This window comes from Ambystoma mexicanum, chromosome 1q (assembly GCF_040938575.1).
Source record: "Ambystoma mexicanum isolate Mex_15411 chromosome 1q, UKY_AmexF1_1, whole genome shotgun sequence".
In the NCBI taxonomy this organism is placed as follows: domain Eukaryota; kingdom Metazoa; phylum Chordata; class Amphibia; order Caudata; family Ambystomatidae; genus Ambystoma; species Ambystoma mexicanum.
Genome location: NC_090922.1, coordinates 251,879,191 through 252,023,369, shown reverse-complemented (window position 1 = coordinate 252,023,369; position 144,179 = coordinate 251,879,191).

Sequence of the window (144,179 nt, the reverse complement as noted above, 5' to 3'; positions counted from 1 at the left end):
CAGTGCAGGTCCTTGTGGTCTCGTATATAGATCTAGGAAAAGCCCTCCATCTCCCGGCTGCTCACTTGGCTCCCCTAAAAGCAGTTTACCATTCTGCAGCACGTCTTTTTATGGGGGCATGGAAATTTGATCGAATCACCCCCATCCTACAGAAACTACATTGCCTTCCTCTCCTGGTCAGGATACTGTTCAAGACTGTTGAAGACTGCATGTATCATCTACAAAGCAGTCATGGGTAGCACACCACATACCTGGAGGCTAAGCTCCACATGCCTGGTGGCACACGCTCCTCATGCAGGAAATCGACCACCCAGCTCGAATCACAACTCTTCCGCAAAGAGAGGAACTGCATACAACCGTTCACTTGTCATGCACTCTCAAAATGTGTCTTTTCCAACAACACCTGAACAAGGGCCAATCCCAATGTAGACACATACTGACTCTCAGACAGGAACTCACAGTACTGCGCTACTTTTAAAAGATGTCAGCCCATACGCTGGCTACGCACACACTGTGCAGTGGTATGCTGCTATCGAGCTAGGTCCACGCTTTAAACAATAAAATAAAAAATAAGTGTGGGCCCTGGAAACGGCAGAATGCCCACCACTAGTAGCAAGGCTGTTATTGCTTGTTGTTTCCATTCAAAGTTGTGTCCTCACAACATTGGGATCACAATTTCCCAGAGAGCGTTCACGTGTATCACAATGCTGGCTTGGTGCAGTGCTGTGCCTGTATTGCCTTTTTAATGTATTGTATTGTATTTATTGTGTTTATATAGTGCTTTAATCCAAAGCGCTTTACATTATAACAACAGAATACATAGAACATTATAACAGTAGAAGCAATTTACAATCATGAATCAAACCAATAAAACAGTAAGTAGAGCAATTAATCTGTGAGGGAAGAGGGAAGGGTGAGCAAGGGAAGGAGGAGGGAAACAGAAGGGGTATAAGGGTGAAAATGAGGGAGGGGAAGGGGAAGGGGGCGGGTAGAGAGAGGTTCATAGGGAAGATGCGAGGGAAGGAGAGAGAATGAGAGGTGGGGAAGGTTTCATGGAGGGGAATGGAGATTTCAGGGAAGTGCGGAAGGAGGAAAAGGTAGGTTTAGAGCGGATTGAGAAAAGTAAGGAGTTCCAGTGCAGGGGGGCGAGGAGCTGAAAGGAGCGAAAACGGGAGGAGGCACATGGGGAAGGAGGGACGGTGAGCAGGAAGTGGTCAGCTGAACAAAGGGAGCGGGAAGGAGCATAGAAAGAGAGGAGAGGGGAGAGATAAGGGAGAGCAAGATTATGGAGCGATTTAAAGGCTAGAGAGAGGAAATTAAATTTAAGTTGGCAGTGAAAGGAAAGCCAGCTAAGAAAGGAAAGCGAAGAAGAAATGGAGTCATGAGGGTATCAGGTATTAATATCGCCACATATATGGTCGCCGTAAATAATATCGCCGGGAAAATGTTGTGGCGATATTATTTGGGTGACCATATATGTGGCGATAGGGGCACAACATTTATTTTTATTTTTATTTTTTTAAATAAAAATAAAAATGTGGGGGTTGTGGGGGTGTCCCCCGCATGTTGCATGCAACATTATTACATGGAACCGTCATGAGGGGCAAGGAGACAGAGGGTACGGACAGCTGAATGGTAGATAGTTTTGAGGGGGGCAAGATGAGAAGCAGGTAGTTGAAAGAGTAAAGAGGAGCAATAGAAGAGGCGAGAGAAGATAAGGGAGGAGATTAAAAGTTTAGTAGCATGGAAGGTGAGAGAGGAGTGGACTTTGTGAATATTGAAGAGGTGGTAGCGGCAAGCCCGAGAGGTGAGAGAAATGTGGTGGGAAAAGGAGAGGGAGGAGTCAAAGTGAATGTCTAGATTGCGAGCGTGGGCAGAGGTGGGAAGATTAGAGGGGGGGAAAGTGAATGAAAGGTGGAGGAGAGGGAGGGGAAGAGTGTATTATTTATACAGGGCATTCCTCGATTCTTCAATACGTCACCACCCGGCATGTATAATCTACACACGGGTTAAGGCTAAATGGTAACCAGGTTAGGATAGGATGGGCCTTCAAGGTTTCCGCAGTAAACATCTCTAGACGTTGCTATCAAAGGTGGCGATCTTATCTTTTTGAGACACATGAAGACATAGGTGTTTGCGCAGTAACCAACACCCGTAATAGCTTTTCGCAAGTCCTCAGATGTTGCTTTTAAGAATAGTTGGAGCCTCTTGTAACTTCAGCAGTCCTACTCTGTATGGCAGCACCAAGAGGGTAGTTTGGTGGCATTGTGGTACTGTATTAGCATAACGTCCACCATCACCCAGGAAGCACCCTTTTATTATTACTCTATCACTAAAACAACCCTAATCCCTTTATTATTGGACCGCAGCAAAAGCATCAGTGGTGAATATTCAGATCAGCTTTATGGTACACTCCTTCAGAGCAAAGGACCTTAATACAACCCGTGAGGGTGCTGTGCCACTGCTGTCTTTCCACTCGCCTCTTCCATCCAAAAGAAACCGTGGCCACCCGCAGACTCAGAAAACCACCCTGTTCAGCTTCGGGCCTGGTGTCTGTATGCTGCACTGCACTCTAGATGGTTGCTGCGTTGTATCATTGAACTATCTCGCTTGCTAATATAAGTTCATCAAGTTTCCCATAATGCCCACATACCCGCCTCACAGTTAAGGAACAGTGTAATGGTGCAGTATTAAACAAGTTCTCTGATATAAAAAGGTATAGTCTCAAACGAATCTCTTGATTTCGACCTGACAGAAGAATGACACTGGCATGCAGAGTTCTCCCTAACCTACAACCCTTACATTAGGGCTGCCCTTTGCAACTGAGCAACCAAGAGCGGCTGTGGTGCCATGATAGCAGCGCATGTTCCTGGCTCCATGCATGAGAGAGCTTTGTCACTGGAGTAACCTTACACAGCATATTGAGTGCCTTTAAGCTGGCTTTGGGTATTGAAAGCATGATGCAGAGATCAATATTTAAATTCAGGCTGAAGGTTTGGATTGTGTTGGGGGTGACTCAGTCCTTCATCCTTTCACAATCATATATTTGGGTGACAGAAGCCAAAAAAAGCAAATGTATTATTTCTTGAAGCAGCTAGGAGACCCAGCAAACTGAACTTTCAAAAATAAGTGTATGTTCTACCATTTCCGCAGTTTAATTTGACAAAAGAGCGAAAGAAGAGAAGGAGGATAGCTCAGGGGCAACGTGCACGCCTTAGGGGCAAGACTGCACGAGCAACACAGGGTCGTTTAGCGGGTCAGTGCTTAGAAAGCTCTGGGTATTAAGTACATTATAAATAACCTATTATAATTATAACATGACCCTATCGTGTTCATTGTGTATTTGTGGTCTTACCCTGCATGTGGTAGTCTGCAGCTACCTTGGAGGGTCAATGAGCTGTTTCTACTTCTCTGCGTGTATTTTGTAAGTTTAATTACACGTTGGTCTTTTCCGGTAAAAAAAAAACCTGCAAAGCGCAGTTAGTTATTCCGTGGTAATGTGTGAAATGAATGCACATAAAGTGCCCTGGTCCAGGGCCAGCGAATGCCTGTAAAAGTGTCTGGGGCCACAGGCATGTCTCTAGATGTGCTAACAGGCTGCCAATGTACGGTCAGACACATTATTAATTCAAGGTGTGTTTTTATATCACATTTAAAGACTGTGGAGTGACAGCAGGATGGGCCATTGTAGTGCCGGTGTCCTGACTCTTGACACACTGTTGGAAGTGAACAGGTTCTCATGACGGCCTACTAAAAACCCGCGCCTGTTGCTCTGGAGCTTGACATCATTATATGCAAGTGTACATATTCCCACATCCACATGCAATGCCATGTGTGCAGGCGTCTACCAGCCTCTTACTAGGCCTCGGTAATTGGTCTATCAGGTATAACTGGTCCATGGCAGCAGGGCTATGACAGGTTGCCTAATACAAGCAGGGGCGTGCAATAGTGTGTATTTATGTCCTTACCTTCATTATGAATGCCAATGACATGTTCAATATATGCTGTTTATAAAGCAACACCCTGCTCAAGGGTTGACGCATCCAGTGATTCTACCTTGTCGTTATTCTGTCCATGTGTGGCATATCCAGGCGGCTTGTTCTCACCCAGATAGGGGGGCCGGAAGTTGGGTGCTATACTAGTTCCCATCAGGAGCCCCACAGTCTCAGGCATCTGCCTGGGCCCGGCATTGTGCCATACTATCCCCGGACTTTCATGTCACACGTGTGTGGTCATGTGTTTGTTCGTACAGGTCACTGCCTAGCCCTTACTACATCTATTTTACTTACCCGTTTCATTGCATCACACTTCATTATCACAGAGCACTACTCCCTTAGATATTACCGTGCTGACATGATGCCTAAGATTGCCCTGAAATAGACTGAAAGTAAAGCTTTGCCTCCATTTTGGCAGCCAGGTCAGAGCGCCAATAATGGACACGACTGCTCATGGGATTGCATAAAGGCCAGTTCCGGTGAGTCCTTTATTTCCGCTCCCCTGCCCCTGACACGTGACCGGCTATTCTCCGGCTCGTGACACCACATTCCTCCCCAACTTGGAATGTTTTTCACAACACTTAACAACAACACATCACAACAGGTGTCCGTTCTAGTCTCTCGGATTTCATCTGGGCAGGCTCACCTGCTGGTAGATTCCATCCACCACGTATCCTTGGAGGCGGGACGAAGGTTTTGGCCTTTCCCTCAGGTGGTATCGAGGATGTCTTCTCTCCGAATAATCCGCCGGAGGGCCTTCATCTTCTTGCTGGTTGGGTGTCCTTGGTTCTCATGACACCCAGTCACCACAGCTGTTATCCAAGCTACATTCATTGGGAAATTGAAAACTTGGGCTCAACTTTAGCAGACACGAGGTTGTAGTATAAATGACTAGGCCGATTACCGAGCCCCATGATGAGTCAGCTGTCTCTATTCATATTAAGTGCGTTAGAGCTAGAAATGGGCTGGCTTGCTGATTGCGGACGTTGTTAACAAAGCTGCCAGCTAACATGTGTTCCCTTATTATGTTTTGAACATTAAAAAGTGCGGTACATAAGATTAAAAGGTAACTGCGTCACGCCAAGGATGTAAGTGCCTGCATGTACAGTGACCTCTGCAATCTACCGCAGCTCCACCTGCAGCAGAGACGGGTTTCCATCCTCACCTCGTTACAAGCCTTTTTTCTTTCGGAATGAAAAAGATTTGCATACATTGCTTCTGGAAGTGCTACGTCCTCGCTCTACAGTCCCATCTCACCAGACCAGTTTGCATGGACGAAAACCGACCTCTTCATCGTCACCATTGGCAACCATGTCCATTGTCTGAAACTCCTCTTGAAGAGCAGCTCAGTTGATATGTGTGTACTTGTGTTTGTGGGGGGTGGGGGAGCAAAGATGGGGTCATTTTCTAAAAAAACACAGCACTTCCATACCTCAGGAACTTCCACTTGATTTTGACGAATGTTTTTAAGCGACAGTACATTTGAAGTGGCTAGTAGAATGCCTGAACACATGGCATTGCATGCAGATATAGGACTATACACACTTGCATATAATAATTCAGCATTAGGATGTCAAGCTCCAGAGCAACAAGCACACGTTTTTAATATGCTAGAATTGTTTTGTAATTGTTTATTTGTAAAGCGCTTATACACAAGTGAAGTGCTTAAAGCGCTTCAAGGCGGGAAGGGAAACAAGGGAATACAGTAGTCATTCTTAGGCCTTGAAGTGTCAGAATGATCTAACATAATTAACAAGCATACTAGGCCTGACACCATTTCTACTAGTACAAGTGCATGGCAGGAGGAGAGGACTGGAAAAACGATCTTGCTAGGCCTAGTAAAGTCGTGCAAGTGCGCAGACAGAAAGTGTGGGGGAGGGGGAACATGTGCGCCCAGTTCATCTGGGGCCTGGGTTAAGTGCAGAGGGGTTTCCCCTCTCATGGAGCGTATTCCGAGTGAAGTAGTGCCAGGCTGAGTGCAGAGGCCTGGAGGCAAGTGTAGTACTGACGGTGGGAGCCTGGGACCTGTGAGGCTCTGGAGGTGCACCAGGCGACCAGTCAGCGAAACTGAGCGGAGTTAGGGAGGATAAACGAGCAGGGAAGCAGGAGAGAAGAGAAAGGAGGTATTCAGGGGAGAGGGAGAGAGAAAGAGGAAGAGAAGAGGATGGTCTGGAGGAATTTCTGGAACTTGAGGAGGTCTGGCTTAAGAAGGTGAGAGGCAGGGAGGCTGTTCCAGAGGGAGGCACCTGCAGAGGATAAAGATCTACCCCCAAATCTCTGTTTGTGAAAGCGGCTCACCCGCAGAGTTGGAGGAGGCCGAGCGGAGGGCTCTCGAAGGAGAGACCAAGAAGTGAGCTTATGCTCACCGTCTCAACACACCAAGATTCAGGCAGGCCAAAGCCGGCGGCTCTAGCTACCCGGTCATTGCGGTAAAACTTTGGAATGAACGACCTCCAGCCTTGAGATCTGAACCGTCTTACTGGACCTCCCGTGAGCATTTGAAAACTTGGCTTTTCACCTAGGAAACCCTAGCAGCGCCTTCCTCTTTCTCATTCTGGCTATTCTCTGTTCACAAGTGTAACATGTCCTGTAACTAGCGCCTTGATGCCCACGGGTTTAGAGTGCTTTACAATGTAAAAATAAATAAATATTTGAAAAAGATGAAAAGAAAACATCTCTTGGTGCATGGGGCTGAAGAGGCCCCTCATTTAACTACTATGTGGCTCTGGACTAGGTTTATGATTGGTGATGACACATTCATTCTCTATCACTTGACTCACCTGTGGATGGGGATTGAAAAGCTTTTAATTAGTATCATGGGTTAGAGCATGAACAGGTAGGAGAGTGACCTAAAACAGATGGGAATCCATGATACGGGGTGTATTGTATCAGGTGATGCACAATTCTGTGATTAATACTATGTAAATATTTATTTAGCTCTGCTAACCTAGCCTCTTCATATATATCATTTCTTTTATGTAATATGTTGTGATAATTTGAGATGTATTTATGAAATGTCTTAGTTATGAAGACCATTATACGTATTTAATAAAAAAAAACATCTGAGCTGCCCTTCAAGAGGAATTTCAGAAATTGAACATTGTATTCGAGGAATCCAGGATGTCGAAAGGGGAATGACAGTTTATGTTCATGCAAATTCTCCTGGCCAGAGGCACATTTATATTCAAACTAGCAGTTCCTGAAGCAATGTATGCAAATCTTTTTTGTTCATCCTGTAAAAAGGCTGTTGTACCAAGATGATCTTCAAGGTTCACCACCACTTCCTGCGCCTCCCGCTGCTATTCCTCGCCAGTGGGAAACATCCGGTAGAGTAGCGGGAAGTTCCAGAGGTCACCGTACATGCAGGCACTTATGTCGCTAAGCATGTTCTGTACACACACCAATCCCCTATGTATCCTTAGCCACTGTTTTTACCACAGACTCAAAATACAGGTTTCCCTAGCGAGATACTTGGCTGCCAAGTGGGCCCATGTGGCTGTGCACTGTGCAAGAATGGACCTACAACAAGCAACTAACTCGATTTAAAAGGCAATGGGTGCGTTATATCAAAAGAATAAGCTCAATAATGTCTTTCCATGAATGGTCCACTCAGCATTATGACCCCTCCAAAGAGTGAACAGATGGAATTACGTCACCCTGGTACTGCGGGCACTCCCATGGGTCCCTGCAAAATGCAGAATCCAATTAAAAACCCTGTGTATCGTCCAGAGAGACTTCCAAGACAAGTGCCCCGAAACCACCACAGAAAAGTTAATGCTATCAATGCCTGTCAGAAAGGTGAAATCCAGAGCCAGAGCTCTAGCAAGGAAAACATTTGGGGGTCGCCAGAGGTTGCAACTGCGACCCTGAGGTCTCCCTTGCTACCCCTGTGGACATCTTTGCTACCCCTAAAAAGACAATTTAAAATGGAAGCTCCTGGGCTGAAGCCAGATCCATGTGACAGGGGTTCCACAAGTGCAACACTTTGAGCAGTGACCCTAAATAAGAAAGAATAGGAATATGAAATAGTCTTTCTGGAATTCTATACAATAATTGCTAGACGCATTAAAGGTTTATTTCAGGCACACTTCAGGGGGTGAGTCACTTATTTAGTCTGTTCTTAATCACCTCAAATTCACAATACAGACAAAAACTATATGCATTTTGCTTTTCGCAAGCAGCATTTATAGCATGTGTTTTTCCGCTGTTCTCTCAGTTACGATCATCGCAAGACATTCTATCTCGGTGTTCTTGGTCACTTTACAAAATCCTTGTGCCTAAAAGCGTGTATACAGTATAGAAACGCTTGACCATAGCACATCAAGCGACCCTTGATTTAATTGTGCCACAATTTATGCTTTGGGTTTATAGTTAAAGTTTTGAGTATAAAAGAGTCGAGTACAATACGTTCGAATCAAAAGGATTGAGAAAACAATGACCCAATGCACTTTTTTTTTGTTTTTTTTTGGGGGGGGGGTCCCCACACAAACTGACGTTTTTTGGGGAAAAACCACGAATTTTACCTATACCAAACACAAAAAAAACATTAAAAAAAGAGCATTCAGTCATTTTATTTTCGATCCTTTCGATTTGAACGTATTGTATTCAACCCTTTTGTATTCGAAATAATGACTGGACACCATGCTTTGTTGTAATGTGCCTATCTTTCCATTCTCCATGGCATGCTGGTCAGTATCGAGTGCCAAGAATACGGGATGCTGTGTGAGTGCGCTACCTTCCCTGCACTACTCTAAATTCTTTAATACACAGTTATGAACCCACCCAATGCTATGTATTTTGCTAACCTCTGAAGCCTGAAAAGTAGATCCACGCAGGCTTGACATGTGGCCAACTTTGCACCAGACCTGCAGGCTTGACATGCGGCCAACTTTGCACCAGACCTGCAGGCTTGACATGTGGCCAACTTTGCACCAGCCCTGCAGGCTTGACATGTGGCCAACTTTGCACCAGACCTGCAGGTTTGACATGTGGGCAACTTTGCACCAGACCTGCAGATGAACTGGCCTGCTGTTAAATCTCAGTTACCAGTTTATTGGTATCCACTACAGAGTGTACTTTGCTTTCTGACTTTGAGAAAATTCAGACATGTAATTGCCCATTTTACTATAGCTGGTAAGTTAGCTCAGTGGTTTGCAGGTTCAAAACGGGGCAAGGCCAACTCAGCCTTTCATCCTTCTGAGGTCTATAAATCAATACCAACACAGGTTGGGTGATATTTTATGTATATTTTATTATGTAAAGCACTTAAGAGTAAGTGCTATATAATAACACATCATTATCATTTGGCCTTGGACACCTGCTTGCATTCACAGTAATTTGGTAATATGGGCCTGTATACATTGATATTAATGAAACATATGGTGATTCATTCTTGTATGAAATGTGTATCACATTACAATGATATCGTAACCATATTTATCATAGCGTACTTAGGAACAATTCTATGTGATGCCACTTCCTTTTTTGTCAAGGGGTGAACAGTTGTTTCCATCGCTTCTCGTGATGCACTTCGTGGTGGGGTCAAATTACATCACTTCATGTGATGTCATCAAAGGTTGTGTGATGTCACTTCCACTACCCCTGTCATTTTGGTGAAATGATGTCTGTGAGCTCTAGTAACAATCCCATGCTTCAACCAAAAATGGCAGGTGTGGCCCAGTTTCTCAACTCTGGCAACATGTTAAGGCATAACATTAACAGGTGACTCTGCACATTGAAAGAGAAGATGACCTTTAGGCAGGGGCATCATTAGTGGTCACCAGGGGTCGCAGCTGTGACCCCTGAGGTCTCCCTTGCTACCCCTGTGGTCTCCTTTGCTATCCCTAAAAAAATATTTTTTTTTCAGTTTTTTTAATGGAAGCTCCTGGGCAGTGACCAGTGCCATTTGGCTCTTTGTTTCTGGAGTGACTGGCTTTCTTGCTCAGGCCTCTTTAAAAAACAGGGAGTTCCACAAGTGTAAGACTTGCAGCAGTGACCCTAAATAAGAAGAAATAGGAATAACAAATAATTTGTCTTTCTGGAATTACATACACAAATTCATAGACTCATTAAAGGTTTATTTCAGGCACACTCAAAGGGGTGAGTCATTGATTTAGCCTGTTGTTAAACACCTCAAATTCACAATGCAGACGAAAACTTCCAAGGAGCATTTAGAGTAGAATAAGCATCCATGTATTTTGCTTTTCGCAAGTTGCAGTTACAGCATGTTTCTTTCTGCCATTGTCTCTGTTACGCTCATCACAAGACATTCCATCTCGGAGTCCTTGGTCACTTGACAAAATCCTTGTGCCTAAAAGCTTGTGTACAGTATAGAAATGTTTGACCATAGCACATCAAGGTACCCTTGATTTAATTGTGCAACAATTAATGCTTTGTTTTAATGTGTCTATCTTTCCTATCTCCCTGGCATGCTGTTCAGGAAGTTTATTGGCATGTATGAGGTAACGATTGCCCTGAGTACGGGATGCCATGTGAGTGTGCTACTGTCCATGTGCCACTCTAAATTCTTTAATACACAGTTATGATCCCTCCCAATGGAATGTATTTTGCCAACCTCTGAAGTCTGAAAAGTAAATCCTCTCATCCTGGGAGGATAGCTCAGCGGTAACATGCTTGCCTTGGAAAGAAGACGACACAAAGCGACAAAGGTTCGATCCCCGGGTCCGCGCATAGACTTTTCTGGGTATTAAGTGTGTTTATAAATACACAACTGACATTTTCAAGTAACAGCACATTGATGACCCTGGGCTGTGTGAGCGCTTTAAAAATGCAGGTTTGACATGTGGCCAACTTTGCACAAGATGTGCAGAGGAACCAGTTTAATGGTATCTACAACAGAGTGTAATTTGCTTTCTGACTTTGAGAACATTCACACATGTTATTGCTCATTTTACTATAGCTGGTAACATAGCTACAGCAGGTAAGATAGCTTAGTGGGTTGAGCGCTCACTGCTGTGATCTGCAGGTTCAAATCCCAGTGAGGCTAGCTGAGCCTTTCATCCATCTGAGGCTGATAACTGAGTATCAACACAGGTTGACTGATATTGTATGTATATTTGTCCTATATAAAGCGAGTACATGTTAAATAATAACACATCATTATAATTGTTTCTTTGTATTTTTTTTATTAGTGCATATGGTTAAGACAAAACCTTTACACTCAGATAATTATAAAAGAGAAGAGGAAAGAAGAAAACATTTAATTAATCGTTAATCCAATCATTAAAATCAATATTTAAAACATTTCATGATTTAGTAACAATTAAGTATAATAAAATCAGTTTCAAGGTTTAATGCCTATACATTTTAACTATCTAAGCGTGTCAAAAATTAACGAGACATATGCTCCTATGTATAGCATTGTCCAAACCATTTCGACTGAAAAGGCAAAAAATGGATTCCTTTGTTCATTCAACTTTGTACACTTTACCAGTAATTGTTTTAAGGATTCAATTTCCTCATAACACAATCTACAAAGGTTCAATGTTTCATTCTTTCTGTCTCTCGTTGCTAGTACTTCCTTCGTAGCCCACAAATTTAAATGAAATCTTAAAAAATGCATTTGTTTCTGTTTAAAAGGGTTGTATACTAATTGACCTTTTCACAATTGACCTCGGGAGAATTTACCTAATTTAGAAGGTCAATTAGGACATATATGCAGAGGAAACCCCCCGCAAACCCTTCACACCAAATCCAATAGCCCCTTCAACCCCCCACCCAATCCCCTTATATTATTTAAAATCCAAAACCAACCCAATACATATATAAAATAACTAAAATAATATAAAGGTAAATTGTGTAGAAGGTCAATTAGGACCACTATAATTAGGTCAATTGTGCAAAAGGTCAATTGTAAAAGGTCAATTTGGGTAATACCGTTTAAAAGGGAAGTATTCTAGATGTGTTGGCAGTACATTCCAGGCTTTAGGTTCTTGCTGCAAGTATGCAAAATTCTTATACTTCTGACAATCAACAATTGTATTACACCAATCTGCTCTCCATACTTTACATTTTACTGAATCTGGTCTATTTACTAATGCTTCCCAGGATGCACCCACTCCATCTAGCCAAATTAGGCATTGTGTCTTCAATATGGTTAGAGATCTGGATGTCAAATCCTCTAGTGCAGCAGCTAAAATCCCCAAGATTGAATTCTGGGGACCAGTAATAATTTTTCTCTAGAAGGATAAAGCCTTTCATTTCACAAAAGCATGTAGGGAGAGTAATCCAAGTTCATAATTTAGGATTTGAATGGGAGTACTATTTGGAATTTTCATTACTCTCTTCCAAAATATACCTTCTATTCTACTCCTTGTGAAGCTGCTGTTTTGACTTTATTATTTAAATCTTCTCTATAGACCAGTTCAGAGCCTGTCACATTTAATAAAATACCCAAATACCTGTACTCAGATGTCACCATCAGGGAAGTGCCATGAATTTTCCACAATAATCTAGTTCATTTTCTACAAGATCTTGATGTTAAGATCATAATATTCGGTTTTTGGATATTGATAGTAAGATTATTTCGATTGGCAGTATTCACTTAAGCTGTTTAAATGTCGTTGCTGTCCAAAGGGCGCCTGGTCAATAAGAACCAGATAGTCTGCGTATAATAACCATTTGACTGCTATAGATTCCTATTTTGGGCGGAATGTTCGTACCTGATGAAATTTGTCACTGATGTCTTTTATAAACAAATTGAACAGGGTGGTGCAGCCAAAACACATACCTGCTTTAACCCGCAAGTTGCTTTTATCTGAGGGGTCAAATGGCCTTGTTTATTCAGGCGGATTTGTATCATGGTTTCTGAGTGCAGGTCTTTTATAATCGCTAGCAGATGTAACGGGCATCCCCACTGTTCCATTTTATTCCATAGTATCACAAGATCTACTGCATCGAAAGCTAATTTAAAATCAATTAAGGGCAGGAAAATTGGTTGGGCTGATGCTAGTGCTGTTTGCTTGATTATGGCTATGCTTATACATTTCAGAACCATTCCTAGGCCTACACGAAACCCTGATTGAAAGACATAAATGATTCCTTCTTCTTTCATCCATTTCAGAAGATTTTAGGACCGGTCTTGCAAATACTTTGCCCATCACATCAAGCAAAGCTATCAGTCGGTAGTGGGCCAGTTTCTGATGGTCTCGCTTTTTGAAAATTGGGATAATTATTGACTTTTTCCATGATTTTGGAATTTGTTGAATCTTTAATATATTGTTAAAAAGTGTGGTCAATATCTCTACCTATATCCCCAGATGTTGTTTTATTACTTTGTTGTATATCCCATCAGGTCTGACAGCTTGTGAGTTGGATAATATTTGTATAATTTGTTCAAGGTCATCAGAATTCGAAGTCTATTTTCCAACTTGGCATTAACGGAGTACATACAATTAGGCCTTGTGCCATTGGGAGAACTGTGAATAATCTTTCTAAGTGTGTTACCCAGCTAGTTTTCGGAGATAGGATTAATGTGTAGTGCTATCTCGGTTGAGGTGGTTATACTCTTCAATTATGACCATATTTCTGCACTATTTCTAGGAATCAGTGCAACAAATATCTCCTCTGCTTGTTTCTGGAGCATGCTTATCTTGTGGCTCTTAAGCCAGTTCTTATATTTTTATTTACGCTTTTTAGTTTTAGATAGACTATCAATTTCTCGATTTTTTTTATTTATTTAGTGATTTCCTTCATCATTTGTTTCTTTTTATTGAATATTTCTCTATCAAAACTGTGCGTATGTTTTAAAGACTGCGGGCCTTGTAGAAGGTGTTTGTTTATAAATTGATATAGTATCATACGGTAGTCTTTTATTTGTTGTGGATTAGCCATAAGATATGTGCTTATGCGTAGTAATGAGGTGTCAGTGCAGCGTAGACAGCTTCCCGTTCTATGATATGATATGATAGATTATTTATAGACAGATATAAATGCTCTATGTGTTGGACATAGTTTTCTTGGTTAATTGGTAACATCCATGAAGTAGTGACTAAATGATGGTCACTATTTGGTTGTGGAATTACAACCAGGTTTTAAATGTACAAAAATAGTTCTCTCGATACAAATAAATAGTCAAGGGTGGCTTGTTGACTTCCCCTAGAACATGTTGGGGCTGCTGGCACATCTCCTGGTAATGAACCATTGACCAATATTAAGCCTCTAGAGTTCATCAAATCCACCCAAGGGCCTTTCCTTGATAGCAAATTACCATCTAAAGGACCTAGACAAGGAATGTTGAGATCACCCACAATAATTACACCCATTAGTTTTAAATCAAGGGCGCAAGAGTCTAACAGAGAGGCCACATTAGCTAAACATGTAGAAGTCGTTATTCCCATTCAGTTCCCATATAGATTTATCAGGCCAATAGATCCCAAAGAGGCAGTAGCATGCATAGGCCAACCAACTGAGAAAAAGCATTTGGGGTTTTCCCTGATATCAGTTTTGATACTAAACCATTTCTACAACCTATCAGCAACCCCGCTGCTGGGCAGCCTCTTAATCCGTTAGAGGCTGAGACATGGCTACATGTATAAACATCAACAATAGGTGCTACTAGTAACCATGTCTCTTGTAGGCAAAAAAACTCCAATTCCATCAAAGGATTATCACACATTTGTAAGAGATGCCTTTGGCCCCTGGTGTTCCAGCTTGCAATTCATAAGGAGATTCCACCAGGTTCGTTTGTTGGCTAGTTGTTTTTTCTATAGGTTTGCAGGACACCTGGGAGCCACTGGCGTAAGAAGGGCCCCGCAGTCCCTGCGGTGCGGGGGGGCGCGCCAGCACATGTCCTGGGAGGGGCCCCCACTTGTAGAAAAAAAAAATATTGTTTTCTTTTTGAATTCCCTCTGCATTTATAAAGAAATTATTTCTGTAACAGAAATTATTTCTTTATGAAGTCAGAGTGACTTCAAAAAGAAACGATGGGCCTCATTACGGGTTTGGCGGCAACCGTGCCATTGCTACCAGCAGGTTGCCACCAGACCCGTAATGATTTACCGGCGTCCGACTTCCCCGTAACACCGGGGGATTACAACCCCGGCGGTCTGGGAAGTCAGGGTCCGGCAAATGGTAAGTCCCCATTTCCATAAAGTCCTATCAGACTCTATGGGAATGGGGACCATAGAAGCACCTGCACCGTTAATAACGGCGCCAGTGCTTCCGTGAAAACTATGCGGGTGGGTGCCGTTCTGCCCGGCAGGTTTGACCTGCCGGGCAGGACGGCAACCGCCCGCAGAGCTGTAATATGCCGGCCGGAAACAACAGTGCCGGTGAGCTTACCAGCACAGTTGTTTACAGTCCGGCATAGTTGTAATGAGGCCCAATTTCTTTTTTAAGTGTTAGGGCTCCCTTCAACCCCATGATGTGTGCGTGTGTGAGTGTATGTTGAAAGGGTTCACACTTAAATGTATAGGTGGCTGCCTGTGCGAGTGTGTGATGAAAGGGTGCACACTTTAATATACGGGTGGCTGCCTGGGTGTGCCTGTATGGTGAAAGGGTGCACACTTAAATGTATAGGTGGCTGCCTGTGTGAGTGTATGGTGAAAGGGTGCACACTTAAATGTATGGGTGGGTGCCTGAGTGTGTGTGCCTGTATGGTGAAAGGGTGCACACGTAATTTTATGGGTGGCTGCCTGGGTGTGCCTGTATGGTGAAAGGGTGCACACTTAAATGTATGGATGGCTGCCTGGGTGTGCCAGTATGGTGAAAGAATGCACACTTAAATGTATGGATGGCTGGCTGGGTGTGCTTTTGTGTATATGGTGAATGGTGTGTGTTTGCTTGCGTTCAGGCACGCAACAAAACCTACTTTTCTGGGGCTAACCCTTCAAATGTTGGGAGGGGTGCCAACTTCATGGGCGGTGGGGGAGGGGCAAACTTATTTGTTTGGGTCATCTAATTTCTTTATGCATTTTTATGAGACTATTCTAGTGCAGCTTCAATGTTACAAGCAGTTAACTCTCTCCTTTAAGGTTTAAAGCACCCACTTATGGACTGCTGTGAGAATGAGTGGTCTCTTGTTCCCTCTCTACCCTTCCAATCACTCCCCTGGCATGCAAGTATTAAACCCACATCACGATTTCAATTGCCTAAAAAATTTGGCATTTGAATGCAGGTACTAACAGTGAATTGCTTTATGTTAGTAATTGGTGGGTTCTTGTTAACAGAGAAACCCAGGTGCCGTTTAACATCTGTGTCCTTTTCTGTATGGCAACTGCTCTGAAGGTCAGCCAGGTCTGGTCAACATAGCCCAACATTTCAGCGGGGGGAGTGCTGAATCCCAGTCAACTCAATGGTGTGGCACCAATACTTGTGTTTAATGCCTGGATTACTTATTGGTAATATTCATTACTCCTAGCCCTATTCTTCCTCGTCCCAATGTGTATGAGACAGTAGTTGTGTATAAGGCACTCTGCCTCATACACAAGTACTGGGATGAGGTAGAGGTACATGGAAGTAATGCTTGATTTAGCTACCTGTAATCTTCATTACTCCTAGTCCCACTCTTCCTCATCCCAATACTTACCTATGAGGCAAGGAGCCTCAACTGTAAGCTCTGGGGCAAGGAAGAGGGACGTGGAGGTAATTCTGGGCCAAGGAGAAGATTTTGAAGTTTGGGGTGGGAGGGAGAGGGGATGTGTGGGGGGGCAGGAAAACCATCCTCTTCACATAAGGTCTCTCGCAGCACCATATTTGCCAATAAACTGTCTGTAATGTAATAACCAAAGATGCATGAGCTGTAATGACTAATCTGTTTGTAGCAATCATAATGTGCCAACGACTGCTACCAATCCTGTACCCCCTGTAACTAAGTTCCTGCAAGTAACAGCGCCACAATGCCCCTGTGCTGTCTGGGCGCTATATAAATATAAATAAATAATACATTTAAAAAAATGTATACGACAAATTATAACGGCTGTCCATGTCCAGGCTAAGCAGGCATGATATGTGTATTAGTGGCTAGAGAGGCATTTTGGTGCAGCCAGTCTAGTCATTCCTCAGTTTGGTATGACTTTTTTTTAATGGGGCATTTATGATAAAGCAGTCCTGCTAAGTGAATTACCTGGCTAGACTGCCATTTGGGTGCTGCCAGTCAGCTGTTTCTTACTGCAGCATTGTATATTTTTCTGGGCATCTGTGATCAAATGATATGATATAAGTCATTTATAACGCACCTGCGCAAAAGTGTTTCTAGGCGCGACAAGACAAGGGATGGAAGATAGAGGGAGGACAAGACAAATTATCTTACTAGGCCTTGTGTCATTCAGTTCGTGCAAGTGCGATAACGAGAAGCGCAAGGGGAAAGGGACGGGGTAAGTGCAAGGGAGAGGGGAGGGGAAAAACAGGGCAGCAATGCTCTGAGTAAGTGCTGTCAGGGCAGCACAGCTCTGGGTAGTGCAGGGAGAACAAGGGACTGTGGGGTTACAGTTACAGCCCCTAAGTGCATGGTAGGACCAGAGGCAGTGCAAGGGTGACTGATCAAGAAAGAGTCTCGACTCAGTGAGACACTGAGGGTAGCCAAGCAACCAGTCGGTACAGCAGACAGGTAGGTCAGGTAGGCCAGCAGGGGAGGGAGAGAGAGAAAGCAGAGGAGAAGAGGAAAGTCTTGAGCTGCTTCCAGAACTTCAGGTGGTCTGAGAGGAGCAGGGAGGCTATTACAGAGGGAGGCACCTGTAGAGGAGAGAGATCTACACCCACTCTCTTCCTGGAGAAGCGTCTAACCCTTAAAGAGTTGTAGGTAGCTGAGCGAAGAGCTTGAGAAGGAAGATATTTTTGAAGAGAGCGTTGGATGTAGTGCGGCCCCGGGCCCAGAAAGCCTTGTGGACAATGCAAAGGGTCTTGAACTTGATACTTGCAGCAACTGGGAGACAGTGGAGAGATTTCAGGGCTGGAGAGATACGATCCCTGTGCTTGAGGCCATGGATAAGTCTTGCAGTCCTTTTCTGGATTAATTGCAGGAGCTGGATAGTAGAGAAAGGCAGATTGAGAAAGAGGCTGTTGTAGTAGTCCAGCCTAGAGAGAACCAGGGCTCTGCAGACAGTGAGCTTCTGGGGGAAAGTGAGAAAGGGAATAGTCCCTTTGAGGAGGAGCAGCTGGTCGTGGGACTTCTTGGCAATGTCTGAGATGTGAGGAGAGAAAGAGAGTGGAGTCAAAGATGAGACCAGTGTTGTTTGCCTCACAGGAAGGCGAAGGAAGAGGGCCCAAGGCGGGCGGCCAGAGTGAGAGAGGGAAAGCAGGGGCAGGAGTCCAAATGAGAAGGATCTCCATCTTACTGACATTAAGACAGAGATAGTTGGAGGCACACCAATCCTGAATCGCGTATAGACAGTTGGGAATGAGCGAGAGATGAGAGGAGTCTGAGGGGAGCCTGAAGGAAAGCAGAGTGTCAGCCGCATAACACTGAAACTTAGAGGAGAATGTAGAGATAAGGTGGGTCAAAGGGGCCACATAGAGGTTGAAAAACCAAAGTGAAAGGATGGAGCAGGGTGAAAGGGACCAAGTTGGACCTGGGAGGGGCAGTACAAGAGGAAGGAGGTCTGCCACTCAAGGGCCTGATCCGTGATGCCCAGGTTCTCATGGAGTCGATTGATCAGGATTGATCAGGATGGCACGGTTGACCGTGTCGAAAGCACAGGAAAGATCAAGGACAATGAGGACAGAAGGAATGCTGGAATCAAGGTTAGAGAGCAGAACTTCACAGGTGTTCAGGACAGCAGTTTCCGTGTCTCTGACACTGAAGTCAGACTGATGGTCATGGAGACAACCAACAGATTCCGTGTGGAGAGTAAGCTGGGAGATGGCCAGCTTTTTCAACAGTTTGCCCAGGAAAGGGGTGATGGAGATTGGGCGATAGTTTGCCAGGCAGGCAGGATCGGCAGAAAGCTTCTTGAGGAGTGGGTGCATAAGGGAGTGCTTAACGGGAGAGGGGAAAGAGTGATTACAGAAATCGGTCAAGGCTGGAACAAGGGTGTCAATATGGTTCTTGATGGTTCTGGTGGAGCAGGAGAGCACCTGTTTGGATGACACTTTCATAGATCGGACTTGTCTAGAAACCTCGTCAGGTGTTGTCAGAGAGAAAGAGGAGAAAGGAGGAAGAGAGGTAGAGATGGCCAAAGGGGGGCCGAGAGAGGAAGAGGGAGAGGAAGACGAGATGGCGGACAGGATGTCCTGAGTTTTAGCGTAGAAGTGAGATGACAGAGCCATACAGAGGGCCTGCGAGGGAATAGGAGATGTAAAAACCTCAACAGAATTGACCAGTTCTTTTCAGATTTTAAAGAGTTTGGCCGTGTTGTCAGAGGCCACAGAGACACAGGCTTGAATGTGTGTTCTATTCTTGATGAGTGTTATTGCTTTGACTGCCCTTTTGGTGCAACCAGTCTAGCTATGTCTAAATGTGGCCTGGCAAGCTTTAATATATTGTTATTACATGTCGACACTGGTCTACCTTGTGCAGCCAGTTGGACATGTTTTCATTGTGTCATGGCATTTTTAATAGCAAAGCTTTAATGTTCCTGTGCTCTGTTGGTGACTTGCATCTATTGGATTGGTGTTACCCTACAAAACAATTGCAAACACTCTGGACTTTTAGCCAATTTTTCTCAGACAGTGTGCTGTATGTTATATTAAAATACATATGTATATCTTTCTCCTAGTGCAGTGTGCGGCATATCCGTTCAGCAGCACGTCTGTGCGTATTGCGCAAGTGTGATAATCTCGGCTGGCCCAGAGTGTGGCGCGACCCTTGATTTGTTGCTGAGTTGGGGGGGCCCCCTCAGCATGGCTCGCAGGGGGGACCCCACATCTTGTGTTACGCCACTGCTGGGAGCCAGGCTCAATTTTCAGTCTCGTTCTGCCTCATTTGTATTTGTTGCAGTTTTATGTATCTCAAAGTGTGTTCATCCTTCTAGGAGCAAGTTATTCTTACGGGTGACAATCATCGAAGTGAGGCTGATTCATAGTATCTGCAATCTGGGTATTCCTTTCTGCATGCAAGTCCTCAGTCAATGTTGGGTATGAATGGGGTAGATGTTTGACTTGCTGTATTTCCCAGTCAGAAACTTCAAAGATGTCATAGCCTGGGGCATGGAGAGATAAGCTTGCATCCATAATTATCTGTTTTACCACATTTGAGGGAATATAGAGGAAGAACCGATCTGGCTCAAAAGAGGTCACAAATTCAACTCGTTGGATATCTCCCTATGGGACTTGATGTAAAGTTGGAATTAGATGGAATAAAGCAAGGACATTTAGTCTGTTTAGATTTTTCAGATATGGGTTTATATCCAAATGCTCAAGTAAAAGATGGTTCATTGATTTTGTCAGATCAATCTTATTTTTCATATTATTTTCCCCAGTGGGCAATTCTTTATATTCATGTATACTTCTGGTGTTTGATATTTGATCATTCTCATTTAAGCCTAATGTAGGCAAACCATTTAAATGATGGTACACAGCGGTTTTTCCAGTTGTCATAGTTAGAAGAGGATCAGTCATTGGAGGTGTCATTTGTCCATGTAGATTCAACAGTTGAAGTCCTCTATCTTCCAATGTTAGAAAATAATTAATTGGACAGATTGGATGAGGCACCAATGACTGTACTCCTCTAGGCAATTATGGTGATATGGCGGTCATCTCTTCATCATCCATATAAACAGATAATTCAGCCAGATCAACTGATGATTTTATATTTGAGGTTTGGGACATTTTAGTTATGGATGAATACAAACCATTCTCTCTCATTGGTGGGTTGGAAACAGTTATTGTAGTTCCCTTCTTTCTTCTTCTTAAACATTTCTACTTCACAGGGACTTTATTTTGAGTTATACCAGAGATTCCTATATTCTGAAAGAAGCTTTTTGAAGTCACATGAAAGTTTTTACTTGTAATTCTCACATTTTTCGATTTCTTTATCATTTTTGGATGACCTGGGTTTTGTTTCTTCTACTGAAATAGTTCATATAGAGGGTGAGCTGGGCCCCCCTCAGGTAACATCTCTTGCATAGCGATATCATTTTTGGTGGTATCAGCAGTGTATGTACCCCCCACCAACCCCCATGCCCCCTGTGAATGTGTATGTACCCCCCACCCAAACCCATGCCCCCTGTGAGTGTGTATGTGCCCCCCACCCACCCCTATGACCCCCTTGAGTGTGTATGTGCCCCACCCAACCCCATGCCCCCCATGAGTTCATATGTGCCCCCGACCACCCCCATACCCCCCTTGACTGTGTTTGTGTGCCCCCTAACCACCCCTATGCACCCCTGTGAGTGTGTATGTGCCCCCACCCACCCCCAAGCCCTCCTCGAGGGTGTATGTGCCCACCACCAACCCCCATTGTCCCTTTGAGTGTGTATGTGCTCCCCAACCCCCCCATAGCCCCTGAGTTTGTATGTGGACCCCACCCATCCCCATGCTCACTTTGAGTGTGCATGTGCCCCCACCATCCCCATTCCGCTTGTGAGTGTTATGTGACCCCCCACCACCCCCATGCCCTCTTGAGTGTGTATGTGCCCCCCTCCAACCTCAATGCCCACCTTGAGGTTGTATGTGACACCCGCACACCCCCATTCCCCCGTGTGAGTGTGTATGTGCCCCTCACCCATCCCCAAGCCCCCTTAAGTATGTATGTGCCCCCCACCCAACCCCTGCCCCAAGTGATTGTCTTAGTTGCCCCTTACTTCCCCTGACCTTACCTCCTCCTGTTAACTCCAGGCACTACCTCAATTGTTGTCAGGCATAGAATTCGTAGCAACCTGTCTTTAGAAGCCACCTGCCCTCTCCTACCCCCCTCCCCTCTCTTGTTAAAGTCTGTCATTACCCCAATTGCCGTCAGGCATAGTCATCGTATCTGCCTGTCTTTCACATCCACCCTTCCCCTCTCTCCCCTTTCTCCTTTCCCCTCTCTGCCTATCTTGCAGCCACATCCCTCTCTCATCATCCCTCCTTTTTATGTCCATTAGCACTTACGCTATCATTTGTCCCTTGACCTCTGATAGCAGCTTTTCTGTCCCCCTTCCTTCCTTGTCTTCTCCTCCCACCCCCCTAGCAGTACTCTGAATCATCATTCTGACCTACTTTGATAGTTGCTTGTTTGTTACTCTCCTCCTCCCTCTTACCACACCCCCCTCCTTACCTTCCCTCTCTTCTTGTTATTCATGCACTACAACAATTATCATCGGGCATAGTTATGTTACTGCTGGTTTTGTCTCATTCTTCCCTCACCCTCTTCACCTTAACTGTTTCTTTGCACTTGCACTATCTGAAATGTCGCTGGGCTGATTATGATAGTGTTTTTTAATTCTAATTGTTTCAAGGACTTCTAAGAATGTAATTGTATTCTCCCTTGTTCCCTCTCTCGTTGAAGCACTTTGAAACACATTGTGTATATGAGCTATACAAATAAACAATCAATCAATCAATCAATCAATCTATAAATCAGTCGTTCCATTAGCTGATTGCAAAAGGTGAATAGTTGGGGGGCGGATGGTGATGTAATTAGAATCACTTCACCAGGTGGCCGGAGTGGGGTTAACACATCCAGATCTCTCTTTGGTGATTTTAAAATATAAATTGCCTGTTGGTCATTACTTATCAAACAAGGGATCTTTGCAGTTATATTGGTAAGTTTCTCTTCAATGACAGACACTTTTTGCATCAGTTCTGAAAGAAGATCTGTTTGAGCTGTAGTTTTTTAATTGAAACGATCATAGCATTTCAACAATGCATCAAGTGATGTATTCATTCAGTAACTATCAGTTCAATAGAAGGTTGGATCGGATTCATCAACCCAAATGATCTTTGTGGTGTTGGATGCACAAATGATGTTGACAATGATGTTGATAAGTTTGAAGAATCCAAGGAGTTTTGACCTAATGTCGGAGATGCAGATAATTTAGGACTCTGATTTAAAAAGACAAAAGAATCCAATGGATCTTCAGTGTGTTCTTCTGGAATATCACTTCCTTGATCATAGAGTGTGGCTGCTTGATTGTAAGGGTGTTAACTGAGATTAGATTCCAGCCCCAGTTATTATAGAATTGATTGGTACAATTGAGTCACAGCTTGTCAATGGTACCTCTGTTTGAGTATGGAGTGTAGTTTTGTTCCTTGTTCCCTGGACTTGTGCAGTGGTAATGCCAATAATAATGGAGGTTAGCTCCATTATCTGCAAGTACAGCGACTGAGTATTCAGCGCGGGGGAGCCCTTGTAGGCAGACACATTTTCCAACTGTAAAGTCGAATCGCCACAAAATGGTGTTTCTAGGTTGATCGGTATTTGTATAAGAGCAGAGTCTGGGATATCCTTAAACGATATCAGTTGGCCAGCAGGGCAAGGAACTGAATTTCTATCTGAGCAAGTTGATGTAGTAATAGCTAAATCCTCTTGTTTTTTTCCTTTAACAGATGGTGTAGGGGTCTTTTTAGAGGCGAGATATAGTCTAATGTCCTTTCCTGGGATGAGGGAGGATACAATTATTTTTGTAGCTAGACCTGATGGTAAAAGGGTTGCTGGGTCCAAAGACTTTGGATGTGTGAGTGGGGAGGCTTTATTTATTTTTGGCATGGATGATTTCAAACTGTTCAGGCAGGACATTTTGTGTCAAGGCAATAGTGGTTTTGCCGGCTGTGTATAAGGTGGGGGTTGAGGGGGTCACAACAATATTCTATGAGACAATTGAGAAAAGAATACAAAGTTAGGTAAGGAAGAGCACCCCGCCACAACTTCTTTATAGATCACTGCAGAGCGCTCTATTTGTCTACCATTTTATGTGTTTCAGGTTGTCCATATCCGTTGTCATTATTTAAAGTGATAGTGTACTATACACTAGATAGCCTCCAGTTCATATAATTATCAATCCAAAGTAATTACTCAGTACTAGTGCTTTTTTCTGTTCTTCCCGTAGCCGCTATCTCTGCCCCCTGAACAACCAAAGTCACATATAGAAATTATACACTGCGGTCCAGCTTACCTTTTCAACACATATTCAATGTGTTATCCGAATTACCGAAACACACCAGAACACAGAAAAAAATTCCCGGTGCATTTTGCGAAAGCTTCACGTTGTGGGAGTGTTTTTATATTCTTTGTACCTTAAAGGTGCAAGCACCAACACCGAGGTTTCAAGGAGCAGCAACGTTTGACCATTAGCGTATGCAGCAGGCACAGCAAAACACTTCCCGATGCACATTTGGCCTTGGAAGTCTGCTTGCATTCAGAGTAATTTGGTAATATGGGCCTATACACACTGATATTAATGATACATATGGTGATCCATTCTTGTATGAAATGTGTGTCATGTTAGTGATATCGTAACCATATTTATTGTATTATACTTAGGAACAATGCTATGTGATGCCACTTCCTGTTTTTTAAAGGGTATGAGGTCATGTTCCATCGCTTCCTGTGATGTCACAATGGGGTGGGGTCAAATTACATCACTTCTTGTGATGTCATCAGAGGTCAAGGGTCATGTGCGCTACCCCTGGCATTTTCATGACATGCCGTCCCTGCCTTCAGGAAGTACATTACATCCTGGCTGTTTAACAGATCGCAATTAAGAAATAGCTCTAATCTTGTCAGACTAATTCACAAACCCAACTAACTACTTGGCACCCCAAGACCTTCCCTAGAGCACCTCTGCACTGACACAAGCACTCTTGAGGATAGACTTAGGTCATCATCACCCATGCCTCCTTCATTTCAATGTACTACAATATCACTCTTCAAGCCCTGGCCCAGATTGGGCCTACGACAACTATAATTCAAAAAGCTATGCCCACAGTTCAGGGATCACTCAGAAGCCCTCTGCATTGGACACAGGACTTGATGTTCTCTATTCCATATTATAAGCTAGGGGTGTAATGTGGCACTCCCACCTTGGCTAACTTCTGGCCCATAAGATAATTAAAGACTGAGGAATCGGCCATCGAGAGGTGGAGCCACATGACTCCTACAGCCATCGCGGCACTCCTGTGGTAAGTGGGAGCACCACACTGAGCGTCCCGTGACTGGCAGTGCTCTTAGCACAGTACTCCCGTGATAGGTGGGAGTGATGCTCTGACACCCCCACCACTGGCAGGGCTCTATATATTACTGTATAGTAATAGGAGCACTAGAAACACTGTGACCCACCTTAAATTTAAGGCACACACAACATCTTCCTATGTCCACCTGCCCCTCCGCCTCTGTGGTTGGTGCCCTTTCCCTTCCCCTAGCACTTTACCTTGCCTCGCCTGTAAAAAATCAGAAAAGCCAAAAGAAATGCAAAATCAAAAAACACAAAAAAAGGTTCCTATAGTTTTCACCTTTCACAGTTAAAAAATAGAACTAAGAATAAAATTCAAAGGACGTTTTGCAGTCTGCATAGTCCGCAGACAGTATGATAGTCAGCGGATGCTTCGAAAATTTCAGGCGTGGGGTGGGTGAATAAAAATCAATTAGCTTATTTTTCGTCCAAAAATGGTGGCTCTTAAAAGGACTTTTTAAAAAAAATATTATGGTTTTTATATTTTTTAGGGATTATTTGGTTTTATATACTAAACTAACACATGTTCTACTGAACTTAATTATTTTTCTAACTTTCACAGAAAGTGCTTCTAATTGTTTCTGTTTTTCCTTTTTGTTTACTTCAACTACTAAAGAATATTTGAATCCATATTTTAGGTGTTCACAGAAACTGTGTCAATGCATTTAGAGAATTTTCCAGAAAAAACTGACACCCAACCTAATTAATCATATAAAGTTATTATTTAAATCTCAGTAACATGGAGAACTTTATTACATGGTACTACTGCAACTTGTTAAACCTTGGAGAAAAGAAGAAGAATTATTAGGTGACCATGGGCCTCATTACGACCCTGGCGGTAATCGCCCGTCATTACTGCCATGGCGTAATGAGCGTTTACGCCGTGGGACGATGGCGTAAAGAGCGCCACATCACGACCCATCGCGCACGAGCATTACGCCATGGCGGTAATGCAATTAACGCCATGGCGGAAAAGGCCCCTACCGGCATCGCTAAGCGAGCAAGGTGCCCTTCCGCCAGCGTAAGTAGCGGCCACCGTAATTTACGGCCACCGTAATTAGCGGCGGCCGTAAAAGGCCAAACCGGAAATAGCGTCATCGCGCCGGAACGGGAAGCAGCCCGTCGGCCATCTTTAAAAACACAATCCATCGCCATCCTACCAAACAACACCAGACCCAACCCTGACACCTGTCCCAACCAAACACCCACCCATCCAAGTTCCCGAAAATGCCAAAATCCGTGAAAAAGGCATGTGACCGCCAGCGCCAGGAGCGATTCAGCCGGGAGGAACTCTGCATGCTAGCGGAGACCCTGCAGGACAACGCAGGTGTTGTTTTCTCCCCTGAAATGACCAGGACAGCAATCGGGAAGAAGAAGGCCATCTGGGCCCTGGTGGCTGAGCGCGTCAGCGCGGTGGGGACCGTACCCCGCACCCCACAGCAGTGCCGGAAGCGCTGGGATGACCTGCGCATACGGGTCAGAGCCGTCATCTCAGCAAACCGCAACCTTGCCCAGGGAACCGGTGGAGGGTCGGAATCCCCCCTGAAACTCCAACCGTGGGAGGAGATCTGTGCAACCACCATCGGCATGGAATCCATCGAAGGCGTTGGAGGGATGGAAAGGGGAGCCCCGACATCAGGCGATGAAGGTAGGTGCCTCATACAAGACATGCCATAGTCACAGCAGTCCAATCATGTGTAGCACAAGGTTGCCCTAGAGTGTAAATGCAACACAAATCAATACTGCCCATAGCCACATGCGAGCACCACCCTGCATACACTGCTGGCACCCGCATACCTGCATCCACATACCACACTAAAAGGAGACAACCTGCATGGCACTGCCTGAAATCTGCCTCATCCACTGGCCAAAATAATGTCAACCATTGTCATTCCAAAGTCCGTAGACCCATCAATAACGCCCTCCCACCTTTGCTCCACCACAGGCACAGAATCACACCCAGAGGACCAGGACACCCCTGCGCCGAAGAGAGCGAAGTCCAACAACAACGTCCCTGCACCCTCAACCTCAGCTGCAGTGAGGCAGACCCCACGACAAGCAGGTCCCACTGCAGGCATACCGGAGGTCCCACCGGCAAGCACCCCTGTTGGCAGCAGGCCAGCGGCAGCTGCTCCACCTCCACCGACATTGCCTGCCACAGAAGCCAGGGGGTCAGCGGCCAGCAGCAACATCGGGGAGACAGCTGCAACAGCTGCATGTTCTGACTCGGACATGGAGCAGGAGGTCAGAAGCCCCACTGACCAACTACATTCCCCCTGTTTCTCAGACCCCAGCCCCCATGAGGGTGACACACAGGGGCACACTGAGGCAGAGGAGTGGCCTTCCACCCCATGCCCTGTCCACACTCCACAGGAGGGGAGCAGCCCCTCCATCACTCCACCTGCACTGGCCATGGGCCAGCACGGCCAGCAGTCCCTCGAGGACATCACTCAACGGCAGCATCAACTGTCCGCAATGCTGGATGAGCATGCCGCGGAATGTGTGGGGGCTAGGTTTAGCATTGAACAGGCCACGGAGACACTAAGGGCCGAAGTGGCGCAGAGCACTGCCACCCTGAGGGATGCCATGCAGGCCATGTCCCGGGACATCTGTGCCGAACTTGCGGGCTTGCGTCGTGCGGTCACTGACCTCACCCACACAGTACAGGAGCTGCATGCACAGGGGCAGCCAGGGACATCCTCCACTGCCAGTTCTGCGCAGAGCAGCCCCGTGCGACGTTCCGGACGCAACCTGCGCTCCACAGCCAAGGGTGCCCCGGGGGCCGGGAGAGGGGGCTTGTGACGGCCTGTGGACACTGTCACAGGCATCTGTTGACACCTACATGGGGTGTGTTGGGGTGTGCAGGGGGGAGGTGGGAGGTGGGAGGGGGTGTGTTGGGGTGTGCAGGGGGGAGGTGGGAGGTGGGAGGGGGTGTGTTGGGGTGTGCAGGGGGGAGGTGGGAGGTGGGAGGGGGTGTGTTGGGGTGTGCAGGGGGGAGGTGGGAGGTGGGAGGGGGTGTGTTGGGGTGTGCAGGGGGGAGGTGGGAGGGGGTGTGACACGACAGTTCATAGTTCCAATACACTTTTTTCTTTCAAAAAAAGAAATGTGTGGACATTTTCATTGCGTATGTGTGCTTTATTGGTGTACAGTCCACAGTGTGCATGTCCCAGAGACACACAGTGCCCCAAGTGCAGTCTCCATGCGATAAACACCAGCCGTGTGTGCTAGAAGCAGTGGTCGATGATACTTTGGCGCATGGCACGCCCCTCCTGTGCATCGCCTCCTCCATGTGGTGGCGCCCCATCTGCACCCTCCTCATCCTCATCGTCAGGTGGTTGCAGTTCTGCGTCAGGGGGCAGGGGCACATTCCGTCTGACGCACATATTGTGCAGCATGACACATGCCATGACGATCTTTGCCACCTTCTCATGGCCATACAGGAGTGCCCCACCAGACCTGCTGAGGCTTCGGAACCGTGCCTTCAGGAGGCCGAATGTCTGCTCTATGACCACACGAGTACGTGTATGTGCACGGTTGAAGTCCTCCTCGTGCTGGTTCTGCGGGTTCCGGACTGGTGTGAGGAGCCACCTCTTCAGGGGATAGGCTGCATCACCTGTATGTAGGCGAGAATGTATGTGTCAGTCATGTTGTCTGATCAGGAACATGATGTTCCACCATGGCTGGCATGGAACTGTTACCTTGGCTCACTTCTACATGCACTAATTGATTCACACAATGGCCCTCATTACGACCCTGGCGGAAATCGAAAAACGATGGCGGAAATGCAATACCGCCATCGAATAGCGCTCGGTGCGACTATGACCCGTCACCGCAAAGTACGAAGCCATTAGCGACACCGTAGTGAACGCCAACGCTAACTGCACCAAGCACGCGCGCGCGCGCCATGCGAAACCGCAAACACCACCATGGCGCAAGGGTACGCCAATTCCGACCCTAGCGGACATGTACCTAACGCCATCAGGCATGGCGTAATGTACCATTCCGCCATGGTGAGAAGTACGGCATCGCGAATCAACCGTAAACGGCCCCACTGAGTGCCTGTACACCGCTCCCTGCCCACAAAGTACAACTCCCCGTAGGTGCAATGAAGTCACAATGCAACCAGTGAAATGTACAAGTCACCCATCCATGCCAACGAACAAAAGAAACACAAGAGGGGCCAATGGGAGCTGCAGGGCACAGATGGCACGAATACAGAAGCCATCCCAATGGACATGACCACAGTCCCCCACCAAGAAACGCACGCAAACACAGGCACCTGTGACCAGCAATATTCCGAGAATCACATCATTCCACCAGTCCACCTGGCTGACCGGCATCTGTTACACAAAACCCAATCCCCCGCCCCTGAGCATGACAACAATCAAACTGTCATATTGGCAGCCCCCATCCCTGACCTCACGGGCTTCGTAGGCAAACGCGCCCAGTACAGTACCACGCAACTAAACTCCGAAGCTGGAACCCAATGCAGATCTCCTCACAATACATCGCCCCCCAAATAGGCATATGCCACATCACATGCAAAGAAAAACGCTACACGGGCCAAATCAGAATAGAAATTTAATGCACATCAAATTCACCAAGCCCATACAGCCATCAGGCCATGAACTCCAAAACACCAAGCACCATTGTGGGCTGCATCCGCAAGAAATGACCAGCCACTACTTGTGTGTCGCCCTGTTCCCTCATGGTACACAGAGCCACATTCACGTACGAAAAGGCAACATGGAAGCGCACAGAACCGCAGGGCCGTCCCAATGGGGAGGCACTAGTCCAGCTGAAAGGCCGAAATGTTGCTCCGAGCCACCAGTACTGCGTAAGGGCATGTGGCCCATTGGCGATCGTCCCATAAGATCGTAATGCTGCTCCACTGATTAACATGAAGCAGCAGGTGTCGGGAGTAAAACCCATCTGCAGGAGTGGCATACAGATGGCAGTGGCAAAAGGGGAGGAGATACCTGTCAACCAAAAGAAAAGAAAAAGAACAGAATGGCCATCAGAACTACATTCGAACAACTCACTTCAATGATCACACTAAATCCACAGCCATATGCATGCTAGCCCACTCCAAAGGATCATCACCACCCCAAAACCACTTGCGACTCATAACCATCTATAACGAGGTGCAAACACCATCACAAACGAGTGTACCTGTGCATGCGTCTGTCAAAACAGAATCCATCAGATGGGAATGTTAACGTGCATGGACACAAGTGTCTGAGGGCGCGTCGAGACAGGGAGGGCTCAACAAGGCCAGATAGACGATGGTCCCACTATGGCAGCCCTGCATCACATAGCGTAGGGGAGGCGGATAGATCCCAAGAAGCCCTGTACATGGCAAACTCTGTATCAAATCACCTGCCCATGCATCCATTCATCATTCCCTCATCCCGGGATTAAAACGCCTGAATATTTACTCACATAACATTAGAAATATCCATTGAGTCTGTGCGTTATGCAGCCTTCAAAATCCACAGTGCCCCAGCCCGTAATTCCAGTGTAGTGAAGTAACATGTATTTGGGAACGTCCTGCCTCATCGCCCACGTAGCAATTGCGCATCCCAAACTATTCATATCAATCATTGCTTCCACGCCATGGGCCCTGTCTCAAGGACATTGAACAATAGAACGTTATATTTGCAGTCAGACCTGTGGGCATCTCCTCGCCGCTAGCTGGAAACCGAAAGCGCCGCCCTTCGAATTCCTCATTTGCAACATCACGCCGAAAAGGCATCTGTGGCCGTTTGAAATCACTAATTATTCCATCGAGTGCGGCTGTGTGTGAAAATGGCAACTGCCTTCACCCACAAATGGGACGCCCCGCCCGTCGTTGCAACTCGGTACAGTGATGCATGAGGGCCCACCGTTACTCGAGTACTACGTTCCACTGACCCTTCACAAGTCTGTTCGCGACTGCACAGATAGTATGTGCAACAATGGGACCACAGCAGAATGAACATGTCAACCAATGTTACACGGCCATCGGGTACAAATACATGATTGCAATAGCAAGATGCCATTCCCCGATTTGCAGCGTTGTGCGCGGGACGTGCTCGGCCAAAGGGGAGAGCAGTTTGCACAGGTGGAATGAATCACCACAGGTGGAGGCCATACAGCCTGAAATCACATAAATTGCACAGCCAGTCTCCTCCCACAACCACACCGAAATGCTACCGGCAGGACTCGCGATGTTGGCCCTGGGGGACCTGATAGCACTGCAAGTACTCCAACTCCAAGAAGAAGACGAACACCAACTACAACCGGCCGCACGGAGGAGACGCAGGAGGAGGAGGAGGCCAAGGCAGGGCCAGCAAGGGACGCCAGCACAGCCACTACCACCACGCAGGCAGCCCGCAATCCCACGCCTACGAGCACATCCGTTCAACCTCACTGCTGAGCAGATCCACACCCTCTACCGTTTGGACCGGGACACCATATCCGCCATTGTGGACATGACACAGGCTGACCTTGTCAGCATGATAGATAGCCCAACCGCCATCCCACCCCTACTGAAGGTGGTGTCTGTACTCCACTTCCTGGCCACAGGCACCTACCAGCACACAGTCGGACAGTTGCATGGCATTTCTCAGCCACTGTTCTCACGGACACTATTTCAAGTGCTCGATGCCCTCCTGCAGCACGCAGACGACTACATCTCTCTACCACGCTCGGAGCAGGAAATTACCAACACAAAAGTGGGATTCCATGCACTTGCCGGCATACCGGGTTGCATTGGTGCCATCGACTGCACCCATGTGGAATTGGTCGTCCCACATGCCATGGAGGCCCAGTACCGCAACCGAAAACAATTTCATTCCCTGAATGTACAGATGGTGTGTGACTCCAACAGGATCATTACACATTGTTGTGCCCGATTCCCTGGATCAACCCATGATTCTATGGTCTTGAGGAACTCTACAATACCACGCTACATGGAGCGACACGCAGGGAACAGATCCTGGCTACTCGGTGAGTCTCATTACATGCATGATTATGTGGGGTATGTGATTTGGCAATGACCTGGCAGGAAGGGGCGGGGGTGTGCGTACGTAGCAATGGCATTCCACATCATACGTTTCTCGTCCACATACAGGTGATGCTGGATATCCACTGAAGAGATGGCTCCTCACACCAGTCCGGAACCCACGGGACCAGCATGAGGAGGACTACAACCATGCCCACTCACGTACCCGTGTAGTCATTGAACAGGCATTCGGCCTACTAAAGGGTCGTTTCCGCTGCCTCAGCAGGTCTGGCGGGGCACTCCTGTACCGCCATGAGAAGGTTGCAAAGATGGTGATGGCATGTGTCATGCTCCACAACATGTGCGTACGTAGAAATGTGCCCATGCCCCCTGACGCAGAACTGCAAGCACCTGATGATGGTCATGATGAGGGTGGGGATGTGGCAGCACCTCATGGAGTCTGCGAGGCACCGGAGGCCCGTGACATTCGTCAGCATCTCATTGATGTATGCTTCTAGCACTCACGCCTGGTGGCTGATACATGGACACGGGACTCGTGGCACTGTGTGTGTCTGGGACATGCACAATATGGACTGTACGCCTATGATGGCCTAGTACACAATGATCAATGTCCACACATCTCATTGGTTGATCGTGCTCTTTTTATGGCATATGTGATGTCATGTTGAACACCCTATCGACCCGCCACCCAAGTGAGCCCAACACACCCCCTCCACCCTCCTACCTCCCCCCCGAACACCAGTGTCCAAAGATGCTCATTGTCAGTGGGCTGTCGCTATTGCAAGCCCCCTCTGCGGGTATCAGGGGCACCCCTGCCTGTGGAGCGCAGGTTCCTTCCAGATCTACGTTGGGGGCTGCCCTGGACGGAACTTGCAACGGATGATGTGTCTGCCTGCTCACGTCCATGCATGTCCCTAAGGGTTTGCGAGAGCTCAGTGAGCACACGGCGCACTGCGGCAAGTTCGGCACATACGTCTTTGGACGTCGCATGCAGTTCCCCCCTCAGGCTCTCGGTGCTTCTCTCCATTTGGACTCTCAGGCTCTCGGTGCTACTCTCCATTTGGACTCTCAGGCTCTCGGTGCTACTCTCCATTTGGACTCTCAGGCTCTCGGTGCTACTCTCCATTTGTGCCCTTAGCGTCTCTGTACCTCTCTCCATTTCTGCCCTAAGTGTCTCAGTTGATGTTTCTATGTCTGCCTTAGTGCCCCCACATTCTTCGGCATGGTCCTTGAGGAGTGTGGCCAGTTGCTGCTGTTGTACGATTACCTGGTCGAGGGACTGTTGCCTCTGCTGGGCCATGGCCATTTGCGGGGGTGTCACAGAGGGGCTGTTGTCCTCATGTTGCCTTGCCACAGGGCTTGTGGGGGATGGCCAGTCGTCGTCTTGTGGGTGCCCCTGCGTGGTATCCTCATGTTGTACGGGATGGGACAGACAGGGGGATTGGGACAGGTCATGGATGGATCTGACTTCGACATCCCCGTTTTCTGTGTCCGAGCATGCTGCCATCAATGGGGTGTCACCTATGGTGCTGCTGCCACCAGAGGCAGTGCCTTCTGTGGCATCCATTGGGGGGACCTGTGGTGGTGGTGTTGTGGGCATGCTGGCTGCTGGGGTGCCTGTTGATGTTCCCTCCTCTGTGCTGCAACCTGATTTGTGCTGCTGCCGTGTCTTGATGCGTGCAGCTGAGGTGGAGGGTCTCTGGCCGTTGGTCTTGGCCCTCTTTGCAGGTGTGCTGGTAGGGGTGTCCTGTAGCTCGTCGTTTGGATCGGACCCTGTGGTGGAGTAAAGGAGGGCGAGGGTTATTGATGGGTCAGTGGGAATTGGAATGGGATTGTATCACATGCATTGGGGTGGTACCTGAGGGTGATTTGAGTCGGGTCCTTGGAGGTGCTTTGATTTGTGTGTGGAGTGAGGGTGCAGTTGTTTGGCAGCCTGCAGTTTGGGTGTGCCTGCTGCACGTGTAGTGCGTGTATTAGGGGTTTTTAATTATTTATGTATTTATTGTGGGTTTTAACGTGCGCTATCAGGCCGATGTGTGTGGACGTTCTCCTGGACATGTGTTTCTGTTGCACTATGTGGACGCATGGTACTTCACATGGATGGACTGTGTGGATTTGGCATTGTTTTATCTGGGCCACCTACCTGAATCTTCGGATGTCTGCACTCCTTTCTCCATCCCTCCGACTCCCTCTATGCTCTCCATTCCGATGGTGGAGGCACAGATTTCTTCCCAGGGGGTCAACTTGATGGGTGATTCAGGACCTCCCCCGGTGGCTGTGGCAATGTTGCGGTTGGCAGAGAGTATGCTGCGGACGCGTATCCGCAGGTCGTCCCATCGCTTGCGGCATTGCTGTGGGGTGCGGGGTGCGGTCCCCACCGCACTTACCCGCTGTGCCACCAGAGCCCATATGGTCTTCTTGTTTGCGAGTGCCGTTCTGGTCATTTGCGTGGAGAAGACGACGGCAGCATTCTCCTGGAGGGTCTCTGTTAGCACGGTGAGTTCCTCACGGGAGAAGTGGACCTGCCGCTTGCGGTCGCACGCTTTCTTCGCTACTTTTCCCATTTGTCTTGGTTTCGCTAGGGTGGGTGACGGGTTGGGGTGTGTTTCAGGGTAGTGATTTTAGTGGTTGTGTGGTTTTAGTGGTTTTATAGGTGTACGCCGGGATGTTTCCCGTTCCGGGCCCTTGTTTTAACTTCCGTTTCCGTATATTTCCGGTCACCGTACTTTCCGGTAGGCGCACACTGTGGTGACCGCTAAGAGGGGTGGCGGTATTGCACCTAGGGCGCCGTACGGCGGCGGTGTGGGCTGTTTTGGGGTCATTTCCGCCATCGCGGACTTTGCACTTCCGCCGTGGCGTGGTGCTCGTGCCCGATGGGTCGGAATGGGTCGCACTTTGCTCCTTCGTGCATTGGCGGAAACGCTATTTACGCTGTGGCGCTCCGGTCAGTCACTTTCCGCCAGGGTCGTAATGAGGGCCAATGCAACCAGTATATGCTCATTGCTGCCATGGCCTGTTTTGCATGCCATCACCCTATGTATGCAGAGGGGTTGTGTGCATTGTGAGTGCCCTTCCTCTGTCTCCGTTCTCTGTGTTACTCACAGCCAGGTGGAGTATGCATCATCCCCCCCCCCTTTCTGCCAGGTGGAGTATGCATCATCCCCCCCCCCTTTCTGCCAGGTGGAGTATGCATCATCCCCCCCCCTTTCTGCCAGGTGGAGTATGCATCATCCCCCCCCCCTTTCTGCCAGGTGGAGTATGCACTGGTACGTCATTCCCATGCCCACTTCCATGACATTGCACTCACCGAGTAGCCAGGATCTTGGGCCTGCATGTCGCTCCATGTAGCGTGGTATTGTGGAGTTCCTCAGGACCAGTGAATCATGGGTTGATCCGGGGAATCGGGCACAACAATGTGTGATGATCTTGTTGGAGTCACAGACCATTTGCACGTTGATAGAGTGGAACTGTTTCCGGTTGCGGTACGGTACCTCCATGGCACGTGGAACCACCAATTCCACATGGGTGCAGTCGATGGCACCAATGCAACCGGGTATGCTGGCTAGTGCATGGAAACCCACTTTGGTGTTTGCAATCTCCTGGGCAGTCCGTGGTAATGAGATGTGGTCGTCTGTGTGCTTGAGGAGGGCATCGAGCACTTGGATGAGTGTTCGTGAGAATAATGGTTGTGAAATGCCATGCAGGTGCCCCACTGTGTGCTGGTAGGTGCCTGTGGCCAGGAAGTGGAGTACAGCCACTACCTTCAGTAGGGGGGGGATGGCGGTTGGACTTTCTATCATGCTGACGATGTCGTTGTGTGTCATGTCTACGATGGCGGTGATGGTGTCCCGGTCCAAACGGTACAGGGTGTGGATCTGCTCAGCAGTGAGGTTGTTTGGATTGGCTCTGATGCGTGGGATTGGGGGCTGCCTGCGTGGTGGCACTGGCTGTGCTGGTGGGGCTTGCTGGGCCTGCCTTGCCCTCCTTCTCCTCCTGCGTCTCCTCTGTGCTGCCTGTTGTTGTTGTTGCTGTTGTAGTAGCACGTGCATTGCTATCAGGTCCTCCAGCCCCAACATTGCTAGTCGTATTGGCATCATTGTGGAGTGTGACTGGGTGTGGGTAGGGGTGGGGTGTGCTCTTTTTGTACTCCCCTGAGTCTGTATTGCCTTCACCTGTGCTGTTTCTGTGCACCTGTGGCAGCTGCATTCACTTGACATGGCCCTTTACGGTTGGTTCGCGATGGCGTTATTTGCACCATGGCGGTAAGGTACTTAGCGGCCTCGGTGATGGCGTAAGGTGCATGTCCGCTTGGGTCGGCATTTGCGTACCTTTCCGCCATGGCGCTAAGTACGGTGTGGGCGGTCGCGTGCGCGCACCCTTAGCGCAGTTAGCGGCAGCGTTAACTACGATGCCGCTATTGGCATCGTAGTTTACGGTCACGAGTCATGATCGGACCTGGCGGAAAACGATGGCGGTAACCATTTACCGCCATCGTTTTTCACTTAGCGCCAGGGTCGTAATGAGGCCCCATGACTCATTTGAAGCTGAATTCAAAGCAAATGAAAGCAGTATAATTAATGTAAATTTCAAACAATACAAAGACATTTTGGACATGAATGCCAATAAGAAGAAGCAATTGGAGTTCTAGTAGACCAAGACACTCCTGAGGGCTGTCAACCTTCCCTAACAGTAAGCCAATAACCACTTGGAGAACCACACATTCTTAATGAAGTATAAATAGCCATGACTGAGGTCAAAAATACCATGTATCAATCTAAAAAATCTGAAGATGACTTGTCAGTGCTCAAATCACAGCTAATTGATGAACCACTCATCATTTATCTAGAAGTCACTGAAGAAATTGAACATGGTTTTAAACATGAAACTAAACCTTGTAGCTGTAAAAAAATATAAACCTCTGTTCCTGTATGTAAGTGGTGAAGCTGGTTGTGGTCAACTGATCTTAATTAAAGTAATCAGCACACTTCTAAAAGACTTAACAAACAACAACGTTTCATCTGTTGTAACAACGCCCACAGGTTTAGCTGCCTAAAACATAGGAGGTGTACCTTCACACCGACTGCTGCTCCTAACAGTAGAACACCAAAAAAAATAAGAATACTACAAATTATCGGCAGAATTCTGAAACAAATGAAAGTGCTCCTGATAGATGAAGTAAGCATGGTTTCCAACCTCGTGTTTGCTTTAATTCATCTCAGAATGCAAGAAGTCCTAAAACATGTGCCAGTCTGCAGATCTCACCTATGCTAACATTTTTAAAAGCATTTGAACTGGTCTGCTTACTAAAGATGCAAAATCCATCTTAAATACTAGACTAATCCATGAGCTATGTGGGCAAAGCACTTCTGCTCCTGATGTCATGGAACAATTAACTCAACAAAATATAAAATGCATGTCCTTCATGTCAACCCTTGCAAGCTATAGTCAATTCAATGATACAATGTTGAAAAAAGAAATGCAACCCATACTGCATATCAGTTCCACAGACAAACTAGAAGTGCACATCAGGACACTCCCTATGTGTCAACAAGCAACAGCACGACTAAATAGCCTAGAAAAACAGAGCTAGATTGGAAAAAGTATTATCTCACTGTCTGAAAAGCAAAATAATTCTAAGACATAACCTTGACGCAGAACAAGGTTTAGTCAATGGAGCAATTGGTACAGTTGTTGGCTTCCAAACATATCCACATGACAACAACATTAAGCCTGTCAACATCCACTTTGACAAACTTTCAGAAGTAAAAAAAATAGATAGCACAATAGCACATTTCTTTCTTTTCAAAGACATGTACATATGCAGAGAACAATTCTCTCTAGCTCTTGCATATGCTGTCACTATTCACAAATCGCATGGTCTAACCCTAGATCACGCACTGATTGACATTGGTAGCACAGTCTTTAAAGAAGGTATGAGTAATGTAACACTTTCGCATCTCCATATACTCAATGGTCGATTCCTAGTTAACTTTGATCCAAACAAAGTCAATGCTGACATTCCCTGCATCCTAGAATACAACTGGCTATGTGCACTATAAGGAACTCATGGTGGCAGCAGTAAAGCCAGACACAAGTGATCACAGTTCAAAGGTGTTTATTAAACTGTATTCGGATTGGAAAAATGCCTAATCTAAACCTAAATCTAAGATTGGAGTAGCCTACGACCATCAAACAAAGCAGTCCTAGTGGCGTCTTGACAAATAAAAGGGCCTATACAAAAAAAACTATTGTCAATCCTTACAATTAAATACAAAAAGAGTGTGGGATAGTGTTCACAAGAAAGAAAGAAAGAAGTGTTCACAAATGATAAGTCAGGATGTTATAGCCAGGGGTATCCCTTCCCCACGTTTTGAGCATCTGACAAAGCGGGACTCTTGAGCACAGCACACTCTTGAGCTCTCCCAGCACAAGACTACAGTTCTGTTCTCAGGTATAAGAATCTTCAGTGGTTGAGTCTCTTTTCTACAAAAAATGTCTCTTGCCTCAGAGGACCTGATGTGTTCAAAATAACAAAACAAGTGGTTACTTTCTTTATGTATGTTCAGTGATGACTTTTCACCCCTGGGTCCCCCTCTTCCAGGCTCAGACCCTTCTCGAATGTTAGCCTCCCTCCGTCGGGTTCACTATGACTTTCGAAAAGATTTCACCTATTGCATTCACAAGTCTTAATGTCTGTTTAAACAATCCACTGTGGACATCCCTTCATCGGGTTCACTCTTGTCAACACAATGCTCATTGGGGCATCATGCGTCACCCCATTCTGCAGGCATCCCTCAGTCGGGTTTACGTTTTCCAGCCACACAGTTCCTTCTACTTTCTCACTATGCAGGATTCATTTCCCTCAGCTTTCCAATTACTTGCCGGTCAAAGACTTTCGACTGTACAGGGGTTTTTGCTAGACCCCTGTATGACCACTTTGACCTTTTCCTTGCGGCCCTCCTCAGGCCTTCTGGTATCATAAGTTTCAACAATGGGGAATCAGCCAGAGTCTTTTGAGTGAGCACCCACGTGGTGCCGGACCTCTCTGTAGCTTGTTTTCCCCTGTGTTGTTAACAGTTCTTTGATTTCTCATTATTTGCCATTTGTAGCTTTTGTTCAACACAGTTCGGTTTGTTATCAGTTCTCCCTTCTTGTCTCTGGAGTCAAGGCCAGTACCATGGTAGCAGGCATCTCTCCTGTACTGGTTATCAGGGTAGGAGGACTCCATATACCGTTGACATCTGCTACAGCACACACCGGCTATTTTTTGCGTTCTCATGATTCCTTTCACAGAGGCTTCATGGTTCTGGGTCGAAAAGTGCAAGGTTGCTTCACTCCTTGTCGCCCCCTCGGTTCTCGCCACCTTTCTCCTCCTCTTGTACTGCATTCCTGGAATGGCGGACTCATCCTGCCGTCTGCCTTGACGTAGTGTGCTCTCATGCTCCACCTTTTATCTGTGTGGGGAAAAGGAAGGGCTGTCAGGTGTGTATGGTTACTATTAATTGCCTGACTCTGCCTGACCCATGTGTCACAACATGTCAGGTAAACAGCTCTGGTGTTAGTCCGTTGTCTTTCATGGTGTAAGAAAGTGTTTGTGTCCAAAAGGTGCGGGGTTTGCGTTTGGTAGGGTTTATGAAATAGAGCTGAAGGATTCTGGGAACAGTAGTGTTTTGTCAATGCAGATTGGGAGTTGGGGAAATAATAACCAGAGGGACGTGGAAAGGAATGACCAGGAGTATTCGGATAGGACAAAGGAAAACAGGGATTCTGGGAGATGTAGTTTCCGGGTGCAACAGGGTTTGGGTTCCTAGGGAATTCACCATATATGAGGGGTTGTTGGATTTAGGCAAAGGAGATTCATTGGGAGGAAGGGAGGTAGATGTAGTACAGCCTACAAAAGCCTCAGGGACTCCGTTCTCTTCACCTTCTTCTCTGTTATAATACAGCATCTTGCCTGGGGTATTCCCTCAAGCACAACCCCGGGCTCCCCTACCCAGGTGCTCCTTTCTCACTCATCCACACCAATGGTTGGGATCTGAGAGCATCAGCCCTTTAGTGTCCACCTGAATATGGGATCTTCGGGGCTTGCTCAGGTTTCTCACAGCACAGTACAGTCCCCATCTAGATATGTACAATGTACATCAAAAAATAAAACCTTTAAATAAAAACAAATACAAACAGAACCTATAACAGATCTCCCAACAATACTGCTCAAGAAACAAAGACCAACTGCTGCTCCATCAAATAATACAACCACAAAACTGTCTAGTACAAAATCAACTGCACGTCCATCAGAAGACAAAGAGACAAATATCTCTTCTCAAAAAACAACTGCTGGCCCATCAAAGGATCCAGAGGCACACCTCACGGGCCCATTTAAATTCAGCAACACAACTGGAATAAATCTTCTCTTCCAATTACCACCAATTGTTCACAACATTTATTTAAATGGCTCAGACCAGCTGTGTTTGCAAATGCCTGTCCTTCATAGAAATGCCAAAAATAATCCTGACAGCACTTAGCGTGTCTCGGGTATAAGGCAAGAATTGGACTACTGTACAGGAATGGTCAAATTCACCATAAACACACAGGAAGATCAACTAGAATGCATATTGTACTTACTACAAACAAGTACTGGAAACCAAAAAATCCCTATAAATGAAATCTTCCGGATTTCATACACGTGGAAACATACATACACTCTCTGCAAACATGTATCACAAGAGCACATCCCTAATGAACGATTTGTGTATGTATCCATACCAAATTCGGAATCAATTCCATTTCACCAGCTTCTGCAGAATGCAAATCATAACATATTATGCCCTTTTTGTAAATTAGACAACCATTCCAACATCCAAATAAAGTCACATAGCCAATATGTGACACTGTTGCTTCTGAATGGGAGTTAGCACAGGGGCAAAGCGCTGATCTTGAAAGCAAGACCACACAAAGCAAAAGAGGTTTGAACCCCGGATTATGGTATGGTATTAGATGTGTTATAAAAAAACAATTGAATAAAATTAAATACATTCTAAGGTACCAAAAACAACAGTAATCATCCTAGCTTCATACATGGTCAAGCATCTCTTGGTAAGAAAACCTTCAAAACAGTGGCATAATCTACCACACAAATAACTGGTTGGTTTGAATTTAACAACACCTCCGTTACCCCAAAACATACATTACCAGCAAATCTAACAAATGCCTACTTAACATTCCTTCAATCCAAATTTAGGGGGTAATTCATAGAATTCAGCGCACAAGTGGTGCACGCGGCTGGCGCACAGTGTGCGCGTGCAAATCCCTGCGCCAGCTGCGTGCGCCAAAATACATTTCCGCGCACAGCGTATTCATGGATTCCAGCCACCAAAACCAGCCGTGGCGCACAGTGGTGCAGCGACCCTGCAGCAGCGCCAGTTACGCCCCCAAGAACGCCCCTTGCGCAGGGAAAAGCCATCAAAATCCCCAATCCAGCGCAAAGGGCTGCGCTAACCCTGTACCAGCATGGCAAGCGGGGTACGTGTATCACTGGGGTGCGCAGGAAGTTCCTCACATTATTTCAGCTGGGTGCGTGTATTTCAGGGGTGCGTGGGAAGTTCCACACGCGATTCCATCAGGGTACGTGTACATCAGGGGTGTGCGGGAAGTTTCACATGTGAATTCAGCAGGGTACGTGTATATCAGGGGTGCGCTGGAAGTTCCACACGCAAATGTCCTGGGTACATGTATTTCGGGGTGCGCGGAAACTTACACACGTGAATTCAGCAGGGTACCTGTATTACTGGGGTGCGCGGGAAGTTTCACACGCTATTGGCCCTGTGCGAGCGTGGTACGTGTATTTCAGGGGTGCGCGGGAAGTTTCACACGCGATTCCATCAGGGTACGTGTATATCAGGGGTGTGCTGGAAGTTCCACATACGAATGTCCTGGGTACGTGTATTTCGGGGTGCACGGAAACTTACACACGTGAATTCAGCAGGGTACCTGTATTACTGGGGTGCACGGGAAGTTTCACACGCGATTGGCCCTGTGCGAGCATGGTACGCGTATTTCAGGGGTGCGCAGGAAGTTTCACACGCGATTCCATCAGGGTACGTGTATATCAGGGGTGCGCTGGAAGTCCACACGCGAATGTCCTGGGTACGTGTATTTCGGGGTGCGCGGAAATTTACACACGTGAATTCAGCAGGGTACCTGTATTACTGGGGTGCGCGGGAAGTTTCACATGCGATTGGCCCTGTGCGAGCATGGTACGTGTATTTCAGGGGTGCGCGGGAAGTTTCACACGCGATTCCATCAGGGTACGTGTATATCAGGGGTGCACTGGAAGTTCCACACGCGAATGTCCTGGGTACTTGTATTTCGGGGTGCGCAGAAACTTACACACGTGAATTCAGCAGGGTACCTGTATTACTGGGGTGCGCTGGAAGTTCCACACATGAATGTCCTGGGTACGTGTATTTCGGGGTGCGCGGAAACTTACACACGTGAATTCAGCAGGGTACGTGTATTTCAGGGGTGCGCTGGAAGTTCCAAACGCGAATGTCCTGGGTACGTGTATCTTGGGGTGCGCGGGAAGTTTCACATGCGATATCAGCAGGGTACGTGTATTTCAGGGGTTCCGTGGAGTACTACACGTGAATTGGCTGTGTGGGTCCTCCCAGGTGTTCACTCCACAACCTCCACGGCCCCTGCAGGCAGCCCACACCACGGGGGACTAGCCTGCACCCCCACTCATGTCCCCCAGAACCCCCACCCGCAGCACTGTGGGGCACCCTCCACCAGGCCCCCAACTCATGTCCCCCTGCACCCCCACCCCCCAGCACTGTGGGGCACCCTCCACCAGGCCCCAACTCATGTCCCCCTGCACCCCCACCCCCCAGCACTGTGGGGCACCCTCCACCAGGCCCCAACTCATGTCCCCCTGCACCCCCACCCCCCAGCACTGTGGGGCACCCTCCACCAGGCCCCAACTCATGTTCCCCTGCACCCCCACCCCCCAGCACTGTGGGGAACTCTCCACCAGGCCCCAACTCATGTCCCCCTGCACCCCCACCCCCCAGCACTGTGGGGCACCTGCCAGCAGGCCCCCACTCATGTCTAACTCATGTCCCCCTGCACCCCCACCCCCCAGCACTGTGGGGCACCCTCCATCAGGCCCTAACTCATGTTCCCCTGCACCCCCACCCCCCAGCACTGTGGGGCACCCTCCACCAGGCCCCAACTCATGTCCCCCTGCACCCCCACCCCCCAGCACTGTGGGGCACCTGCCAGCAGGCCCCCACTCATGTCCAACACATGTCCCCCTGCACCCCCACCCCCCAGCACTGTGGGGCACCCTCCACCAGGCCCCAACTCATGTTCCCCTGCACCCCCAACCCCCAGCACTGTGGGGCACCTACCAGCAGGCCCCCACTCATGTCCAACTCATGTCCCCCTGCACCCCCACCCCCCAGCACTGTGGGGCACCCTCCACCAGGCCCCCAACTCATGTCCCTCTGCACCCCCACCACCAGCACTGTGGGGCACCTGCCAGCAGGCCCCCACTCATGTCCAACTCATGTCCCCCTGCACCCCCACCCCCCCAGCACTGTGGGGCACCTGCCAGCAGGCCCCCACTCATGTCCAACTCATGCCCCCCTGCACCTCCACCCCCCAGCACTGTGGGGCACCCTCCACCAGGTCCCAACTCATGTTCCCCTGCACCCCCACCCCCCAGCACTGTGGGGCACCTGCCAGCAGGCCTCCACTCATGTCCAACTCATGTCCCCCTGCAACCCCACCCCCAGCACTGTGGGGCACCTGCCAGCAGGCCCCCACTCATGTCCAACTCATGTCCCCCTGCACCCCCACCCCCCAGCATTGTGGGGCACCCTCCACCAGGCTCCAACTCATGTTCCCCTGCACCCCCACCCCCACCCCCCAGCACTGTGGGGCTGTCATGATCTCTGCTTCCAAAAGATCAGGACTTGCCCGACTCCCTTGGAAGCAGACCCATAACCCCGGTTCCGAGTGCCAGCCAGTCCCAATTGGGACCTTTTGGACCCTGTCCTGGCGCCAGTGGCACCAGGCTCATAAAGATGCCCAGTCCCAGCACTGGAAGCGCCGGGCTCATAATGCTTGGGTGGACTTACCTGCAGCAGACCATGCTCCTTACTTACCTGCCAGTTGAACCCCTGATCCTCTTCTGTTTGGGACTACTTTTCCTGTTGGGTGGGGCAGGAGCCACTCCCTAGGTTCAGAACACTGGAACTCTTCTGGAAAGCAGGAACTCTTTTCTTACCTAGGCGTGGCTGTGGAAGGAGACACCTAAGCACTACAGGAGGCTATTTAAACCACACCCGATGGATGAATCTTGCTTTGCGTTATTCTGTATTCTCTGCAGCAGAACGCTCATCGTGTCTTCTGCTTCTGATCCTGGGCCTAAGGGAACAAAGGCTTACCATCCTGGAATCCAGTCTTCAGCAGCACCTGTAAGGACAAAGAAAGAACAGGTTAGCACTACGGTCTTCAGTGGCAGCGCATCTCTTACCTGGTCCATCGGCTGTCACCAACGCCTCGCGCTGCATTCCGGCATTTGAAAGACAAAGGCTTACCTACTCTTCGCATGCTCTGGAGGTCTTCGCACTGCTTTCCGGCATCTGAAAGACAAAAGCTTACCAGCTCTTCGCACGCTCCGGAGGCCTTCGGCGCTGCATCCCGCATCTGAAAGACAAAAGAAGGTGCGTTTAAAGACATTGGGCAACTTTATTACTCACGTGCCATTACTCCTTCCCCACGCCGAATCCAGTGGGTATTCCAGCACCCTTCAGCTTCTCTAAAGCTCCGAACTTGTACCTGCAAGATAAAAGGGACAGTTAGTGCACATCGTGAAGCAGGCTACAAGCGCTTACTTACGTGCTTCCAGGCGATTCTATTCCTCACGCGGGTTCGATCCTCAACTCTCATCAGCCCGCCATCCGCCATCGCCGGAACCCTGCAAAACAAGAGATATCATTACAAAAGACTTTTAAGACATTTGAAGTGCCCAGAACTTACCGTTCGTGCAGTTAACGACGGACAGCAGTCCTCTGAGGTCAAGAGGCCTGCACCCTTATCCAGTGAAGAAACTGGTTACGGCACCCTGCCCCGAGGCAGATGGAGAGCTCGGCGTTCACTTACCTAAGGTGAGGGTGTTAACCTTTGGGGTTCTACAGGAGAAGAGAAAGGGAAGAGGAGAGAGGCACCCAATAACCCCAGTTCATTAATCCCATATTTCCTATCTGCAGACATCTTACTCTTCGAGTCAGACATACAGTGCACAGAGGTCCAGCCCAAAAAGCCAACCGTGTGTTACACATCACCTTTGAAGATACGGCATTCACCCAGTCAAGACCGGCGCCTCTGCGGGAATCAGGTGAGCGTTACAGAACGCAAAGCCTATCGCAAAACTCCCACCCAGGCGCTATGGAAACCTCGGATACCGACCAGCTAGCCCAGTTACTTGGGGAACTAAGAGCAGAAGTGCATGCAGCCCGTCAGGAAACGAATGCTCTAAGAAGGGAACTGATTATTTCCAAGGAGCGAACAGACGATCTCGCTAGACAATTGCTACAGTCACAAGCCGGACAAACTCCGTTACCCGCATCAGGGGCAAATCTTCCTTCAACATCCTCTACGAACCCAGTGCAGATCAACCTACCTGGGAATGTACCTCTGGCTCCGCCCGTACGATTTTCTGGTGACCCAAAGAGGTTTGCAGAATTTATTAATCAGTGCCGGTTGCACTTCTTATGCCGGCCAGCAACCTTTCCAACTGATCAAGCTAAGGTAGCTTTCGTGCTTTCGTACCTTAGTGGCAATGCGGCAGACTGGTCGATCCCTCTAGTTAATCAAGATGATCCGGTCCTCCATGATTTTCAAGCTTTTCAGCTCAGTATGGAAAAACTGTTTGCAAGACATTTACAGGGGCAGGCCTTGGACAATGAGCTCCTTTCATTGCGACAGGGTAATCAAGACCTTTTGGCTTATATTGCGTCTTTCAACAGACTGATAGTGGAAACTCGATGGCCTGAGGACAAAAGGATTACGCTGTTTTATAGAGGTCTACTTGGAGAGCTCAAAGATGTGTTAGCCCAAGTAGTGAATCCCCCGCAAGACTGTTCGGACTATATTGACTTAGTCGTTCAAATTGACCACAGACTGCAGAACAGGAAGGCCGATCGTTCCAAGTTTGATGCTCGAGTATTTTCCAAACCACCAACTCCTACCAAAGGAGTAGACTCCAGGGAACCCATGCAAATAGGGGGCCTGAAAGGACCACTAACACAAAAGGAGCGGGAAAGGAGAAAACAGCTGCAATTATGCCTCTATTGCGGAAACTCGGGGCACTTTCTTCGAGACTGTCCGGTGAAACCAGCCAAGAAGGCCGTAGGAGCTGCAGTTACCAGGGTCACAAACTCTGAGCAGGGAAATGACCTCGCCCGACAAGAATAGAGGTCCTCTTGCCGAGCGTTAAAACCAGTTCCGTGACCTCGCATTTCGTGATACCTATGGTCCTCATTAGCCCTGAACATCCGGATCGATTACATGCGATTGAAGCTTACGTCGACAGCGGTGCCATCGGCAATTATGTGGATCATGAAATGGTTTTGAGGATGAATCTGACTCTTTGTCCAAAGGCTGTAAAGGACGTCATTACTACGGTGGATGGTACGGAGATAGCCTCCGGACCAGTAACGCATACCACCCAAGAAGTGACGCTAGTAAGTCAAGATGGACACCATGAGAAGATCGTGTTCAATGTGATCAAGGCCCCTCAGTTCCAGATTATTCTAGGAATTCCTTGGTTAGAGAAGCACAATCCTCAGATCGATTGGCGAGCAAGAACGGTTCAGTTTCCAGAATGTGTCTCTACTTGTCACCCTCGACCTGGTGTTGCACTGGCAGCAATTTCCTCGGAGGCTCCCCAGTTACCTCCTGAATACCTAGAATTCCAAGATGTTTTCCGGAAGGATCAGGCTAACTCTCTACCTCCTCATAGGTCTTATGACTGCCAGATAGACCTGATACCTGGATCTACTCCTCCTTGTAGTAGAATTTATGCCCTCACCGAGCCTGAGAATCTTCACCTCCGACAATACCTGGATCAATACCTAGCGAATGGGTTTATTCGTCCTTCCAAGTCCCCTGCTTCCTCAGCTTTGTTCTTCGTTCCAAAAAAAGAAGGGGACCTTAGAACTTGTATAGATTATCGCGCCCTGAACCAGATCACCGTTAAGAATAGATATCCGTTACCTTTGATCCCTGAACTCCTGGACCTAGTCAGAAAATCATGCATATATACAAAGCTGGATCTTAGAGGAGCCTACCACTTGGTACGAGTAAAAGAGGGCGATGAATGGAAGACGGCCTTCCGCACCAAGTATGGGCTATTTGAATATCAGGTCATGCCCTTCGGACTTTGCAATGCCCCGGCCGCCTTTCAATATTTTATGAACGATGTCCTCAGAGAGCTCATAGATGTGTGTGTTGTTGTTTACATTGACGACATCCTCGTTTATTCTTCATCGGAAACTGAACATCGGAAACACGTGAAAATGGTCCTCGAGAGATTGCGTCAACACAAACTTTTCGCTAAGTTGGAAAAATGTGTTTTCAACGTGACTGAAGTTGAATTCTTGGGATTCATATTATCACCAAGCGGAGTGCGTATGGATTCAAAGAAGGTCGATGCAATTCTCAAATGGCCATCCTCCGTAAAAGGTGTTCAAAGCATGTTAGGCTTCGCTAACTTTTACCGCAGGTTTATCCCCGAATTCTCTCGAATAGTCCAGCCCATCACTGCCTTGTTAAAGAAAAACAAACGTTTTGAATGGTCTACCGAGGCGGAACAAGCTTTCCAGAATTTGAAGACTAGATTTATCTCTGCACCGATCTTAAAACATCCTCGCCCAGAACTCCCCTACATCGTTGAAACTGATGCTTCGAGCCTTGCCATGGGGGCAGTTCTATCACAAAAGGACCCAGTAACCAATCAGTTGCATCCCGTGGCATTTTGGTCCCGCAAATTCTCGCCTCCTGAAATCAATTACACTATTACTGATAAGGAACTTCTAGCTATCAAGTCCGCCTTTAAGGCTTGGCGGCATTATCTTCTGGGGGCCCGACACACCGTTACTGTGATTACAGATCACCGAAACCTGCAATATTTGAAAACCGCAAAAGCTCAATCCTCTAGGCAACTCCGTTGGGCACTATTCTTTGCCGAGTTTGACTTCATAATTACCTATCGACCTGGTACAAAAAACGGTAAAGCTGATGCCCTTTCTCGGATGGGAGTGGAAGAACATTTGATCAATCCTAAACCTGTACCTATCATTCCCGAACAAAGAATTCTAGGTGTAATCGCCACACAATCCATAGAGGAAGTTAAGGATAAAGCCAGGCTACTGGTAACTCCAGCAGACATACAGAATTGGCATCTGCAGGAAAAGGACTTTACGGTGAAGGACAACCTATTATATTTCCAAGAACGGTTATACCTGCCCAGCACAGATTTACAGAAAAAGGTAATCTCTTGTTATCACGATTCTTTAATGGAAGGACATCCCGGTATGACCAAGACCTCGGAAAAGATCAAGCGCTACTTCTGGTGGCCGTCTTGGAAAAAAGATATGAGAGACTTTATAATGTCCTGTGGAGTATGCGCCCAAAACAAGAGTCAAAAGGAAAAACCAGCCGGCCTCTTACGCCCTATTGACATCCCGCCTCACCCTTGGCATACGCTTTCTATGGACTTCATCACCGATCTACCTCCATGCTCCGGATACAATACGATCCTAGTAATCGTGGACCTATTCTCCAAGATGGCGCATTTCATTCCACTCAAAGGCTTACCAACAGCAGCAACTCTGGCCCGAGAATTTCTCGAAAACATCGTCCGACTGCACGGTTTTCCTTCAGTTCTAATTTCAGATCGAGGTAGTCAATTTATTTCTCATTTTTGGCGAAGTTGCTGTCGGTCGGCTCAAATTGATGTGAGACTTTCGACCAGCCACCACCCTCAAACCGACGGACAAACCGAGAGAACCAATCAAACTCTGGAACAGTATTTGCGCTGCATGCTACAACAAACTGAAAAAACTTGGAAAGATATCCTTTGGATAGCCGAATATGCCTACAATAACTGTGTCCACTCGGGAACTGGGAAGATCCCGTTTTTTCTTTTATATGGTAGTCACCCTCGAACCTCGGAGTTGGATCCACTCCAAGATCTTGGAACACCAGCAGTAGACCACCTGCATTCTACAATCACCCAAGCCTTTAAGGAAGCCGTTTCTCACCTTCAAAGGGCTAAAGAACAATACAAGAAAAGAGCAGACCAACATCGGAAGGAAGCCCCCCAATATCAAGTAGGAGATCAAGTCTGGTTATCCACCAAATATCTACCTCTAAAAGGACCACGCACATTCAACCCAAGATACCTTGGTCCCTATTCCATCACTACCATAGTAAATCCAGTAGCGGTCAAGTTGGACTTGCCCCCTCACATGAAGATACATCCGGTCTTCCACGTCTCTCTATTAAAACCCGTGCAACCTCAAACCCGACTAACTACATCTCCAAAACCTATTCTAGTTGATGGAGAACTCGAGTTTGAAGTCAAAAGCATCCTGGATTCCAAGATCTCCAAATCTAAACTATTTTACCTGATTAACTGGAAAGGCTACGGTCCCCAAGAAAGATCCTGGGAACCTGCAGAATATGTCCACGCGCCTCGTCTAATCAAAAGATTTCATCGAACATTTCCTAACAAGCCCAAACCCCCGGAGAAGCCCGGTTTGGGAGGGGCCTTGAGGGGGGGTGCTGTCATGATCTCTGCTTCCAAAAGATCAGGACTTGCCTGACTCCCTTGGAAGCAGACCCATAACCCCGGTTCTGAGTGCCAGCCAGTCCCAATTGGGACCTTTTGGACCCTGTCCTGGCGCCAGTGGCACCAGGCTCATAAAGATGCCCAGTCCCACCGCTGGAAGCGCCGGGCTCATAATGCTTGGGTGGACTTACCTGCAGCAGACCATGCTGCTTACTTACCTGCCAGTTGAACCCCTGATCCTCTTCTGTTTGGGACTACTTTTCCTGTTGGGTGGGGCAGGAGCCACTCCCTAGGTTCAGAACACTGGAACTCTTCTGGAAAGCAGGAACTCTTTTCTTACCTAGGCGTGGCTGTGGAAGGAGACACCTAAGCACTACAGGAGGCTATTTAAACCACACCCGATGGATGAATCTTGCTTTGCGTTATTCTGCATTCTCTGCAGCAGAACGCTCATCGTGTCTTCTGCTTCTGATCCTGGGCCTAAGGGAACAAAGGCTTACCATCCTGGAATCCAGTTTTCAGCAGCACCTGTAAGGACAAAGAAAGAACAGGTTAGCACTACGGTCTTCAGTGGCAGCGCATCTCTTACCTGGTCCATCGGCTGTCACCAACGCCTCGCGCTGCATTCCGGCATCTGAAAGACAAAGGCTTACCTACTCTTCGCATGCTCCGGAGGTCTTCGCACTGCATTCCGGCATCTGAAAGACAAAAGCTTACCAGCTCTTCGCACGCTCCGGAGGCCTTCGGCGCTGCATCCCGCATCTGAAAGACAAAAGAAGGTGCGTTTAAAGACATTGGGCAACTTTATTACTCACGTGCCATTACTCCTTCCCCACGCCAAATCCAGTGGGTATTCCAGCACCCTTCAGCTTCTCTAAAGCTCCGAAGTTGTACCTGCAAGATAAAAGGGACAGTTAGTGCGCATCGTGAAGCAGGCTACAAGCGCTTACTTACGTGATTCCAGGCGCTTCTATTCCTCACGCGGGTTCGATCCTCAACTCTCATCAGCCCGCCATCCGCCATCGCCGGAACCCTGCAAAACAAGAGATATCATTACAAAAGACTTTTAAGACATTTGAAGTGCCCAGAACTTACCGTTCGTGCAGTTAACGACGGACAGCAGTCCTCTGAGGTCAAGAGGCCTGCACCCTTATCCAGTGAAGAAACTGGTTACGGCACCCTGCCCCGAGGCAGATGGAGAGCTCGGCGTTCACTTACCTAAGGGGAGGGTGTTAACCTTTGGGGTTCTACAGGAGAAGAGAAAGGGAAGAGGAGAGAGGCACCCAATAACCCCAGTTCATTAATCCCATATTTTCTATCTGCAGACATCTTACTCTTCGAGTCAGACATACAGTGCACAGAGGTCCAGCCCAAAGAGCCAACCGTGTGTTACACATCACCTTTGAAGATACGGCATTCACCCAGTCAAGACCAGCGCCTCTGCGGGAATCAGGTGAGCGTTACAGGGGCACCTGCCAGCAGGCCCCCACTCATGTCCAACTCATGTCCCCCTGCACCCCCACCCCCCAGCACTGTGGGGCACCCTCCACCAGGCCCCCCACTCATGTCCCCCAGCCAACATGTCATCACAATCTAGATCCCTGGCCCCTATGGTCAGCCTCCAAATGCCAAACACCCACCCGAGTATTGCATCCACCCACTTAGAAATGGCAATAACATGATAGAACCCCAATTGCAAGTTTGGAAATGAACACATGTCCCTCACATACACCCAATGGGTGTCAGTGAATCTCAAAACTCATATCATGATATGCATGAAACCAATGAGATGATACTACACATTGAAATTTGAACAAAAAATATCTATTAAAAGAAACATAAATTGAATCAAAAATAAACAAACAGAAATGGGAATTAAAAAAAATAAAAAGCAGCATGTCCGTGAAATAATGGAAAACCAAAAATCATAATCCAAAGGAAAGGTGTCCAAAGTCACAGTCCACAAAAGTAAATCCAATGGAAAAATACAAAAATGTGGCCCATTGTCCAAAAGGTCAAAAAAAAATGCAAAACCAAAGGAAACCTAACACTAACTACAGAACTATTTAGAAGGGCAGCAGGCTAGTCCGACGGCTCACTTTTGGATGTCCCGGGCCAGGGCATCATCGAACTCCTGCTCAATGTCCCGGACGCGGTCCTCCTGCATGGCCTCGAGGGTCCGCAGGGCCGTCGACATGTCCACCTCCAACCCCCTGCAAATTGCCTCGAGGCACTCGGCCCGCCTCAGGGCTCTCCTCGTGGAGTTCTCCGCCCTGACCATCGTGAGCCGTGCCTCTTCCGCCCGCTGCCGCTCTGCATCTATGGCGTGGCCCAACCGCTGCCACATGGAAGACACTTCCCGTCCTGGGTCCTCCTGCCCTCCGGCCGATGCCTGCCCCTCCGATGTCGAAGGCCCCGAGCCATCATGGCTCCCACCACGTTGCTGCTGCTGCTGTGCCTCTGCCCCTGCACTGCCTCCTGCTGCCTGCACATCCTCCGCTGGCTGGGGTGCAGTCATTGATGTGGCCACCCCTGCTGGACGTCCGACTTCCGACTGTGGCAGGGATGCCTCCTCCACCAGCCTGGCTGCACCGTCAGAGGCAGCTCCACAGGGCACCCAGGTGACTGATGGGTGGGAAGATGGCACGGAGGATGACTGGCGCATAGGGGGTTCAGTTGAGGAGGGGGTCGTAGCAAGCCCCATCAAACGGAGGAATCCGGCCTGGGTGACCTGTCCCAGTAGGCCGACGCGGTCAACGAGCCATTCGAGATGACGTGCAGTATCCTCATGAAAAGACTGCAGGTCACCTCGCATGGCCCGTTGACGCAACGCCACACCAGTCAGGACAGGCTGAACCTGGACCCGGATAGCCACCTCCGCAGGCAGAGGAAGGCCAGTTGTCGTGAGCTCATCCCCTGCCTGAAAACGGGTCTGGACGTAGGCATCCCTGCTGGTGCAAGATGATGCAGGGACAGGATCAGGGACAGGATTGCACACAGGCACCTCCACGGCGGCCTGTGCTGCCTCCTGTCCCTGGTCCTGCACTGCACCACTAGCACCAGTGGAATCCCCACCTCGAAACCCCGTCTCTGTTGCTTGCACGGCCTCCTCCTCCACCAAACCCCCCACCAACCTGGATGACTCTGTGCCATCTTCCCCCGTTGGGCCCTGTGGGGTCCCAGCTGCCCCTTCTGCTGCCGAGGGGTCCAACTCCAACCTCTTCCTCTTGGACCTCCCCCCGGCAGCTGCGGCCTGGGACACGGCACCAGACTCCTCACTCCCTGACGAGATCACAACCTGGGAGGGGAGCCGGGCCTTGCGTCTCCGGCTGGCGGTGGGATCCCCGCCGCTGTGCTCCACAGCACCTTCTCCGCCCTCTTCATCAGTTGACGCTGCAGACAGGGAGAAATAAAACACATGCATCAGGGCACTGTACAATGGACACATACACACATGACAGTTGTACATGAGTGGCATTGGCAAACCTCAAACATGCCATCACAATCCCCAACACACATGTCATTTCAACTTGCACACATGAGCCATACCACAGCCATATCGCAACTGCCAGCACCATCCATACACATACAACAGCATGAGCAGGCAATGGTGAGCCAGACATCACATGCAACACAGGGAGTGCACTACACATGTACACACACCACCACACTTGCATGCATGTGTACACCTCTGCCAAGTGTTGCAGTGTTCAGATGGGCATCCATGTCACATCTGCCAATCAGGCTTCCACATCCCGCTGTCACATGCATCCATGTTGCATCACTGTTGCACCCTTGTCAAATACACACACATGCACATGTACACAGTGCTGATACATGCAGCTGAAAACAAAATACATGCGTGACATCACGAACATGTCTACTTACATACACATTCATCCAAACATGTGTGCCCACACAACTGCATTTGGCATGCAAGCCTACACACACATGCACCATCCATGTCTCACACATTACAACCCTCGCATGTGTTAGCCTCACGGCCCTGTACACCCCCACCCATACTCGACCCCATACAAACAGATGTGCAACCTGCACACTACTGAAACATCACCACACGCACAGCTTACAATCAGGATGCATGTACACTTACCACTCGACTCCAGACTGGTCTGCCTCTCAAGGACCTGGACGTGGAGCGCTGGGGATATGCGTTCCAGGACCCTCATCTGATCTTCCGACAAGTGGCCCCGGCGCCCCTTAGCATCCGCTGCCTTCAAGAGGCGCCGGGCCTTGTTCAGGGTCCTGGACCTGAAGTCCTCCCAGCGCTTCTTGACATGTCGGAAGTCGCGGACTGCCACCCCCTCCGCGTTGATGGCAGCCACGATGTCCGTCCAGATCCAAGTCCGTCCTTCCTTGTCGGCGCGGGAACGTCCGAAGAGGGCATCATAGTGCCCCAGGACTTGCTCCACCAGGACACCAACTTCCCTGGCACTGAAGCTGGTGCCCCTCTGCCTCTCTGGCCGGGGGTTGTCAGTGGTGCCAGATGTTGCAGTGCCCGACATGACAACCCCAGAGGCAGGAGTGGGTGGGCAACTGGGTCCTGGGGCTGGGCTGTGGAGTGATGGAATCCCAGTCGGGAGTCTTCGGTTCCAGCAGGGGTGGTCACAGCAACAGCACCCCTGGCTGATGTGCAGGCAGCAAATGGCAGGGCACGTGAGCAGCAGGCAGTCAGGCAGTAGCAGATGGCAGGTGGGAGCGTGCTCGGGGCTTTGGGGGGCAGTAATTTGGCCTTCTGGGCAGGAGCGTGGTCTTCCGTGTGCTTACGCGTGGCCAGCTTGATACGGAGTGATTTGGCACGTGAAAATTCTGCCCGTCAGCGTGTAATTCGAGGAAAGGCCCTTAGCTCGTAAGCACGTCTGCACGCATACGCAATTTCATTGGACAGAAGGCCCCTCAAGCGCAAGCGCCCCTGTGACGTGACGCGCACAGGCGTGCATGGGCGTTTCAGCATGCGTGAAAAACTGCACGTCCGCATGTAATCTGAGGAAAGGGCCCATGCGCGTAAGTGACGTGACGCGCACGGGTGTTTCCCTCAGCACGGGTTAAAGGTGAGCGGGGCCAGCAGTTCGCTGTACGTGCCTTTCGTGGAGACCGACGTGTGTTGCTGCTTCCTGTTGTTTCGCGCGCCATCACAACTTCACAGCTATCAAGGACGTATCTCTTCTTTTGGCGGGGGTATTGGCTACGCGTGTTTTTCTGCATCGCGCTAGTCAGACGGTGAGTCGCACACGCTCTTTTTCCCACTGCAGGTGCCCCTGTGTATCGCACCCATTTTCGATGTCACAGTAGCCTGCGTGTCCCACGCGTACGCGTTATTCGTGTTACTGGGTGCCACCGCAAACTGCGGGAGGGGAATCCACGCACGTAGTCTGCAGGGTTGCGTGCACGGTTTTACTGCAGTTTTGAGGTGCCTGAGCGTTGCGTGACCCGTCACTACATCACCAGGGTCACATACAGTCTGCAGGTGCGGGGGGGCTGTTAACATCTTGCTTCCCACCCCCTTCACCCCAATTGCCCAGGTCAATTGTGGTGTACACCTCCCATTGGCACCACTCCATCTGTGCCAGCACTACTACATCTGTGCCATGGTTGGGAGGCCACCAAAGGTGAGGGGCGCCTCAGCTGGGCGTACTCCTCGTGGCGGGCGTGGTCGGGGACTTGGCTGTGGTGACCAGGGAGTAGGCGGACTCCAGGGTGTCCAGGGCAGCCACAGAGGGGGAAGAGGCAGGGGTGCGCCACTTGAGCACAATGTTGTGCCATGTGTCGGTGCAGTCATGCCACCACCCCCTGTGGTTCCGGGGGATGCAGCTTCTGCATCTGGTACTGCCGCCCGTGTGACCCGGCAGTCCGTTCCATCGATTGCCATGGGCCCAAGGGTAGTGGTAGCTGCAGGTGCAGCTGTGGACACCGCCACCCAGGCTCAGGGTCAGCCAGCGCAGGCTGTGTTGGCACTTGAGGAGCCCTTGGTAGATCTCCAACAGGCCAGGAGGGAAACCATAGGGGCAGGCGGGGCTGCTCAGACCAAGACACGTGTCCCTGGGGCAGTTATGCCATCTGCTGCCCCGAACAGCCGGGTGTTGGCAAGTGCAGGGGCAGATGCACCCAACAACACCCCGGTTGTGAGTCTGCCAACCAGGACCGGTGCGGTCAATGACCCTGCCACAGCTGATGTTGCTGCGCAGGGTCCATTAGAGGGCACCCAGCTGCCACTGACACAAGTCAGGCCTTTGGTCGTCCCTCCACCTGCCACTCTCTTGGCTCAATCCACCAAACCCACTGGCCATACTGGTCAGGGCGGCATTAGCCAGCCAGTCCAAGAGGAGGAAGGTTCCACCTACAGCACGGGCTGGGACCCCACACACAGCCACAACCTCCTGCACGTCGAGGAAGAAGCCTTTCTGCAAGCAGGAACTGGACTTCCTTGTGGACTACGTGCGGCGCCACAGCCGTGACATGCTAGTGGGTGCCAATAGTCAGACTACGGCTGCCCAACGTGACACCCACTGGAAGCATGTTGCAGAACATGTCAGTTCATTCGGCCATGAGGTGCACACGGCGCAAGAGTGCAAAAAGCATTGGAATGACATCAAACGCAGCACTAAGGCTAAGCGTGCCTCTAATTACAACTTGACTCTGGTGATTGGCGGTGGGCCCGCACCAATGGAGGAAGAGCTCACTCTGCATGAGGCACTCATTGTGGAGTTCATACCACCTGAATTGGTCAAAGGAGTGGGAGAGATGCTGGACTTTGATGCCCAGTCCAGTGAGTGTTGATGCGTGTTTGTTGAGGACGTGTGTGTTTCACTTGTGGGATGTGTTGTGAATGATTGCCACTACATGTGACGTGTACATGGTTCTGATGTGTAAGTAATGCAATGCTTCCGTGATGCATGTCTCCTCTGCCTGCATGCGGGGACTCCATGTAGGCATGCTCCCTCGCCCCACCTCCGCCACTCTACACCCCAGTTCCACCTTTGCACTGGTCTGCTTCAATCTTGCCAATGTGTACTTTCTTGTTCATGCGTCCTGTGTAGATGCTAACTTCCAGCGTAGAATCTGCCAGAAATATGCTGTGTGGTACAGCCTTAGTACTTGATGCAGGGTATCTCACTTGTACTGTGCATAGGTCAGATGTCCCGCAGGGACATGAGTGCCCATTCATGCTCCATGTGCATTGCACGCATGCCCCTATGTGTCCTTGACTGGATGATCACTGTAATGCAAGTCCTTGGTTACATTCTTTGCATGGCATCTCTTCAGCCTTCCCATGTCAACTGTGGCTCAGTACTGCGTTGCACACATGTTTAGGGTCTGACAATATGTGTGGCTCACAGGCCTCAGCCTGTTCAATGGCCAATGACTCTGTCCAACTGTTGTTGTGTCTTCTTCACACGTGGGCGGCCTCCAGAGTTTTCATCATGTGTCCTGCTTACTGTCCCATCATCATTTGCAGTGTTGTCACTTGAATCACATTAAGCTGTTGATGCCAGTCAACACTGCCTGTCAATACACAGGTGTATGGTCAGCCTTTTGATACCATGCTAGGCATCCCTGCTTTAGTACTGGGGTGGAGGGGTGCTTGGCTTCTATATATGGTACACATTGAATGCACAATGCACGTGATGCCTTAATTTGACCTTGCACTGCCTTCACATTTCCTGGCACACACCATGGAGTCCTTGTACATGTAGGTAGTGAGTGGCGTACACATTTTCTGCACTGCATAGACCCACTTCCATGGAAACTGCCACCTTTCAACAGGTCTGATCACAGAAGCAATTCAAAGTTGACCCAGCATGCATGCCAGGTTATATGTTGTGTGTCACATGTCTGCCTGATGCGTTTGCTGTTGGTGTGTGTGTGTGGTGTGTGCTTCTGACATGTGTAGTGACCTTTTTTCTCTCTATTTTTCAGGTGATGATGCAATGGAGGCGGAGGATGGTGTTGTCATGCCAGACACAGGGTTGTTACCACTACATCAACCCGGCACAAGTGGGGGTCGTGGGGTGGTAGGCCATGAAAACCCCCAAGTGCTACAGTCCATCTTGTCTCTGGCTGCCTATGAGTCCAGCCTTGATGACCACTCTGACGTCCATGTTCAGTTGGATGAGCATCAAGTCCATGTGTCAGGGGTGAGTGATTCTGATGTGGACACTCCTCTGTCTGCGACACCTGCACTGAGGGATCAGACAGTCTTGGTTCCTCCGCCTGTGGTGGATCGGGACGCAGGGTCACCCTCCACACCAGTAACTGATGTGCCTGGGACATCATGTTGACGGGGGCATGTAGTCGTGCAGCCGCGGGCGGTGCCAACACAGCGAGGACCCCCGGTTCTTGGGTCCCGCAGGGGTCAAGCCCGGCAACGCGGTCGCCGCGTGCAACCGCAGTATACTGAGTGGGAGCAAGACATAACTGCCAATTCAGAACGGCAGGGGGCAGCAATGGAGAACATTGCTGAGAGCATGTAGCGTGTGGCCCGATCTGTGCTCCCCCCTGCTAGGCAGGTGCTTCTCCAGCAGCAGGCGGCACGGTCCACGGCCCGCTCGCTCAGGCTGGGCAAGGCAGCTTCAGACAGGGCACGCCAGGCTGAAATGTCGTCTCTGCGTCAAGCAGTTGCTGCTCACGCAGAGGCGCACATGGATGCCCTGAGGGAGGAGTATGCTTCCCTCAAATCCACTCTGGGTGTCCTTATGATGTCCCAGAGGCAGCGGACAGAGGAGAGGTTTGCACAGCTTGAGCGTACCATCTCGGCTGAGCTACAGGCTTGCCGGGAGGTGCAGCGGTTGTCCAGCCAGGCCTTGCAGGAGGAACTCAGTGTTACACGTGCTACCTTGCAAGAGGAAGCACGTGTATCACGTGAGGTTCTGCATGCAGACCTACGTCACATCGCCACACAGAACCAGGCTCACCCGTCCGGCAGACTTGCTGCCGATGAGGGGCAAGCTGCGGCTAGGCGTGGCCAGGCTACTGTGCCACGTCCTCCTTTCCAGGATGAGCCAGACTCGGACAACCATCTATCTCCCACATAGGTCGGGCTGTGCAGGTGTTGAGCCCATGGAGGTTTTATTTTTGGCTCAGCATCATCGCATGTGGATGTTGAGCAGCACCCTGTACCTCCCCCCTCCTGGGTGCCTCCCCTCCCCCCTGGGTCATATGTGGCCATTTTTGATTTTTATTTTAGTTTAGTTAGTTAAGTTTCTGTTTGATAGTTAGTTTAATTAGGTTATGTAGGTTTTCCATAGTTAGTGTAATTAGTTAATATAGTTTAAAATTGCTTGTCTATTGTGCTTTCATGTGACGGTGCGGTGCTTTGTGTCTTTTGAAGGCATCCACTGTCTGTTCCAGCTGGGCCCTTCAGGCTTGTCTTGTGTATGTGTTTGCTGCTTGGGGTCCTTGACTCAAATATGCCACTCCTGCCTCCCTCATCCATGGGCTCGCAAGGATGGTTCGGTGTGACAACCTATTACACAAGGGCTTTGGACTGTCATATCTGTGGCATGTCTGGTGCTGTGTGACTTGTGTTGACACCCCTAGTGGGGATGATTTCGGTGTTATTGTCCACTGTTCAGCTTTTGCTAGATGGGGTGTTTCGTGATTAATGTGTACATTCATTGCTATGCATTGTGTAATATGTTTCTTATCTTTACTGTACACGTGCTTGTTGCAATTCATGCCGTAGATATTGTGTTCACACTTTGGATGTGAAAGACGGACTGATGGTGTGATTTCTGATGTAACTCTCTGACATGGTCAAGTAATGAGATGCCTGAAGAGACACACACAGATGACTTTAAAGCATTAATCATGTGTTTAATGCCCTTTCTGCAGGGGGATGAGCCTCCAGAGCACCTTTGCCAGCAGACATGGCCCATTGGATGTCGGGATTCTGGACACGTTTGTTGGTGCCCACATGCACATGTGGCACAAGCAGAGGCACAGTGATTGTAGACCTACATCCTAGAACTGCTGACGTGTTCCAAGGAACTCCAGGCAAGGTGAGCAGCACAGGGGGGCCACAACACAGCAAATCTTGCACCAGGCGAGTTGCACATGCAGGCTTAGTAACAGCACTGAGGGTGAGCTTGGACGAATATTGGTGTTGAAGCACACAATGCAGCTCAGATGTGTTGGTGGACTGATGGCTGTTGATTGTAAGGTTGTCTGGGACACCTGCAGGGGCAGTGGCACATACCCTCCCGTACACCAAGGTCCATTGAGGCACTTGTATCAACCATGTAGCCTTCCGAGACATGGAAAGGGGCAGCTCACAGGGACATACAGCAAGGGACATACTCGGGTGCAGTGCATTTCATTTCCATGTACATTTTGATAAATGCACTGCCAACTTTGTTTTGGTCATGGTGGAACACAACTTGCTCTGAAGTCATGCCTTGCTATATGGGTCTGTCTGCTTACCCAGGGAACATTGCATTTTGTGTGAATTGTGACACATTGGTGTTCCATTTGCCACGCACCCACCGGCGGCTGACTTACTGCATTGACTGTGTATGACCCATCACAGGGGCAATGTTATATATGGGTACGAAGCATGTACACCAGATTGTCTGTTTGTAGAGTAGTTTGTTGCTATGGGGCATGTTTGGTGGTGTGTTTTTGTATAATGGGCACGTACAGGTTATTGACTGTAGCTCTCTTTGCAGCATTGCAGTGCTCCTGTAACCGGACCTGAGAGTGCGCAGGCAGGAGGCCAGCACTCAAAACCAGAGCTAAGTGTCTTGTTGTTTTTCTTTCAAACTGCTCTGCATAGGCTTGCTGGGGGGTGCACTAATGCATGGATGAATGTGTAGTTCAATTTGGTATGTTTTTTTCCCCTAATCACCCGGAATCCTATCCAATTTTAAACCCTGTACCCTCTACCCGGTGTTCCTGCTTCCCGTACCTATCCAAGCAACGTTCCCTAGCCCTCTTTTCCCGCTGGGGTTGTGGATGCCTGTGTAAGCCCCAAACCTGCAGGTGCCAAAACCCTAGAGGGGGTGGTTGGTTTGTGCCACTCCTAAGCCTGGACTACAGAAGGCCATGACAATGATGTCCAAGTTTGTTTGGATTGTGTATGTGTTCATGCAGGTAGTACATTTTCGTGCTTTCACTACTTTCATGTGTCATTCCTCCTCCCCTCTCCTGCCACTCATTCCAGTTATCCAGTGTGCCAACACCTGTCCCGACTGCATATCCCTGACCCTCCTTCCCCACCAGGGTCTCAGAGGCCTGTGCGAGTTTGACTTTGCAGGCACCCGGGACACGGTGGGGTGATTGTTTTGTGACACTCCCACCCCTGTACATGGGACCTGTGACAGTACACAGCCGTTCATCGTGCATCATTCTATGTTATGTACCACACATGGTTCACATCCTGTTGTGACATTGTTTTACTGTGCTACCTTGGTTGTTACATCATTGTGGTAGTACTTGGCCTTTGTGAGGTACTGCTACGTCAAGTCATCTACTGGAGGGTGTTCTGGTTCTTTTTTCTGGCTTGGATTTTGTGATTTTGCAAATGAGTGTGGACTCTGAGGGTGCAGGCACCTTTTTACACACAAGGTGGGAGATGGTGACGAAGGGGAAAGGTGATCCTGTGGCCAGGTGGAATTGAGGGTTGAAGGCTCCATGACCCAGGTGCAGTTGTTCAGTGGGTCATGGTCATTTGTGAGGGGGGGAGGTTGTTGTTGATAGTTGCCTTGCCCTGCAGTGTGATGGGCACCCTGACATTGTAATGGTGGTATCCTATGTACACATTGTGTTCTGCTGATCAATGCATGTTCATGTGTTGTGTTTACCTTTCAGGTGCGAGGGGATAGTTGTGGTTTGACATGCTGGGGTGTACACATGGTGAATGTTCACATGTGATGTGTAGAGGACACTGATGGTCACTTGATTGCACATGCATATGTTGAGTGCATGTCCTTACTGACCCACAGACTTGCACTCTGATGCACTACATGTACAACCACCCTTGCATATCCACGTGTACACTATTTGCCTTCTGGTGCCCACTGTGTCCCTGCAGCACACGTTCTGTGACCAATTATGGATCCTGTACATGCCTAATTCGCTTTTTGATGTGGTCTGTCGCTTAGATGTGATGCTCAGGGTGTGCATCACACACAATGGCTGTTCACTGTGCTGTGCGCTGAGCAGTGTGTTGCAGGAGTTGGACACAGCACACAGAAGCTGCAGTGTTGATTTTGCAATGCACAATGTGCATGTAGACAGGCATTCATTGTTATGTTACGTCTACAACTCTTGTAATGCATTTGGAAATGACTTATTTTGGGTGGGAGGTTGTTGGTCAGTCATTTCATCTGATTCCATGTCAGGCATCATTGTCTGATGCCACTGTACATTTTGGACATGGCAATGTGTACCTTATTGTTACTGTGTTGGTGTATGGGTATTGCTTCCCATGTCATGTTGTGGTTTGGGAGGGTTTGAGTGACATAACAGTGATGGCCATGGCCTGTTTTGCAGGTGTGTGTGATTCACACCTTGCATGTCAGGGTCATCCGCTTCTCAAAGCAACTAGCTGGGGGTAGATCTCTCTCCGCGGCTGGGGGCCTCCCTCTGGAACAGCCTTTCTGCCTCACTGGAACTTGAGGAGAACCATCTCCGGTTCGGGAACCCGCTCAAGACCTTCCTCTTTGCTTCTGCTTTCTCTCTGCCTCTCCCTTGCAAAAGTCTTCACTGGAACTGCACTGGATCTGCAACTGGGCCACTCTCACCGACCTCGGTCCCTGGCCCAGCCACTCTCCACTTGCAAAGCCTCCCTGGCAACCCCTGCACTGCGGGACTGTCTCTCTATCCCTACAGCCCCCACTTCCCAGCACTTGTCTGCACTTACCTTTGCAGTTGCCATCAGCTGGCCTATGTATTTGTTTTTTAGTCTACTTACCCTGTACTGCACCCCCCCTCCCCTTCCCCTTGCACTTTTCCCTTCCCCCTACCCCTGCACTTGCACAATCTAAATGACACCTGGCCTAGTAGTATCGTTGTCTGTCTTCCCTTGTTCCCCCCTCCCTGCCTCATCGCACCTTGAAATACTTGTGTATAGGCCATATCATGTCATGTCATATTTGTGCCTTTTGGTCACACAGGATAGCTTGTGTTTAAGTAGATAGCGATGCAGACAATGTGGCACTTCCATGGCAACTATCTCAGAGTGGTAGAGTTGTGACAGTTGACTGTCTCTTTGTCATCATCGATTGTCACCTGGTATTGCCAGGCCTGTGTGCACTCCGCAGGGGTGGGAGTTTAGGTGAAAAATGTGGCCACAAGCTAGGTCCGGGCTTCCACGCCACGTGCCCTGTCCCCTCCCATGGGCAGCGCCTGTGCCTGTGGTTGGGGATGTGGGGGCACCACCATGTCCACCAGTACGCCCTGCCGTGTTGCAACATTGTGCAGGACACATGCTGCCACAATGATCCTGCACACTATTGGGGGTGCATAGAGTAGCTGCCCGCCAGAGCGGTCAAGGGAGCGGAAACCTGACTTGAGCACTCCGAATGTGCGCTCCACTATGGCCCTGGTTGCAATATGGGCAGCGTTGTATTTTACCTGGGGTGGTGTGGTGGGGTTCCGGATTGGCGTCATCATGTGGTTGCTCAGAGGGTAGGCACTGTCCCCTGGGGAGGTGTAAATGGTTGTGATTATTGGGGTTTGTGTATTTGTGTGTGTGTGTGTGTGTGACATGTATGCATGTGCAAGGGCATTTGTACTCACCTAGGAGCCAGGTGTCGCCATGCTGCCCAGCTTCCAGGGCCCGGCTCAGGGCGGACATTCTGTATATGAAACTGTCATGGGTGGAGCCAGGGTAGTTTGCATAGACAGAGCTGATGATTCCCTTTTCATCGCATACCACCTGTACATTGATGGAATGCCAGTGCTTGTGGTTTCGGTAGATGTGCTCAGTGGCCCTAGGTGGACGTAGGGCCACATGGGTGCAATCTATGGCACCGAGCACTTTGGGGAAGTGTGCAACCCTGAAAAAATCCAGGACAACGGGACAATGGCCTGCCTTTCTGCGGGTGTTCTGGGCATGTATATGTGCCTGCGGACTGAGGGGCGCGCTGTCATGATTGCCAGTACCTGGTGTAGGCAGCGTGACTGCGTGGCCTGTGAGACCCCCCCCACTATGGCAGTAGTCCACTGAAATGACCCAGTGGCCAAAAAATGCAGGACATTGAGCACCTTCTCCAAGGGGCTCAATGCTTGGGAGCAAAGGGTGGGGGATGTAAGGTCATCTTCCCACTCCCTGACCAGGTCTAGGATGATATGAGGTGGAAACCTATACCTGCCGTAGACCTGGTCGTCAGGCATCCCAAAAAGGCTTGTCCGTGGTGCGAAAATGCGTGCCCTGGCTATTCTCCTCCTCCTGCGGTGTCTCACGATCAGTGCTGCGACAAATGGGGCATTCATCGTAGCTGTATATACGTGTTTGTTGTTTGCGCGCACTTTTATACTGTGCGCGGGGACGCTTCCGCCTGCCTTCGTGTGGCGGACGCGTTGACGACTGTGTGCGTCTTTTGCCGTGCGCGAGTTTCCCTTATTCAAATCCATGAATACGGGTTGATGGCGTGCGTGTGGGCATTCCGTGTAGTTCCCTGCAGTACTTCCCCAGTTACGCCTTCTTTTTCACGCGTTATTCCCCATTCCGCGTGTTACGCCCACTGTTCCGCCCACTTTGGTTGGGTGCGCCGCGCTATGTGCGCTTTTGTTGTGCGCGTAGCGCACGCCGTGTGTGCCTGCGTGCGCCACGGCCGGATTGGGCAAACGGACAGCGGGAAACACGCTCAGCGTCTTCCTTGAATCGCAAGCGTGCGCGTGCGCTGCGTTTCTCACGCTTGCGCTACCTTGCGCCTGCTTGCGCTGGGATTTTCGGCGCACGTTTGCTCCATGAATCAACCCCTAAGTCACTAAACTGTAGCACAATAAACAGTTAGAATACACTAACAGGTATCTAACTACTTCAAAAATACCTTTCATTCCAATAAACTTCAAATATACCATCACAGTTCTTGTAACTGCAATACTTCTTGTAAAATACAATATAATTACAATTGGCCAACATTACCACCAAATCTAACAACTTCCTACATAATATTACTTCACCCCAAATGTACTCGCTAAACTACAGTATAATAAATAGTTAGAATACGCCAACTGGTATCCAACTACATCTACAATACTACAATAGTTCTTTTAAAACCCAAGACAGTTAGAATATGCCAACAGGTATCTAACTACTTCTAAAATACCCTTCTTTGCAATACACTTCAAATAGGCCATCACAGTTATTCTTACTGCAACATTTTGTGTAAAGTTCAATATAGTTAGAATACGCCAACAGGTATCTAACTACTTTAAATATTCCCTTAAATACAACACACTTCAAACAAACATACTATCACACTTACACTAACATAATTATAATAGTGTTTTGAATCCTCTATGGATTTATTTTCCCAATGACACAATTATTATTTCATGTCAATACAACAACAGTGTAGCACACACTAATGTTGTACTAAACATAGTACATAGAAGTAAATCAGTATGTAAAATTGTATGCAATTAAAGCTTTTAAACCATCCTGCTTAACAAATTATACTGTCTCTTTTCACGGAAAAAGAACCAGAGATGTCAGCATTATTACTGTATGCAACTAAGTAATCTTACAAAGTATTATCCTATTTGTTATCTTCACAAAAAAACAAATACATATTCCATAAGCACTATCCTCAATTGTACTACCATCATAGATACCACATGCACCTCAATTATATAATTCCACAAGATTACAAATACTTTATACTCCCCCTACGGTACCTATAATTACTATGCACATATTATAATGGTATGTGTGGGCAGTGGCCAGATTCTTGGGGTCATGGCCTATGGCCAGGCTCCCAAGAATCTGCTCACTGGCCACAACCACCACAATGTAATTAAACCATATAACAAGTATGTACAATACAACATAACAAGACTCACCCAGAAACCCCTGCAATCCAAATGATGTCTGTGGACACTAATATTGACAACAGAATTGGCGGCACCTGCACACCTTTTTGTCACCTATAAAAACAGCTCCATGTCAACTTCATTCCACTCCCCCGCCCTTTCAAGGACCTCATTCAGCCACCAAATAACCACAACTATGTTTTGCAGACTGTTTTTTCACTGTGCTATCCACAGTCAGCAGCCATGTCCGTGGACTGGGCGGTGCCTGCAAACCTTTTTTCACCTGTATAAAACATCTCCATATCAACTTTATTCCACTACCCAACACTTTCCAGGCCCCCTTTCAGCCACCAAATAACCCCAAATGTTTTCTTCAGACTTATTCCCCACTGTGCTGTCCATGGACAATGGTGACTGTCCACCGATCCAATATGGCGACCATTTAAAAAATTATGAGGCATCTAACATTTTTAATTGACCAATCAGTGGGCACGTATGCTGTCCGTGAATGTCATGCTGCTCGCTGATTGGCCCACAGATTCCGAATCAGTAAATGAGTCCATGGACCGGACCCAGATAGCACTCATTATTTTTTACCTAGCTTTTGGCCATTTTGTAAAAAACTACTGGATGGATTTAGGTGAAAAATGTTCCTCTAATAAAGTTTTTTCACCGAATATATAAAATAAAATAATGATAGTGCGTTAAAGTGAGTATCACATTCTGTAGGCAATCCGACAAATTGAATTGCTAATAGCTTTTGATTTATATGACTGATCTGCCTAGTGTTTTGCTAACAGAAAGTTTGTCAAGATCTCCCCCTCCCACACCCCAGATTGGAAAAGTTATTAAGAAAGCAAAAAATGCTGTTTTCGGCCTACTCCCATTCATTTTCCCATGGAGAAAAAGTCAAAATGTGGATGCGGGCAAGGCAAAAAAATACTCAATGGAATTTGTACAAATAAGAAACAACTTGGCACGAAGAGTTGCCTCAATTTCCGGGAGGGATCTAGAGTGACTCCATTCAGTTGTCATAAAAATATTTGATAGAGAAGCAGATGCCCCCTTCTCCCAAAATCATTGCTATGTCTACCATGGTGCTTTGCAGCAAAGAGGCTGAGAGGCTTTTCAGAATGACAAAGCAGCCATTTTCCCCAAAATTCTATTGCTAATAACTTTTGATTTGAAAACTGGACTTGGATAAAATGTACCAAACCGAAAGTTTGTCATGGGCTCCCACGAACTGCAAATTTCAGGAACAATACGTTATAAAATGAAAAGGTTATTAATAAAACAAAACACCACAGTTTTCATCCCACTTATTTTCCCATATAGAAAAGTTGACATTTTTGAACAGCTGTAGCGAGAAAACCACGTGGCAGATTTGGACCAAATAAGAAACAAATTGGGCACAAAAGTGTTGACTTAAGTTCCATGAATATATTAGGGTAAATCCGTCCAGGAGTTTCAAAAATATTCAACAGAGACACGGGGGTGCCCCCCTGCTCCTTAAAACATATTGACCTGCTGGAAGGATGTGGATGACATTTTCCAAGCAAAAAAGGTTGTCAAGGCCTCCTCTCCCCCCAAAAGCACATTTTGGGAACACTTTGTTAAATATTGAAAAAGTTAATAAGAAAACATAAAAACTCAGTGTTCAGCCTATGGCCATTACAGTCATAGCATGAAAATCGCTTGGCAGATTTGGACCAAATAAGAAACAATTGGGGCACAAAGCATTGTATTACTACACAGCCGCTATATATATATATATATATATATATATATAGCGGCCGTGTAGTTATGGTTAAGTTGCTCAACTCAAAGGAAGAGCATTTTTTGGGTGGCTTAAAACCTCGCTCCTCGTTAACAAATCCTCACCAAACTTTGCAGAAAAAGTATATGGGCCGGTCGAATTTATTTGGGAAGGTTGGTGAGGTTTCGTCCAGGGAGGCCAAAGTTATGGGGGGCTCCCCAAAAAATGTGTTTCTCCAGAGACTGAATGGACAAAAACTTTGCACACGCGTACAGGTCAAACTGTTGGGCGGATTTTCATGAAATTTGCAGCAGGAGCGGCGGCTTGGTCCGGAACGCATGCTTTTCTAAATTTTGTGATTATCAGTCCTGTACTTTTTAAAAAATTAGGTGAAATGTACCTCTCAAACAATTAGTGATATCTTCCTCCGCTCTATGGTCCCATTTCCCTGTTTGCTCGGCAGTCACAAGTCTGATTGGGCTGGAGTGTGGCGTGATATCGGCATACATTGGGCGCACCCGGTGGTTGTCTGGAGGGAAGCCTGATGTGCGTCATAATTTTCAGTAACACTGTCATGTTGTGTACATGGACAATGTGGCACTGAAATGGGCTACAATACATGCTTTGCAGCATCTGGTGGTGGGACTAGGGGATGGAAAGTGTGGGGGAGGGAGAAGGGAATCATCTGACATATTTCATTAGGTTGAAGAAGACGGTGGTGTGGCAGTGGTATCTGTGGTAACTGCAGCAATTCACTGGTACATCCTTAAGCGAGTACCTTGTGTTGTGAATGCGGGTAGCCTTCGTTGCGGCTGCATAGGTGCTGAGGCGACCTCTTTCTGTTGTTACTAGTGGCAGGCTCCATTGCAGATGGCGAGTGCATAGCACATGACATGACATGAGCATTTTTACATAGGGTGCAGCATGCTTTGCTGTGGGTTGTAAGCTCCTAGTGTCTTGGATGTGTGGCCACAAATCGCAACACCACATTACACTTCTCTAGTTTTCATCCGAGGGCGCTGAAGGAAAATTTGCCATACAGTCAGTTCCTTAGGCTCCGACGGAACTGTACTACAGTCTCAGACTATTATAAACATGCGGACCAACTAGCTGGAGACTTGAGAGAACGTGGATACCCTAAAAATCTCAACACAAGAGAGGGTTGCTTGTGTCACTACCTACAGTACTGAATCCTTTGCAGTAAAAAAGGCCCTTATGAAATACTGGCCCATGATTTCCACCTGCCTGCCTAATCTAGGAAGGCCCCTGTTTGCCTTTAAAAGATCTAAGAACTTTCGTGACCAATTGGTTCATGCCAAATCCGAACAGAGGACTAACATCAGCCAACGAGTTTTATGCCCCATTGTGGGGCATTTCCCCTGCGGAAACTGCAGGGCGTGCAAATTCACGAGCAAAACTACAAAATTCCAGATTGGCACAAAACAATGGGACATCAGATTTATGTCCAATTACAAAACATGCAATGTGATTTATTGTATAGAGTGCCCTTGTGGCCTTAGCTATGTAGGCCAGACCACTCGCGCCATCGCCATAAGGATTGGTGAACACCGTTCAAGGATAAGATGTCGCAACCATGCAGCTCCAATGGTATCACACTTTTTGGAAATGCAACATTCTCCAGATGACCTCAAATGGTGGGTGATCGATGTTGTAAAAAACAGCATGAATATACAAAAAACCCTACTATACAAGGAGACAAGATGGATTTACAGACTTGACTCTTTGAATAAAACCAAAGGCTTAAATGAGGAGTCAACTTTTAGGTGGGTACAGTAATACCTCCATGTGTGAGATTAATTTCAGAACAGCGATGCATGCATAGAGGGATTACCTGCAGCAGGCACTAGTATAGGCACGTGCATACACTGGTGGTGACTTACACTGAGGCGCCCCTGCATGTTATTCCTATAACTCTGTGCATTAAAGTGATGCGCCTCTGCTCTCACCTGTCCTCAGATGTACACCTTTGTAGACTGTTTACTTTATTTCCTTTGGCACGGACTATATGCATTCCTATATTCATACTTTTCCGTGCTCAGCTCCAGCTTGGTGTCGTTCCACCTCCCACCACACAGCTCCCATGGCACTGTTGCGAGGTTAGGGTTTACCCCTGCCAGATCTCGAATGGCAGGAGGTTTCCATGACTACGCTCGCATGACTCGCCGGCTCACACGTCCGCAGTCCTGTGAGAGAGCAACAACCTGTATACTGAGGCTCCAGCACACAGGTATGAAATGCAGGTTACACATGCTCCAGCATCAGTATTGTTTATGTTCCAACACGGATATGCTCATGACCACGCCACCTTTTGTAGATTGACTAGTACAACTTCGGAAGGTTGCAGTCCATCCTGGGTACCAATGCGGTTCCGAACTACACATGGCTTCCTAATGGCACCCCAGTGCTTCGCACGCTAAAAGATGCTAAGTGACGGCTGCAAAGCGCCTTTTCTGCTATTTAAAAGTACAGTAAATGGCCTAATGTTGCATTGTTGCATCTTATTCATTCTTTTACTACTATGCTAATGCCGACCCGTATACATTGATTCCATTTTTTGATTCTGCTTTTGGCTTAGAAACGTCTGTGGATATACGTGACGGATTGTCGTGCTATACACTCTACTGACTGTACAATAAGTGGCTAATTCGATCTTGATCCCCAGACATGTGAGTGCATACATCTGGCGCTTAACACTTCTTGGTGTGATACTTCTCATCACTGCAGACACACATAGGGCGCTGTATTATGGAAATCAGCCTTGCACCCTACTGCTGTCTGGCTGTAACTCATGACTTTGATTAACCACACTTCATGGCTTAGTGGTTATGCTCTCTGCATGCTATGTAAATGTGTTAGGTTTAGGACACATCACTAATGGTTTTACATTGGTTTTACTCATTTTAACCTGGTTTCTGCACAAAAGGCAACTGTTCCCCACAGGCTCTATATATAGAGGGATTGGTTTCTTTTTCATCTCTCTGCTTTCACAGATTTATGAGCCCAATGCCTTGTGGGACTTGTAGTTGCTTGCCCATAGAGTCACGGGATTCACATTATTTTGTGGTATTTAGATTGTGATTCCGAGATTCTAAGTGGGATTATGTCTTTTCTCTCTTTTTTTCCCTGTTATTATTTTTTCTGTTCCTCAGGGGTCATGACTTCTACTGGTCCTGAGGAAGGCGGGATTGCCTACTCCGCCGAAATGTAGATTACTTGTACTTTTGGACTCATACTTGTACGAGTACGACACCCTTTAGATCCATCCTGGTGTCACACGTAGACCCCGAGTTCAGCTAGTAGACCTTGAGCTTAGCTAGCAAATTGGAAATGCCCCCAACTGAACTGAAAATTTAAAATTCAGCTACATATGGCTTCAAACATCGAGAGGGGACCTTTCATTTCCAATATTCACATTGTGTTGACTGTTTAGAGAAAAAGTTTTCCTTTTTACAAATGTTCTTTTCAAATGTGTATAAATAATTGTATTTTGTTCTATATGAAAAATTGTGTACATTAACATGGATACCCATCTGTTCCATTTGTGTACAGATTGTGCTTGCTTTGGAATTTACTTTTAGCCATTGTGCTTGGTAACTTATAGACCTTGCTTGTGAGCAATAATAACAAAAAAATAATAAAAAAGTTACTTTTGTATAAATTCTTAAACAGAAGTATGAAATGGTGGATTTGAAAGACGTATCCCAATAAAGACTTAGGTGGACACATAAAATTATAAAAATCATACCTAGGAACTATTTCAGATAGTTTGTGCCATACTTTTGGCATTGAGGAGACTACTATAAATAGAATTTATATGTCTGTCTAGTGAACCTGTCAGGACACTGTCTTGTTTTGTGTTTCAGTGATTTCCCAGTCCTTGGCAGAGTAGGGAATTATCCTCTAGTACACTATCTTGATTGTGTGGCGGCAGCCTTTGGATGCATGGCTGCAGGCCTTGCATCAAAAAGTATGTCCATTGATAGCAAGTTTGTTTCACATTTTTGCCTTGGGTGTGTGGTTTGGCAGCATTGTACACATTGTTGGTTGGTACTGGCAGGCTCAATTGCAGATGGTGAGTGCATAGTACATGACATGAACATTTTTACATAGGGTGTAGTATGCTTTGTTGTGTGTGGTAAGCTCCTGGTGCATTGGATGCATGGCGGCAGGCTTTGGATGCATGGCTGCAGGCCTTGCACCGAAAAGTATGTCCATTGGTTGCAAGTACGTTTCACATTGTTGCCTTGGGTGTGTGATTTGTCAGCATTGTACACATTGTTGGCTGCGTGGATGTGGTGATTGTTAGCACAATCTCCAGTTTTGGATACATGGCTGGAGATGCTGGAGTGAACAGTCCTGCAGTGTGTCCCCTCGGCAAAGGGTTGAAATACTGTGTGTAGAAGTGTATAGGATTCCAGTGGATTGTGTATGTGGTTGGGTTGACGCCATTGTGCAGATTACTCAGTACTGAACTGTATTATGCTGTAGTGGTTGTTTGTAGTGAATATAGTGTTGGGGCCAGGGGCAATGTTGTGAAGATTTTGTGGTTTGGTTGTAAGTAGTAACATTTTATGTGAATGGAAGTGGGTAGAGGTGCCAGAGGCTGCGTTATGTTTGTGTGTTCTGGTACCTTGTTACATGTTTGCATGCATGGCTGCATTATGTTGTGCGAGTTGGGAAGGACTGCCGGTTTCTGTGTTATGTTTCTTGGTTGTGGTACCTGGTCACATGCTGGCATCCATAGCTGTATTGCGTTGTGGTGGGTGTGGCCAAGGCCTAGGCTCTTGGGTGCATGGCCGAAAGCCGTAGGTTGTAGGCCATGCCCGCAAGAGGGTAGGCCTTGGCCACACCCACCGCAGCCAAATGCAGCCATGCATGCTAACAATGTTATACTGGTTTATGAATGCCAAAAGTATGTTTATGGAGTCATTTTTATTTTCACCTTCGCTCCTTTGGGTATCTTGTTACAACGATAGGTTGGTGCTTCGTACACAGATCTGTGCATCTCACTGAGGGTGGTCACCTTTACAGAATGGTTGTGAAGGACATTTTACACTTGCTGGAGCAGTAGAAGTGAGCTGTTAAGCGTACACTTCTATATGGTGTAGGTTACAGTACTTTTTTCACATTGGTGAGCAATATGCCACTACTTGCGTTTGCTCTGGTTAGTCCCTGAAGAGACCCTTAGTTTAGGCAATGCAATAAGTGCAATAAACTGTTGCGCCATGAAAGGAGTTGCTCTGCATCACACATTTAAAATATGCAAAATGTACACAGCCACCCACATATAGTTGCGTTTACGTAGAATTTACTTTCACCTACATGGAGAGAAGCTACTACCTTCCACATGATACAATTAATGTACAGCTGCTACAGTATAGCAATGTACATTTACGGGCCCTATCTGCTATCTCTATGTGTAGAGTCTCATGACTGAACGGTGTTGGTTGGCTGACTGTGTGTGCGTGATGGCTACGCATATGTGGGTGGTATGGTCATCTTACACACTGTAGTGCCTTTTGGCAAGGACATTTCACGTCTTCTTGTTTACAAAAGGAAACACATTACCTTACAACTCCTTTACTGATTGTACATGATTTCCAATGTCTGCTTTACAGTGAACTGAACTGATTGTGTTGCCTGTTGGTGAGAAGGTTTTGTTGGCAAGTGGTACCTGTCAGTGTGTGAAGGTTGTGAGCGTGCAGTTATTTTTGTTTCCATCTACATTACATTTTGAAAGCATTCTTATTACGTATTGCCTATGTGATTGTATGTGTAAGGTGGAACGAATACCGGAATTGCCAGGCCTACACAATATGGTATGTTTTGCATTTTGTGCCACTTGCTTAATTGCCATGGAATCTCAGTTAGGCAAAGATATCTAGAGAAAGCATTCATTCAGGACTTGTTCTGGAATTACATGATTGCAGAGAGTGCATGTATGTTGCCACATGTAGAAAGTCTCAAAGATTTCATGTATGGTTATGTTTTTGTTTCTTTATATTTGTACCAACTACATGAGAACTTTCTGTGCATGCCCTTCTCTGTTTAACATGGCCTTACCATTCTAGCACAGTAGTCCAATTCCTGTCTTAATCCGGAGATTCTATAACTGTTTGTAGGATTCTTTGCAGCATTTCTGTGCAGGAGTACGATTTGTAAACACAAGTGGTGAGAGCCGTTTACAGAACTGTTTTCAAAAATTGCTGGCATGTTTAATACATCATTGTTTGCTACATTTGCATAGTAATGTACACCACGTGTATTTCAAAATTTGAATGGACCATGTAGTTTTGTGTTTGAGTACTGTTTCCTTAGTAGACTTTACAATGGTGTGTTGCTAACAATTTGGTTCAGAAATGCAGCTTACCAACTACACTGGTACTCCTGTGTATTCTGCACTGGACAGGAGATAAGAGTTTGTAGTACATTAATTTGTCCTTTCTCGTTGCCTTTCATATGGTGGTCGAGGAACCGCTGAAATGAGTTGATTAAGGTGTACCGCCCCTTACACATTGATGTGTAATTCTGGGTTGCATTTTCAAGGTGAAATGTCACTGCCTTTCAGAACAGAGGTGCTTACGGCAACTGTGAAAGAATGTAGTAAGAAAATATGTTTCTTAATGGCATACTGAGTGCATTTGCAGACGACAGTACTTACAAGGGTTGGGATGTGTTGGCTGTAACACTTAGTGTGTATGTGTAACGGATGGCTTTGTATATGAATGGGAACTTGACAGCATTAATACTGTTGGTGAGGGGGCAAAAGGTTCACTTGTGAGTGTGTTGTACGATGTGCAGTTTAGCAGGTGTGTGCATTGCTGTACAAGTGTTTACTTTGCATGGGTCACTTGTACTTGTAGAAGGGTGAGAAAAGGTTTCGGAAAGGTGTTCAGCTTGGAAAGGAACATTTTTTGTGTGTGAAATTTCATTAACTTTTCTGCGTATATATGCTTTCTACATGAGTGGAGCAATTATTTCACTTGTCGGTTTCATTTATCCATATTGACGATTGCTAGTGTTGTGGATGCACAGATAATATTTTCTGCTTTTATACGTAATGTCACACTCTGTGCAGTGCGCAAGGTAAGTGGCAGGCACCCTGTTCTCATGCATGCAATGTATGTAGTTCGTTTGGATCGGTAGGGTGCATTAGGTGCTCCTTTGCTGCAACCATTTTACGAATGTTATACTAGATACGTTAATGCAGACAACAGTTGCACAATTGCCAGACAAAAAGAAGAGATTACATATTTGGATATTGCAATGGTTGATATGGGTAAATGAAACATTTGAAAGCCCATACCATTGTAAGTGGTATTTGATGGTAGGTGAGGGGAGAAATGAGCCTATGTTTCCTGAGTAGCTTAGAGGCACTTATACCAGATGTGCAAAGGTACTGTATACAATATATTGATACCTTTCCTTTCTGGTGGTGGGTGGGGATGTGCATTAATCTGGATGCATACATTTTGCATACTTTTACAGAAGTTTCTACTGCAGGTGCTTTACGATCACACTAGACTTGTACTGTGAGTGGTTTATGGTACATATGGCGTGTTATGTAGAAATGATATTGTCAGATGCCGAGGTGTTGGATGTGATTGGTGGATATGTGTGTAACTATTTAACAGTACCCTAAAAGAGAGTGCTGGCAAAAGAGTGGTGGAAAGGGAAGAAGCACTGACCCTGCTTCACTAGGGCGCGGTCCTCGCAGTAGTTGGGGATGCGCACGTGCCACGGCCTGCACTTGTCAGCATGCCGGGCGTGCAAATGGGACTGTGGGGAGTATCCAATCAGGTGGTGAGGGTGTGCCTCACTGGAAGGGGCGGTAACACTTTTTTTTCATTGCTCTGTGTAGTGAGGATGGCACAGATCATGAGACGTACTGTGTTGCTAGTGGGTGATGCCTTTGTGCAGGATCTGCACAGGTATGCCCTGGAAAGAGGCATTGATGAACATTTTGATATGGAAGAAGTGGAGGCTTTGTGGTGGGGTATATGTGTGTGCAACTTTGGCGCTGTGGTTGCATTTTGCAGACATGTGGCCACTGTCGCTACTGTTCATGTTGTCGTTGTGCACTATGGGGCCTTGCATTTGGATTACATGCCTTGTGCATGTTTGCTGTGTCAACTCAAGAAGTTGCTCAAAGCAGTGAAGCAGATTTTCCCCCTGCCAAAGTCCTTTTTTCATGTATACCACTAAGAAGAGTATGGGATTATCCAAATGTAATTTGTCCGCAGCCACAGGTTGGAAGGTGTCTAATTAACAGAAGCATGTTTGAATTTTTGTGTGCAGCTGGGATGTTCTACTGTCACAATGACATCCTTCATCCTAGAAATGTGTACTTTTTCCATGCGAATGGCAATTCTTTGACCACCATTGGAAATGGAATTTTGTTTTGCAATCTACAGGAATCTTTGAAGAGGTTCCTCTGAGAATGTAAATGTAAGGAGGAAAAGAAAAGGAAAATCCCCCAAAAAACAAAAAAAGAAGGCATTTGTTTGGAAGTACCTATATAAAAAAATGTGCCACCACTACAGATGAAAGCTGCTACCCTGGTTGAAATGTGTTCCCCCACGCTTGTATACAGCACGATATGTCTGCGGATAGCGCTGTATTTGCAGGAACGCACATGCCTCATCCAGGTTTTTTTTTAGGATGATAGGCATGGCAATGGGACTGTGGAGACTAACGGATTGGTCAGTCAGGTATCTGGGTGTGGTGGGCAGTGTTGCAAACTTGGCAACGTTCTCCCTGCATTTAGAAGAAATCACGGCCCCCCTAGTGACTTTGCACTGTAAAAGTGGCTACCGACAAATGTAGATACTTTCCGCCATTGGTTTGGAAACTTACAGTTTTTTTCGATTCCTTTGCAAACCAATACAAAAAAAGGAGGTAGATGTTTTGGTAGCCGTGTAGCTAGTAGTTGCTCATTGTTTCTGAGTAAATACTGTGCAAACTGCAAAAGTTGCATCACATTTTATCAAAAAGTGGCACTTACGTGATATTGAAAAATTCTGCCGCAAAAAAGTTGGAAGAGCCATTGCAACTGTGGGCCACTTTTTCATTGGTGCCTGAGATAATTTTATGGCCCAGTTCAAATGTGACGTTCACCTAGCAGGGGGTTCTGCAGGTCAGAAGCAGCTGGGTGCGATGCTTTGGCAGAGCAGTGCATTGTGGCAGTACAGAAACTGTAAAATTTCTGGCTCTTTGAAGTTCCATTAGTGTTAAAATCTGTAAAGCTATTTAGGGCTGAACTACTTTCTGGGTTGAAAGCAGACAAGCACCCTGCAGAGGAATTTTAAACGTTTTTATTGATTTCCTCCACATTACACGACCCGCAGTAGTGGCCGTGTAGTTATGGTTAACTTGCTAATCTCATAGGAAGACCACTTTTTGGGCAGCTTATAACTTCGCTCTCCCTGGACAAATTCTTATAAAACTTTGGAAAAAAACTATATGGCACACTCTGTATTCTTTTGGGAAGTTGGGTGATGTTTTGTGGAGGGGGGCGAAAGTTAGAGAGGGGTCCCAAATTATTTATTTGTTTCCATACACTGAATGGAGAAAAACTTTGCACAGGCCTACAGTCCAAACGGCTGGATGGATTTTCACCAAATTTGCGGCAGGAGTGGCGCCTTGGTCCAGAAACCATGCTTTTGTGAATTTGGTGATAATTTGTCCTGTACTTCTTTTAAAAGCAGGTAAAATGTACATGTCAAAAAATGTGTGATCTCTGGCTCCGCTCCACGGTGCCATTTCCCTGTTTGCTTTGCGGTCAAAAGTCTGATTGGGCTGGAGTGTGGTGTGATGTTGGCGGACATTGGACACACCTGGTGGTTGGCTGGAGGGAAGCGTGATGTGCCTTATAGGTTTGGGTAACGCCGCCATGCTGTAGCCGAGGATAATGCGTAGCCGAAAGGGGCTGGAAAACCTGCGTTCCAGCATATGATGGTGGGAAGATGGGATGGAAAAGAAGGGGGTGTATCTGTGCGCATTGCACCAATTTGCAAGGACCTCCTCATGCAACTAGCTTGTAGGGTGACTGCAGGAAGCCTTCGTTACGGCACAATACGTCCTGAGGTGACCTGTTTGTGTGATGACTGCTGCCTGCCTCAATTGACATGAGCATTTTGGCAAAGGGTGTACTAGGCTTGTGTGTGGTAAGCACCTAGTACTGGCGATGTATAGCTGGACATGTGATTGTGAATTTCCGATATTGTTGCCATTGCCCATATTACTGATTACTGCATTGTACTATGATGTATTGGTTCTGGGTACTTAATAGACTGCTGGGAGATTTTGTGGTTTGGTTGGCAGTAGAAAAATGCTATGTGAGTGGAAGTGGGTAGAGGTGCTGGAGGCTGTGTTATGTTTGTAGATTTTGCTAACTACCTACATGTTTTGTTGCATGGCAGTATTATGGTGCATGGGTTGGGTAGCAGTGCATAATGTTCCTGTGGGTGTGGCCAAGGCGTAGGCGCTTGGGTGCATGGCCAAAGGCTGTAGGCCATAGCAGTGCTTGTGGTTGTATAACGTTTGTGGGTGCTGGTACCTGTCCACATGTTGAATGCATGGCTGCATAATGTTGCGGTGGATGTGGCCAAGGCCTAGGCTCTTGGGTGAATGGCCAAAGGCTGTAGGCCGTAGGCCATGCACCCAAGAGCCTAGGCCTTGGCCACATCCACAGCAACGTTATGCAGCCATGCATGGTAGCTGTCTGTTATGGCTATATGGATTTTTTCTTTTCAAATTGCCTAGAAGGTCTACATCTGGCGCAAATCATGCGTTCCACTGAAGCCTATTTTACAATGAGCTGTAATCCTGTTGATAGAGAGGTATGGCAGGGTTGCATTTCCTGCCACCATACGGCTACAAAAACAAAGTCAGGCTGCAACGTGTTACCATGTCATTGTGCATTTCCTCTGCAAAGTACGCCAGTTATGTACACCTTCCTCGTGCACTAGTTGCAAGTAGGTTTTCACATTGTTGCCTCATATGTGTGGTGTGTCACCATTGTACATATTGTTGGTGTGGTGATTTTTATTCCATCCTACAGTTTTGCGTCCATGGCTGGAAATGATGAGTCCACAGTCATGCAGTGTGTCCGCTGGGTGAAGTGGTGGAATATTGTGTTTATAAAGTGCATAGGGTTCTACTGCATGTTTTATGTTGTTGGGTTGTGGCAATTGCACAGATTACACAGTACTGACCGGTACTATTCTGCATTGGGTGTGAGTACTTAATAGACTTCTGCGGACAGGGTCAATGGTCTCAAGATATTGTGGTTTGGTTGGCAGTACAAAAATACTATGTCAGTGGAAGTGGGTAGAGGTGCCGGAGGCTGTGTTATGTTTGTGGATTTTCCTACCTACCTACATGTTTGCATGCATCACTGTATTATGGTGCAGGGGTTGGGTAGGAGTGCCGGTGGCTGCATTATGTATGTGGGTTCTAGTACCTGGCCACTTGTTTGCATGCATGGCTGCATAACGTTGCGGTGGGTGTGCCTAGGGTCTAGGCTCTTGGGTGCATGGGCAAAGGCTGTAGGCCATGCACTGAAGCCGGTAAGCCTTGGCCACACCCACCACAACATTATGCAGCTATGCATGCCAACAATATGATACTGGTATATGGATTTTGATTTTAAATTGTATAGAGCCTGTACATTTGGCACAATTCATGCTTAGCACTGAGGAATATTTTACACTAACCTTTTCCCCTGTTGATAGAGAGGTATGACAGGTTTCCATTTCCGGCTACCATGTAGTTATAAAGACAAAATTAAGGTGGCAAAGTGTTACTATTTGATTGTGCATTTCCAATGCTAAGTACTCCATTTACGTACAACTTTTCTTTACGTACATGGAGACATGTTGGTACATTGTACATGGTGCACTGCATGTACAGCTGACACAAAATATACATGTGCATTTATGACCCCTATCTACTATTTATATGTGCAGTGAGTTACTAATCAACTGTGTATGTTGGCAGACTCTGTGTGCAATGGGTGCACATACGTGGTTGTCAGGGCCATTTTATGAACGTTAGTGCCTTTGGGGAAGGAGATTTTTGGGCCTGTGCTTCATGAAAGGAAACACATTCCTTTACTACTGTTTAAAAGATTGTACATGCTTTCTAATGTACACATTGTAGTGACCTGACCTGGTTGTGTCGCCTTTGTGGTACATTACGGCTATTAGTGTGAACGTTTTGTTGCCACACGACATGTGTACTGTGTGAAGGGAGTACGGTTGCACTTACTTTTTTTTCCATCCCCATCGTACGTGGAAAGCATTCATGTCATGTGTTGCCTATGGTATTTTATATGTAAGGTGGAATGATTATCGAAATTGGAAGGCCTATACAATATGCCATGGTTTGCATTTTGTACCACCTGTTGAAATGGAATGGAATCACAGTTAGGTATAAATACAGAGAGAAAGAGTTTGTTAGGGACTTCTTCCGGAATTAGATTGCATGTATGTTTCCACATGTAGGAAAACAAAAAGATCTCATTTGTGGGTATGTTTTTGCTTTCCAATATCTGCAGTAAGTACATTACCACTTCCTGTGGATTTACTTGTCTATTTAACATGGATTTTCTATTGCAGCAAAGTACTCCAATTCCTGCCTTATTTCTGAGCCCCTGTAACTGTTTGCAGGATTGTGTGCAGCATTTTTGTCCAGCCCTATTATTTGTAAACACAACTGGTGTGAGCCGTTTCGATAAATGCTTTAAACACTTAGTGCCATTTACAATACACCATTGCTGGGTGTCGATATGGATGAATCTAGATGCACAAATCTTGGATAGTTGCACAAATCTTGGTTAGTTTCACAGAACTGTGTATTGGGACCACCCGAATCTTGCACTCTGAATGTGTAACGCCATACATGGAGTGTTGTACAGAACTCATAGTGTTGCATGGAGATGTCTTCAATGTGATTGGTGGATGCGTGAGTGACTATTTAACAGTAACCAATGAGGGAGGGCTGCAAAGAAGCTAGTGGAAAGGGAAGATGGACTGCTCCTGCTTTACTGGGGTGCCGCCCTCATGGTACTTGGGGAAACGCACGTGCCACATTCTGCCCTTCTCAGCATGCTGGCCAATGGGAATGGGACTGTGGGGACAATCAGGTACTGAGAGTGTGGTTCACAGGAAGGGGCGGTAATACTGTTTTTCATTATTTTGCGTATTGAGGCGGACTGACATGGAGAGACGCACTGCGTTGATTTTGGGTGATGCCTTTGTGGTAGATCTGCACAGGTATGCCCAGGGAAGAGACTTTGATGGTGATTTCAGTTTGGAAGGAGTGGAGGCATTGTGGGGCGCTGTCGATGTCCACAGTTTCAGCGTTATGCTTGCACTTTGCAGAGAAGTGGCCCGTGTCGCAACTGTTCATATTGTCGTTGTGCACTGTGGCGGCATGCATTTGGGTTACGTGGCTTGTTCACGTTTGGTCCATCAACTGAAGCGGTTGATGATTGCAATGAAGAGGCTTTTTCCCACTGCCCAGGTGGTTTTCTCAGCCATACCACCAAGAAGAGTATGGGACTAGCCTAATGTATGTTGTTCCCAGCTAGAGGCTGGAAGGTGTCTCATCAACAGAAGCATGTCTGATTTTTTGTGCAACGGTTGGATGTTCTTCTGTAAAAATGACATCATTAATTCTCGAAATGCTGAGTTTTTCCATGTAAATGGCATTACTTTGTCGAGCATTGGTGATGCTCCTTTGTTTGCCCATCTACATGAGGCATTGAGGAGTTTACTGTAAGAATCTGAGGAGGAGAAAAAAACTGAAAACCCTATAAAACCAGAGGAAAAAAGGTATTTCTCCAGAAGCACCTAAAAAAGGCCCTTTTCAGAGCCACCACTAAAGACGAAATCCCCTACCCTGGTTGCAATTTATTCCCCCACACCCACACACAGCACCACGAAAGCCGCATCCGGGGCTTTTGAGGAGGGCGGCATGGAAATAGGACTGTGGAGGCTAAGGTTTTGCGCAATAACAATTCTTGGTGTGGGGTCTACGCAGAGGAATGTTGTACAGAACTGATAGTGTTACATGGCGAGCTCTTTAATGTGATTGGTGGATGCATGTGTAACTATTTAACAGTACCCAGTGAGGACGTTCTGGAAAGAAGATAGTGGAAAGGGAAGAAGGACTGCTCCTGCTTTATTGGGCATGGCCCTCGGGGTACTTGGGGAAGCACACGTGCCACATACTACCGTTTTCAGCATGCTGTCCATGGGAATGGGACAGTGGGGTTTATCTGTACTGAGGGTGTGGTTCACAGGAAGGGGAGTCAATACTTTTCTCCATTAATGTGCGTATTGAACTGGGCTGACTTGGTTGCCATTACTTGCAAAGGTAATGTAGCATAGCAGAATTGGTCCAAAATCAATTACAGCTCAAAGCTATGTGTCCCGCTACTCTGCGCATTAACATGGTGACAGCAGGTTCAGTATGTTGTACGGTACATCTTTACAAACTAAGGGTATCCTGGTAAAATCCTATGAAATTCAGTGAAAAAATGTTGTTAAAGGGACGTTATGGTTAAGTTGCGCTACTATAAACCAATCAAATTCAGTGAAAAAATGTTGTTTAAGGGTCTTTATGGTTTAGATGCCCTACTAAAAAGCTATTAAAATCACTGAAAAATCTTTTTCCATGGACATTATACTTACTTTGCACTAATAACAACTTATTCATATTATGGTTACTAGTAAAACCGAAAACCCCCAGAAATTCGCTAGTTATGGTAAGCTATGCAACCATAGCTCGTGCCACCACTGTGCAATGCAAGGATTAACACCCATGACATCAAAGATAACTTCACAAATGTCATTGATGACATCACTGATGACATCACATGTCTGGCTCCATTATGTTTTTCTTTCCTGACCTATCTAGAGCAGTTGGTTTTCTTCACTGACATTCAGGAACAAACAATTCAAAAGGTACTAGATTTGTAGATATTACCCTTCTCATATGTTCTTACACTACTTTACTTACAGTTCAGTCACATCATATGATACATATACATAGGAGAAGAAGCAGCCTTGCAACACAGCAATTATTTGTGTGCATGAAGATGCTCAGTTAGGTTATGAAGACTTTCTGGTAGTACTGCTGCTTTTTTTCTTACTTTCCTTTCCCTGTATATGCTCATATTTGTATGTGTTGTACTTACACTACTTTCTTTAGGGTGCAGTAATATCATATGCTACATATACATAGGGAAAGAAGCAGGACCTTACAGTGTCTAATAACGTTCTTGACATCAGAAATAGAGAAATAGACTCAAAAAAGATTTTTTAGAACGGCAGCACTTAGATGACCTGGCAGTGGGCGCTATATCAGTACCAATAGCAATAGCAATCAAATCAGACTAGAGTTTGGGAGTGGGAAAGAAGACACCATGTGAAGTTGGGGACTTAGTGGGATAGGCTTTGGAGCCAGTTACAGGTAGAACATTTTTGGTTTATCTGGGGAGACTGCAGGAATCTCCCGATATTTCTGCTGCAACACTGTAAGATTCTCTCTGAAAGAAATGTGCATCACACAAAGCAATAAGTGGTAGAGGGTAATGGTAGAGGGTTAGGGAGTGAAAAAGCAATTGAGAGGAGTGAAGGGTCCTGGAAAAAGGAAGGGGGAAACATGTTGAGTGCCTGTAAAGACATAGAAAAAAAAACCTTTCAATTCTGAGCATTTTTTCCATTATCTCGGGAATCCGCAACCCACAACTCTACCGCAGGGATTTCTGTTATTGGAAATGATTACTACGACATTATCGTGGGAATAAGGAGTTAAGAAAAGGTTAACATCTGCAGTGCCTATACCTACTGGGCAAGAGGTAATGGGTTCAGCACTCGCATTTCAATCAAGTCCACCTTAACTAAGCACCCGCTGTTGCGCAGTGTATGACAACAATGATGACATCAGAGATGACAACAATGGTGACCATTAATTCCATCATACATGGCATCACTGATGGCATCACTAATGACATCATGCATGACATCACTGATGAGATCAATAGTTATATCATATATGTAATTATTGATTATATAAGTTAGAATATTTTTGCTTACCACTTTTGATACATTTTTTTTTTATAACACTTAATAGTGACATGGCATGGAACAATAACCTGATACAGAAGTATCATATGATTATGGGTGGAGCATTCATTTGTAGTACTTAACAACTTATACAATTTAAAATAAAAATATGTAACATTATTTAAATGGTTTGAATTGCATGTATTAGGAAGCAATTATTTAGTGAAAAAACGTTAGTGGATGTGGCATTAAGGTGCTGCTTTGACACCAGAAAAACCCTTGAAATCAAACTGGTGGTGAACGCTATGCCACCTTAACTATGAGGCCCCCATTGTGTAGCCCTTAAGCACACTGATGACCTCAGAAATGGCATCACTGATGATATCTCTATGACATCACTTATGGCATCATGAGTGACATCACTGGTACAGCAGATGATGCGTGCAAGAAAGAGAGATGCAACCTTTAACAAATGTGTTTTGACATATAAGGGAGGATTCAGGTGCAAAGCTTGGCTGGTTATTCCATTTAAACATACCAGCCATTTACAACCATGGTATTCTTACGGTGTCCCGCCAAAGTTTCGAAAAAATAGTTTTGAAATACAATAATTTCTAAACAAAAGCACCGGAAAAACAAAATGTCGAATGCATTTTTTTCATGTCATTTTTTTTTGGGGTTTCCTATAGTAAAAATAGTGGTTTTTCCCCCAAAAATGGGGGTTTGGAGGGCCGCCCTCCAAAAAAAAACGATCATTTGAAAAAAAAATGTCCATGCTTTTGAGTCGAAACTGTTGTATTTCTACACTATTACTGTCGAAACTTGGACTATAAACCATTCTTACACATCAGAGTTACTCTATATTGCTTGAGCATTGGCTGTGATGAGATACTCTAGCCCAGTGGTCTTCAAACTTTTTTGGCCTGGGCCCCTCCTGACCCAAGTTTGGGCAGGCCGGGCCCCCCTAAAAGTGCCGGATGGACAGTATGTAGAAATCGCTATGAACTTTTGTGTGCCGTCACCGCACCCTACTCCCAGTACAGACCCCGGGCTCTCCCCCACCCTACTCCCACCACTTTCCCAGTGCTGCCGCCCATCCTGCTCCCACCACAGTCCCATAACACAAACATACACACATCCATACACTTTTAAATAAAAAATAAATCACCATAAATGTACCTTCTGCAGGGGCCTGCGCATGGTTGCTAAAATGCCCCGCTCCAGGTTGCTCTACCCGTATGTGCGAGGAGGCGCAGGAGCACCCCCTCGCACATACATACATGCAGTGCCCGAGCAGCATTTCCAATGAGCTATGCAAGGCTGGCGAAGCAAAACACCCCCAACGTTGCATGGCTCAGTGATCATGTGCGGATGGGGAAATGAACTGTCAAAGGCAAACAGTGTTTCCCTTTGACAGTTCAGCCAGCCCAGAAACACTCCCTCAGCTGGAAAAAGCAGCTGAGGGAGTGCAAAGTGTTTCACTGGGCTGGCTTCTCGGCTCCTCCATAATGGGTGAGGTGCCAGTGAGTGGGCGCCCCCTCACCCATTATGGATGAGTCGGCAGGCTTGGACTGGCCTATAGGACAATAGGGCGTTGACTGTACAAACAATGCAAAATGCTAGTGTAGGCCAATCAAAATGGGCCACTTTTTTGGCCAATGTGGGCCAGTTTGAGGAGTTGCTTCACTATGCAGCTAGTAGTTTTGACCATTGTTGCTGAATAAATATTCTTTAAATATCACAATTTGTTTACATTTGAATAAAAAACAACCCCTTGGGTACTATTCAAACAGTCTGTGACTAAAGGACTGAATATCCATTTGCAACTGCTGGCCATGTTTTCATTGGTGCTTAAGACCGTTTTATAGTCCAGTCTGAACATGTGAGCTGCCCCCTCCCTTTTCCTCCAATCTAAAAAAATTTCTTTTAATAAACCCTTTTTAAAAAAAAAAGTTTTACATTTCATGCTGGGCTCTGGCGCCCCCCCTAGGAGGCGGCCGCGCCCCCCATAGGAGGTGACCGTGCCCCCATTGGGGGGCGCGCCCCACAGTTTGAAGATCTCTTCTCTAGCCCCTTTGTCACTATGGTCTAAACACAGTCCCTATGCAAACATCAATTGTCATACTCCAATTAAGCCTTTATACCTGCCCACTCAAGGAAAAAAACATACAAAATAAGAGCCAGCCTTAGGACCCAAAGTTATATCACTATATTTTGCACTTACATTTTGGCACTTTTGGAAAAATAAAAAACACTGGACAAATTTACACGAAATGAGCAGAACCACGCTTTCGGGACCTGACCAAAGATTCTCATGCACGTTTGGTGCAAATCCATCCTGCAGTTCAAGCTGTAGCCACAAGCAAAATGTTGTCCACATTCAAGTCTAGAGAGATTTAGAAAATGTTTGGACCCCACCGCCACGGCTTTTCCCACCATTGACGAACCGGCACCAAAGTCAGGTCTATATTGTTTTTGCAAAGATTTGTGCAGATTTGTCAAAGGGCGCCAAAATTATAAGCCGCCCAAAAACTGTTCTTCACTGACACTGACCCTTTACAACTTTGCTCCCTCTTGAGAAAACAAAACCAAACTTTGTAATATTCTAAGTCAGGTTTGTGTTGTTTGTGCCTAGATTTGTTCAGATTTGTCAAACGAAGCCAAAGTTATTCGCCACCCAAAATCTGTTGTTCACCTACCCAGAACCCCCTAACAACTTTTCTCCCTCTTGTAAAATCACACCAAGCACAGCAAAAATATTCAAGGTCTGGTCTATATTGTCGTCACAATGCTTTGGGTGGATTTGACAAACAGCACCAAAGTAATTAGCTCTTTGCTGTCTCTGTATTGTATGCACATATTATATTCACTGAAACATTGTTTAGTTTGAAAACAGTTAAAAAACCTAAGTTATAAAGACGCTAAAGTGAAAATGTAACGTAGCAAAAGCCTTGCTCTCCAGCAGACTATTCAGGCAAAGCCTCCTTAACTACTCACCCCCTCTTGCGCAGCGTATGACCACAATGATTACATCAGAGGTTACTTCACTGATGATTGTGGAGTTTAATGGCAGCCCCAGGCTCAAATAAACTGAAAGACCATGTTAGGACCAAAATGTGCAGAAATACCTTCTTGTCATGAGAAGGCACCGTGGCAGAATGAAAAGCCAGCCTAAAAATGTCAACACAGTCCTAGTGAAATCAAATGTATATACTTCTGCAATTGAAGCAAAGCACCTGGGAAAAATAAAAGCAGACTGCAGAAGGGAATTGGAAAGGCGCATTTTTGACTGATAGACAAAAGGCAGCATTTCACTCGCAGCGGCCACACATCGAAATGCTGTCTACATTGAAAATTAAGAGTACAAATGGGGCCCTGGATGTGAAATTCAAAGCCATGAAAGAACCGTTCATTACATGTGACTAAGGCATACTTTTCAACACCAGCAGCCGTACTGAAAAAAAAAGATGCCTTGAAAATGTAGGCTTTCTACAGTTTGGAAGGAAAGGAACTGTTTACCAGTGAAAGTCCCTGGCCTAAACCATTCAAATGTAGATCATAAAGTGAAGTGGACATTGATGTCATGATTGGAGATTTTAAAAGCTTCACATGAAAGGTTAATGCAATAGGTTGAAAAACAAGTATTTCTATACTTTAGGACACAGAAGGCTTGCATGAGTGTAAAGACTTTTCCCCTGAAAGTTACAACAGAGTGACCTTCCCCCATCACATGCTCCTCTCTGCTATCTAACTGAAAGACAATTCTTTTGAAGTTTCAGGGCCCGAGAGAAGAGCTGTACTCATGTATAACAGAGGAATTTATTGGGGTGGCTGTTTTGGACTCTTAAAATACATGATTTTAAAGTTAATTTGCAGCATGGCCTAGGATTGGAATGACGAATGACAAATTACAGAAAACCACCTCATGCTGCTGAGAGGGCAAAGGTGACCTATGTGGCATGAAGGATAAGGATGGCTACTACAGACACTGACTTACAGGACTGATTAAAGACTGTAATTGCAAGCTAAAGTCAACCACAACAGCAGGTGCACAGAGCTAATGTTCATGAGAAAACAAACCAACTTTGAAATGAATGGAAGAATATATAATATATTTGTTGCCATAGGGTTCCAAAGAGAATCATACTAATGGGATTTTCTCAGCAACTATCAGGAAAACAGAGGCCATTCTGGTGTCATGTTAAAGATTATTATGGGGCTGTGATGCTGGTTTAATTCTTATTAAAATACTATTTTGGGAATTTAAGTTACAACCCAAAATATGTTTTCAGTTTACCAGAAAATTTCCCGAGGATAAAACTCGGGGAGGTAGTAGATTAGTGCATGATGTAACTGTGTATACAATCTTGTTATTATTTGTGTGCAAATGGCGAAAAACCACAGTTCATCCATGCAACCTACTGCCTTTGGAGAGGAGAAGAGAATAAATCTTCAGTCCAAAGTTAGAACCTGTAAGATGGCACCTCATAATTTTAATATTGAGAGGAATGGCTTTGAGGTTAAAACATGTTTGCACAAGCCAGAGAAGGAGAACTGCCTAGAAATCATCTGGGTGATGTGAAGAATGTGAGGGCGTCCTCACTTCTTTTTCCCCTTGATCCTCCATTCAGGTGACCAGGGAAAGGCCATGGCTTTTGGATCCTTTTGGATCCTGACCTGACCCTGGGGGTGGATATGTGAGGGAGGATTACCTTGGTGAAGGGAACTTGGGGAGTGGGGAGAGGACTTCCTTAGGTGAGACCTAGTATCCCCCATTCCCTTTCTAAAATAAACCTTCTATCCCTCAAGCCTTGTAGGCTACTGTCAGCACTTTTCCCTTTCCTTCCCTCCAAAATGTCCCCCTAAAGCACCACGTTAGCACTGGGACAAGGAAGAGACCAACTAGGAGTATACATCCTCATTTGGTTGATATAAACACATATTCACCTTATATTGTTACAGCAGACACACATCAGTCAAGTACCAATACGAGGAGTAGACAACATACAGTTATGCACACTTCCTTTAATTCCAACCTCCCCAAACACCACTTTGGTACTGAGACGAAGAAGAGGGCTATTGCGGTGTACCGATGGAACAGCCAGCCATGTCCAGCTAATGAGTTTCACTATGGTCAAGCAATTGAACTTAATGACCCACACCTGTGGTCATTTAGCAATCCCAATAGGTATAAGAAGGCTGGCTGCACAGCAAGAAGGGGAACACAGAAGTAGGCTGCAAACGCAGGCTGGAGAGAAACTGGCTGGAGAGAGAGAGCGGTAGATACAGGAGCAGAGAGCCATGTCGAGCAGGAGAAAGGGACGCTGTGGCAGAGGCCTGCCACAAGAGGGTCTGGATGTCCTGCAAGCCCTCCTTGTTGGGTGCATGCAGCGGGAGCTGTGTGGCACTGAAGCACTCCAGTGGCCGCAGAACGCCAGGAGTGCGAGCAGTTCTCGCTCTGGTCTCCGCAAAGGAAGAGCGGGGACCCAAGAAGCAGGACAGAGTGCAAGGAATGGAAAGGAGTCGAAGTGAGCTGCTGTATGGAACCAGTGAGGGAAAACAGGGAAATAGGGAAACATGCATACCGGGGCGCTGTCAGAGCTTGAAGCACACACTCTTGAATATCGAACAAACTGAAAGTTGTTAGAAGCACTTTTGAAGGCTGAAACAAGTGCTTTTGAAAATCGAATTAATTGAAAGCTGTCAAAAGCACTTTTGAATACTGAAACAAATAATTTTTGAATATTGAACCAATTGAAAGACATTGGGCCTCATTACAAGTTTGCCGGTCCGGTAACAACAGTACCAGTAAGTGTGCCGGTACCGTTGTTACCAGACCAGCAAACTATGAGTTCTGCTTGTGGTAACCTTCCTGCTCACCAGGTCTGACCTGGCGGGCATACCGGCAACCACGAGCAGACACTGCCAGTAGCACCAGCACCATTCTGAATGGTGCCTGTGCTACCGGCCTCCCCATTCCCATTGAACCCCATTGGGCTCAATGGGAATGGGGGTAAACGTTTCCGGCCCCTGGCAATGGGGAATACTGGGTCCACCAGGGTTGTAATGGTCCTGTATTTCCCCATTGCCAGGGGCAGAAAAATTCACAAGTTTGGCGGCAGCCTGCCGGTTTTACCGGCAAGGCTACTGCCAAACTTGTAGTGAGGCCCATTATAAGCAATTTTGAATGCCATAACGAGCAAAAGCAAGTTATTTACACTTGTGAATGGAATTAAAGAAAGGTGGTTCTTGGAGCAGATACCACAGAATTTAATGTATGAAACAAGTATTGACAAAGTCAAGAGACACTAAGAAGGGTATGAAGTGAGAAACCAAGCCTTGACCCAAAGCAAAAAGGGGTCCCAAGAATTCAAGTTAAGAGGAAATCTTTGTTGGTAAGAGCCAAAGGAATACAGAAAAGTGTAATACAGTGAATGGTGGCCAACAAAGCCGCAGTACGGTGTCAGAAGAGTGTGACGCTGTGGAATCAACTGAACATTGCTGCCAAAGGGAAGCAGTGGCTAATTGTTAATGACAGTCTGTCAAGAAGGGGTATCAGTTGCGTGACCTGTGATGGGTGGACTGTGTGGTCCGACAACTGCACCTAGGCGGAGTGCCCTAAATTGGTAAGCCAATGTAAGTGTACTTAAAGAAGCCTGTGTTTTGCAACAACCTTCTGTGTGAACTTAAATTCAGGCTACCAAACTGCTTAAGTGAACTGGTGAAAAGTATTGATATCAAAGGAGCTTGGAAGTGTCCCAAAGAACTGTGTTATTTTTTAAGCTGGAATATTTGAACTCTTGGGGAAGGGAACCTCAATCTTTGGGGAAGGGATAGCTGATCATAAGCCAAGAGCTGGAAGAAGCTCTGAACTTTCTTTTGAACTTTTGAACACTATTCATTTTGATTCTGGCAACTCTTCACATTTTATACAGTTAGTTGTGAGGGCATGCATACGTTTTAGACACAGACAGACATTTGATTTGGACTTCTTGGCACATATTATATTTAGTTTTCTTTAGGTGGGGAAATCCCACATCAGCATAGGGCAAGTTAGCCCTTACTGCATCCTGATTATTAAGATAAATAAAACCTTTGAAACCGAATTTGAATGTGTTGTCTGTGTCTACTTCATGATGCCTTCACAGTGAATACTGAAAGAGGATTGCAGAATTTAACTTTGCCAGGACTGCTTCCTGAAGCCATCTAGGTTCAACTATCGAAAAATGCTGCAGACTTAAAACTGCCTGGGAGACAGCAATTGGGAAAGACTAAAGAGGCTGGAAATTTTGCAAGAAGAGCAAAATAGATGGATGAATGCTGGTGGCTATCAATGACTGAAGTGCCAGACCATATCCCTTTGCTTCCTTAAGAGAGGTTCTTGAAACAATGATGTCTTTTCTGAGCGCTGAATCCAGACATCCAAAGTAAGTAGTTTGTCAAACAGAACCAAGGGTGGGGATTTGTTGGACCTAATGCCCTCCCCTTAGTTAATGGGTTGGGGGTTTGGAAGTAGACCTGTTGTATATTTTGATAAATAATAATTCAATTAATTTCCCTATAGCTAAATAACAGAGGGTGATTTTGTTAACATTTGAAATTCGCAAAACTGAGGGGGTGTCCTTGTCCAAACTGAAATTCCTAAATGTCAGCATTCCTCACACCTGGCCTTTAAGCAGAGGGATGCTGAATGTAACTGTAGGTCTGTTTTTCTGGTGCTGGTAGAGGAGTGTTTTGCTCAATGAAACAAAGTGTAGTCCTAATTGAACAATTCACACTCTCCTGAGAGTGAGAAAGTGACCTTAATAGAAGGGACATTTTGTATCGCTTCAGGTTGAAGAAAGAAGAAGGTTTTTATCAATCTAAATTATTATCTAAAGTCTGTGGTACTTTCAAAACTGCTATTACTTTCAAGTGTGCACAAAATTAAACATACAATGTGCTGCATGTGTGAAATTGGTTTTGAAAACAGAAAACGGTTGCCAGTGGTTTAAATCTAAAGCTTATCAGGGAATGCTAACGCTCATGATCTTGTAATGTTCCAAGGTATTGTTTAATTTTGACAGTCAGGGCTTTTTGTGGGACAGGAGGGTTGAACTGTTCATTTGGCCTGTGTTCCATGTACATGAGACCCAAAAGTGAAATCCCCAAAAGTGAGTTTTTTGTATTTAAGCTTTGTTTTGTGCAACAGAGAAGTTGGTGTGTGTAATCATTTGGTTCAATTATTCGTTGAACATATTATTTAATAAATGTATATTCTTTCTGTACCCCATCCTGTTTCCTGGGTTATTATTGACACTGGGGGAGGGATCTATGTGGCTATATATAAGAAATCAAAAGGGCTTGAGTGAATTATGCAAATTATATATTGTGTGGCACCTCAAATCAGGGGGAATGAACTCCCAATGTTTAGGGTAGTCTCTAAATATAGCATTACAAGTGGGGGGGTGATAGCCGCCATCTAGTATGGTGTTTTTAATTCATGACAAGTGCATTGTTGACAGGTTATTTGTTCTGATGTAACCAAATTGAGGTGGATAGAAGGTTGTTCAAGCTTTGTTGAAGTACCACTGTGGCTTGTGTTAGGAGTGCCAGGAGATGTGTCTCTAAGAGTGTTTGCACAGGCTGCAAACACAGCTCTACAATTTTACATAGTTACATTAGTTGGCCTATGAGCCCCAGAACTCTGTTGCTAGGTTTTGTGTGTGTAAATAGTTACCAGGCTCCAGGTTCTGGTGTCATAGTGAATCTTGGAGCCTGGTGTGTAGGATATTCTGATTCTACTTGAGGCAGTTGATGGTAGTCCCTGGCTGGGGGCCGTTTTACATATGTGGCTTAGACTTGCTTGATAAGCACATTAATAAAGTGCCAGTTGTATACCCCTTACAACGTGTGCAAGCATCTTTGTAACTCAACAACCTGGTGACGAGGATCACGGCAGCAGAGAGCAACAACGGCCCCCAGCGGAGAGAGAGCAGGGAACGTGAGAGAGCGAGCAGTAGTCAGCTTGTTTCAGCTGACAGTGACGTGGGTGCACGGCACTGGACAGAAGAAGAAAGGACTTGGAGAAGACTATAATTGAGCGCCAAAACCAGTGAGCAGACAGCTGCATGAAGGATCAGCAGAGCGGTTCAACGCTGACCAGACAAGAAGTCTTGCTGGAAGTGGCAGGTGAGGGCTGCGTGCTGCTCGATAGTATTAAGGCAGTGACTGTGCCTGCTAGCGTGAAAAAAAGGCAAGAGAAAAAGAAACAAGCGATGCCTTATGCCGCGTGCCCCAAAACACGCGCCAGCATACTTTTCGTAAATTAATCCATAAGCTACGCATCACCTTATCTTGCCAGTGAGGGCGAGGGCATTGTGTATGTCACCTAAAGAGTAGGAGCACCGCGAGCAGTGACGCAAGATGGAGGGATCGCCGGAGCAGACTAGAGGAAAGAACCTTGAAGTGTCAAATTGTGTGACGCCATTTTAAGGAAGCTGGTCCTGGCCCGATCCCCAGTTTTTCATTTGAATACAAATGACGGAGGGTTGTTCCGTGTTTCTTCTGTGACACAAAGGAAACAAAGTGCAGCAGTTTGAGCAACAGTGCGGATCGGTCAAAGCACAGCGATTCATACAAACAAAAGCATTTCCTTGGTGATAGTTAGGAAGAAGATTGCAACATTTCTACACTGTGGCAAATAATACTGTGTGGAGCAATTTGCACACAGTAAAGCGGTGAGTGACAAGTGCTTGCACTTCAACGAAATGAAGTTCTGCAAGTTTTCAGGGCACATTGACAAACAAGAAACATTTTATATAGGTGCACATGCTTTGATAAAATAAAGATTCTGCAAGTTTGGAGAGTGCATCCTTGCACAATATTACAACAAGGCTAGTGTTCCAGCTCCAGTATTTTTCTTGGCCACGCCAGGTGAGTCTAGAGTTTGTTGGTCCGACTGGAGAGAAGGCTTTACCAAGTATGCCTTAGCTGTGTTTCGGTCAAACTATTCCAATGACAGAAAGGAGGCACTCCTCTTTCATTGTTTGGAGCCTGCAGGTCAAGTCATTTTGAGGAAACTACCTGAGCCTTCTGGGATGGAGGAGTCAGGTGCCTATGAAAAGACATTAGCAAAGCTTGACAAACATTCTGAGGTGGAAGAAAACATAATTTTAGAAATATATAGATTTGCAACTAGAGAGCAAAAAGTGGGAGAGAGTATTGAAGAATGTATAACAGCATTCAGGGGGTTAGCAGCAAAATGTCAATTAACCCACTTTCAGGATGAACATTTAAGGGATCAACTGATGATAAAGTGTAATAATGACAAGGTTAGACAAAAGATGTGGAGAGAACGCAATCCCACCCTGGGGAGAGCCATTGAAATTGTGAAAAGTGTGAAAACACACTGAGAATTGTATCAAAGCTCTCCAATTAGACCAGAACACAGAAAGTGGCAGTGGTAAAGTGGTAGTGGAATAAAGTGTGTGTCATGATACCAGTCAGTGAGCATAGTCCTCATTCAGGCATTCAGGCTAGACAGGGAACATTATATCAATCAGCAGGTCAAAGGTGGGTGTTAGCCTGGCACACATGGCATTTACACCAACCACAGCATCTACTTCCATAGACTCCCATGATGTTTTACAGTAATTGCATACACTAAACATGGCCACCGTAAAACCCATTTACAAGTAGCAGCACGGTTCTACTCATATTTGCAGAAGGGCTACTTAAGCCCTGCCTCTGCTGGAATGTGCGCTTCGCGTCTGCTCCGCTGACAGCGGGTAACGCTACCAGCGTTTCTCCTCACAGAACCTGTCAAAAAGGAGATAATAGAGACATTCGTTTTTACGAAAAGCTACAGAGTACCATAGTTCAAAGAAGAGACTTACCCAACAGAATTTACCTCTGATGCAGTTTTCTACAGTTAAGAAGATTTATTTGCTCGCAGTCGCAGCATCTTCAGTCAGTAGTTTCACTCACAGCCACAGCATCTTCAGTCAGCAGTTTTCTGCTTGCAGCTGCAGCATCTTCAGTCACAAGTTTCTTCCGCAGCCACCGCATCTTCAGAAGGTTTTTTTCCTCAGCTTTCTGAAAACCTGCAGACAACACAAGAGGTATTTAATTAAAAAATGAAATTAATAGTTTAACAGAGAAGACGTTTAATAAGCGTTTACGTACCTGAAGGTTCTTCAAGTTTTCACCTCACAGTTGTTACCACGCTCCACTTTGAAGGCTGCAGTTACTCCTTATTGGCGAGCTTACATTTTAAAACGTTTTCTCATCCTGAGTAACTCTGCAGCCATCCGCAGCCATAATTATTTTTCAGAATTCCCAGAACTTGCAAAAAAGAGAAAAAGAACAAAGTAATTAGAAAGAGAGATCTCTCCAATGTAGGAATCAATTGAAGTGCTTAAATATTACAATATCTTCACCTGCTTACTTACCCAAAGACTCATTCTTAAAAGAATAGACATTTCAAAGCAAGAAGCTATAGAGTTCATCAGCAACCCAAGTTACCATTGTTTCTCCATCTCAACGCGCCCCTGTAGAAAAGCAGGATGGAGAGCTCCACAATAATAAAACACAGGTGAGAAGGGAATTCAGCCCTAGAGTTAGAAGGGAGTGATTTAAGGGAATACACATCTCATGAAGTATTATCTCAGTTAATAGATGTTATAGCATTTCTATTGTTGTCATTTGTTTGTTTAACACAGAGAAATCATCCTAAAGGCTCCAAGGTATAAGGTCCACAGGCTGGGAAGGTATTACACTCCTGAGGAGTCCAGGTAAGCATTACAGAACGCAAAGCTGTACTTAAAATACTCCACCTGAGCATAATGGAATACACAGAAATAAACAATTCATCCCAGATTTTGGGGGAGTTAAGGGCAGAAGTCCATGCAGTTAGGTCAGAAACCAATTCTCTCAGGAGGGAGTTGGTGGTTAACAGAGAACACACTGATTTTTCTTAAATTGGTACTTGTATTGTGTGTGATCCCACCAAATCAAAGCCAGTTGGTAGCCAAGTGAATAATAAACTGGTATGTTTATTAATGTACTTTGTGTAGATGCGTTTTTCATGTATTAATTCCATACATTTTCATTGTACACATTTGTCATATGCTTATTCTTATGATCTCCCATGCATTTTTGATGTATTGATTCCATATATTTTCATTAAACGCATTTGTCTTATGCTTATTGTAGTATCCATTATAATCTCCCAACACGTGTTTCCCCACAGTATTGGCTGTGGTTCTCCAGGAGAGATTCTAAACAAAAAGAGGGTAAAGAAAAAGAGATTCAGACTCGTGATTGGTTTAACTGAGTGAAAGTTTAGTTCAAATGATAAGAAAAGAAAGGAAATAGGAAAGGTTTAAAGGAAGAGTAGTAGTATTATATAAGTTTCTCTTATGTTATGGTGATTAAGTCGGGTAAATTCACTCACCCTTTGCTTCAATTATTTTCTTAAAGGTAGTTTGTTTATTGCATTCCAGTCTCTTTGTGTCAAGCTAGAGTCTGGTTTTCAAAATTGATGAATCTGCAAGAGTCCAGAAGGACTAGTTAGTTGCTAGACTCCCTGACAGGTTTGCAAAATTGATTCCCCTTACTCTCAAAAAATGGTAAAAATATATGCCATAAGAATTTTACCAAGCAAGGTGGGGAGTTTAAGATTTGTCGTATGGCCATAAAGAGATGGGCAGCCAAAAAAAAATACATTTCTTGCCAGGAAATTTATTTTAAAAATGAGTTACCTTTTTCAGTTGTTTTCAACAGCAAAGTCCGATTGCCTTTGTTGTTTTCGCCAGGATCCGGGATGGATTCCTGTGATTTCCAATTCCGCTTTTATACTCCACATTATCCCGTGATGATGTCATCACGTAAAAAAATACCGCAATGACGTCACGCATTGGGGAACGTGCGGTGGCCATTTTGGAGTGGCGAAATCACCGCTTGGCCAAGTTTATTTAATTTGCTCGTTTTAAAGAACGAAGTATTTTATAAATTTAGTTTCTATTTGTTTGGAAATGTTGGTATGATTAATCTAAAGGCTAATTTGTCTTTCGGAGATAAAACCTGATATATTTACCATAAAAAAATATGGTGGATCCTAGGAGATAGGAAAAGGAAAGAGAGAAAACACGAAAGAAAGAGAGAAAAAAGGAAAGAAAAAGGATGATACATGTAGAAATCATTGTCATGATGTCTACCCCTGGGGATCCAGATCAAGTCCAGCAGCCCCGGAAGCAGGCATCAAGTTATTCCAAGCAAGCCCAACAACCCCTGCTAGGGGCCATTTGGGTGCAGTCCTGGCGTCTATGGCGCCAGGCTCATATGGAGAGTCAGTCCTGGCGCCATAGGTGCCAGGCTCATAGATTAAAACTTACCTGATGCAGACCATGCTACAAACTTACCTGATGCAGACCATGCTGCAAGAGTTCCAAGCCAAAAGAGGCTTGAAAGGGACTAATTTACCTTGGGACTATTTTTTACTCGGTGGGGTTGGGGAAGAATACTTACTTGGGACCACTTTGGAGGCTATTTAAACCACGCCCGAAGAGCAGCAAACGCTTTGCGTTATTCTGCATCCAGCAGCGTAACGCTCACCGTGCCTGCAAGTCTGCATCCAGTCTTCTACCACGCCCGCCTCGAGTCTGGAGCTCCTAGAAAAAGGGAGAAAGAAGGAGAAAAGGTTAAAACAAGAGCAATACCTTTGATCCTTACCTGAATTCTCGATCCACCGCGCCTTCGAGCTGGAAGAAAGAAGTTATTTTATGCGCTTTGCCACGCCTGCTGCAGCGCCGCGCTGAACTCACCGGCCTTCACAGCATCTTCACTATCCACGGCATCCTTCAGCATGTTCCCGTCGCACTCCGGCATCTAAGGGAAATACAAGAACAGCAAGGTGAGCCAAGGGAATAAACAGAGGCAAAATTAGTTACCCCCCCATAGACTTACCTGATTTTACCACCGGGGGTACTATTCCTCTTCACAGCGCAGCCTCCACCGCATCCTCGCCGTACCCCGGCCCCTAAGGGGAACAAAAGGACAGCAAGGTGAAACAAAGGGACAAACAAGGGAAACCTCCTTGCCACAATAGACTTACCTAATTTTACCGCCAGAGGCATTATTCCCCGAGACTTCATGCTTTCCCTCAGCACCTGAATAAGGGAGAAAGCAACAGGTTACATACTGACATTATTTTATCGAACTGTGTTGGATAATACAAATCCTTACCCCTAATATTACCGGTTGCCACGAGGAACTCTTCGCTAGGGTCAAGCTGCAACCTGCAATAAATTGGACAAGAGTGAAAGTCAGACATTTGAACTCTTACGAACTACATACTTACGGCGTCTTGCCGGAAATCTCAGAGTCAATATTGTTCTGGAACTCACCAATTCCTTCGAACCAGTGAAGCAACTGGTTATCTACGCGCCCCTGCGCTCAATGCAGGATGGAGAGCTCATCTTTCCAAACCATCAGGTGAGACTATAAGAGGGGACATCAAAGGTGATCAGTGGGGAGAACAGCGGGGGTGGGGGGTTTACGCTCAACTCCACGGGTGGTTAATTCTCTTTCTCCATTTGCAGAAGAATACTCCTACGGGCCAAGCAAACAAAGCTAGGTGGGCCAGTCCAGTCCGTTATCTCGGCACTACGTGCCACATTGGTGGAGACCGCAGCTGGCCAGTTCAGATCAACGCCCCTGTGGGAGCCAGGTGAGAGTAACAATCATGTGGCAGTGTAAGCATGGTCTGGGATTGTGACCAAGATGCCTACAAGATAATCATAACATTTAGAGATTAAACCAATTTAACATATATTGACCATATCAGTTGTTCATGTACATTCAATACTCTGGTATCATGATCTAAAGCCAATAGACCATCTTGTGTTCTGTATTCAAACCTGTATGGCATGTGTCCAAAATACAGATCCACTTTGCTTCCCTTCTGCGTAGTAAAAGTTCTCTATCACCACCTCTTTCAGGTTGATCAATCTTCTCTAAACCCAGAAATGTGATATCCTTGATGTTTGATTGGTTATGTCCTTGAATAAAGTGAATGGCCATAGGATATCTTGCATCTCCATTCTTTATTGCTCTGAGGTGTTCCATAATGCGGTTTTTCAATTCTCTCATTGTGCTGCCTATGTATGTTTTGCCACAAGCACATATGATTGTATAGATTACATATTTGCTCTTGCAGTTAATGAATTGTCTAATTTCTTGCATTTCTCCGGTTGGCAAACTTATGTGTTTAGTTCCATGTAAAATTTGGTTGCAAATTGTACAATTGCAACATTTGTAGGAGCCTGTTGGGTGCCAGCACTTTCAAGAATTCACTGAGATTGTTCATGTTTAGATTCTTGAGGTGGCTTGGGCTCAATCTCTGTTTCAATGTAGGTGCTTTCCGAAGAAAATCATTGTTGGCTTCTCTTCTAAATATTTATTCAGTGTTACATCTGTTTGTAGAATATTCCAATGTTTGTTTAGTACTTTCTTCAAGGTGAATGCTTCACTGCTGTAATTAGTGATGAAATGTGGTTTTGTGCATTTCTTTGAGACTTTCTGCTTGTTGGTTAACCGACTTGGCCTGGAAATTCTTTCATCTCTCCTTATTGCGTGGTTCAGGGAGTCTTTATGATAGCCTCTCTGATAGAATTTTTTCTTTCAAATCCATTATATGTGTTTGATATTTCCCTTCCATGCTACAGTTGCATTTCACTCTAAGCATTTCTCCATGAGGGATATTTTTGATGGTATGTTTAACATGGTTGCTTTGTGCATGTAGTTTGTTGTTGACTGCCTTTGGTTTAATGTAAAGATCTGTTAGTATTCTTTCACCATCTGTGTACAGTTGTAGGTCCAAAAATTTAATTGTCACTGAGCTAATTTTTCTGTGAATTTTATGTTGTAGTTATTATTATTAAGATGGGTAATGTATTCTTTGAGTCCAGGTCTGTTTCCATTCCATATCATGAGCACATCATCGATAAACCGCCCCCAGTATGCAACATATTTGTCCATGAATGCTTGATGTTGCCATGCGTGGTTTAATTCGAAGTGTCCCATAAATAAATTTGCATATGGGGGTGCATATTTGGCACCCATGGCCGTTCCTTGATCCTGTTTGTAGATTGTTTTATCAAACATGAAAGTGTTGTTAGTTAGAACAAAGTTAAGCATTTCTAAGATCATGTTGTTTTGTTTTAGGAATGAAATAGATCTTGTTTTTAGAAAAAATTCAGTGGTTTCCAGTCTCTTAATGTGCTGGATGCTGGTGTACAATGGCACCACATTTAGGGTGACAAATAGAAAATCTGTCTCCCACGGAATGAGTTCCATCTGTTGTATAACATTAGAACGCACTTATGAATTGGGTCACAAATTAGTACAGTCCCAAGCAGGACATGCACCACTTCCAGGTGGTGTCCCACTGGTTCTAGTTTCCGCTTCAAGTCCTCCTCTACAGGTGTTTTACCAGGGAACATTCTACTAGCAGCCCGAGAAAGGTTTATGGGGGATCCGAAGCATTTTGCAGTCTTCATGAACCAATGTAATTTGCACTTCCTGTGTAGACCGGGGGTCTTTCCTTCAGATCAGGCTAAGGATGTGTTTGTTTTATCATATTTGGGTGGACATGCTGTTGACTGGTCCATTCCCATAGTCAATCGAGATGACCCATTATTAAGAAACTTCCCTGGTTTTCGGCAGGAGTTAGAGAACCTCTTTGCCCATCATGCTCAGGGACAGGCCTTAGATAATGAGTTGCTCTCCTTACGTAAAGGTAACCAAGAATTGCTAGCTTACATAGCTTCCTTTAATAGACTAGTAGCAGAGACTAATTGGCCTGAGGAGAAGAGAGCAATACTCTTTTATTGAGGATTACGAGGAGAACTCAAGTACATATTGGCGCAAGTAGTGAGCCCTCCTACAAGTTGTGGCGAATTCATTGACCTAACTATGCAACTCGATCACCGGTTACAGGAGCGGCACACTGATTGGGCCAGATCAGAGACCAGATCACTCGATGTTCGTTCAAGAGACAGTGGAAATCATCAAGTGACTGAAAGTCACTCTGAGCCAATGCAATTAGGAGGTGTTCGGTTTCCAATTTGTAAAGTAGAAAGAGACAAAAGAAGACAGCAGAATGTATGCCTTTATTGTGGTTCAACTTGTCATCACCTTCGTAATTGTCTGGTGAAACCGCCATGGAAACCAGTGGGAGCCGTAGATAAGGCAGACAGGAATGTAATAAAAAATGAACTGACGGAAAACTCCAACACCCGACAAGTGTAGAGGTCAACTTGTGCAGGCAGAAGAAGGGAATTTAGATCTCTCATTTCATTGTTCCCGCTATCTTAAGTAGTGACCTTCAACCTTCCAAGATATATGGTCTGAAAGCATATGTGGACAGTGGTATAATTGGAAACTACATGGATTATTGTCATGACCCATAGAACTTGCCCCTTCTGGACTTCCTGGTCCTTATCGCGCTGGGGCTTGTATTCTTTGTTACTCCCAACATGGCCGCAACAAGCGACTTGCCTCGCACCAGCTTCCACGTCGCACATGGCACGTTCTATAAATTGGCCATGCCCCCGCGGCCCTGCGCGTCTCAACGCTATCATTAGGTAGTGACTTGACGTGTGTGTGCTGTTCGGCGAATCCACTAATCCTAGATCCTGGTTCCTTCTTCCTTCCTTCACCGCTTCCCTCTAATCTGCTCCTGGAATCCCCATTCTTAGCGACTGCTACCTACTTTCCTGGACATCCTGGAACAGCGGCCTTCCCGGAACTCTGAACGCGCTCTACAGCCAGACGAGACTCGAGCGAGTGTATACAAGACCCGATCCGTCCACAAGAGGAATCCTCCCTCGGAACAGAGCAAGAAGCGATCCCAGGTGAGACGGGGGAGATTTACGACAGTTTGAGACGCCCAACGACCGACACTGACACTAATACTGCTATGGAGAAAGCAGTCCAGGACCTTATGCGTGGCATGCAGGAGCTCACAACTGAAGTACAGAACTTAAAGGCTGAGAATGCTGTGTTAAGGCAGCTTGTTTTGTCTCGTGACCCCGCTAACAATGACAGTGTGTTACTGGGTGGAGTGGTAGACAAATATGATGGATCGGCAAAATCCTTACGTGGATTCCTGGATTCCTGCTTGGTGCATTTTACTTTTAAGCCCTATTAGTTTTCAACTTCTAGGGCGAAAGTGGGCTTCATAATCTCGCACCTCACAGGGAACGCGTTGACCTGGGCCACTCCCTTAGTGAACTCATGCCCTCCTGGATGATTATGATGGATTCATTCAGGCACTCAAGATTATGTTCGACCGCCCAGAACAGGTTTTTAGTGCTCATGAACGCTTACTTGATTTCCGACAGGGTACTCAGGATATGCTAACGTATGTTACTAGATTCAAACACCTGGCCAAGGAAGCGGATTGGTCCTCAGAAGCAAGTTTCACTCTATTTCACAGGGGTCTAAACGAGGACATTAAGGATGAATTAGCCCGGGTGGCTCGTCCTAGTTCATTCCAGGCTCTTATGGATCTAGCCATGCAGATAGACTTCCGAATCCAGGAAAGAAAGGCTGAAAGAAGAAAGACCAAGACACCTTTTCAAAAGAATTCCCTTGAGACCTCTGTTAAAACCGATTCTGCCCCAACCCCTGACATAGATCCGGAACGCATGAAAATCGGAGCCTTCCGTGGGCCCATTTCCCCTCAAGAAAGGATGAGAAGGATCCACACAGGCCTGTGCATGTATTGTGCCTCGGATAAACACCTTGTTAGAGACTGCCCTCTAGCCCCTCCACGGCGTTCGGGAAACGACAGCTCCCGATCCTAGATGGAGCGAGGTGTCGGGAGAGAGATGTTTGCTCCACATCAATTCCATCCTTGAACTCTCCTGCACAAAACAGTTTGGTGATACTACAGGACTTCCTCTCGCCCTCCAAAGACAAGACCTATCCCATTCTGGCCTTGGTGGACTGCGGAGCTACGGGAATTTTCATTGATCAATACTGGGTTGTTAGTCATCATATTCCGTACGAGACACGAAACACCATGCAACCGGTAGAAGCAATTGACGGAAGACCCCTCTCTTCAGGACCCATAAGCCTGCAGACTAAAGAGATCCAACTTTCCATAAACCATCATCAAGAGCGGATTACATACGACATCATTAAGTCAGCCCAATTACCCCATGGTTTTGGGTATGCCCTGGTTACAAAAGCACAATCCGTATATCAATTGGACAGCAGGATCATTATTCCTGGGCTCAGAGTTCTGTATGTACCACTGTCTATCCCTGGACCCCTCCTCGATAACTCCTAAAGAACCACCAAGAGACCAAGAAACACCACTCATGGTTTCCAATATCATACAAGTTCCAGAGGCCTATCAGGAATATGCTGATGTATTTTCTACTGCCATAGTCCAAACCTTACCCCCTCACAGGCCTGAAGACTGTGCCATAGATACAGATCCCTCAGCTGTAATTCCCTTCGGCTGAATGTTCATTCTTTCCGAACCTGAGAAAAAGGCCTTCGGGAATACCTAGACACCAATCTTGAAAACGGCACCATAAGACCCTCGAAATCTCCAGCGGGTGCTTCGTTGTTCTTCGTTCCCAAGAAGGATACCAAGGAACTCAGACCTTGCCTCGACTATCGAGGCTTAAACCAATGCACCCTCAAAGATCGGTACCCACTGCCCCTGATTTCGGATATCCTGGAAGCTGTGAGAGGAGCCGTAATATTCACGAAGTTGGATCTCCGGGGTGCCTACCATTTAATCCATGTCCGGGAAGGGGACGAATGGAAGACAGCCTTTAGAACACCCTTTGGTCACTATGAATACCTAGTCATGCCTTTTGGACTAGCCAATGCTCTCGCAGTCTTTCAGCGTTTTATGGACAGGGTGTTCTCTGATATGTTGTTCCCATTCGTTATTGTCTATCTGGATGACATATTGATTTTTTCCAAGGATCCTCTAAAACATGAAGAACATGTAAAGGCAGTACTACAACGACTTTGTGAACACAAACTGTTAGCCAAACCCGAAAAATGCTTATTCCATGTTACTTATGTTCACTACCTAGGATTCATCCTTAGCCCAGAAGGAATTGGAATGGACCCTTCAAAAGTAAAGGCCATATTGGCTTGGCCCGCTCCCACTTCTGTGAAACAGGTGCAATCCTTCCTGGGGCTAGCCAACTTCTACCGGAAGTTTATTTCTACCTTTTCCGAGATCGTTCAGCCGATCGTTGCTCTATTGAAGAAAGACACCCCCTTTGTCTGGTCTACACCGCAAGATAAAGCATTCCAACGATTGAAGACAGAGTGCACGCAAGCCCCCATCCTGACCCAGCCCGACATGAATCGCCCATTTCTAGTGGAAACGGATGCCTCTAACTATGCCATAGGGCCGGTCTTGAAACAGGAACTTGAGGATGGACTGGAACACCCCATTGCTTACCTTTCACGAACCCTGACCCCCAGCGAGACACACTATTCCTTCCTGTAGAAGGAACTCTTGGTCATCCGCCAAGCCTTCACTGAATGGCGACACCTACTTCTGGGTGCTAGATATCCAGTTCAGGTCCGCACAGATCATCGGAATCTCCAAATCCTACAGTCGTTGGAGTGTAGGAACAGTTGTCAGGCCCGTTGGGCCTACTTCTTTGCCCAATACCAGTTTCAAATCACTCATGTTCCCGGATCACAAAACATGATTGCTGACGCCTTATCTCGACGTCCAGACTACGCAGCCACTGAGGACAAACCCTATCCTAAGATGTTTCCCCAAACTATCTTTGTAGCTCAAGCAATCAACCTCCTGGAAGAAATCCGAGTGCAAACCCAGTCCTCTGACCTCTGGAAGGATATTTCAAGGAAGAATCCATGGAATCTAAGAGTCAAGGAAGAATATCTATTCAAGGACAATGCACTGGGCATTCCTACGCAGAAATTACAACACAGGGTAATAAACCTCTGCCATGATACCCTTCACTCCGGTCATCGTGGTATAACTAACACCCTCCGTCTTATACAAAGACAGTTTTGGTGGCCTCGAATGAAGACCGACATACAACAGTACATCAAGTCTTGTACTGTCTGCAGTCAAAACAAACATGATAACAAGAGACCGGCGGGTCTTCAACTGCAACCGTCGCTGCCAACAAGACCATGGGAGTTTATTGCTACAGACTTCATTGTGGAATTACCACCTTCCCGAGGGTACACGACCATCATGGTAACCATAGGCTTGTTCACCCATATGGCTCATTTTACACCTTTGTATAAACTACCATCCTCCTCAGAACTTGCTGGAATCTTCCTGGAACATATTTTCCGTCTTCATGGACTTCCTTCCAAGATCATATCAGACCGAGGACCTCAATACGTCTCACAATTCTGGAAACATCTGTATCGTATTCTAGGAATCCAACGTGCTCTCTCATCAGGTTATCACCCACAAACCAACGGAGCCACGGAACGTATTAACCAAACTCTGGAGCAATATCTTCGTTGTTTTGCCACCAAGGTTCAGGATGACTGGTCTCTCCTCATACCCCTAGCCGAGTTTGCCTACAACAATTCCGATCACTCAGCACTCAAGGTCAGCCCTTTCTATTGCAGTCAAGGTTTTCACCCGTCCGTTTTACCTTCTGTTCTTCCACATCCCACTCCAGTACCTACTCTCGACTCATGGATACAGACTCTCATCAACATACACAAGGAAGCCAAGGAACAATTGAAAGAGGCTCAAACACGCACTAAGCTCTATGCGGATTCCAAGAGAAGATCAGCGCCCTCTTATTCTGTTGGTGATCAAGTCTGGTTGTCCTCGAAACTATTACTGCGTCATCTACGGCCAAACAAATTGGCCCCTCGGTACTATGGACCATTTTCCATAAAGGAAGTCATCAATCCTGTCTCGTTCCGACTCAAGCTACCCGATTCCTGGAAGAAAATACACCCAGTCTTTCATACTTCCCTATTGAAACCTTACATCCAATCCTCCCGAAAATCCTGCAGACCCAGTACTGTTGTTGTGGACGATCAGCTGGAATATGAAGTGTCCAGAATATGCGATTCCAGGTATAAACGGGGGCGACTTCAATACCTGGTTGAATGGAAAGGATACCCTCCTAGCGAGAGAACCTGGGAACCAGTTTCTAACTTAAATACCCCTCGACTGCTTAGAAGATTCCATTTCATACACCCGGGCAAACCTGGTGGAACGGGTCTTCGGAGGAGGCATGCTGTCATGACCCATAGAACTTGCCCCTTCTGGACTTCCTGGTCCTTATCGCGCCGGGGCTTGTATTCTTTGTTACTCCCAACATGGCCGCAACAAGCGACTTGCCTCGCACCAGCTTCCACGTCGCACACGGCAGTTCTATAAATTGGCCACGCCCCCGCGGCCCCGCACGACTCAACGCTATCATTAGGTAGTGACTTGATGTGTGTGTGCTGTTCGGCGAATCCACTAATCCTAGATCCTGGTTCCTTCTTCCTTCCTTCACCCCTTCCCTCTAATATGCTCCTGGAATCCCCATTCTTAGCAACCGCTACCTACTTTCCTTGACATCCTGGAACAGCGGCCTTCCCGGAACTCTGAACGCGCTCTGCAACCGGACGAGACTCGAGCGAGTCTATACAAGACCCGATCCGTCCACAAGAGGAATCCTCCCGCGGAACAGAGCAAGAAGCAATCCCAGGTGAGACGGGTGGAGATTTATGACAATTATGAACTAGCAGGCAAGATGGGTATTGGTATACACCCAAAGGCTGTGGCGGAAAATGTCACCGCAGTGGATGGTACTCAACTGATATCTGGACCAGTGACGAAGTGTACTGAAGTTTGCACCTTGCTTTGCCAGGAGGGACATCGAGAAAATATCTTGTTTGACCTAATCAGTGCTCCACAGTTTAAAGTAATCTTAGGTAGTCCATGGTTAGAGAAACATAAACCACAGATTGATTGGCATGCCAGAACCGTAGTATTTACTGAGGAATGCAAACACTCCTGCTATGTTCAAGGCTGAACCTCTGGAAAAGAAGTTCAAGCGATTTCAAGAGAAGAACCCACCTTAGGATTAATAGGAAACCTTCCACCAGAGTATCAATATTTTCAAGAAGTTTTTGAAGAAGAACAGGCCAACGCATTACCTCCAGACGGGCCATATGATTTTCAAATTGATTTAATCCATGGTTCCAAAACCCCATGTAGTAGAATTTATGCTTTAACTGAACAAGAACATTTTCATTTGAAGATATATTTGGATAACTACCTAGCCAATGGTTTTCTTTGGCTTTCTAAGTCCCCCATGGCGTCTCCTCTGTTCTTTGTGCCCAAGAAGGAAGGGGACCTTTGTACTTGCATAGATTATCGTGCCTTAAACCAGATCACAGTTAAGAACAGGTAACCCCTTCCACTCATTCCAGTGTTAATGGACCAAGTTAAGGATGGCAACATTTTTACCAAACTGGACCTTCGAGGAGCTTACCACTTAGTGAGAATCAAAGAAGGGGATGAATGGAAACTGCCTTCCACACAAAATATGGCTTATACGAGTATCAAGTTATGGCTTTCGGCTGATGCAACGCTCCAGCCGCTTTTCAGAACTTTATGAATTATGTTTTACGCAAATTGCTAGATGTCTGTGCCATAGTGTACCTTAATGACATCCTAATTTGTTCAAGCTCGGCCCAAGAGCACATAATTCATGTAAGGGCAGTACTTATGAAACTAAAGCAACACAAGTTATTTGTCAAGCTGGAGAAATGCTCATTTCATGTGACCTCAGTGGAAACTTTTGGATTCATCCTGTCACCAATCGGAATTCAAATGGATAATCGAAAAGTTGAAGCAGTTTTGAATTGGCCTTCCCCTAAGTCAGTGAAAGGAGTCCAAAGTTTTTTAGGATTCACCAATTTTTATAGACGCTTTGTTGCAGGATTTTCCCACCCATCCAATAACTTTGTTATTGCGAAAGCACAAGACATTCTCCTGAACCAAGGAAGCGGAAGAGGCTTTCCAGACCTTGAAAAAACAGTTTACCACCGCTCCCATTTTGAGACATTCACAACCTGAGCTACTGTTTGAAGTAGAAACTGACACGTCCACTGCCGCAATGGGAGCTGTATTGTCTCAAAAAGATACAGAAACCAGACAACTGCACCTAGTGGCCTTCTGGTCAAAAAAGTTTTCAACAGCAGAATTAAATTACAGTATCACAGATAAGGAATTACTAGCAATAAAACATGCTTTCAAGGAATGGAGACACCATTTATTGGGGGCCCGGCATGCTGTCAGAGTTCTCAAAGACCACCAAAACCTGCAATATTTACGCAATGCAAAGGCTCAATCATCCCGACAACTCCCCTGGGCATTGTTTTTTGTGGAATACAATTTTGTAATAACTTACCGCCCAGGAGTACGTAATGGTAAAGCAGATGCCTTGTCACATATTGGAGAGAAAGAAGAGGTCCAAAGTACTTCAAATCCAGTAAGCATAATTCCAGAAGAGAAGGTGCTGGGAGTCACTGGATCTTCAGAAGAGGTCACAGATTCTACTCAGTATGACCACTTCAGAGCTAGAGGCTGGGAAGCCAAAAGGACCAAAGTGTTGCTTTCAAGAAGGCTTATTTTATTTCCAGAGTTGTCTTTAGCTATCAAATCAGGTGCTACAACAGAAGGTCATGGTAGATTACCATGGAGAAACACTAGAAGGCCACCCTGGAATCGCTAAGGCAACAGCCAAGATCAAAAGACATTTTTGGTGGACAACATGGCGCAAGGATATCATAGATTTCATCCAAACCTGTGGTATTTGTGCTCAAAAGAAAAGCTCAAAGCAGAGACCAGCAGGACTTCTTCAACCATTACCTGTTCCACAAGCACCATGGCATAACATTTCTATGGACTTTATTACTGAGTTACCCCCTTGTTCATGTTATAATACAATCCTTGTAGTGGTGGACTTGTTTTCCAAAATGGCTCATTTCATTTCCCTCAATGGATTTCCCACATCATCAGTTTTAGCAAAGGTGTTCCTGAACAGATTGTACGTCTTCATGGGTATCCATCAGCAGTGATCTCTGATAGAGGGAGTCAATTTGTCTCCCAATTCTGGAGGAAATGTTATGAGTTGGCAAAAGTTGAAGTACGTTTATCTACGAGCCACCACCCACAAACTGATGGTCAAACTGAGAGAATCAATCAAACCTTAGAACAATACCTTCAATGTCTTCTCCACCAAATAGATTGTCCTTGGGTGGATGTCCTCTGGGTAGCAGAGTATGTTTCCAATAACTCTGAACACACCTCTATGGGTTATACCCCTTTTTACATCCTTAACGGTTCACATCCTCAGACCTCTACCTTCGATCCAACAGAATCCTTAGAGATGCCAGCAATACAGAATATTCATGATAAAATTACCCAGATACAGAAAGAGGTCTTGAGACATTTAACTATAGCAAAGCAGAGTCATAAAAAATGTGCAGATAAACTTCAAAGAAAATCTCCAGATTATAAAGTGGATGACAAGGTATGGTTGTCTTCTAAACACATTGCACTTAAGGGCCCACGTACATTCCAGCCTAGGTTTCTGGGCCCGTTCTCTGTGAAAGCTATTGTCAACCCTGTAGCAGTGAAGTTAAACCTACCCTCTCACATGCAAAGTCATCCTGTATTCCATGTTTCCTTTTTAAAACCTATGAATCCAACGACCAGACTACAACCATCACCCAAACCCATGATTTTGGAAGGTGAACCAGAATGTTTAGTGAAAGAAATCTTATACTCCAAGCTTGTCAAAAAGAAATTGTTCTACTTAGTGGAATGGAAAGTGTTTGGTCCACAGGACAGAACTTGGGAACCTAGTTCCAATATTCATGCTCCCAAATTGCTTCAGAAGTTTCATCAGAACCACCCCACTAAGCCAGGGCCGGAGTGTCCATCATTCGGCAGGGTTTGGGGGGGTTAAACTGTCATGATCCCAGTCAGTGAGCAAAGTCCTCATTCAGGCATTCAGGCTAGACAGGGAACATTATATCAATCAGCAGGTCAAAGGTGGATGTTAGCCCGGCACACATGGTATTTACACCATCCACAGCATCTACTTCTATAGACTCCTGTGATATTTTACAGTAATTGCATACACTTAACAATGCCACCGCAAAACCCATGTACAAGTAGCAGCATAGTTCTATTGATATTTGCAGAAGGGCTACTTAAGCCCGCCTCCACTGAAATGCGTGCTTCGCATCTGCTCCTCTGACAACGGGTAACACTACCGGCGTTTCTCCTGACAGAACCTGTCAAAAAGGAGATAATAGAGACATTAGTTTTTACTCAAAGCCACAGAGTACCATAGTTCACAGAAGAGACTTAACCGACAGAATTTACCTGCAACGCAGTCTCCTCCAGTTAAGAACATTTATTCACTCGCAGTCGTAGCATCTTCAGTCAGATGTTTCACTCACAGCCGTAGCATCTTCAGTCAGCAGTTTTCCGCTCGCAGCCCCATCATCTTCAGTCAGAAGTTTCTTCCGCAGCCACTGCATTTTCCGAAGGTTTTTTCCTCAGCTTTCCGAAAACCTGCAGACAACACAAGAGGTATTTAATTAAAAAATTAACTTAATAGTTTAACAAAGAAGACATTTAATAAGCGTTTACGTACCTGAAGGTTCTTCAAGTTTTCACCTGACAGTTGTTACCACGCTCCACTTTGAAGGCTGCAGTTACTCTGTATTGGCGAACTTACATTTTAAAACATTTTCTCATCCTGAGTAACTCCGCAGCCACTCGCAGCCATAATTCTTTTTCCCAATTCCCAGAACCTGCAAAAAAGAGCAAAAGAACAATGTAATTAGAAATAGAGATCTCTCCAATGTAAGAATCAATTCAAGCCCTTAATGATTACAATATCTTCACCTGCTTACTTACCCAAAGACTCATTCTTAAAAGAATAGACATTTCAAGGCAATAACCTATAGAGTTCATCAGCAACGCAAGTTAACATTGTTTCTCCATATCAACGCGCCCCTGTAGAAAAGCAGGAGGGAGAGCTCCACAATAATAAAACACAGGTGAGAAGGGAATTCAGCCCTGTAGTTAGAAGGGAGTTATTTAAGGGAATACACATCTCATGTAGTATTATCTCAGTTTAATAGATGTTATAGCATTTTTATTGTTGTCATTTGTTTGTTTAACACAGAGAAAGAATCCTAAAGGTTCCAAGGTATCAAGTCCACAGGCTGGGAAGGTATTACGCTCCTGAGGAGTCCAGGTAAGCGTTACAGTGCGGTACACCAAGTTTCAAAGACATTTCAGAGACAAGCAACAGGGGGATCTATGAGAAGAGGTGAGAAGCCTGAAAGGGGAGCAATGGATCGCTCAAGTGACCCTAATTTCAACAACAGTAAGAGTGTGGGGCGTCCTTGGGATCCATTCAGAGATTTTAAATAATTTTAGGAAAGAGGTGCTACAGGTGTGGCAGTGGGACACACCTAGCATACGATAAAGAGTGTATAGCAGTACATATCGTTTGTAGAGTGTGGGAGGGAAGGTCACATTGCTCGATGGTATAAGAATTTCAGGCCCGGAGGTCAAGCTCAAGAAGTTAGTGAAAGCAATGAAGAAGAGGAGTATTTCAATATGGGCAAAGAGCTTATCAGTTCAGTGCATGCTGTGTCAGGTACGGTGAAGAGGCGCAAACCATATCTAGTTATAGTGACAAGAGGATTACCAGTTTCAATGTTGATTGACAGTGGCGCTAATTACACACTCATAAGTGTGGAAGGCCAAATTCAATAGCTGCACCTTATGGGAGCTGGAGATTAAGGCCAACGGCTATGGTGATGTACCAATAGATATTGTGGGCAAATTCACTGGTGAATTACAGTTCAAGGGAAGGAAGGCGGAAGGGACGATTTATGTGGCACACAAAAGGGGTTAATTTTTGTCTTGGAGTGACCAAGCAGAGTTGGAAATAAGGTTGGATGCGAATCACCCAGAAAAAAGTTTTGGCAGTAGAAGAAGTGAAACCCAGCAGTTGTTCATTGGAATTTAAAGAAGATGGTCAACGAGTATTCAGTCAGAATCTGGGCTGTCTCAAGGGTTTTGTACATAAGATCAGACTCAGGCGAGGGGCTGAACCTAAAGTGGCAACATTGTGCATGGTGCTCATGGCATTGCACAAGGATGTGGAAGGTGAAATTATCAAAATGGAAAGAGAAGGAGTGATTGAGTAGATTCAATCATCTAAGTGGGTCCGTCCCATTGTGATAGTTATGTTATGTTATTTTGCATTTATATAGCGCCTTATATACCTTGGTATGGTCTGAAGGTGCTGGTAGGTTGAACGCCCTTGGGAACGGAAGTTCGGGTCAGTAGAGAGAATAGAGAGAGTCCAAAGGTGCGTGTGCGCACCAGGTATGTGTGCAGCTGGTGCGGAATTCGTGTAGTAGCTGCTTCTTAGCGGTAGGTGTGGTGGTTGAGAGATCAGGAGTATGTGTTCGCTCTGGCAGGATTTATCCAGACCGAGTGTGGCTGCGTTAGGCCTGAGGAGAACACCTGTCTGGGGGGTGTGAAACCAGCAGTGTTTACTTAGAGTGATGGGGAGTGAGCGGGAGATGTTGATATGAGAACAATTATACAGAATGGTGTCATAGTATCTCTGTGTTCTAGTTGAGTGGTGGTGTAAGGAAGAGAGTAAGCGTGGGGTGTGGTATGATATATGCTCTTTCAAATGTTCCCTGCATTCCAAAGCAAATTATGTACATCACGCAATTCTATGCGATCAAGTCCGTTCTATGCACTTTTATTAATTTCAGGCGTTCAAGATTGCCCTACACACTCCGGTCTGCTCGACACACTCACGCACTCTAGTCCACCTTGCGTGCTCTAGTCTATCCCTCGTTCTCCAGTGTGCCCCAAGCATGCACTCCTGTATTCTATACGCATGAGCTCCTGTCTTCCCCGCGCATGCACTCCTGTCTACCCCGCGCATGTACTCCTGTCTGCCTACGCACTCATCCGCTCTGTACTCATCCGCTCTGTACACTCATCCGCTCTGTACTCTCATCTGCTCTGTACGCTCATCCGCTCTGTACGCTCATCCGATCTACACGCTCATTCGATCTACACACTCATCCGGTCCACATACTCATCCGCTCAACATTATACTCATCCGCTGTACGTACTACTCATCCACTCTACGTACTACTCATCCACTCTACGTACTCATCCGTTCAACACACTCATCCGCTCTCCATACCCATCCGCTCCATACACTCATCTGCTCCACACACTCATCCGCTCCACACACTCATCCGCACCAAACACTCATCCGCTCCACACACTCGTCCGCTCCACACACTCGTCCAATCTACACATTCGTCCAATCTACACACTCGTCTAATCTACACACTCATCTAATCTACACACTCATCCGGTCCACACACTCATTGGCTCAACATATTACTCGTCCACTCGACATACTACTTGTCCGCTGTATGTACTCATCCATTCCACACACTCATCCGCTCTACGTATTTATCTGCTCCACACACTCATCCGCTCCACCCACTCATCCGCTCCACCCACTCATCCGCTCTACGTACTCATCTGCTCTGCATACCCATCCGCTCCATGCATTCATCCGCTCCACACACTCATCCGCTCCACACACTCATCTGTTCCACACACTCATCTGCTCTACACACTCATCCGTTCCACACACTCGTCTGCTCCACACACTCGTCTGCTCCACATACTCGTCCGCTCCACACACTCGTCCAATCTACACATTCGTCGAATCTACACACTCGTCGAATCTACACACTCGTCCAATCTACACACTCGTCCAATCTACACACTCATCTAATCTACACACTCATCCGCTCCACACACTCATCCGTTCCACACACTCGTCTGCTCCACACACTCATCTGCTCCACATACTCGTCCGCTCCACACACTCGTCCAATCTACACATTCGTCGAATCTGCACACTCGTCGAATCTACACCACGTCCAATCTACACACTCGTCTAATCTACACACTCATCCGCTCCACACACTCATCCGTTCCACACACTCGTCTGCTCCACACACTCGTCTGCTCCACATACTCGTCTGCTCCACATACTCGTCCGCTCCACACACTCGTCCAATCTACACATTCGTCGAATCTACACACTCGTTCAATCTACACACTCGTCCAATCTACACACTCATCTAATCTACACACTCACCCGGTCCACACACTCATCGGCTCAGCATACTACTCGTCCGCTCGACATAATACTCGTCCGCTGTACGTACTCATCCGTTCCACACACTCATCCGCTCTACGTATTTATCCGCTCCACACACTCATCCGCTCCACACACTCATCTGCTCCACACACTTATCCACTCCATCCACTCATCCGTTCTACGTACTCATCCGCTCTACGTACTTATCTGCTCTACGTACTCATCCGCTCTACATTCCCATCTGCTCCACACACTCATCCGCTCCACACACTCATCCGCTCCACACACTTATCCGCTCCACACACTCATCCGCTCCACGCGCTCATCCTCTCCACACACTTATCCGCTCCACACACTCGTCTGCTCCACATACTCGTCCGCTCCACACACTCGTCCAATCTACACATTCGTCAAATCTACACACTCGTTCAATCTACACACTCATCAAATCTACACACTCATCTAATCTACACACTCATCCGGTCCACACACTCATCGGCTCAACATACTACTCGTCTGCTCGACATACTACTCGTCCGCTGTACGTACTCATCCATTCCACACACTCATCCGCTCTACGTATTTATCCGCTCCACACACTCATCCGCTCCACACACTCATCCGCTCCACACACTTATCCGCTCCACCCACTCATCCGTTCTACGTACTCATCCGCTCTACATACTCATCCGCTCTACGTACTCATCCGCTCTACATACCCATCCGCTCCACACACTCATCTGCTCCACACACTCATCTGCTCCACACACTCATCCGCTCCACACACTTATCCGCTCCACACACTCATCCGCTCCACACATGCGTCCGCTCCACACGCTCGTCCAATCTACACACTTGTCCAATCTACACACTCATCTAATCTACACACTCATCCGGTCCACACACTCATCAGCTCAACATACTACTCGTCCGCTCGACATACTACCCGTCCGCTGTACGTACTCATCCGTTCTACACACTCATCTGCTCTTCGTATTTATCCGCTCCACATACTCATCCACTCCACGCACTCATCCCCTCCACACACTCATCTGCTCCACCCACTCATCCACTCTACGTACTCATCTGCTCTACATACTCATCCGCTCTACGTACTCATCCGCTCTTCGTACTCATCCGCTCTACGTACTCATCCGCTCTTCGTACTCATCCACTCTACGTACTCATCCGCTCTACACACTCATCGACTCTATTTACTCATTCGCTCTCCACACTCATCCGCTCTCCACACTCATCCGTTGCCCACACTCAGCCGCTCCCCACACTCAGCTGCTCCCCACACTAAGCCGCTCCCCACACTCAGCCACTCTTCATACTCAGTCGCTCCACACACTCATCCGCTCCCCACAGTCATCCGCTCCCCACAGTCATCCGCTCTACACATTCATCCGCTCTCCACACTCATCCGCTCTCCACACTCATCTGCTCCCCACACTCATCTGCTCCCCACACTCATCCGCTCTCCACAGTCATCCGTTCCCCACAGTCATCCGTTCTCCACACTCGTCTGCTCTCCACACTCGTCCGCTCTCCACACTCATCTGCTTTCCACACTCGTCCACTTTCCACATTTGTCTGCTCTCCACACTCATCCGCTCTGCACACTCATCAGTTCTGCACACTCATCCGCTCTGCACACTCGTCCGCTCTGCACACTCATCCGCTCAACACACTCATCTGTTCTACACACTCATCCTCTATACACGCTCATTCGCTCTTACACGCTCATCCGGTCTAAACGTTCATCCGGTCTATACGTTCGTCTGTTCAGTATAGTCATCAATTCTACGCACTCCTGCGTTCTATTCGCTTCTCTGTATTTACATACTCATCAACTCTACACGTACTCATCAACCCTACACGCTCGTCCGCTCTACACACCCAACCGCTCTACACACTCATCGGCTTTAGTATGTTCATCTATTCTATACACTCATCCGATCTCCATACTCATTTCATCTTTCTAGTCGTCTGTTCTTCCACTCATGCACTCTTCCACTTAGTGCATTCATCTGTTCTATACGCTTCACCCATTCTAACTATTTCATCCATGCCATTCACTTTGTTCCCTCCTCATTCATTATGTCCATTTCATTAGTTTAGATCTCCTTACTTTCCCAATGATTTATTCATATTATCCACTTCACTGTTTTGATCTATATTATTCGTTTAGTTCTGTTTGTCTTTCTAGTTTACATTCGAGTTTATTAGCTGTCAATTTCTCGCATCAGGTAGTTTGTTGGGTCGGGGTCATTGTGATGCTGTTAGTTTGGAAAACCGGTTGGTTTTAGGTGAAGAGCCAGGTTTTCAGTAGTTTGCGGAAGGACGCTAATTCCTCAGTTAGGCGGATGTGGGGTGGGAGCGATTTCCACAGGGTTGGGGCCAGGGCTGAGAATGATGATCCGCCTAACCTGAGTTTGTCTTAGGAATTACTAGGAGGCCGGCTGAGCTTGATCTTAGTGTGCGAGTGGGATGATAAGGAATTAGCTTGTCTTGAAGATATTGAGGTCCAGTTTTATGCAGTGATCGATGGGAGAGGCATAAGGTTTTGAAAGCCACCCTACGGGCTACAGGAATCCAGTGCAGTGTCTTAAGGGTTGGGGAGACGTGGTCTCTCGGACCGAGCGCAAGTAGCATTTTGGCCCCCGCGTTTTGTGCCCTTTGGAGTTTATTCAGTTGGTAGGCGTGGATTCCGAGGTGTAGGGGGTTTGCGTAGTCCAGTCTTGATGTAACGATTCATTGGACCACGGAGAGTCTGTTGGGAAATGAGAGATATGGAAAGACGCGCCTTAGGGTTTTAAGGTGGTAGTGGCAGGACTTTGAGACATTGTTGACTTGGCGCGAGAGTGTTAGGTCAGAGTCCAGGGTGCATCCAAGATTTTTCACTGAGTTGGAGGGTGTTGGTGAGTTGCCCATGGCGGGTGGCCAGGGTAGTGGGCGCGGAAGAAGATCGGAGTTGCCACAAACCATGATTTACGTTTTGGAGGGGTTTAACAAGAGGTGGCTTTGGGTCATTCAGAGTTCTATGTTAAGGAGGCAGGATGCCAGGTCCGGTTGGGAGTTGGGTTTCGAGTTCAGGAGTTTTAGAATTAGTTGAGTGTCGTCGGCGTAGTTGTAACACAGGATGTTGTGTGAACGAATTATTGGTGGGAGGGTGATCAGGTAGAGATTGAACAGGAGGGCGGATCGACATGCTCCTTGTGGGATTCCCGTGTCGACTGGTCGGGCTTGGGAGGTATAGCTGGAGAGTGTCATTATTTGGTGCCTGTCTTTGAGCAATGAAGCTATCCATTTAAGAGAGGTTCCACGAATTCCTAGGGAGTGGAGGCGGTCTAGGAGGAATGAGTGATTGATCGTGTCAAAGGCGGCCGATAGGTCGACAAGGATTAGTGCGGCGCATCCCGCGGAGTCTGCCATCATTTTAAGGTCATCCCAGATCGAGGTTAGAGTGGTTTCAATTCTGTGACGTGTTCTGAAACCTGATTGGGCGGGGTCTAGGAGATTGTTGGCTTCGACAAAGGCATTTAGTTGAGAGTAGGTGGTTCGGTCAATGATTTTGGCAAGGAGCCTGGTGTTTGAGATGGGGCGGTAGTTTTTGGGCTCGAGAGGGTCGAGCGAAGGTTTTTCAATTAGAGGTTTGACGTGCACCGTTTTGAATGCGTCGGGAAAGATACCAGAAGAAAGGGAGTCATTTATGATAGATCTTGCGTGTTCTCCTGCGCAGGTGGAAGCGAAAATTTCTTTAAGGGTTGTGGCTGGGCAAGGGTCCAGTGGTGATCCAGATGGTTTGCGGGCAGATAGAAGTTTGAGAAATTGTTCTGGTGATATTGGACTAAAAGATTCGAACGTTGGTTGCGTAGAGGTCGCAGCTGATGGGCTGGCCGGCACGGGCAGAGGATTGCCTGGTGGATGTAAGAGAGCCAGTTTGGTGGTTAGAGTTTTTGTCCTTTCGATAGCCGTGGTGTAAAAGTGGAGGGAGAATGAGTTGCACAGTGATTGTGACGGGGTCGGGACAGTTGTGGTACAAGTCGGATTGGTGAATTCGGAGATGATTTTGTGGAGTTCTTTGCTTGGGTTTTTGCAGTTTAGGTTTCGGGTGTTGTAGTGGGCTTTTTTTGCTTTCTGGTTTTCGGCCTTGTACCGATACAGGTGTCGGGCCAAGGTGGCCCTGCTCTCCTGGGTTTTGTCTTTCTGCCATTTGCGTTCTAAGTATTTGTATTGTCGTTTAATGGTCTTCAACTCAGGAGTGAACCATCCGGGGAAAAGGCCACGTCGGGTTGATGGTTTACAAGGGGGGTGAGCTGCATCAGAAATGCGTTGAGCCATGAATCAAAGGCCTCAGGGGTTAGTTGGTTGTTGAGACGGCAGGTAGGTGGTGGAGACTGGAGGAGTGCCTCGGCTAGGTCCGGAGTGATTATTCATTTTTTGTAGCATTTGCCTAGATTCGGAGGTTGAAATACGAGTACGGGAAGTGGGTCGGGTGAGCAGATGGCGAACGAGAGAATGAAGTGATCGGACCAGATGATAGGGGTGGGGGGCTTTAAATGAATAAGGGTGTTGGAGCTAAAGATGGCATCAAGAGTGTGTCCTTTATAGTGAGTCGGGCCTTTTATGTGGGGTTGGAGATTAATTGCATCTAAACCGTCAACCAGGGAGTGTGTCATAGGGTTGGTGGGGATGTCGAGCCATATGTTGAAGTCTCCAAGAAGGGTGAGGTTGGGGTGGTTTAGTTGGAGGGTGGCGATAGAATCGCAGAGGTTGTTTGCGAATTGTTTATCGTAGCCAGGGGGCGTGTAGAATATAGTGAGAAAACCCAACGGATCGATTAGACTGTGCATAGATTTGAGACACCTGAACAGTATGGTGGTGGCAGAAAGATGTCCTCTTCCCAGGATTGATGATTTGCTTACAGGGGTAGCAGGTGCACATTTGTTTTCAATTCCTGATCTGAAGTCTGCCTATGATCAGATAGAACTACATGAAATTTCAAGGGATCTCACAGAATTCATCACTCCCATTGGTCTGTTTAGATGTAGGAGGATGGCATTCGGCCTGGTGTCGGCGGCCAGTGTCTTCCAGAACGTTATGTATCGACTTTTGGGGGGTGAAAAGGGAGTATTATGTTACCAGGATGATGTGTTAATTTGTGGTGGAAGTGAGCAATAACATGATGAGTGACTGAAGAGGGTGTTGGAGATATTGAAGGATGGGGGCCTCACAATAGCTAAGGAAAAGTGTCCATTTAAGGCAAGGAAAGTCATGTACCTGGGACATGTGATCTCTTCGGAGGGTGTGAAGCCAAAGGACAATGTGGTGGAAGCTATAAAGAGTATGGAATCGCCCAAGAACAAGAATGATGTGGTGTAATTTTTGGGTTTAGTTGAGTTTTATGGTAAGTTCATTGAAAGATTATCTGACAGGTCGAGGATTATGAGAAGGCTTACCCGAAAGGGGTGTCATTTGCATGGGATGGGAAGTGTGTGGAGGAGTTTGAAGACATTAAACGTGCAGTGGTGGAGGCTCATGTGTTGGCCAGATTTGTGGAGAGTAGGATGACTTTGATTTTTGTTGATGCCAGTAACTATGGATTGGGAGCAGTTCTCGTGCAGGAAGATGGGTATGAATTATGAATGGTAGCTTTTGCCTTGAGATCATTGAAAGAGGCGGAGGTGAGGTACTCTTTGGTAGAGAAAGAGGCTTTGGCGTGCCTGTGGGGAGTAGAGAAATTCAAGATGTACTTGTGGGGTCGCAAATTTACCATTTGTACAGATCACAAGCCGCTTCTCAGCATATTTTGAAAGGGTGGTTTGGAAGGAGTATCGAGGCACATAATGAAATGGGTCAGTAGTGTTCAAGGTCTACAGTTTTCTATGGTACATGTTCAAGGGAGGAACAATGTGGAAGCCAATGCTTTGTCAAGGACGGTGGTGGAGAAAAGTGAGTCTAGTGGAAGTGGAGGAAGACATTGGTGACATTTTTCGGGTGCATAAAAGTTTGAAAAAGTCAGAGTGGGATCTGGCTTGTGAGGAGGATAAGGATTATCAAGATGTGGTGGAGCTGGTGAAAAGGAATGGCGCCAAGGTGGGAGATGTGAAGATTGGAAGTTTTGGGAAGGTGAGGAATGAACTCTGCGTGAAAGGTGATTATTTGTGCAGAGGTCATAAGTTGGTGGTCCCAGAGAGGCTGAGGAACGCAGTAGTAGAATTGACGCACATTGGTCATTTAGGTCTGGCTTGAATGAAAGGATTGGTTAGATCTGATTTTTGATTGTCCAGTAACAAAGATGTTGAAGAACAAGTGAGGTTGTGTCTAGAGTGTGTGGAGGGTGACAAAGGGTTTAGGTTTCAAAAGACTCCCATGGTTGTGAGAGAAAGTCCTAGGATGCCATGGGATGAGGTGGAATTGGATTTTTTAGGTCTCTTTAATGTAATGGGGTCTAGTGATACATATTCACTTGTGCTAATGGGTTTGTTGTCCAAATGTGTCATGATGCCTACCCCCGGGGAACCAGACCAGGTCCAGCAACCAAGGAAGCAGGCATCAAGTTGTTTTGAGCAAGCTCAAAAGCCCATGCTAGGGGCTGTTTGGGTGCGGTCCTGGCGCCTATGGTGCCAGGCTCATACGGAGAGTCAGTCCTGGCGCCATAGGTGCCAGGCTCATAGAGTAGTACTTACCTGATGCAGACCATGCTGCAAGCTTACCTGGTGCAGACCATGCTGCAGAGCTCCAAGCCAAATGAGGCTTGGAAGGGACTATTTTACCTAGGGACTATTTTTTACGCGGGTGGGCCTGGGGAAGAATACTTACCTGGGACTACTTTGGCGGCTATTTAAACCACGCCCGAAGAGCAGCACACGCTTCGCGTTATTCTGCATCCAGAAGCGTAATGCTCACCGTGTCTGCAAGCCTGCATCCAGTCTTCTGCCACGCCCGCCTCGAGTCTGCAGCTCCTAGAAAAAGGGAGGAACAGAAGGAGAAAAGGTTAGAATAAGAGCAAAACCTTCGATCCTTACCTGAATTCCGGATCCACTGCACCTTCAAGCTGGAAGAAAGAAGCATTTACGCACGCCGCCTTGCCAGCTGCAGCGCTGCGCTGAACTCACCGGCCTTCGCAGCATCCTCATGATCCACCGCATCCTTCTGCACGTTCCCGCCTCATTCTGGCACCTAAGAGGAACACAAGAACAGCAAAGGTGAGCCAAGGAAATAAACAGAGGCAATAGTAACTACCCCCATAGACTTACCTGATTACCGCCGGGGGTACTATTCCTCTTCACGGGGCGGCGCAGCCTCCAGTGCATCCTCGCCGCACCCCGGCCCCTAAGGGGAACAAAAGGACGACAAGGTGAGACAACGGGACAAATAAGGGGAACTCTTCTCACCGCAATAGACTTACCTAATTTTACCGCCGGAGGCATAATTCCCCGAACTTCATATTTTCTCGCCACACCTGAATAAGGGAACAAGCAGCTTACATTCTGGCCTTATTTTATTGAACTGTGTAGGATAAGCCAAATCCTTACCTGAACTTCGTCAGCTACCACGAGGAACTCTTCGCTGGGGTCAAGCTGCAAACTGCAAGGAATCGGACAAGAGTGAAAGTCAGACATGTGAACTCTTACGAACTACATATTTTTCGGAGTCAATATTGTTCTGGAACTCACCAATTCCTTCGAGCCAGTGAAGCAACTGGTTATCAACGCGCCCCTGCGCTCAATGCAGGATGGAGAGCTCATCTTTTCAAACCATCAGGTGAGACTATAAGAGGGGACATCAAAGGTGATCTGTGGGGAGAACAGCGGGGGTGGGGGGAATTTACGCTCAACTCCACTGGTGGTTAATTCACTTTCTCCACTTGCAGAAGAATATTCCTACGGGCCAAGCAAATGAAGCTAGGTGGGTCATCTCAACCCTACGTGTCACATTAGTGGAGACCGCAGCTGTCCAGTTCAGATTGACGCCTCTGTGGGAGCCAGGTGAGCGTAACAAAATGGCCAGACGTTTGTGTGCTTAAAGAAGTGACCAGCAGTAATATTATTCATTTTTTTGAGCCATTGTTTTGGAGAGAGGGGTTTCCTAAGAAGTGTCTTTCAGATAATGGTTCACGGTTAGTTTCTAAAGAAGTCAAGGAGTTTTTGGGGAGACATGGGGTAGAGCAAGTCACAACGTCATTATATCACCCTCAAGGTAATGGGTGCGTGGAAAGATTCAACAGGACTTTGATGGAATCTATAAGGATTGCAGTAGCCACAGGTGGTGATTGTATCCGAAATGTTATGGAGAGAACTTTTCAAGATAGGTTGGCTCCACATTGAGTCACTGGAGTACCTCCCTTTGAGTTGTTGCGAAGCAAGAAGCCTAACTCGCATTTGTGTCCTGGATGGATGGGCAAGTCGCATTGTGTTGCTGTTGAGGTAGAGGATGTGAGAGGGAAGCTTTTGGCCAGTAGGTATGGATTTATGTTGTGATATGATGGGAAGAACTGCTGTAGGGAAATAGTGGAGAGAGAGGGTGATCGGATCAAGGTGAAGCTGCCAACAAAAGTCAGGAAGGGTAATTCCTTGTTTTCTGAGCCTAAGGAAATAATCAAAGATGTGGGTTCATCAGTATTAGTCAAGGGGGGAGTGTTCTGAAACAAGGAGAGAGTGGCGGTGTTGAGGAAGAATGTTGTTGCGGTTAAGCAGTAGGAGGAAGGGATGTGTTAGGAGTGCCTGGAAATGTGTCTGTAAGAGTGTTTGCACAGGCTGCAAACACAGCTCTACAATTTTACATAGTTAAATTAGTTAGCCTATCAGCCCCTGAACTCTGTTGCTAGGTCATGTGTGTGTACACAGTTACCAGGCTCCAGATTCTGGTGTCATAGTGGAGCCTGATGTGTACGAGATTCTGATTCTACTTGAGGCAGTTGATGTTAGTCCCTGGCTGGGATCCATTGTATATATGTGGATTAGACTTCCTTGATAAGCCCATTGATAAAGTGCCAGTTGTGCATGCATCTTTGTATCTCAGCAGCTTGCCTTCTGAGAATCAGGGAGGTATACAGAGGACTAAGGTTGTGCTGAGTAATGCAAAAAGTAAGCTGGTTTGATTTGATATTGATCGTGGAAATCTAATAGAAATAAAGGGCAAGGTTTCTGTTACAGTGTAAAGAGAGTGTACAAAGTTGCAAAATAAATGAGCGCTATTGAAATTGAAGATGCCACCTAGCTAAGTTATTTATTTGTGGTGAGTAGCCAGAGATGGATGATGGATGATGCAAGAAATCACATCAGTAAGCACTGACAATTGGAATGAAGTTGGGATGCTGCACAAAGCTTTGGAGAGACTCCACATGACACAAAATATTTGGGAGGGACAGATTCAAATGGCTCAGCTCATTTATATTTCCATTGCAATTAGTTGAAGAGCAATTTTACAATAAAGAGGCGAGTATGCTGAATCAGACTGGAGACCTGAAACAGGCCCAGAAATCACTTCAGCAATTAGAAGATAAGTTTCAGCAAAGTCCGATCTTAGAGCTCAAATATGAAGATCTCATTGAGCACCTAAAACATGAGCTAAAAGCACATCAGCAAGAGTGTGTGGCATGAGAAACACAGTTCTTTGCACTGCAAGACAGACATACACAGTGTGTGGACAATTTGAGCACACTGCAGTACAAGGTGAATGAAGAAACTACTTACAGTAGGGCATTGTTGGATGTGATGGTGGTCTTTAAATGAACTAAAATGTGAAAAAGTTTTGGTTTGAAGGGGCCCCTAGGGGACCCTCGCGTATGGAAACAAGGCACAATCATCACACACAAACTGATACGACAGACACGAGGTTGTATTCCCAAAAGCTAGGGTTTATTGCAATGCAAATAGTCACAGTTAGCCAACTGGGTCCCATGCCCCGCGACGTGTGTTTCCAGACCCCGGGGGATGCAAGAGAGTGAGAATCGTACAACAGTTACATATATACAAAGCAAGCATCTTACAATCAGTGGTGACACATTCAATACCACCCATAATGTATTTCCTTTGAATTGGGTTCGATGATTGACAATTGTGACGAGTATGACACCTTCAGACATTTATTTAGCAACAGTTTGCAATTTCATGAGCCTGCAGACACAATTCTTTGTTATAAGAACACACTGCTTCTGTTCTCTGCAAGCAAGCTGCGTGCAGGGGAGAGACACATTCCAGGCCTCGCTATCTCCTAGTTTCTAATCATGTACCGGGGGTCAACTCACTCTCCAGGGCTTCCACAGGGCTCAGGAAAGGGGGGCCGCAAAGAAGAGCATAATTCAAGCCATTAAATGTTTGTTTCTAACATTTCTACTGTATTAGCGAGACTAGCTGGCACCTGTGCACTGATTAAATGCCTTGCTGCATACTTCCAAGGACTTGTGCGGGAGGAGACCGGGCATTTCTGTCTGGGTCACTGCGTTATGTTTCAACAAGTCTCTCGCAGCCTTGCTCTATGCATGAACAGTAATGTACTAGTGGAGCAGAATAAGTTTTCAGCAAAGCAGTTTTAACAGAAAGCAAGAGGCAAATGTTAGAAAACAAAATGGCGATTTCAATCACCTCAAAATGGCCACACTTTAGTCAAGCTTATGGCTATGTATTTCTAATACTAAACACATGAGGCGATTGGTCTTCGGCCAACAGAATACATTGCCTCTATCATTGAGGGGTGTCTACTTTTTCTGGACTGACAAACCCTCCTTTTGGCTGTATGCCAAACGCCTCATCCGTACATTGCATCCTCTTCCGACCAAGTATCTGATTCTGTATCTTGCATACTACTAGTCTCCTCCTCATCCTCATTGTCATCAATATTAATTGACATGAATTCTTTCACTGTCTTCAATTCATTATTTTCCCGAGTACCTGATTTAGTAGTGCTCTTTTTTGCTACCATCTGTACACACTCCTCACTTATTTCAGTACACACTATAGGTAAGCAGTGTATACAACAACAACATGTCATGAATATTCCTAGCACTGCTACTAGAAGCACAAATAATTTCCATCCCCATGAGCGTAATACCTCCCAGAACCAAGAGCTTATGTTCAATTCCCAACTTCCTTCAGGGGTCTGTAGGTCAGAGCTTAAAACGTGCAACTTTCTTATTGCTTTGAAAATCGTAGGGGAGGAGTCGCTTACAAATACGCAACACGCTGATCCCACAATTTTACAAACTCCCCCACGATCAACAAAGATTACATCAAGAGCCATCCTATTTTGGAGTGTTATTAATCTAATTCCTTTTTCCTCTAATGTCATATTGTATAATATATCTGTCGTTCCATTTATTGTTTTCTCTAATATTCTGGACAGTTGTCTTATATCATAGGAGTTTATTGCTTGGCCCCAAAATGGTATGAATGATTTTGCTATGTCCCATGCGATCAAACCTCCTTCCTTATTTCACTGTGGTCTTGACCTGGCCAAGTTTGCTATATCTGCCGTTCTTGAAAGGAATACCCCCGGGAACAAAAGTCCCAAGTAACAAGTACCTCCCCAGTTTCTAGGTAACCAGGGATACGCTTTTTCTCCACATATAAAATAAACACGATCTAGCGAATGTCCCCTCCGAATAGGAACCCTTTTTTCTCAGGCAAAAGGGGATAGAGTGTGGACTGTAATTTACTGTATAGGAGGGGGGCACTTTATCTTTATTTCCTTCTGGATTCATATGAAACGTGATTACAGATGATTTATAAAGCACAAATAATCTGTCTTGTGGCATCACTACTGGTGTGACCAGTCGTGCTTTGTGAAATATAGAACAACCTACAGGTTTCATAATAATCTCTTCGAATTCATTCGTATTTGTTCTATCTAATTGACCAGTTTCACTTTCGTTCCATTTCCCATAATATAATGCACTCAAGGATGCGTAACATGCAGAACTCAATGGCAACGGCTGCACATACTAACCAGTTCCCTTACCACCATGCTGTGGCAAGTGGGCACATACCCAGCAATTATTTTTTCTCAATATTGAGTGAGTCATATTCTTTATTAGCAGTAATGTGTTATTCCCATAACCTTCCCTGTGTCTTTCTTCCATTGGGGACAGAGTGTAAGTAATTACATGGACCGGGCTTTCAGTAGTGGAGATGTTTCTAACAGGCAAGAGTACTTCCAAGGGGTGTATTTCTTCTAAGTACCATAATACCAGTACTGTCATTATTGGGGCTAATATACTCATTACACACATGACTATTGTTAAGATCAGCATACATTTTTTTCGGCAATTACTTTTTTGTAACCTTCCAGTCTCTATAGTTAACTCATTATCAGCAGTGGTGCAGGAGGGGCCAAAAGTTGGTTGCAGCATTTTTCTCTCGCTGTTCTTCTTCTCCAACAATGTTCGTCGTGAATGTCTCTTCTCGTTGCACTCGTTCGAATGTCAATACGTTCGGTAAATGTCAACAGTCTGTTCTGCCAGTTCTTAGCAGCCTGGATTTCTATACATTGGGCAGGATTTCTGTGCATCTGCACAATGCTCAAAGAACTTCAGAGCAGTTATCAATTGCCTTTGTACCATGTGAGCCCCTCTTGTGCTTAAGGGGTGATCTGCACATGGATTTGTTTTAGCACCGAGGAGCCTCGCTCTTGGGTTGTCCGATTTGCACAACCCTCACGCCGCTCTCCCCTAGGCCTCCGGTTCCTATTTCATCCGTGATACAAAACAGAGGCAACAAAGATCAAAAAGAAATGTAGATTTGATCACTCCTTCTTTCGCGGCCGTAAATTATACCGCCTTGCTCCTGTTATTGTGTGATCAATGAATAGTGCGTACGCACTCCCAGGCTCGAGCTCGGAGTCAGCTTGCAGCGCAATGAGAGATGATGGTGGGCGCCAAAGCGGTACACGTTTTGTGTCAGCCAGCAATGATGCAGGTTCTGCTGGACAACGTTGGGGCACTCTTTGCCCTTCCTCTTTTATAGCAATCTTTTCAGGCTTCGTCCCAGGCTCTATTTCAGGATCAGATACATTTTGTGGCAAAGAACTGGCAACAGTTTCTTTCGTTTCTAGGACCGCTGTCTCTTTCTGGTCATCTCAATCAGGCAGCTTTTCAGACGGCGATGGGATCTTTTTAGCGTGTGCTGCATGTATCCACACCTTCCTTCCGTCTACGCGGATTGCAGTTTGTGTTGCTAAAAGTATCTGGAAGGGTCCACGCCATCTGGGTGCAAGTGATGTTTTTCTCTTAAAATTCTTGATCAGAACCCATTCTCCGGGTTCCAGTGAATGCCCCGGACCAGTGTATCTGATGGGTAGAGCCTCCTGCACCTGCTGATGAATCAAACGCAATTTTTGAATTAACAGATTACAGTAAATGCTGAGCACAGGATATTCAATCTCCTTTAACCGCTTTGGCTGCGGTGCACACCAAACATTCCCCGGCCTCCCCATCACTATCTCGTATGGGGAGAGCCCAGTTCTTGCCTGTACAGACGTGTGCATGCACAGTAACGCTAGCGGTAATGCCTCCACCCAGCTCAATTTGTTTCCTGCACAAATTTGACTTATTTTGGCCTTTAAAATGCCGCTGTGATGTTCAATAAGACCGGCACTCATGGGGTGCCTAGAACAATGGAATCTCTTGTCATTCTGGAGACCTGCGCAAATCTGTAATATCACTGCTCCCACAAAATGTGGGCCATTATCTGACCATATGACACGGGGCAGACCAAACCGGGAAAAATACTCCTTTAACATTACTTTTTCAGTGCTCATCGCGGTGCAGTCTTTTAATGGATATGCTTCCACCCACTTACTGAATGCACATATAACCACTAAAACGTACTTCAAGTTTTGGCACCTCTCCATCTCTATCAAATCAAAATGGATTACCTCAAATGGCATAGAGGGAGGGCCGAAACTGCCTGTTGGAGTCACCGTTCCCTTCCCCACATTGTGTTGTAAGCACGTGATACAATTTTGTACCAGCGTTTCAGCATGTTTCTTGATGTGTGTGTTCTCCCATACTGTGGTTAGATGCTAAATTATCTTTTTGGCACAAATGTGTGTGGGGCTGTGGCCATTGTGCCCATTTCAGTTACATAGGAGTTGGGCAGCATCCACTTGTTACTTTTCTTGTCCACCCAGCAACCTTCTAGATCTAATTCTGCAGAGCCCTCAGCCCACCCTTGTATCTCGTCAGCAGTGGCTTCTGCCTGCATCTCTTTGACAGTAGCAATTCCATTTTCTATCATGGAGGGCACTTCCTCAGACTGTACTGTCAACATCTTGGTATTCAAATCAGTGGCAGTTTGCTTCGCAATCCTGTCTGCAAATGTGTTTCCCTCTCCCACTTTACATGTTACTTTTTTATGCGCCTCGCATTTCACTATTGTTAGGCGCTTTGGACACATAAGTGCAGACAGTAACCGTACAATCAAAGGGCCATGTTGGATTCTGGCCCCATGTGATGTCAAGAAACCCCTCTCAGCCCAGAGCCGGCCAAAGTTATGAACCACGCCAAAGGCGTATTGGCTGTCAGTATATATGTTTACACTCAAATTTTCAGATATCTCACAGGCTCTGGTTAAAGCTATTATCTCTGCAGCTTGTGCAGAGTTGTAGAGGATTCTTTTACTCTCTACAATACTCTTCAACGTAGTGATAGCATAGGCAGCAGTTGATGTGCCATCAGGTAATTTAAAACAGGAGCCGTCACAAAACAGTTCCCCATCTGGCTCTTTCTGTTGGGTATCTCTTAAATCAATTCTTCCTTTTGTTTCTTCCTCAGTAACCATTAAACAATCATGGGGAGGTGATTCCTTCTCACCTAATTCTTCCGTGGGCAGTGGCATTAATTCTGCAGGATTCAAAGCGCTACACCTCATAATTTGGATGTGTGGTGCAAAGAGGACAATTTCGTATCTAGTCAATCTAGCAGAGGTGAGGTGTTGCGTCTGTGTTCTATTTAATAGAACGTCTATGGCATGTGGCACCATCAAAATCAAGGTGTGCCCCAACACCATTCCTTCAGTTTGTTTCACTGACGCAGCAGCCGCTGCAACAGCTCGCAAACAACGTGGTAGTGCGCACGCTACAGAGTCCAGCGCGGAAGAAAAATAGCTGCATGGCCTATTTCTTCCACCTTGATCCTGTGTCAAAACAACCAACGGGCATCCCTCACTTTCATATACAAGCAATCTGAAAATCTTCTCATAATTTGGTGTGCCCAAAACTGGAGCAGAACACAATGCCGTTTTTAGCAGATCAAATGCTCTCTGACATTCTTCATTCTACTGCAAAGGCATCACATCATCCTTTTTTGTCAATGCCACCATTGCCTTCACAATCAATGCAAAGTTCACAATCCACTGCCGGCAATAGGAAGCCATGCCTATTATAGCTCTGACCTTTTTTTTTTGTTTTTGGAATAGGCATACCAGAAATAATCTCTATTTGTTCTGGCGTCAGTCTTCTCCCCTCTCTCGAAAGTAGGTAGCCCAAATAAGCCACCTCCTTTTGACAATATTGGAATTTCTTTAAGCTTGCTTTATGACTATGCGCTGCTAAATGTGTCAATAATAAAACAGTACTTTTTTTTACAAATCTCCTCTGTATCAGCAGCAATTAATAGGTCATCTATATACTGTAACAATACACAACCTGTCGGTAATTCTAGCATATCTAGCTGTTCTTTCAATGCTCTGCTGTAAATACTCGGACTCTCAGTGTAGCCTTGTAGAATGTGCGTGAATGTAAATGATCGCCCTCCTAATGTGAAGGCAAACATATCTGCTTTCCTTGTGTACTGGAGTGCTAAAGAAGGCATTTTCAAGTCAATAACACTAAAGTACTCTGCCGAGGCGGGTGTCATTGTCAAAATTGTGGTAAGGTCTGGAACCAATGGGAATTGAGGATCTACTACTTTGTTTAATGCACTCAGATCAATTATGAAACGATACTGTATCTCATTACCTCCTTTTTTATACACCGGGAGAATGGGGCTGTTACATGTACTGCCTGTAATCTCTTCAATCACCCCCAATTTTACCAAATAAGAAACAATATTTTTCAATCCTTTTTCTCCCTCTGCCGAAATCTTATACTGTGGAATACGTGGCAATGTTACTCCCTCCTTTAGAGCAATTCTTACTGGCTCTATTTTCAAACATCCCACATCATTGTCATTCATCGCCCATATGCAAGTTGGCACTTTACTCAATTCTCCTGGCAAAGGTTTGGACAAAAATTCAGACACTGGTACATTCTGTGGTGAAATTGTCAAGAACACTACATCAGGAGTTCAATGGATAACTGCACTCAGTTTTTTCAATAGATTTAAACCCAAAAGGTTTTCCTCCACAATTTTCTGTTAAGAGAAATGGACAATATCCAGTGAATGGACCTAATGTCACTGCTACTGGTTGGGACACTGGATTTATCACTGGGGTACCTGCGAACCCTACTGAAATATTTCTTTGCCCTGACAGTAGTATTTCTAGAACCAGGTGATGGTCTATCGAGCACTTTTGCGCTCCTGTATCTATGAGAAAGCTGTGCTCCCTATTCCCGACTTTCATTTCTATGTAGGGTCCTTTTTGATTCACAGGAATAGACACTGGTTCCGACCCCTGTCTTGGGCTGTCCTATTGAGGAAATAACACATCATCCGATGTGTAATCACTACTATTACTATAGTACGTATTTGGTTGGGTATCAAAAATGTTCCCGCCCCTCCCTCTATTTCCATTTTGCGTGTTCTGTTGGCCCTGATTTTGGCTAAAAGCAATCTGATTTTGAGCTTGGTTATGATTCTGAGTAACATTTCCTTGATTATTTTGGTGCTGCTGCATATTATTTCTATTCTGTCAATTTGTTCCTGGGTGTCCCCTATGCTGTCTTCTCTGTCCATATCCATATCTATTTTGCAAATGTGGACATTGTGCTCACCAGTGGCCCTCCTCTCTGCAGTACGCACACTGATTTAATCCCAGAGGCCCTCCATGCATGTTCGAATTACTTCTGCCTTGTGCGTTTCCTCTCCCTCTATTTTGTCCCGCCACTTGCTGAAGTAGCACTCTTGTTTTCAAATTCGCCCTATCCTTTACCTCTTTCTCTTTCTCTGTATTCACTCTGTTCTCATAATTTTGGGCCATATGCAATACTTCGCTCAACGTTTTTGATTGCCATGCACTTTCTGGTGTCATTATTAGGTTTTGGATTGGAGGTATTAACCCTCTCACATACTTATCGACAAATAGTCTTTTACCTGCTTCTGTGGTTACATCCTATCCACTAAAATCTGTAAATACTTCCTCAAATCTATTAAAATAATCTGTGGCTAACTCATCCTTGCCCTGAACGCATGCAGTCAATTTGTCCCATACAATTCTTTTTTCTGGAACAATTTCTTTCAATTTTTGTATTATCGTGCTGGTAATGCCGCCATATTTGTCAATGGTTTTCCACCCGCTTCTCTATTCTTATCCTCTGCTACTAGCTCCACCCACGTGGCGCCATAGGCCGCGTCATCATCCACCTTTCTTATCTGCTTCCATATATCTGCTGGGAATATTAAATCTATATCATTCATAGTGAACATGGACGATTTCAAATAGGACTCTATTTCCTTATAGAATCCCACCGGATTCTTTCTTATATCGGGAATCGTCTGTTCTATATTATTCACTTCCTGTCTGGAGAAGGGGACGTGCACATATTGTGCTGTATAATGTGCTTCCGTTACTCACGCTGGTTGGTTGCCTACTGCAGAAATCTCTACTTTAGGCAGAAATGTAGGTGGGACTTCACTCATGGGAAATACCGCACTCACTGTTCCTCCCCCTCTCTCATATGCAATATTATTCCTAAATCAAGTGATAAGGCTGTTTCTCCTGTTCCACTTTCTAGTGCTCTCTTGTATACTGCCCTCATTTCGGGGGGGCTGGCTTTCTAATCATCTATATCTCTGTCTATCAAATATTCAACCATTGTCTGCAGTGCTTTTCTTTTCATGGGCAAGGGGTATTCATCAAACATTTCATGTATTTCCATTGTGGGAATACTAGTATCTGAAATCCATCTTGACGCCTCTCGTATACATATCACCCATTTGTCTTGACGACGGCAGGAATCGCCGCTGTACATATGGTATCGCCACCTCCCCCCTGTCTCTCCTAATATCTTTATTAGTCGGTGTGGCAAACATTTCAGCATATGCATCATCAAGTTTATTCTTAAATTCAAAAAGTCTCTCTACATGCTCCCTTATTTTTTCAGCTCTCTCTCTACAACGTGCTAATGCATTCAAATCCAACAACTGCTGTGGCGGTACCCTCCCAATCAACTGCTTCCATTTCCCCTTTAAATATTCCCCCATGCATTCCAACACTTCCTGTCTTGCATTGCTCCTCCTGAAATCATTCATCGAAGCTAACGTTGACGTTTCATCATTCCAGTCTATAAACATCTCGGCCTGTTCTTGCAACTCTTGTTTTCTCTCCTTGCTGATCGCACTACGGGTCACTCTAGCGCATTCACTTTGTCCGGTCCCCTCTCTCGTTTCAATGAGTTCAAGTTCAATTATTGGAGGGGCGGATGGGACAGAAACAATCTCTTGGGAGGGAGGTGCGGATGGGACAACGGGAACGGGAAGTGACTGTTGCGGCGCTGGCTGGCTAATGGGAGGCACTGATTGTAGGATCTGTGGCTGTGCTGGGATCTGAACAATAGGGAGGGGCTGAGCAACTGGAGGGGGCTGAGCAATAGTCACTGGTGCGGTCTTTTTAGTCTCTCTCCTTGGGCCTCGCCTTGTATCAGTTAATATTTTGTTTATTACCTCATCTGATGAATGCAACGCTTGTTGTGGGTATATTTTATCTATACTCAACTGACCATGTCTATTTGATTTTCTCAAACTATCATCCCACTTCTCCTCCTGCTTTTCTTTCACTCTTTCTGCTTTTGACTTATGCCTGCGCGCGCTCTTCTCGCTACTTTTACAATGAAGCATAGCTTCCCTTCTCCAGTCCCTAAGGATATCAAATGCCGCAGGACATATTTTCTTTTTCAACAACACCTTATCCAAATAATCTATTTTCAGAATCTCAAAACTCCCGTGATTCGGCCATTGCAAATCTTCCTCTTTTCTGGTTTGCCTATGCCAAATCTCACAAAACATTATCGCCCCTACACCATACCTCACATACATCTCATACGCTGGTGACCCCTCGGGTGGCGCGACCTGGCCAGTTTCCAAAGATTGTCTACCGCAGCAGAAAAATCCTGCTAAGGTGGACAATACCCCAGGCATGTTTTAACCTTACCCTCAGCTAATCAACCTTACACTGGGTGTTTGATTTTGCAAAATCAACTCTCAACCAATATCAGGGTTACTTCGAATTGGGTCACGACACACCTGATCAATCAAGTTGTCTCTCAAGATGCAATTCGTCCGTATACTGACGCAACCAATAATCGTCGTGTCTGCGTATCTTGGCCCACTCTGCCTTGTTTCGGGACCCTCGCCTCCTTGTTCTCTGGCCGGGCATGTCGATCAGGGATCAGTTTTTTGCAGATCTGCAAAGGAGTCTCTCATCACTTTCACAGGGGTGCCCCGAACACCTCTTGATCCCAGCTCGATCGTCCCGTCCTCGCCGTACTCTCCGCCTTCCTTATTTTACAATGTACATGATGGAACAAGTGGGGGAGTGTCCCTATTCGGGCGCCATCTTGAAGGGGCCCCTAGGAGACCCTCGCATATGGAAACAAGGCACAATCACCACACACAAACTTATACGACAGACACAAGGTTGTATTCCCAAAAGCTAGGGTTTATTGCAAAGCAAATAGTCACAGTTGACCAACTGGGTCCCACGCCCCGCGACATGTGTTTTCAGACCCCGGGGGAAGCAAGAGAGTGAGAATCGTACAACAGTTACATATATACAAAGCAAGCATCTTACAATCAGTGGTGACACATTCAATACCACCCATAATGTATTTCCTTTGAATTGGGTTCGATGATTGACAATTGTGACGAGTATGACACCTTCAGACATTTATTTAGCAACAGTTTGCAATTTCATGAGCCTGCAGACACAATTCTTTGTTATAAGAACACACTGCTTCTGTTCTCTGCAAGCAAGCTGCGTGCAGGGGAGAGACACATTCCAGGCCTCGCTATCTCCTAGTTTCTATTAGTGTACCGGGGGTCAACTCGCTCTCCAGGGCTTCTACAGGGCTCCGGAAAGGGGGGACGCAAAGAAGCGCATAATTCAAGCCATTAAATGTTCGTTTCTAACATTTCTACTGTATTAGCGAGACTAGCTGGCACCTGTGTATTGATTAAATGCCTTGCTGCTTACTTCAAAGGACTTGTGAGTGAGGAGACCAGGCATTTCTGTCTGGGTTGCTGCGTTATGTTTCAACAAGTCTCTTGCGGCCTTGTTCTATGCATGAACAATAATGTACTAGTGGAGCAGAATAGGTTTTCAGCAAAGCAGTTTTAACAGAAAGCAAGAGGCAAACATTAGAAAACAAAATGGTGATTTCAATCACCTCAAAATGGCTGCACTTTAGTCAAGCTTATGGCTATGTATTTCTAATACTAAACACATGAGGCGATTGGTCTTCGGCCAACAGAATACATTGCCTCTATCCTTGAGGGGTGTCTACTTTTTCTGGACTGACAGGTTCCCAAAATGACTTTGATCAGATACACCAAAATGTAAATACTCTGAAATACCAGAAAATGACACTGATTAAGGAAAAATACCTATTGAACCAGGATAACAGTGTCCTATTACAAAAAGTAAATCAGTTGCAAATTGATGCAAGAAAGGGTCAGTCAGGTTCTCAAGATCTGACCAGAATTAGGGAAGATGATATAGAGCTTATGGAGCATTCGCAGCAATCAGAAGCTGACCTATCAGAGGCAGCGTATCGTAGAGACGCTCAAGGGTAAGAACTTGATATCTTGAAAGAAAAGAGCCTTGACTATGCGTGCATGACACAAGACTCTCAGAGAGAAATATGAAGTACTTCAAGATGGATGAGGTACAGAAAATAAAGGATAAATTGGTGGCTCAGAGCTGTGTGCTCAAAGCAAACCGGTCCTTAGTGTCAGTTTTAAAAATGCAGCTTTCTGAATATAAACAGGAAATTAGGACAGAGAGAAGCAAATGTGGGTGTTTAACCAATGCAATAGAGCAATATAGAAAGGCATTTAGGCACCCTGACCAATCAGGGTATGTAATAGGGCCCTATGATCAAGGAGAGATGGCCCTTCCATCAGGGACCTCATGCCAGTCATCAACAGCCTCCCATGTACAGACTGGAACTGAGCTCATGAACACCACTTATCGAGAACAGGGAAATATGAGGCTGCTAGACTTACCTAGGCATAGCCAAACTGGTCTAGAAGGCCAGTACTTATCTGACATTGATGGATATTCACCTATGTAGTTATTTATTGTGTCTTTATAATGCACCACAACACAATGTGTTTCGAGGGTCTACAAGACTAGAGACAGAAAGGACAAAAGCAATGGTCCTACTAGGCCTTGTTACATTCAGATTGTGCAAGTGCAGTAGCCAGAAGTGCAGAGAAGAGGGGAGGGTGGAAGTACCAGTCCGGGCATAAGGGCCCATGAGAAAACAATTACCTTGGGAGGCCAGTTGGACAGAGACCGTGAAAAGCAGAGAGTGCAGGGTAAGGAAACTCAACAAGCTAAGTGAGAGGTAGGGAGCTGGAGGGATACTGTGGTGCAGGGCCTGGCTAGTGCAGGGTAAGTGGCACACAGGGCAAGTGCAGCATGGTGGTAGGGTCAGGGGTGTAAGTGATTTCAATCTGGCACACACCCAAGTCCTGCCCAGCATGTAGTACGCAAATGAAACCCTTATTTATTTTTATCTATAGGTTCAATATTCTGAACGATATAGATTAAAATAAATAAGGGTTTCATTTGCACACTACATGCTGGGCTTGACTTGGGTGTGTGCCAGATTGAAATCACTTACAGCTTGGGGGCCCGTCCGGGATGTATTGACCCACTCCGCTATGCTATGCAGCATCACTCTGATAGTATGGTGCAAGGAACTGCAACAATGGTGGCAAAACTCTTGTGTGTGCCAAAAACCTAAAAAAAACGCATTCTCAAACACACAAAAAGATGGATGCACAACCAGCCACCCAAGGTGCCTGTGTGGTGGAATAGAGCACACCCTGTAGAAAATGTGCCAGTAGGTTCCATGACCAGCAAACAGAGTGCAGAGGGAGTAGCAGCGCTTTGCAAATGAAACTCCAAAAGGTGCCTATAAATGACATTTGTTTTGTTGCTAAAAACTCCAAAATGCCTATAACACAACACTTCTCAACATCCAAAATCTTGCTTGGCGCTAAAATTCATGTAATCTAATGAAGCATTGCAAACATACAGAGACTTAATGTGAAGAGCAAAACATTCTTCAAAAAAACTGGATTGTCTGTAAACTGACAGCCTCTGTTAGAATCTGGGTGCAGTACCACCCTGCATATGGATGTTTCCTTTTCTTCCTCGTTTAGAATTCTCCCACCACGCTGGAGTTATATTACGTGTGTTCGCCACTTCCAGCATATTAATTCATTAACGCTCTGCAGAAAATTTATAAGAGTGTCCCTTGCACAGAGCCTGTTTTTTGAACTACATCTTCATAATCAGGTAATTTTATTCGCGCTAATTTAAGCGCTTGTTTTTAATTTTTGTTTTTTGAAGCACTAGTACTTACCATATATATATATGGGTTTATCTTCTCTCTACAATTAGGCATAGCACTTGAAGACAATACAAGCCATATTCACACTGGCTACAGAGCTTTATTCCACCTACATGGTAAAGGAACTTGAATCCTTACCGTCAACTCTGTCCCTTGCAGGTTAGTTTTTGTTTGTAACACTTTTTGGGTTTTGGTGGGGTACTGTACTATTTGCACTCTCACATAATTTTTTTTAATATAATTGTTTTTTAGAAAAATATATTGTCTTTATGATATACTAAGATCAATTTTGCTGCACAACACGACATTTATACTCTTTACATATCGTTCTTCCCCATAGGGAGACTGGGTCATTACCCTTGAAAAAGGCGCTTGCCGCCGAAACGTCCTGGGACCACCTACCATCTGGATTTCAACAGCCTGTCCCCATTTATCTTTTGATTAACATCTAGACGTAGGGCCATAGACTTGGTTACTTCCCACCGAATACCTAGTATACCTTGAAAATAGCAGGTATAATGTATTGGTATCTGTAAAAAACCAATCTGGTTTATCAGCTACGATTTCACGTTTTTTCTGTGTTTCTTTAATGACAATTTATGAAACAATTGTTCAGTTTTTTATGTTATGTTATTCCAAATCGATATGGTGACTAATTTATTATGTTTTTCAATCCATTTTTGGTTTGTTTCTATTTGATTATGTTTGCAAAATAAGCGGGCATGTGTTGTTCATATAAAACTATTAAATGTTATGATTGATTGAATTCACTTCATTCTTCGTTCTTGGCATTTTAGTTGAAGTAAGCAGCCTAAAAGTCAATTTCATTATTCTATGTGTACTTATTTCTCGTTTAATTATGAGTTCACAAACTTGTTGATACTTAGTATGTCAAATGGAGTTTACTTCTGCAGTAAACAAGGAATGCAGGAATTGTTTGATGTAAATTTATGTGGTAGGACGCCCCCCCTTTTGTTTCCATGCAGTACCACCCTGAGCTACTTGTGAATGATAGCTGTCAGATGAGCTTTTGATGAAACTTCAAAGTGATCTAAACTAAAAAGTCTGCCGGATTAGCAAACATAAAAAGGATTGTGGCTAAAAAGAGTACAGATCTCAGCTGCTTTTTATCCCACAGAGTTAAAGCTAATAAAGTAATGTATTTATGTTTAATGCAACAAATTTGGTTTTCCTGGATTTTTAATTAAGAATAAATTAGCTTGGCTGAGTTGCAACCCTTTGGAAATGGACAAACAGGTTTCTCACAGGGGGAGGGATATCCTCTCAATAGAAACTCATGGGGAGATGATAATTATGGGTTAACCCAGACATTTGTCTACGGAGAGAGAATGAACACTAGCAGACCCTTCAGCCCAGGAAACAGAGGTGTGAGAAGGTCGTAAATGTCTCCTGGAAGGAACTTCCCCAAGGAGGGCGATGCTCCTGGACTCCCAGGAGAGACAAAGGTGTGGAGCCAAGCGACCATCTGCTGTTAAGAATGAACAATGAACAATTTTCAGAGACTCATAACTTGTGATTCAAAGTGATGGAAAATATAAAAAGGACAGAGTTGTTAATCTAATTTCTGGTTGCACATTTTAAGAGGCTGTAGAACTTGTGTAACATGTCCTGACAGGAATGGCAATATATGTGGTTTGATGTGAAATGTATTAATACTAGAATTGTGAAAATTTACACACACATCCCTATGTTAAACACGCACATTTGTGGAAATTTGCATAAAGTTTGGAAATTGTGTTCATAGCGAAAAGGACGAAATTCTGTAGAAAGTTGGAACAAGATCCCTCAGCTGCGGGTTTGGATGAACAGATGCTACATACAATATGGAATCTTTGTGTGCGATTTGTGTAAAGGTGACCAATGTAGAAATGTGTATTTAGTATAAAGTTTGATTTTGTGACCAGTGGCTAAAGGGAGGTCTCTAAGAACTGTAAAGCAAACCATAAAATGTGACATCATCCGGCCTTGATCCAATCACTCAAATGCAGGGCGGAGACGAAGTTTTGATCCAATCCCAGCTCACAGGGGCAAGCTTAGCTAAACCGGCCCATACACCCTTTTTGTGATGTCATTTGAAAGGATAAATAGAGACAGCTGACAACACATAGGGACTCACTGATTCACTCACTTTCCTGATTCTGGCGAAACACTCTGATCCAGCATTCTACATTAAGCTTCAACATCCTTCCAGATCCAGATGCCAAGACTTTTGCAAGCAGTAGAGAACTATTGACTTTCTGCAAGGCCTAATCCTCAAACATATTCTTGCAACCCAGTGAAGCGCTGTGGTGTGAGAAGGCCTTTTTGAACTAGTATCCTGAAATTCTCTGGCTTGCTACCACAAGGCTTGCCTGAGGAACTCACTATCCAGCTGATTGAAATATCCACAAACAAGAGGGGCAGATTCTGTACAAATCCGGGGATCGGCCTAGCTGATCCGATCCCGTGCCTGATGTGCTGCTCTTCCTAGACCAGATACAATCCATGACCAGAACTGACAATCCAATTTAATAACTTATTTTGTAAGTATTAATAGGAACAAAAGTGACCCTAATATCTCTGCATTGTCTTATCCCAACCTCAACCCATCCTATCTGTAAATTCAGAATCATAGTATTGTCAGAACCTTTCTTGCGCTGATTTTCTCTCATTTGTTTTATAAAATCACAAGTCATTAGTGATTTTGAGTAACTAATGTGAATCCCAGAAAGAAATTGAGTATCCACCACGTGAAGGGTTACGCTGGCCACGTAACTGTGGAGATTCATGTGTGGCATCCTCTTTTTCATAGTCATAATATGGTGTAATCAAACCCATCTTTCAGTTTCAAAGTGCATTTCTGTTTTCCATTTTCTCTCATATTTTGAAAAAACGACTCTCACTACAACCTCTATAACTCCCTCAGTTTTTATGATAGAAACAAAATCTCTACCGTTAGATTCTCCCATTATAGTGAATATCGCATAAGGAAAAGTTTGCTGCGATTTTCAATTCTGAGAAATTTTACATGTGTAAAATAGCTTTAATTTATTTCCCACTTGGAATTTGAGATTTCAAAAGTTTTCTTCTGACTAAATCATTGCTTGTGATTGTGTGCAACTGTTCAAAGCGCCTCCCATAGGAATTGATAATAGTTTAAGTGTTTTTGACCACATTTGGTGTTTTTGCCCAGTCAATTCCAAAGACAATTTCAAAGCCATTCTGACAGCGGAAAAGTCAATTCCGTTTTTCTCTTGTGTTTGAAGGGGGATTGTGGGAGTGATATGTGGTTTGATTTGTGTTATTCCTGAATACCTGCTCTCTTGTCCCATCTCTTTACAGTGCCTATTGGTGGGTTGAGGGGTGTTGCAGGGGGAACTTCTAACCAAAGTGCTATCTATTCCAAACCAACACAAAAGTATTCTTTTCTGTGCTGCATTAGTTTTTGTGCTCAATACTTGATTCCTAGTGTATTAAAGATATTATTCAGTGTTCTGTCACCCCATTGGTGATTGTTGTTTACCTATTAAAATACATCGTGATTACATTTTAAATACATAAATAAATATTTACCTTTGCAAACTAGCCTGATTCCTGGTTCAGTGTGGCCAGGGGGTGGGGGGGTTCCAGGAGAAGGGTGTGATACGAATGGTCTATCGTTCAGAATATTAAACCTGTAGATACAAATAAATAAGGGTTTCATTTGCGCACTACATGCTGGGCGGAACTTGGGTGTGTGTCGGATTGAAATCACTTACAGGGGTGACCAAGAGCAGGGGTAGACTAAACTAGGGGGGGGGTGTTGCCCTGTAAGAGTCTGAAGGAAAAAGACAGGCAGTCAAGAGGCAGAACAGTGACATTATCAGGGGATGGTGAGAGGGAAGGAAAAAGAGAAAAGGAAGGTCTTGAGAAACTTCCAGAATTTACGGAGATCTGGCCCAAGTCTGAGAGGCCAGCAAGGCCATTCCAGAGGGAGGCACCTGCAGAGGAGAGAGAGATCTACCTCCCACTCTATGCTTGGAAAAGCATTTGATCTGCAGAGAGTTAGAGGCAGAAGACCAAAGGGCTCTAGCAGGAAGTATTTATTAGAGAGTGAGAGCTGGATGTAGCTGGGGTCCAGGCCCTAGCAAGCCTTGTGGATGATGCAGAGGGTCTTGAATTTGAACCTTGCAACAACCAGGAGCCAGTGGAGAGACTTTAGGGCTGGAGATACCTATATCAACCAAAAAGGAATTTGGCTGGACCAGTGTGTCCTGGGAGACCAAAAATAATCCTGTGAGTACTCCTGACCCTGAAAACTCATATGATGAGGACATCAGAGAGTTATACTTGCTCAAAATGATCTTGCAAAGGGAACATCTAGCCCACTTTGCTGAAAAAGAAAATTCAAAACTTCAACCTTATAAGGGCATTCTAAAAACCTCCACACATTCAGGTGAATGGGGGGGATTTCCACAGACTGGAAGGGGAGATATTACACATTGGCAATGGTCCAAAGAGGAGACTGTGTTCTATCCTAGGCCTAAAAGTGACCATGAAAACTACTGCTCCTTTAGATCTGGAGACAGGAGGGGCCTAAAACTACTCCTCCTGCCAACAAGCAGAATGAAAGGCAGAGGTGATTCAATAGAACGGTAGTCAGGCAGGATTCCTTAACAATGACCTCTGTGACCCTGCCACCTATTTAAGCCCTCAATATAAGGGTACAAAACCGATCCTGGGTATGTGTACACTCTCCCAGCATATAGGGGTGCCGAACCAGGTAAGTACTTCCTCAGGAAACTTCCCTCCAGACTTTCTGTAGGAGAAGTACCACTCCACCTAACATGAATTTTTTCACCCGTACCCTTAAAATCCAAACTTACTGAACAATCCTCCTCCCACTCCCCGGTTCCAAGACAATTGGTCCCTGGACCAGGGAGAAGGGAGAATCAGGACTGAAAATGATGGGGGAAAATTCCAATACCCAATCTACTCAACTAGAAGGGGCAATTTCCCATTTAGGGAGCAGCAGAGGCATGAGCAGAGACCTGCCTACAACCCCAAGAATGTTACTAAGCTGAAGCGACAGGTCCAACAATTGACCAACAACCTGGGCACATGCTGAGGGCTCAGTCACAATCTCAACCTAACCTTCCTTCCAAGAATCCCTCAACCCTCATGTCTGATGCCCCAGGGGGGAATTGACTGAAGAAGAATCTTGACATGCAACAGGTTCCTGAGGATGGGGCCCAGGTGGAAGGCAGATGCTAAGCCCTCAAGGAAGCTTCATTTCAAACCAAAACAGAACCCTTGGAAACCTCTCAGCTGGTACTGACTCTTCTACCACCAGGAAGTTATAACCCAAAGAGCAAAGGGTAAGTAGACGAGGTCAAAAAAGAACCCGCTTTGTGGAGAAATGGAACCAAACAATCCCCTTTGAAAGAGAAGAATCCCTGCAGGAGTCAGGTAAGAAGATCTTCTTGTTCAGGAATGGGAGCAGCCCACCCAAAGTCAAATGCGTCCCAAGAGACCCGAAATTCAACAGGATAGGTATGGAGACTGACCCAGACCAAGAAACTCTTAGAACCCAAAAATGCAAGACAGATAGAGAAACTGTTGAGATATCCTCCCCACAAACAGGTTCTGAGAAGTGTCTTCAGGTAAAGGGGACAGTGAGGAATCTGAGGAGAAAGGGGATCTCCCAGGTATGCAAACTGACAGATGTATGTTTCTTCCTACAGATTCCCAATCTTCAACATCACACAGTGACAGAATTCAACATTAAGAAAATGGCGGCCGAGCTGGCAAATAACTCACACTTACTTTGCACCCTTGAGGAGAAAGAGGGAAGATTGTATACCCTGGTCAAAATACAGGGTCAGTGTGAATTAACAGCTCTGGTGGATACTGGATCCCAAACCTCTTTTCTGCTCAGTAAGGGATTTGACCAACTAAACTCAGGAAGGGGGGCAGACTAATAAGATTCCACTCATACCTCTTCCTGGACAACTCCAAAATTTCAATTTGAATGATATTTCCGTTGAAGGGACTGGGGATCTAGAAATAAAAATTGGGCAACATTGTTTAAAACATCCAGTGACAGTCATGATTCCAGGGGGGAAAACCTTGTTTACTGGGGAACAATCTCCAGAGGTTATCACCTCTGATCGACTGTATGACCAAGGTCTTCTGGACCCAGACAAACCGGCCTATAAAACTAAAATAAGTGCAAATTATGTGAGTTTGAATGGCACCTGCCATTTACTCGAACAACACTGAGAAAGTAGAATTTATTTTCCAGAATAATCAGGTCCCAGACATCACTTTCATCTCTTTAGGAGAACAAACTGGTGATCGGAACCCTTCTCAATTATTGAGAATAAACCTTCCTCACAGTTTTAAGTGGTATTCCACACTGGAAGGGAACACCCTGAAATTCTACACCTGTCCAAAGTCATATGAAACACTCAGTCTCATGAAAAAGGACGATGAAGAACAGCACAAGATAACCGACTTTTAAGTTTAACTCTTTGACTAAGACTTTCCTTAGTTTCGTTCAGGTAGGGAATTCCCATCCTAGCACAGGGCAAGTTAGGCCTTCAACCATCCTGACATTTGACTTAAAAATATCTTTTGTTTCAACTTTAAGTCTGTTGTCTGTGTCTTACTTCATGATACCTTCACAGCTCAGACAACTTTATTGGAATGGTGGTTGATGCCCAACATTATTCTATTGATTTAGGTAACAAAATCATTGAACCAATTCCAAACAACTGTTTCAACATCAAGTACGGTATTCCTCCGGAAAAGATTTGTACTTGACATGGGGGGAATTTCTTTGTGTATTCTTCATGCCGTTATTTTTTATTTATTTATAACCTGTGACACCAGGAAGGATGAGGTGGTATTTAGAGTGAATAACAACTACCTCGAATCCATGCAACTGGAGTTTACCACTGAAATAGCCACCCTTAAGGTGTTTCCAGGGTTCAAGCAGATGGTTGAAGAGCAGATCAATCTTACTGATGCATGTGAGACTGAAGACCAAATGCAGAAACTGAAACAGGTATTCCTGGACTTCCAGGATATCTTTCAGTAGACTCATATGAATGTGGACATACATCTATTCATTCCACCATCATACCCACTGACCCAGAGATGGCATCAGCATTTGTGAAACAATACCTGTTACCTCTTGCATCCTTGGAGTCACTCACAGAGATTATTAAGAACTTAGAATCCTGTGGGATAATTCGTCTCATCCACAGTACCTTTAACAACCTGTATTGGGGGATACTAAAACCCAACAACCCGTGGAGACTATGGGCCTCATCACGAGTTTGGCGGAGACCCTTAAATCCGGCGGTCGCGCTATTACCGCCGGATTTAAGGGGCCGCCAAATCAGGGCTTCGTCGGAT